At 42.1% G+C, this 144,179-nt stretch overlaps 2 protein-coding genes across 5 annotated transcripts; one reads left to right on the top strand and one right to left on the bottom strand.

Annotated features, from left to right (window-relative positions):
• The first annotated feature begins 21,780 nt into the window (after window positions 1–21,780).
• On the top strand, window positions 21,781–31,723 carry ARL11 (ADP ribosylation factor like GTPase 11). 4 transcript variants are annotated; one of them, XR_007513131.1, is made up of 3 exons: window positions 21,783–22,052; window positions 22,311–23,769; window positions 26,395–31,723. XR_007513131.1 is itself a non-coding variant. In XM_049853193.1 (3 exons), exon 3 carries the CDS (start codon window positions 22,845–22,847, stop codon window positions 23,418–23,420), a length of 576 nt encoding a protein of 191 aa, XP_049709150.1. In that variant the 5' UTR covers window positions 21,784–22,052; window positions 22,311–22,529; window positions 22,827–22,844; the 3' UTR covers window positions 23,421–31,723. The 4 variants fall into 4 exon arrangements, 3 of the variants coding, with proteins under 3 accessions (XP_049709152.1, XP_049709151.1, XP_049709150.1); XM_049853193.1 differs by having other exon boundaries at window positions 21,784–22,052; window positions 22,311–22,529; window positions 22,827–31,723; XM_049853195.1 differs by having other exon boundaries at window positions 21,781–22,052; window positions 22,827–31,723.
• A 25,691-nt stretch (window positions 31,724–57,414) lies between these two features.
• On the bottom strand, window positions 57,415–133,612 carry EBPL (EBP like). Its single transcript, XM_049852908.1, has 4 exons — window positions 133,342–133,612; window positions 63,656–63,725; window positions 58,917–59,055; window positions 57,415–57,935 (listed from the first exon to the last, which is right to left on the bottom strand). The coding sequence occupies exons 1-4, from the start codon at window positions 133,510–133,512 to the stop codon at window positions 57,695–57,697; spliced, it is 621 nt and encodes a 206-aa protein (XP_049708865.1). The 5' UTR covers window positions 133,513–133,612; the 3' UTR covers window positions 57,415–57,694.
• Between the last annotated feature and the right edge of the window lie 10,567 nt (window positions 133,613–144,179).

The raw sequence follows: 144,179 nt of genomic DNA, 5'->3' as shown, positions 1-144,179 counted from the left end.
TGAAAGACTACTGCTGCATTGGGACCCTCCCCAACACCCTCCAGCTGTGGTGATAGAAAACCACAGCCTTACCAGCTTGAAGTGTCAGGGAATAGAGTTCAGGGCAGCAAAGCAGCTGGATATTTAAGGAGGAAATCCTGTAAGCAAGACAGCGACAGAGGTACTGAGATCCAAAATTTGAGTTTAAACTCTGTTCATATGTCTGCATGACTGCTAAACTACTTATGGACGCAAGAGATCCCAGGGAGCCAATGAGAACACAGACAGAAATCAGAGAGGTGCCTGCCTTTGGAAGACAGACTAGCTCCTGGTGAGATGTGTGAGTTTGCTGCACCATTAACTGAAAGTGCACATAGTTCCGGCAGTAGAAAGCAAAAACCTTACTAGCTTGAGGTGTTATTGGGTAGAATTTGGGGCAGACAGACTGGAAATTTAGGGAGAAAGCAAGGGAATCACAGGGGAGGTGAGCCTCAAAACCTGAGTATAAATTCTGCCCAAGTCCTTGTCTGACCACTAAACTACACAGCAGGAGAGACTCTCAGGCACCAGCTGAAAAAGAAGCACCTAGAACCTAAGAAACGGTGCAGAACCACCAGCTTCTCTACACTGCTGGGGAGATAGACTTTGCAGTTTAAATCCAGGCACATTAACTGCCTTGTCATCATCATGTGTCGTCAAGTTGATTCTGACTCATAGCAACCTTATAGGACGGAGTAGGACTCCCCCATAGGGTTTCCTAGGCTAAAATCTTCACAGAAGCAGATTGCTAGATCTTTTCTCCCACAGAGTGACTGGTGATTTAGAACTGCCAACCTTTCAGCTAGCAGTTGAGTGCTTAATGATCGCACCACCTACGAGAACAAAAAGTCAATGACATTCAGAAGAACAAACCAGAATCTATGTTATCTACGTATTATATTACCTGTAATTCCCAGCCTTGAAACAAAAATCACTAAACTTGCAAAGAATCAGGAAAATGTGACTCATTCAGGAAAAAATATGGGTCAATAGAAACTAAATCAGAGTGGGCCCCAGGTGTTAGATTTAACAAAGACCGTTAAAGCAGCCATTATAAATATATTCAAAGAACCAGTAGAAAATATGTTCAAAGCACTTATTGAAAGTATGGCATTACTGAGCGAGCAGGTAGAGAATCCTGTCTTAGTTATCTAGTGCTGATATAATGAAATACCACAAGCGGATGGTTTTAACAAACAAATTTATTTTCTTACAGTTTAGGAGGCTACATGTCCGAATTCAGGGTGTCGGCTCTAGGGGAAGGCTTTTCCTCTCTGTCAGCTCTGGGGGAACGTCCTTGTCTCTTCAGCTTCTGTATCCTGGTTTCTTGGAGAGTTCCATATGGCTTGGCATCTATCTTGCCCATCTCTGCTTGCTCACTTGCTTATTTAACCTCTTTTATATGTTTTTATATCTCAGAAGAGATTGACTCCAGAACTCCCTACACTAACCTCATTAACCTAACAAAGACAACCTATTCCCAAATAGGGTTATAACCACAGGCATAGAGGTTAGGATTTACAGCACATGTTTTTTGGGGGACACAATTCAATACATAAAATCCCACCCTTTGGCTTCCCAAATTTCATGTCCTTGCCACATGCAAAACACATTCACCCCATCACACCATTCAAAAGTCTTAAGTCGACTCCAAATCCAAAATCTCATCTTCTGAATCATCTAAACCAAATATGGGTGAGATTAAGTGTATTCCATGACAGGGCAAAATTTCTCTTCATCTGTGAACCTGTGACATCTAGAATACAGACTGTTTCCAAAGTACAATGGTGGAACAGGCACAAGGAGAGAAATTGGAGGGAAAGAAGGGACAATGGGCACCAACAAAGTCCAAAACCCAGCAGAAAAAACTACATTAGCTCTCAAGGCTTGAAGATAATTCTCTGTTCTCTGAGACCATCTAGACAATGGCCTTACCCTCCAGACTCTGGGTGTTGGCCATGCAGGCTAGATCCTGGGTGGAGGCCCCTTGACCCTGGGTTTCAGCCCAGCGTTCCAGGCTCACTGGGATGGCAACTCTGCTTCCTAGGTTTTGGGTGGCCCCATTCTCCTATTCCATCTGAGTGGTGACCCCAGCTCCTTGGGCCTGGCAGGCTTCAGTTCTTCTGCCCCTTGGGCGTGGTTGCCCTGCCCTCTCAGCTTTGGGTGGGGCCCTATCTTCTTGGCCTTTGGGCATGACAGCCCCACGCTCAAGAACCAAGTTGATAGTGAACCGACTCTTTGAAACCTAGGAGGCCATGACTCTGCCCTTTGCAACAGAGGCAGTTCTACTTCCTGTGCTCCTTCCGACAGCTTTGCTGATCTCTGAACTGCTACTGGGATGGTCCTTTTCTTTTCTTCAAGGACAACAGACGTAGCTCCTTTGGCCTGTTTCCTGCCTGTAGAATTCCAAGAAGCAGACAGCGTTCTTTCCTTTTGTTCTTTCTCTGTCCCCTTCAGCCTAAACTGATGGATTTTCTCCTGTGGTAGCTGGTTCAATTCTTCAGTCACAGGCTTAATTTCTTTAACCAAAGATTGTGTAGCCATGTCCTTGCGCAAATTCTAGGACACATGTCCTTAGTTTGTACAGCAGAATTTTCTAAATCTTTAAGTTTTGTTTTCATTTTTCACAGTTTGTTTTTAAGTCCATCTCTTTCCTCTCACATTTTACTATAAGCAGCAAGGAGAAACCACACAGCCCCTTTAAGATCTTGCTTAGAAATCTCCTCAGCCGGTTACCCAAGTTCCTCACTTACAAGTTCTACCGTCTACCAAACATTTGAACATAATTTAGACAATTTCTTTGCTACTGCATAAAAAGCATTGCCCTTCCTGCATTGTCTAATCAAACATTCATCATTTCCTTTTAAAGTCTTGCTAGAAGCACATTTAAAGCCCACATTTCTAGAAACATTCTGTTGCTGGCACCATATGTATTCTCTAAGATGACAGAGACTTTCTCTATGGCTCTCATCACTTTCTTCAGAACTCTCACCAGAATTCCCTTTGACATCCATAATTCTACCAACTGTCTCACAAAGGAAATCTAGGCTTTCATTTTTGTTGCTGTTGTGTGCCATTGAGTTGACTCTGACTCATAGTGACTCACTGTTAGGCACATTAACCATTTTTTTACTGTTAGTATAATGGTATATTAGCCACTTTTTATGCCTCTGGACTTCATAGGTAGTATGTTAATCCAGTTCTAATGCATTTAGAGTCAAGGTGGGTCCCTTTTGAAATGGGTGAAGCTCAGCAGACCATAGATAGAGCTTCATTGTTGTGTAGGTTCAGCATTCTATTAGGTGATACTTTCTGGATGTGTTAGTTTTGTAAACCTTTGCCTTTTTTCCCTTTACTTCTGTGAGATAAGGCTTGCAAGCATGATTAAGGCTTTCCTATGTGATACTTAGAAGCCCTAATGAGTCTGTTTTGATTTTTCTGTGTCTGTCTTAGTCTGGGTTCTCTAGAGAAGCAAAACCAGTGAAGTGTATAGGGAGAGAGAGAAATTTATGTCAAGAAAATGGCTCATGTGGTTGTAGAAGCTGAAAAGTCCCAAGTCCATGGATCAGGCTGGAGGCTTCTCCTGACATATATTTGTAGGGGTTGGTAAACTCAGGATCGACAGGTCAGACAGGAGGCCTCTGGCTCACAGGCTGCAGAGGCTGATGAATTCCAAGATGGGCAGGTAACCTGCTGGCTACCTCATTCCCAAGAACTGGAGATCAGATGAACAGGAGAGAGCTGCAGGATCCAGAGTGAGCAAAAGCCAGCAAGCTTTGCCAGAAATTCTACCTATATTGGATGCAGGCCACACCCCAAAGGAAAATCCCTTTCAACTGATTGGCTGCTCATAACAGAGCTCATCATGGAGGTGATTACATTATTACATATCTCCAAACTACATCATCACTGCCAAATCACTGAGAATCATGGCTGAGTCAAGTTGACACAGAGCCTTAACCATCACAGTGTCATATCTGGAAAATGAAAGATTCCCCACATAACCTAATGGAAAGGCACTCGTGATAAACTATGTATTTAATTCTTATTGGTATACTGTCATACCACAGATTGGTGGCACCACAGTGCCACTCACCTTATTGGTGGCTTGTATTGTCAGATCATATATCTAAAAATTCATAATTCATATAAAAAATTCCAAACTGGTCTTTGAATCAGCATTCCTTAATTAGTAAGCACACATGGCATCGAATAAAAAATAAAAAAATTTAGTAACAAAAAAGTTAAAACTCTTTCCACCTCTACCCATTAACCAAGTCTAAAACCACTTTCACATTGTAGGTATTAGAGCAGCACCCCTTACTTCTCCGTTGCAAATGTCTTAGGCTGGGTTCTCTAGAGGAGAAAAACCAGTGAAGCGTATATATAAACGCATATATAAAGAGAGAGGATTAGTTCCAGAAAGTGACTCATGCAATTGTGGAGACTGCCAAGTCCCAAATCTGGGGGTCAGGCAGGAGGCTGAAGGTTTCTCCTGACTCACGTGGTTGCAAGGACTGACGAACCCAAAATCAGTAGGTCAGGCAGAAGGCTGCTGACTCATGGGGTTTCAAGAACTAACGAATCCAAAATCTGCAGTTTAGGCAGTAGGCTGCTGGCTCACATCCCAAGAACCAGAGGTCAGAGGATGATGAGACAGATGCAGAATCGAAAGAGAAAGCGAGAGCTTTTCCAGACTATCCATATATATTGGATGTAGGCCACACCCCCAAGGAAGCTCCCCTTCCAACTGATTGGCTGCTTACATGAGATCACAAAATGGAGCATGATTACATAATATCTGCCAAACTACTAAGAATCATGGCCTAGCCAAGTTGACTTATAACATCAACCTTCATAAACCCCAGCAAAGAAATGAGAACTACAAAAAGAACTAAATGGAAATTCTAGAGCTAAAAAGTACAATAGCTGGAAGTTCACTGAAGGATCTAAAAGCTTTATATAAATGGAGAGACAACACACAATTCTAGATGAGAAGTTTCAATTTTATAATGATGTCAGTTCTTCCCAAATTAATCTATTAAAAGTCACCACAATGAAAATTCCAATAATATTTTTTTCCACTAAATTGTTTAATGAAAATTGAAAACATGATCCTAATGTTCGTATACAAGAGAAAGTGCATAAGAATAGCCACAAGATTTTGGGAAGGAAATGTAGGGGACAGGAGACTTTCCCTACCAAATACCCTCTTATAATAAATTATTAATTAAAGTCATATTAATTAAAGCAGTGTGATATTGGGAAAAATAATCTACAAATAGAATAATGGAATGAAGTACAGAGGGCAAAAACAGCTCCTCACACACATACATATAAATATATAAATTTAGTCTATGATAAATGTGCTATTTCAAGCCAGTCGGGAAAAAAAAGATAGCCTATTCAACAATATTTATTGGTTGATGTGAATTGTTGCATTTATTGGTATAAAGTTGTCAATAATATCTTCTCATCAGCTTTTTTAGAATCTTCTTTATTCTTCATGGTGATATGTTTTTTCTCTTTTTTCTTATCAGCAGTTTACAAACTTTATTATAAACTTTCCAAGGAATCAGCTTTTAGCTTTATTTTCTGTTTTCATTGACTTCCACTCTTACTTGATTATTTTCTCTCTTCTACTTACATCGTATTTAATTTGCTTTTCATTTTTCCTATTTTTTAAGAGAGGAGGACCATTGATTTTACATTTTCTCTCTTTTCTAATGTAAGTGCAGTGCAATGAATTACTTAATATGGCCCTTCTAACCATGATCCTCGTGACTCACACACAATGATTTAATGGAACTGTGCAAATAAGGCAATTCCGACTCATAGCAAACCTATAGGACAGAGTAGAACTGCCCCATAGAGTTTCCAAGGTGCACCTGGTGGATTCAAACCGCCGATACAAGATACACCCTTTACCAATCCTGCTCCATCAACATGTAGAGATTAGGATTTACAACACATAAAGTGGAGGATAATTGGGGTAATTACATCAGATCACAAAATGGAAAACAACCATACAATACTGGAAATCATGGTCTAGCAATCTTAGCTCTTAAGCACTATGCCAGCTCCTATGTAGCACTGTTGTTATTGCTGTTGCGTGCATTCAGTCGATTCCGACTCATAGTGACCCTACAGGACAGAGTAGAACTGCCCCATAGGGTTTCTAAGGAGTGGCTGATGGACTCGAATTGCAGACCTTTTGGTTAGCAGCCTGAGCTCTTAACCACTTTGCCATCAAGGCCCCCCCCGTAAGAGAAACCCTGGTGGCATAGTGGTTATGACTTACGGTTGCTAACCAAAAGGTTGGCAGTTCAAATCCACCAGGTGCTTGGAAACCCTATGAGGCAGCTCTACTCTGTCCTTTAGGGTCGCTATGAGTCAGAAGGAAACGCTGGTGGCGTAGTGGTTAAGTGCTATGGCTGCTAGCCAAAGGATCGGCAGTTTGAATCCTCCAGACGCTCCTTGGAAACTCTATGGGGCAGATCTGCTCCGTCCTATAGGGTCGCTATGAGTCGGAATGGACTTTAAGGCACTGGGTTTTTTATGAGTCAGAATTGACTTGAAGGCAACTTTTTTTTGTTTGTTTTGATGGTTGGGGTTATATGTCAGCTTGGCTAGACCATGATTCCCAGTATTGTATGGTTGTTCTCCATTTTGTAATCTGATGTAATTACCCCAATTATCCTCCATTTTATGTGTTGTAAATCTTAATCTCTACATGTTAATGAAGCAGGATTGGTAAAGGGTGTATCCTGAGCCACAGCCTTGCAGGAGGGCGTGACTCAAGTCTCACGCTTACTCAAGTTACACCCTTCCCTAGGGTGTGACCTGCATCCAAGGTATACATGTGGGTGCTCTGGCAGGACTCTCTCTCTCTGCATCTGGATCCTGTGTCCAGTTCATTACTATCTGATCTCCAGTTCTTGAAACTTGAGCCAGAAGGCTGCTGTCTGACCTGTGGATTCCACAGCCCTGGAGGCCTATCATCTGACCTGATTCACCGGCTTCTGCAGCCTTCAGAGCCAGCAGCCTGCAGCCTGTGGTTTGATCTGCCAGTTTAAGTCCCTCAGCCCCTGCAGCCACATGAGTCAGGAGAAGCCAAACCTGACCCACAGATTTGTGCCTTGCCAGCCTCCACAACCATGTGAGCCATTTCCTTGATACTGTTTGTGAGCTCTGTGAGATGTTGCAGTGAATTAGGGAACCCAAAGACGGGAGGGAGAGTACTGAGGGGAGGAGGAGGAGTTGATGTTAGAGATGATGGAGTGGGACAGCAGTGTGGAAAAGTTGGACATTTAGGACATCTTTAACCTCCACCTCATAGGAACCAGCTTTGTGCCGATCCTTACAAAAGAAATTATTCATTCAGTAAGCATTTAAACATACAATGTTCCCTTTAGGTACTGGTTTTGTTGCAATTCATAAATCTTACTATGTTGTATTTTCATTACCATTCAGTTCAAAATATTTCCAATTTCCCTTAGATTTCATCTTTAATCCAAGGGATACTTAGAAGTACATTATTTAATTTCTAACAGTTTGGAGATTTTCCAGATATCCTTATATTATTAATTTCTAACTTAATTCCCTGGTAGTCACACAGAGAATATACTTCATGAGATTTCAATGATTTCGTAATTATTGAGACTTTTTTTACAGTCCAGCATATGGTCTATGTTGGTAAATGTTCCATGTGCCTCATCTGCTCCCTATGTAATCATTGCACACATTGGCAACACACTGTTCTGTTCCAAGACAGCAAGTAGGACCCAGGAAGAAGCAGGAGGCAGGCTCCATTCTAGGAAAGAGACTGCATGCTACCTTGACAGAGTATGACTTCACTAACTCTAAGAACACGATGACCCATCGCAATGAGTGATACAGACTAGGAGGTCCGTTGGTGTTACTATTTCTTTTTTAAAACCTTAATTCAATAAGATAATTCCTTTAACATGTATATGTGTATTTGGGGGGTGTATACCCAGAGCGCAGCAAGAGTAAATCAGAGCATGCCTACGTCTGGTGAGGCACTGGAATATACCCAGAGAAGGTGGCCTTTGAGTTCCTGTGGAAGAAATGTAGAGTGTGACAAGGTCTAGGAGCCCTGGGAGCCTGTGAGCTATGGCAGAATCAGATTTTGGAAACTAAAATAGCTTGTGGCTCATGTATTTTTTTTACATTTTACTATGGAAAATTTCAAATGCATACAAAATGGGGAGACTAATATAATGTACCCCAGATCCAACAATGATTGATTCGTGGCCAATCTTGTTTTGTTTATATCCCTAGCTACTTCTTCCCTATTTATAAGCAAATCCCAGAATCACATAATTTCATCTGTAAGTATTTTAGTTTTATATTTCTTGCATTTCCTTGTGTCCTTCTCAGTATTCATTAATTCTTTTTAAAAATAATTACAACAAAAAAAATTAAGTGGAATGATATATACTAACGTGGAAAGGGAAACCCTGGTGGCGTAGTGGTTAAGTGCTACAGCTGCTAACCAAAGGGTTGGCAGTTTGAATTCACCAGGCATTCCTTGGAAACTCTGTGGGGCAGTTCTACTCTGTCCTACAGGGTCGCTATGAGTAGGAATCGACTCGATGGCAATGGGTTTTATGGGTAACGTGGAAAGATCCACAAACATTATTATATGAAATAAGTGAGTCACATCACAACTTCGGAGCCCTGGTGGCACAGTGGTTAAGGGCTTGGCTGGTAACCCAGAGGTTGGTGGTTCAAACCCACCAGCCACCCTGCAGGAGAAAGATGTGGCAGTCTGCTTTTATAAAGATTACAGCCTTGGTAACCCTATGTATGAGGATGTTATGAGTTGGAATTGACTCAACTGCTGTGGGTTTAACATTAATATAGCATATTTGAATATTCCACGTTTCGATTATTAATGGACGTTTGCAGCTGTTTCTTCTCATTTTGAGTCATGCCACATCAGCAAATAAAGGTCCCAAAAGCTTAACTCCATCCACTTCATTAAGGTCAACTCTGCTTTGAGGAGGCAGCTCTTCCAGAGTTGTCTTTTGAGTGCCTTTCAACCTGAGCAGCTCGTCTTCCGGCACTATATCAGACTGTGTTCCTCTGCAATTCATAAGGTTTTCGCTGGCTAGTTCTTTTCAAAAGTAGGCAACCAGGTCCTTCTTCCTAGTCTGTCTTAGTCTGGAAGCTCGGCTGAAACCTGTCCGCCATAGCTTCCAGCATCACAGCAACACACAAGCTCCCACAGTACAATAAACTGATAGACGCGTTTCAACAAACGGACGCAGTGCTGGAAGTGCTCATTAGTCTATCCCAAGAAATCTGGAAGGTTGCTACCTGGACAACCGACTGGAAGAGACCCGTATTTATGCCTATTCCCAAGAAAGGTGATCCAACCAAATGCAGTTATTATCACACAATTTCATTAATATCACACGCAAGTAAAATTTTGCTGAAGACCATTCAAAAGCAGCTGTAGCAGTAGATTGACAAGGAACTGTCAGAAATTCAAGCCGGGTTCAGAAGATGACGTGGAAGCAGAGAATACCAGAAAGATGTTTTCCTGTGTTTTATTGACTATGCAAAGGCATTCGACTGTGTGTATCGCAACAAATTATGGATAACTTTATGAAGAATGGGAACTCCAGAACACTTAATTGTTCTCATGAGGAATCTGTACATAGATCAAGAGGCAGTCGTTTCAACAGAAGGGGATACTGTGTGGTTTAAAGTCAGGAAAGGTGTGCGTCAGAGTTGTATCCTTTCACCATACCTATTCGATCTGTATGTTGAGCAATAATCCAAGAAGCTAGACTATATATGAAGAAGAACTCAGCCTCAGGATTGGAGGAAGACTCATTAACAACCTGTGTTATATAGATGATACAACCTTGCTTGCTGAAAATGAACAGGACTTGAAGCACTTACTAATGAAGATCAAAGACCACAGCCTTCAGTATGGATTATACCTCGACATAAAGAAAACAAAAATTCTCACAACTGGACCAATAAGTAACATCATGATAAATGGAGAAAAGATTGAAGTTATCAAGGATTTCATTTTACTTGGATCCATGATCAACACCCATGGATGCAGCAGTCAAGAAATCAAACAACACATTGCATTGGGCAAATCTGCTGCAAAAGACCTCTTTAAAGTGTTAAAAAGCAAAGATGTCACCTTGAGGACTAGGATGCACCTGATTCAAGCCATAGTATTTTCAATTGCCTCATGTACGTGTGAAAGCTGGACGATGAATAAAGAAGACAGAAGAAGAATTGATGCGGTTGAATTGCGTTGGTGAAGAATACTGGATATACCATGGACTGCCAAAAGAATGAACAAATCTGTCTTGGAAGAAGTACAACTGGAATGCTCCTTAGAAGCAAGGATGGTAAGGCTACATCTCACATACTTTGGACATGTTATCAGGAGGGACCAGTCCTTGGAGAAGGAAATCATACTTAGTAAAATAGAGGGTCATTGGAAAACAGGAAGCCCCTCAATGAGATGGATTGACACAATGGCTGCAACAATGGGCTCAAGCACGATTGTGATGATGGCGCAAGACTGGGCAGTGTTTTGTTCTATTGTACATAGAGTCACTATGAGTTGGAACCAACTCAACAGCACCTAACAATATAGCATGTAAAGCACTTAGCACCCTGTGAGACAGACTAGAACTGCCCTATAGGGTTTCATGAGTCAGAATGCGCATGACAGCAAAGGGTTTGGTTTGGTTTATCACAGTTGCAATTAAAAAATCCTAACCAAACAATAAAATATATGTGTGTATTTCAAAATATGTAAATACACATTATAGAAAGATTCCATAAGATACCTCCTTTAGTGTGTGTGTATAGAAAGATAACAGTAAAGGTGTACGTTGAGCTAGTGATAGACTGCCCAGAGGAGCGGAGTAGAGATTTGCAGGGTGAAGGAGGACTTGGGAATTTTCTCTATTGACTTCTGTATTCTTTGACTCTTATACAGAAAAAATAAATTCATCATTACTTATGTAATTAAAAAAAAAAAAGAAGGGAATTAAAATAAACACTTTGCTGATTGCTACTTAGGGTGCCAGTAACTCACCTGGGTTGTGTAGAAAAGCCTCAGGTGCTGATCTGAGTGTCTAACCACTAAGTGACCTTCTAACCTCCTTCCTCGCCAGGGTTTTTTTTTTCCTTTTCTTTTTCTTTTTTTGGCCAACTAAAAATATCCGGCTCAGGAAATGTGGCTGATTGAATAGCAGCTGCACTGAGGACCTACTTTGCATATTAAAACAACCTTGGGGGGAAAAGTACCAAACGCTGACTGCCACCAGCCCCTGCTTGGAGGCGCAGCTAAAGATCGCCACACAGACTTGCCTTGGCCTCCGCATTGTCATTGCTGCACATTTTTAGAAGCAAGTCTCTTTCCACTACGCTTTCTCCCGTAGCGGTGGGAAACTTCCTACAAACACTAGAAAGAAAGGCCGAAGCTGAGGCTGCTTTGGTGCAAAGCTAAGGGTCTTCAGATCTTCCTCAAGCTGTTCCAGAAAGTAGACTATCTACTGCTCTTTCCTTTTCCTCTTTTCTTTAGAGAGGAGTTGATTGCCAAGATACTACTTCTGTTTAGAGGGGGAGAGAGAGCAGAAAGGGAAGGCACAAACATCTCCCTAGCTTTGACACATCCCTCGTTCACTTATAAAGAAATGGTGTCTCCGTTAAAGTAGGAAATAAATAGCAGTAAAGTTCTGGAAAATGAGCTGTGCTCTAAACATAAAACACTGACAAGCCACTTGAAGCAATAATAATTCAGAGTACTATTTGTCATGCAAGAATTAAGACATTCTAAAAGAATCTGCAATCTGCATATATCGTATTCCATTTTTTATACCTAACTCTGTAGTGTGAGGTTCTATTCTTTATATACAAGAATAATGTTGACCCTCTCCCTAGCCATACGGCACCCAGATCCCTTCTGAGCAGTTTTGAAAAAATAATGTGATAGGCTATACAGAGTGTTGTTCATAGCTGCTCAATAAAAATTCCATTGTATTTGCAGAATATTAGAGTTGAATGAAACTTTAGAGATTACCTAGTCCAACCTTCTTGCTTTACAGGTGAGAAAAGTGAGGCTGAGAAAGATTAAATAATTTACCTGAAGTGATAGAAAGCACCTGACTCGGCTAGAATCCAGAGCTCCTGTTCTTCGATCTATAGTCTTTCTAATTTTGATGGTGCCTCACTGAGCCAGTCACACCGCCCCGCCCTGCCTCTCATCTGTGCAACCTAGCAGGCAAGAGTTGCTGCAACAGTCCCTTTCACTTCTTAATTTGTGTCCTGATAACCACGCTATATGAGTAATAAACTATGAGCACCTGGTATGCACACACACACACACACACACTTTTAACATGTGTTAAAAGACCGAGGTCTTACAGCCAGCATTGAATTATGAGAAGGGCACCTTCTACTGTGGAATGTTGGGGAAATGTGGCAGACGTTGTTTCTTATTCAACGCCACTCCCACTTTCTTCTTGCTAAGAGTAGTACTTTCTCACTCAGATATTGGGAGATGGGGAGTAATATGCTCAGAGAAGGTGGACCCAGCCCAGCCGGTCCAAGTACTTTCATTGTCTTGGCCAATGAGATATAAGGGGAAATTGACTGCGAGGCTTCTGGGAACTATTTCCTTCCTGATTAAATAAGCACACATACACATACACAAACACACAAAGAGACTTCCACCTTTCTTCTTCCTATTTTTGAATTCAGCTGTGTGAAGATGAGATGCTTGGTCCTGCTGCAGCCATCCTGGAACAGGAAGGGAAATGTCACCCATACGTTGATGATGTCAGAACAGAAACATGGAAGTGACTGGCTCCTTGATGACATCGCTGAGCTGTTAAAACAACCTGGAAACACCTATCTCCAGACTCACTGTCATGTAAGATAATACGAAGACCTTATTGCTTAAGCCACTTGTGTAGCTGAAAGAATAGTTAGGTACCTCATCTCTCTGAGCCTCAGCTTTTTCCTTTATAAAATGGCAATAACAATACCTAGTAGTTAGCCAGGCAGTTGTGAGAGGGAAATGAGATAATAAAATGACGGATAATAAGGAACTCAACAAATGGTTGCTGCCAGTATCATAACAATTATAAACATCATATCAAAATCCTCAATAGTGGGAATGTTTTCCCACATTCAGATGGTCTCCATGGCCTCTGGTTCCCTCTCCCCACAATGATGATCTGAGGGGAGTCATGCAGCTGCTACCCTCTTGCTAAGTGCTAAGGAGCTCCAGATATCAGGTGCTTTGAGCCTGGGGGCTACGGAGGGCCAGCCTGCAAGAGAAAGAATTTTTTTAAAAGACAACATGTAAAGTCCAAATCATAATTTGCAGTGCATCATGATGACATATTAAAAGATCTTAGAAAGCCATTAAGAATTCATTTCTTCTGCCCTGGAAGTCCCAGCTCTGCCAATCTAGCCAACGGAAATTATCCAACTGAAGAGAAAAACTTCATACACCAAATCTTTAATTCAGCATCATTTCTCTCAGATTTTGGAAGTAAATCATAACATGTCCCCTTGATGTATATAATTATGAAGCCAACACAATAATTTTTATTGGGGACTACGTGGGAGTAAGGCAATATAACTTTTTGGACGAACTTAAATGAAAAAATCAGGATACGAAAGTGTATACAACTATGATTACAACCAGGTGTAACATAGCTGTAATCCTGCTCATTTCCTGTGGGGAACTGATTGCTAAGTGCATACAGCGGGCCACAGGAAACAAGGGGTCTGCAGATTGTGAAGAAACTCTGGCCAGAAAAGGGGAGAAAAGTGAAAAGACAACAGTGCTAATAGTGTGGCATTCCAAGGGCATTGTTAATTTGCCTCTTTTCAAAATGACAGATTTCAAAATGGTCCAGGCAGCCAGGCACAGGGCTGGCTGAAGGCACCAGAGACAGCAGAGATGTGGGCGTTGCCCCTATAGCTGCACCTTGGGGATGGCTTTAAAGGCGGGAGCCCTACCCCCAGAACACAACACAGCCCTGGGGAAGACTATCCAAGAAATAACTCACCTCTTCAGACTCTGCAAGGTAGACGGAGAACACACAGAACCTGGGGCTTGTGAAGCACAGGTAAACAGCTTCCACATGCTATTTCTGTGATAAATACTTTTTGTAGAATGTTTTCTATTGGTCCAACCTCTGTTATAAGAGCCTTGTTTGTGGTCAGAGCACCAGAAAAGCAGAGGCAGACAGATTTCCATTTGTCCCAGGAGTTCTGGAGAGGGCAGCATACAAGCAATATTCCATGAAACCAATTACCTAGGAAAGGCCTGGAGGGCACAGAGATGTACATGTTTAAAAAGCATATGAAAAAATAAACATATGAATATAAACATATTTATGTTGTTAGTGGCGTTGTCGTTTCCAACTCATGGCGACCCCATGTGTAGGGAGAGGAACTGTGCTCCGCAGAGTTTTCTATGGCTGTGGATTTGCAGAAGCAGATTGCCAGTCCCACCTTCCAAGGCGTCCCTGGGTGGGTTCGAACTGCCAGCCCTTTGGCTAGTTGTTGAGCGCATAACTGTTTGCACCACCCAGGGACTCCTAAACATATTTATAGATGTATTGATAGTTGGATGGATGGATGGATGAGTGGATGGATGGATGGAAAGATGGGTATGATAAATATCTTTGCAATTAACTTCTACTGTATGCTATGCCAAATTTAGATCTTCATACATAAATATTGTGACTTATCATGAATTTGGAATTCTTTCTGACTTGCATACTCCTTCTTCTGTCCTCTAGGCAATGATTGTACATGTTGACAAGACACTGTTTGCCTCCAAGGTCGCCAATAGGATGCAGGTAGAAGGCAGGCTGGCAGCACAGGTAGGAATGACACCAAATGCTACCTTGAAGGAATAGACCTCACTGACTCAGAGATGAAGACCATGAACCCTCTGGCTGTCACAGCCTCAGGACTTCCGACTCAGGGTCTCCTGTTGTCATTCCACTTGGCTTCATGCTCCTTGTCCCCCACTCAGCAGTTTCCTCTGAGCAACTATGTCCTCTGATACTGTTGGATCCAAAAACAAGGCAACTTCCTTTTTTTTTTTTAATGTATATTCTACAATGTCCGTTTTTTCCTTTTTAAAAATTGTTTTATTGTAGTAAAATATACACAGCAAAACATTTTTGACATTTTTTTACATGTACAATTCAGTGACATGGATTACATTTCTCAAGTTGTACAACTATCACTGTTATCCATTTCCAAATGATTCCACCACCATTAACAGAAAGTCAGCACCCCCTGACCAGAGACTCCCCTTTCCTCCTCCCTCCTGCTCCAGGTAACCACTAATAAACTATGGTCTCTCTACATTTGTTTATGCTAGATATTTTATATAAGTGGAGTCATACAATATTTGTCCTTTTGTGACTGACTTATTTCACTCAGCATAGTGTTTTCATAATGTAGCATGTATCAGGACTTCATTTTTCCTACTGGCTGAGCAGTATTCCATTGTACGTATGTACCACATTTTGTTTAGCCATTCATCTGCTGATGAACATTTAGGTTGTTTCCACCTTTTGGCTATTGTGGAAAGGGCTGCATAATGTCCATTTTTTTATCTATAAGGAAAAACATAAATAACAGAACCCACCCACACACATGATCTTGAAAGAAAATCAATATAATGCTGTAATCGCAGTGTAAGGAATAAATAAAAGGAAGGTAATTTATAATAAAAGGAGCCGGCGCTCAGCTGCTAACTGAAAGGTTGGAGATCCAAACCCACCAGCTGCTCCTCGGGAGAAAGATGTGGCAGTCTGCTTCTGTAAAGGTTTACAGCCTTGGAAACCCTATGGGGGCAGTTCTACTCTGTCCTATACGGTCACTATGAGTCAAAATTTAGAATAGAATAATACATATTTTCATACATAAGTGCGCAGGTACAAGCACCTTAATGAGGTCAAATTCTTGCATCTAAATGTACGCTCAATGTGATTGTCACAGCCCCAGATGCAGTCATGTCATATCAGCAACTTCAATACCATGGCAACACCGATGTCAGTGATGTGATGTTCTGGAATGGTCAACAGCTCAGAGTAAAGTTCCTAATGAGACAAAGTGCAATCATCCCTCAATTCACATGGTAGTTGCATTTCCAGAATATACAGTGTACGTGAAAAACGTGCAGAAAACATTACACCCAGAACCCAGTGCCATCAAGTCGATTCCAACCCATAGCGACCCTACAGGACAGAGTAGAACTGCCCCATAGAGTTTCTAAGGAGCGCCTGGCGGATAGGAACTGCCGACCCTTTGGTTAGCAGCCGTAGCACTTAGCCACTACGCCACCAGGGTTTCAAAAAAACATTACATTTATATACAATACAAAATTATGTTCAAGGATCAGATAATTTAGAATAGTGGTTTTTTAAAAACTACATAAATGTGTGTGATGTTCAAATGTTGGATAGTGTCATGGATTGAACTGTGTTCCCCCGAAATATCTGTCAACTTGGCTAGGTCATGATTCCCAGTATTATATGATTGTCTGCCATTTTTGTTATCTGATGTGATTTCCCTATGTGTAGTAAATCCTATCACTATGATGTAATGAGACAGATTAGTGGCAATTATATTGAGATCCACAAGATTAGATGGTGTCTTAAGCCAATCCCTTTTGAGATATAAAAGAGAGAAGCCAGCGGAGAGACAGGGGGACCTCACACCACCAAGAAAGCAGCGCCGGGAGTAGAGCACTTCCTTTGGACCTGAGGTTCCTGCACTGAGATGCATGGTGCCTGAATTTGGATGTCTAGCCTACTAGACTGTGAGAAAATAAGCTTCTCTTTTACCTTTTGAATTTTGTATGGCTTGCCTCCATCACCTGTCTGTGTCAGTTTGTCATACTGTAATGGCTTGTGTGTTGCTGTGATGCTGAAGTTACACCACCAGCAGGGTCACCCATGGTGGATAGGTTTCAGAGGAGCTTCCAGAATAAGACAAACAAGGAAGAAAGACCTGCTGATCTACCTCTGAAAATTAGTCATTGAAAATCCTATGAATTACTCACTTGCTTTGGACACGTCCTCAGAAAGGATCAATTGCTGGAGAAGGAGATCATTTTTGGTGAAGTAGAGGGCAAGCAAGGAAGAGGGAGACCCACAGCGAGATGGGTTGACACAATAGCTGCCTCCATGGACTTAGACATACTGGCAACCATGAGGATGGCACAGGGTTAGACAACATTTTGCTCTGTTGTACATAAGGCCACCATGAGTCCGAGTCAGCCCAATGGCATCTATCAGCTCTTTATTGCCTAAAAATATAAATAAAATCTGCTTTTTAAAAGATGCAGTCTGTATTAGTTTCCTAGGGCTAAACTAACAAAATATCATGAATTGAGTGTCTTGTAAGAAGAGAAATTTATTGTCTTAAGTTCTGGATGCCAGGAGATGCTGTGGCCAACTCCCTCCTCTCAATTATATCTCTACCTTTTTTTTTTTTTTTTAAAGGGCTTATTTATTTATTTGGTGATGCTTCCTCTTTCTTTAGTAGTACTAACCTTCGCTATGTGCCAGATATGGTGCTAAGTACTTTGTGCACCTTATTTTATTTAATACTCCCAGTAACACTTCAGGATAGGTATCATTGTTATAATCACCATCCCATGTTACAGAAAAAAAAACTGAGGCACAATTCAGTAACATGTTTGAGGCGACACAGAAAATAAGTAGTGAAGCTGGGGTTTGTACCCAAGTGGTCCAAAAGCAAAACCCACACTGCTACCCTCTGCTCTATGTGGTCTACCCTGCCTCCTCCCTTGTAACTGTCCCAAACTCCCCACATGGGGATGTCTACAGTGGCCTCACTAGGGTTGGTGTCGCCCAGTGAGGTGACTCATGGTGCCCCCCCACCCCTACACGCACAATGGACCTCCTCCAGTAGGAGAACATACAGAATCCTTAGTAATGCCTTTTGTACTGTTATTCATAAATCGTAATTCCCGTACGTCACTGAATATAATAGGAATTTGCTGTTGTTAGGTGCCACGGAGTAAGTTCTGACTCATAGCGACCCTACGTACAACAGAAACACTGCCCGGTCCTCGTAATGGTTGCTATGCTTGAACCCATTGTTGCAGCCTCTGGGTCAATCCACCTCACTGAGGGTCTTCCTCTTTTTCACTGACCCTCTACTCTACAAAGCATGATGTCCTTCTCCAAGGACTGGCAATAGTAGTGACATAAAAACTTGTAAAATGAAAATTACAACTTTAAATTATTATATCCTAAGCACAGGCACAGCGGGGCAGGCGGTTGCAGGAGGGAGCCAAGACCTTTTGGCTGTGAGATGAAACGCCAACAGTTTTCGGAAGAAAACGGAGTTCTTCGTTTCTTTCTCATCCTGGGGCGCCAGGCTCAGTCAGTGGGCGCAGGGGGCCAGGAGCAGCAGCCGGGGCTGTGCCGCGCTGTGGGGGGACCCCCTGGCACCCGCCTGACCACAACCGGCCTGGCCGCGCTGGCCCGGGGCTCTTGCCTCTCTTGAACTTTGCAAGACCTTTCATTTCCCGGCTGCCAAGAGGTATTTTTATAAAAAATAATAAATTTCTGCTGGAACCACTGCACAAGAATTGTAAAGTCATTTTGGTGTCACTTCTCTGACAATGTCATCTGGTGTGGTCCGCACCCCGCACCCACCTAGTGACGCCACCGGACATCTAAAAAAAGCTTCCTTCTGTGTTGAACTGAATTGGGGGTGGGGGGCGGTAACAGAGGTAAGCCAGGCCCCACGCACACAGCCTGTGGATAAAAGTGGTGTCATTCAAAGTAATCACTGTGGTTTCCTGGCTCTCACCTTCTCCAACTAAGGCCTGCTCTGAATCATCGGAAAGACTTCCACTTCCAGAGGAGCCTGAGCCCCCCAGCAGTGCTCCTAGCCTTCCCGTGGATGTCCGTTTAGCCACTGGAGGGCCTGGCCTCTGTGAAATCCCAAGGTCAGGGCCACAGAGCGGCCTAGGCTTAGGGGAATCCTTCAGGGCTGCAGGCCAGGGGGGATTGTCCCCTCCCTCCCCGTGTCACCCGAAGCAGCCAGCCTGGCACGGTGCCTCCCAGCTCCCAGTGTGCAAGGCGTCTTCGGCTTCTGCCCGCCTACCCTCCCTGCAGGGCTCACACTTGGTGCCGCGCTGGGAACCAAGGTCAGAGTCAGCACCCCTGGCGCGCACGCGCACGCCCACACCCACTGGGTCCTTATCCTCTTCCGCCCCCAGTCTGCCTGCAAATAATTTCTTGGCAAGATTCCCACTGATTCTTCAGGGGAGCCTGGTCAGAGCTGAGTCCCAGCTTGAGTTGATCCCCGCCGGCAGGGCAGGCGGGAGTGACAGATACTCCACCAGACGGTTCTTTATTGCTCTGAGGCCGCGCTGGGATAATTGCATCACATTATCCCCTCCATCCTGCTGCTGTCTCCACACCACACAGGCCGGCCCCTGCAAAATGACTACGGCTACAACCACAGGCACTGAAAAGAACAAAACAACATAATCCCACTTTTTCGAAAAGTCTAGAACAGCCCAAAAGGCATAGAGACCCAAGTTTATTAGTGGTTACCAGGAACAGGGGGAGAGAGAATGGAGAGTTAGGCCCACCGGTACTGATCTTCTGTTCGGGGTGATGAAAACCTTGGGAATGGATAGAGGTGAGGATTGCGCACATGGTGAATGAAATTGATGTCACTGAATTATACACTCAAGAAATGGTTAAAATGACAAACTTGTCGTTATATATACAGTAAAACGTGAGAGCAGAACTCGACTGGACTGCCTTGTTTTTCCGAGTCTTGAAAGTTTTGCGCCTGTGGCAAGGTGCCGTCTTACTGCTTTCCTACCGCTCTGTATTAGTGGAAAATATTTGCGTTTTCCTTCTCTGATAGGTTTCTGCCTTGCACAGATTCCAGCTTTCGCAGGTTTTAATGTATTTACCACAATAAAATCACTGCAGTTTGCTAAAGAAGGTTGAATAATTTCTATGTTTTTAAAAAATTGTGTTTTAGGTGAAAGTTTACAGAGCAAACTGATTTCTCATTAAACAATTAATACACAATTTGTTTTGTGACGTTGGTTGCCAATTCCACACAGTGTCAGCACTCTCTCTTCTCCACCCCAGGTTCCCTGATTCCACTTGTCTGGCTTTCCTGTCCCTTCCTGCCTTCTTTGCTTTGCTTTTGCGCTGATGTGCCTGTTTAGTCTTGTAGACATGGTTGAACTACTTGTGTTATTGTTTGTTTCATAGGCCTGTATAATCTTTGACTGAAGGGTGAATTTCAGGAAATGACTCCTATGTTTTTGTTTTTTGTTAAAAAAGAAAAAGAAAAAAGAAAGAAAATGCAGCCCTGAAAAAAGAAAAAAAAAAACAACATTAACAACAGCAAAAAAAAGAACGCTGGCACACAGGACACAACAATAGTGTACGTAACACTCTTCCTAATTGCCTCCTCCTGTTAAAACACAGTAGCCTAACAACAGCGACAGTGAAAATGACAACATGGTGTCTACCACTTAACAAAAGATTTTATCAGTGAGCAGCAGGACGAGGTGTAAAGAGAGATGAATCAGATCTCAGCACGGTCATGAACAAATGATCCTGTCTGAGCCTGTTTCTTCATTTACAGAATGAGGAGAATCCAAACACCCAACTTGGTTCTTGAAGTTTTAATTAAATAACCCACCCACCAAATAATTTATTAAATAATTAAATAATGTGTGGGAAAGCAGGAAGTGGTGCACAAAGGTTACTGGTTACGAGGACCTAATCCCAGCAACTCCAGGTGGAAATTATCTACAGAATCAATGGCTTCCAACTATCCATTTTTTTTAATTATATTTTTCTGAAGTATCATTTTTACTGAGAAACACGTAACAACACTATCCAATGGGGGGAAATCTGTAATTTTAATCATCCATAATTCCACCACCTTAATACAACTTTTAAAATTTTCATGGTTTACTTTCAAAAGAAAGGAAATCCTGGTGGCATAGTGGTTAAGAGCTACGGCTGCTAACTGAAAGGTCGGCAGTTTGAATCCACCAGGCACTCCTTCAAAACCGTATGGGGCTGTTCTACTGAGTCCTCTAGGGTCGCTATGAGTCAGAATTGACTCAGGGACAATGGGTTGTTTTTTTCCAACAGAAATGCCTATTTTTAAAAGTGTTTTAATCATACTTAGGAAACCCTGGTGGTGTAGTGGTTAAGAACTACAACTGCTAACAAAAAGGTCGGCAGTTCGAATCCACCAGGTTTTCTTGGAAACCCTATGGGGCAGTTCTACTCCATCCTCTGGGGACACTATGAGTCGGAATCCACTGGATGGCAATGGGTTTGGTTTTTTTTTTTTTTGTTTAATCATACTTAGGTAGTTTTTAAAATGCATGTGTGTTTCTAAGCAAATGAAAAAATCTCCAGGCACCAGAAAAATATCAGGGCATGAGCTGGAAAGAAAACGTTTGACTCCCAGAATTCTCTCCTGAGGAGGTCACAGGTTTATGAGGAAGAACAAAAGGAAGCAGCTAAATTGGGGTCAGCTTTTTTTTTTAAACTTGTGCACACTGGCTGCATGAGCCTGGTTGCTAAGAAATGGAAGTTGATGCTGGGCTTCCCTCTATCAAGAGCTGCCGAACTGGGGACAACTCTGACACATCCCAGGCAGGGAGACTATTTGGGGAGTCCTCTGAGTCTCGACAGCAACGGGTTTGGTTTGTTTTTTTGGTTAGGAGTAAGAATCCACTCAACGGCAAGGGGTTTAGAGCTGAGGGAGGGGCTGGGAGGTCACTCCGCCCCACAACCACCTAGAAAAAGGAAACCAGAAAAGGGAGAAACAGCAGCAGAGACTACACTTCCTTCATTTCTCACTCTAGGGACATTACTGACTCACAAAAAGCAGCTCTATGGAGAAGACAACCAAAGAAGAGGAACTTGCCACCACGGTCTAATAACACTGAGGTAATTTTAATTTTTACTCTTGGGATGAGGAATGAACAGAGGGGTCTTATTTTCCTCCAGGGGCAGCTGAAAAATACTCCCAGGGGTGAGATATCCCTATACCTGTCCCACCCAGGTTTCCCCTGACTAAGCTGGAAACAGGTCTTAAATCTTAAAATTTTAGATTCTTTAAACTGTGTGTGCTGTGCTAATTTACCTTGGTAAGACAATGGAAGAAACCACTTTGCTCTGACTCATAAATTTGCTCTTGGCCCACAGTATTTATTATAGTTACTGTTTGCCGGATATGGTGCTGGTCCTGTGGAAGGTTCCAAAAGCAGGAGAAATTACCATGAGCTGGACTGTCCTCTTCACTCTGTGCTCTGAACCCAAGATACCTACCATTCTGAGGTTTAGGTTTACAGAAGGAAAATAGAGGCTAGAAACCACAGACTAGCAAGAATTGAAGACATCTTTCTGTCATTTCTACTGAACTAGGTATGTTTAACAGCAACTTCATTTTTCTTCCTTACTTTAACTACCAAGGAATGGGAGTCCACATTCTGCATATCCCAGGAGGTTCTACACTCGTCTCTGAAGCAGGTCCCCTGGAGATAGGTCAGCTGATGGTGACTCTTACTTCCTGGCCCTTTCAAAGCCCAGGTCTGAGTTTGAAACAAGACGTTGTAAAGGCTCATCCTTCTTTTGAAGTAAAGGCTCTTCCTTGTTCTAGCATGGATTTGTGTTCTTTGGGAAAAGAATAACTGATGTGTGTACCTGTTCTTTCTCCTCTAGGATTTAGCAGTGGCCTCCATGGGTTCTGTGAATTCCAGAGGTCACAAGGCAGAAGCCCAGGTAGTGATGATGGGCCTCGACTCAGCAGGCAAGACCACGCTCCTGTACAAACTGAAGGGCCATGAGCTGGTGGAGACCTTGCCCACTGTTGGCTTCAATGTGGAGTCTCTCGAAGCTCCTGGGCATGTGTCTCTGACTCTCTGGGATGTGGGAGGGCAGACCCAGCTCAGGGCCAACTGGAAGGACTATCTGGAAGGCACGGATATTCTTGTGTATGTGCTGGACAGCACAGATGAAGCCCGTCTGCCTGAGGCAGTGGCTGAGCTCGGAGAAGTACTAGACAACCCCAACATGGCCAGCGTCCCTTTCCTGGTGCTGGCCAACAAGCACGAGGCACCTAATGCTCTACCACTGCTGGAGATCAGAGATAGGCTGGGCCTGGAGAGATTCCAGGACTGCAGCTGGGAGATCCAAGCCTGCAGTGCCCTCACCGGTGAGGGGCTGCCAGAAGCCCTGCAGAGTCTGAGAAGGCTCCTGAAATCTCGCAGCCACCTATGCCCCTGGGCAAGGAGTGGGGAGAGCAAGAAGTCTTGACTGAGATACAGCAGCTTATCTTTGCTCACACGAAATGGAAGAACCAGCTAATCCTTGAGAAACTTGCATTTAGCTTGTCAAACAAGAAATCCTTTTGTTCTTGGATAGGCTATTTTCTTCTCAGGATTTATTCTCACTGGTGTTTATGTGGAAAATCAACTATTCTTTGAATAATAATGCTCTTTTAAAAAACCTCAGTGAGCTCCATTGAATAACTCATTACCAAGTGTGAACTAAGCAATTATAATAATAGAGCAACTAGTGATTCCGTAATAATCAGGACTAAAATTCACAGAGGAGAAGAGGTTTCAGAATGGAAAGAGAATATCGTCTGGACGTGGTCACAACTGTGAGTGATTTGGGGTTTGTGCCATTATCACTCTGTGTGCAAGTGACCAGGTTCAGAAGAAGGGGGCAGGGGAGGCTGCTACCACAGAATCTGGGGTTTAGAGGATCACTGGGGAGCTCAGCCCTGGGCAAGGAGCTGGCAGTAAGGCTTCCCTCTTCTCGGGTCCTGATTAACCCTGTCTACCCTTTTGTTGGAAACCCTGGTGGCGTAGTGGTTAAATGCTACGGTTGCTAACCAAAGGGTTGGCAGTTCAAATTCGCCAAGCGCTCCTCGGAAACTCTATGGGGCAGTTCTACTCCGTCCTATAGGGTTGCTATGAGTCGGAATCGACTCGATGGCACTGGGTTTGGTTTGGTTTTTTGGACCCTTTTGTTACCTGGTGTTGGACATTTTTTTTAACCCTTAATTTTTATCCTTTCTTTTATTCTTCTCTTTTCTCCTTCTTGTAGTGCATATCTTCCCTTAAAGGCCAGATTAATCAATTGTTGAATTCATTTATTCTGTGAGACCAGTGGCAAAAGGCACTGAGCTTATAGATCTGAACCAGGCGCTGTAGATGGAAGGTAGGAATTCTGAAGATACGCGTAACAGCAATGCCTTATCCCTTACTGATATTAAAAAAAAAGAAAAGTTGAACATAGTATCTTAGAAGGTTTTTATAACCATAACCCAGGATCCATGAAGTTCCTGAAAGTATTTGTAAAACGCACACATTGGGCCATTTTTCTAGGAAGAGGATTCGTAGCTTTCATGAGGCTTTCAAAGGCATCTGTGACTCCCGAAAGTTAAGAGTCACTGATCTGGTGTTATCCCTCACCCAACCCAGGATTATTTCCTATAATCTCAACTTTTAATAGCAAGGAGCTGACACTTGGTGCCTGTTCAGACATTAAAGAGCTCTAAATGTTGGATATTCCTTCCTATGCTAGATTAACATCAGCCTCCTTATAGCCCTGGTGGTGGTTCTGCCCTCTCTAGAGTATCACAGTGTGAGTTGGCCCTCAATGCCCTTCTAACATCTAAGATCTACCAGGTCCCTCTCCCCAGTCTTCCGTCTTCATTCAGGTTAGGCACGCCCAGTTCTTTCCACTACTTGTCACACACGTTTCAAGATTTTCTATGTTAGACACTAAGAATACAAAGATCAATAAGACAAGTCCTCAGGCCTCGTGGAGCTTTGGTGGGGGAGGCATAACCCTCATAAAAATGCAATAATGGAAGCCCAGTTCAGCAACTGTTCATTGAGCACTTACTTAGGGCCAGGCTCTCTGCTCCATTTTTTACGTAGCCAAAACCAAACCCATTTCCATCGAGTTGATTCTGACTCATAGCAACCCTATAGGACAGAGTAGAACTGCCCTATAGGGTTTTTCAAGGAGTGGCTGGTGGATTTGAACTGCCAACCCTTTGGTTAACAGCAGAGCTCTAAACCACTGTACTGCCAGAGCTCCTCTTTAAGAAAATTGCCTCTAATTCTCATAAGTCTGAAAAGTAGATAATATTCCCATTTTATAACATTGGAAACTGAGGTTCTCTGAGAAGTTAGTTATTAAGTGATGTATCTAGAATTAAAACTGGTTATGTCTAGCTCTAATGGCTGCATTCTTCCACAACAGCATGCTTCTACAGTAAAACCTGTGAAAGCCAGAAACTGTAAGGTGGAAACCAGCTAGAGAAGGAAAACGCAAATATTTCCCACTAATAGAGAGGGACAGAAAAGTGGCAAAACTGCATGCTGTCAAAGGTGAAAAATAAGGCAGTCCCATGGAGTTCCAGCTCTCACAGTTTTTACTGTTGAAGACTTAAGCTAAGGTAGATCTTCAGTCAGGGTCCCTGGGTGGTACAAATAATTAAGAACTGGACTACTGACCAAAAGGTTGGTGGTTTGAACCTGCCCAGAAGTGCCTTGGAAGAAAGACCTGGCAATCTGCTCTTGAAAGGTCATAACTATGAAAATCCTATGGATCACAATTCCACTCTGAAACACATGGGGTCACTGTGAGCCAGAATTGACTCTATGGCCACCGATAGACCTTCAAATCAGCACGTATGATGGGAAGAGCATCCTAGCCAGAGGGAAGAGGCTGCTTGGAAGCAGGAAAGAAAGTATAGGAAGGGTAAGTTAGTGAGCTTGAAACAGGGGCCTGAGGTGAGGGGCGAGCGAGGGTAAAGTTATAACAGGAAACACAACTAAAAAGGAAGTTTCAATCCAAGTTGGGGAAAACTGGACTTTCATAATCGTGAGGTGGGGTCAGAGAAGTGAAACCATCCGACTCGTCCTTTAGGAAGATAACCCAGTGGAAATGTGGGAAATAGAATAAAGCGAAGGGTGGATACTGGAGGCAGGGAGACCAGCAAGATGATCGATCACTGCAATAACAGAGGAGAGGAAGGGAGATAAGAAAATTGAGAGCCCGTTTTAAAGAAAAAAGTTGAGAGAGGAAGAATTTGAAGATACTGAAGATATTGATTCTGAGTGACTAGAGGGATTGGAATGCCATGGACTGGGAAGGCTGACACAGGAGGAACAGCTTGGGACAGGGGCAGGAACTGCTGGGTTCTGTTTTTGAAAAGTTGGATATGAGTTTGTTTATAGCTCCTTTCCGATTGTCCCATTGTCTGCAGTCCTTGAGAAGCTGAATCTCCTGCAGGATGCACCTGCTGGTTCCTTCGTGGAGGCTCATTCCTCATGTGATTCATTGCTTTCCATTGAAGCTCATCTTCAGCAGAAGTCATTTTCCCATGTGACTCCCGGGCGCCCTCGTTGTGAAAGTGCTTCTGCAGAGAGTGGTTTTATGTTAGTTTCTACTAGGATTTGTTTTAGGCCAAACATTGTGTTACTTTCCCATGGACCTCATGGTTGTCTAAATCTGGACCCTACACCCGTTCATGGCACAGGCCTTAGGGTTTCAATGTCTGACAGGTGATTTTTCTTTTTCTTTGCACCCATATCCCAAAAGAGACAGATTAGCTTCTGTTATGGATTAAAATGTGTTACGCCAAAATATGTCTTGGAGTCCTGACCCCTATACCTGTGGATGCAATCCTGTTTAGGAATTAGGTTTTCTTTGCTGTGTTAACGAGGCCATAACAGTGTAGGGTGATATAGAGAGTAGCATAGACACAGAGACAAGCGAGCAGGGGTTGTGGGGGGTGGGGGTGGAGATACTATCTGATGACTGGCAGGTGAATCTACAAGTCCAGGAACTCTAAGGACTGACTGTTACTAGAAGCTGAAGTACACAGGAAAGGACCTCTCCCTAGAGCCACACCCTGAATTCAGACTTCTAGCCTCCAAAACTGTGAGAAAATACGTTTCTATTCTTCAAAACCACCCACTTGAAGTATTTCTGTTACAGCAGCACTCAGGAACTAAGGCAGCTTCTCACATTCCCTGAGCTTGTGGGCAAAGTTTTCTCATCCACTTCTAAGGAATGGACATCTCTTTGATGCTTCAGCTTTTCTGCTGGGCTTAGATGAAAATTTTCTCCCTTCCAAGCCTAAGGCCACATGTTCTTTTCCCTCACAGGTGTTATAACCCAGTCCCAGGACCTAGGGCCTAAATTTGGCTCCTCTAAAACCTCCATGGCTCCTGGGTTCCTGCTCACACTTACTACTTTGGCTGTGGTTTCTCTCTTCATTCCTGTCACTTGAGGATTTTCTTTTCACTTGTTCAAAGACTGCAAAACATTTTTTTTTTTTAAATTATCGTTTATCCAACATCTCTATGACTTTGTAATGGAAAAGGGTCCATCTTCCATGTTACTAAAAGTTCTGAACTCGTTTTTATGTGGCAGGGAGTCTTCCAAGGTGCTGGCAAAATTGCAATATGATTAGATCTGTACTTAGGAAGATAACCTGGTCAGCAGTGTTGAGTGGAGGGAGGATCCCGAAACCAGGGAGATAGACTAGAGGAGTGTCTTAATTTGCCTCCTATTGACCCCATTGGTGAAGGAGGATCCCCACTCTAAATAAGACGAGATGGCAAAACACATGACAGCCGACACTGAACAGATGAGATTGGCAACAGTTTATTAGTCATATGTACTCACAGCCTGGGGGAGGGTCACACTTGGGAATAGTGTGGGTCAGCAGGAGCTGTGGGAGGCAGGCTTTATAGTAACAAGATGGTGGGATGCCCCTGGTTCCCACAAGAGGATGTGATTGGCTTGTTTGAATAAATTCGTGGCCTGTCAGGAAAATGAGACCTGTTAGGTTGAGGACCAGTGGAGTGCAGCTGCTCTGGCTGATAGGGGAACTAGCTGGGTGGAGATCCTTTCCCGCTGGGTGAAGGGCATATTTGTCAAGTGCAGGGGAACTCTTGGTTAGGCCTTTGGGGCCCTGTGAGGCTCAAAGATATCAAGGCAGCATTTGAAATTTTAGGTTTTACAACACAAGGAGGACCAGAGGTCTTCTGTACCATTCCTCTGAAGGGATATTCTGTCACTGCAGCTGCCCTCTTGTTTTTCTGACAGTCTCTTTGCTTCAGCCAGGCTAGCCTCCTCTCTGACACAGAATGTACCATGCTCATTCCCAGCTCCAGGTGTGTGCTCTTTGCCAGACTAGACAGAATGGACAGGAGGGCCAGCAGGTAACTCTGAGTGTGTGCCTAAAGCCCATAGCACTTGAAGGCAAGCGAGCTCAGTCTTAATAATCCTCAGGTAGATTTTTCCATCATCCCCCTCAGATAAGATATGGGAAGAAGGACAAGAAAAACAAAATATAACAATCATGCTGTTAATATTAACTGCAATAACTTCCGGCTAGTCAGTCTTTTGCTAGGAGGGAATGAATGTCAAATCATGTAGAATTATCCAGCCGGTGAGTTTAAACAGTGCTGCTTACACGATTATTTGGATGGGAGGTGGGGATTGAGAGCCTCAGAGTCCAAGTGAACATCCAACTGAACAAAGAAAATCTCGAGAAGGTTTTGGAGGACACTTAAGGATGACTGATACACATGAGTTCAGTATGACCCGGCCCTCCCCGCCCGCAAGATTACGAAAACCGATGAGGGCAGCTGAAATCACCAAGTATTTGTCAGCGCAGTCAAGTGTGACCGCGGTCCCTTCCCACACGGCCCCCGAGAGCAGTAGTTCAGGAAAAACAAAATAATTTTAGAAAGGAAAAAGAAGACTTTTATTTTTACTTGATTTCCACTCCTCTGACACATTCACCCCTGAGGAAATTTGGCTCTGTGGCTCCGGAGTATAAGTATTTAAAAAGCCTCCATGAGACATGAGACATTTGACTTCAGATCTCAAGCTAAAAACCTAATAATGAATCCAGCCTGAAGCACATGGATATTTTTGCAGCCTCCTTCAAGCATGAAACTGCAAACTTAAACAATTAATTCTCATAAAAGCACTTCCAACTCTTCAAATTAAAAAGGAGGCATCATGATTGTAAATTATCTAAGGATTATTAACATGGCAACGTATCATTTTGCAATTTTTATTCTACCTTTTATTTGAACTCCATGAACTTCAATTTCATATGGTGTTAAGTGTTGGCTTAAAGCTGGGAGGAAAATATAAAGGATATAAAGAGCTTTCTATAAAGATTTTCAGGGTTATGGAAATTCCGCCAGGTAATCGTCACCGAGATGGAGATACAGCCCCAACCTCTGCTCAAATTGGGGCTGTATAAAAGGGCACATTGAGGTAGGGTTTGGGCTCCAAGTCAGTCAGAAAGACTGGAACACCAGCTCTTCCCCTCACCCCTGGGTACCCTTGGGCAAATTAGTTAATCAGTCTAAGGCCCAGCTGCCTCATCTGCAAAATGAGAGTGATAATAGGAGGTGCACCCGAAGTTGTCATCAGGATAATAACGTGTTCATCTAGTCAACTTAGGAGTCCCTGAGTGGTGTAGCCTGCTAACCAAAGGGTTGGAGGTTCAAGTCCACCCAGAGGTGTCTCGGAAGAAAAGCCTGATGATCCACTTCAGAAGAATCAGCCATTGAAAACCCTACAGAGCACAGATTTACTGTGACACACAGGGGGTCTCCATGAGTGAGCATCGACTCAAGGGCTCCTGGTTTTTTGGCTTTGGTACATGCACTTTAAATGCACTCTCTTCTAGGAAAGTCTTCCCCTTGCAAAATAGATTGAATGAATAGGAATGATTCAGAAGACTGGGAGTTGAATCCCATACTCAGCTCTTCTCTGAAATCCTAGCACTATAGATTCATTCTTTGGGCTTCAGGTATAAAATAAAATATCTTTAGAAAAAGGACAAAGCTAACTTATACTTTAATAAGAATAAATTCTGAAAATCTTTTCGGAAGAAGTTTTGGTAAGGAAGCAAACACATCAGTTTAAAACAGCTGAAACCAATATGTGGGTGCTACCAAAAAGGGAGAAGGCAGGAATGTCACAACTTTACCTAAAACCATAATGAATTTGGGCCATACAAGTCTCATGGTCCACATAGCCAGGATCTCCCGTGTGCGGAGAGACCTGGGTGTGTGGAACTACTCCAGGTACTTGGAAGGGTGACCTTGAGCTGGGGAACCGCTGAACTGTCTGGCTGGCCCAGAAGCTCCCCTTTAGACTGGGGAGTGGGAGGGGAATGACCATTCTGGCCTCTTCTTCCTCCCGCCCTCTCATCTCGGTCCAGTGTCTTCATTAAAGGCTGGCCCCCAGGGCACATAGCAGGGTAGACAAGTTTGGTGAGTGGATCTGGGCCGAGGTGGGGAATGGCAGATGGAAAACAAGCAGGACAAGCTCTTTACTACTGTTCAGTAGACAGCACTGAAGTCCAAAGGACAACCAGCCAGAAGGTAGTTTCAGCTTTTAAGTGGAAAAGCCGCTTTTTTCTCACTTGTATTCTACGTTTGGGTGGGGTTTCACAGGGTATAGATGGACAGTTCTTAGTTTCCTACTGCTGCTGTAATAGAAATACCACAAGTGGGTGGCTTTAAAGAACAAAAGTTTACTTTCTCACAGTTCTGGAGGCTAGAAGTCCTAATCAGGGTCTTCTGCATGTTGATTCCTTCTGTGGGCCTCTCTCGTAGTTCCTGGTGTCTGCTGGTGATCCTTGGTGTTTCTTGGAATTCCTTGGTGTTCTCCGGTGTTCCCTGGAGTCTGTCTTCCCCCGTGTGTGTCTCTGTGTCTATTTTGCTCTTTTTATGACTCAGAAGTGATTAGGTTTAGGACCTACCCTACTCAGGTAAGATCTAGTCAACATACCACATAAAACACTATTTCTAAACAGGATCACATCTACAGGTATAGATGTTAGGATTCCAAAACGTATTTGGGGTTGGGGGGCACAATTTAATCCATAACAGTCAACACCATGACCCAGGCAGGAAAAGAACCAATGATCACGTAATTTATGGCCCTAATCCTAGCTGGGAAGGAATTCATTCTTTAAACCAGCACCCCAAACTCTTCAAGCAAGTCATTCACAAAATGTACCCTCCTCTCCCATTTTAAGGGCAGCATCAAGTTCTCTGACATCCAAGTCCCAGAGAGCCGAGAGCTCTGGGAATAGAAACCTGCTGGCTGTTTTGTTCTGATGCAGCAGAAGGTCACAAGGCTCTTACTCAAGCTTGGGGGTGGCCCACCACAGGCCCTTCCTTCCCCTTGGCCAGTGATGACTCAAGAAGTTTCTGAAAGAAGCTCATGAACACTCAACCAGCAGGTTCCTTTGGGGGCACTTCTCCAGCGCTTGCTAGATAACACAAGGAACTGATTCCAGACACCATTAGTCAGCATGCCTGACTGAGAGGCATGGACAACTCCCAGGTTTCGCTTATAATACTCCAGTGAGTTTAGGACATAAGATGACACGAAACTACCTAAAGGAGGTCTTCAAGAGGGACAAAAAGAGAAAAAAAGCCATTAAGACTTGTGGTTTAATGTTGGGAAATGAACACTTTACTGTCTCCTACAACCTCACTAGAGAGACAGTAAAGGGATTATAAAAAAAAAAAAAAAAAAAGCCAAAACTCACAAGGACAAAGAAAGTAGAAGAGAGTAGCAGGCTTGAGAATCAATAAAGTATGGAAGATGGAAAGTGACTTCTTAGATCAGAGAAAGCAGAAACTGAAGTGTGAGGAGTTACATAACTCAAAGGACTTACTCGGTGTCAGGCACTGGTCTAGTGCTATACATGCATTCAATCAGATCCATTCTCATTGCTGTCGAGTTGGTTCCAACTCCTAGTAACTCTACAGGACAGCATAGAACTGCCCCCTTGGGCTTTTCAGGGCTGTAATCTTTACGGAAGCGGGCTGCCACATCTTTCTCCTGCAGAGGGCTGGTGGGTTCAAATCGCCAAATTTTGGTTATCAGTCCAGTATTTAACTACTGTGCTACCAGGGCTCATACTAACTCAAAAAATCCCCCCCAACACCCTAGGAGGCTTAGTACCTTAATTTTGGAGATGAGGGACAGAGAGGTCCAATAACTTACCCAAGGTCACAGAGCAGAAGCTGAGACTCTGGAGCGGGGTGGCTCCAGAGACCCTGCTCTGTCTGTACGGCCTCCCAGTGATAAGCAAGCCCATTGGCACCTAACCCAGGAAATCTCAGGAGTTGGAGATATCAGGAAGCACCACAATTCAACAGAATTGGTATTCACACAGACCCTTAGACTACTTCACCTGTTTTACTCGGGCAACTGCCCCTCCGCAGTTAGGCAGAATATTGTCAGTTTATCTTCTGGAAGCATCTACACAGTTGAAGGTGTAATGAGACATCTACAGAAAAAGGAATTAAGTGAACATTTGTGAACTAACTGGTGAGACTGCTCAGACCCTCTATTAGTTTCCTAGGATTGTTATAACAAAACCCAACTGGGTGGCTTATAAGTACAAAAATTGATTGTCTCAAGGACTCTACTGGATTGAATTGTGTTCTCCCTAAAACCTGTGTTGGAATCCTAACTGATATACCTGTGTGTGTGATCCTGTTTAGAAATAGGATTTTCATTATATGTTAATTAGATCTTAGCTGAGTAGGGTGGCTCCTAAACCTAATCACTTCTGAATTATTAAAAAAAGCAGATTAGACACAGATGGAGGCACATACTGAGGAAGACAGATGCCATGCAAAGATCATCTGCACGTGAAGGAACCAAGGATCTCCCAGGGCTACAGACAAGGAACAAACAGACGTGGTCAACACCCTGATTTGGACTTTTAGCCTCGAGAACTGTGAAAAATAAATTTCTGTTCTTAAAAGCTATAGGATTGCTATGAGTCAGAATTGACCCAATGGCAATGGGTTTGGTGTTTTTTGTTTTTTAAAAACAATCCACTGTGGTATTTGTGTTATGGCAAACCAAAAAATACCCATTGCCATCAAGTCAGTTCTGATTCATAGCAACCCTATAGGACAGAGTAGAACTGCTTCATAGGATTTCAAAGGTGCAGCTGGTGGATTTGAACTACTGACCTTTTGGTTAGCAGCCAAGCTCTTAACCACTGTACCACCTGGGCAACTTGTGTTACAGCAGCACTAGCAAACTAAGACAAAATCCAAATCAATGTGTTGGCAGGGTCTTACTGTCTCCGAAGGCTATACGGGAAGACTCTCTCTTACATCTCTCAGCTTTTGATAGCTCCCACCATTTCTTGGTTCACTGCTGCAGCATAACTCCGTCTCTGCCTCCATCTTCACATGGCTGTCTTGCCCCTGTGTGTATCTCTGTGTCTCTTCTCCTCTTTATAAAAACACCACTCATTGGGTTAGGACCCATCTGCTCCGGTATAACCTCATGTTAACTGTAACACCTTCAAAGACCCCTTTTGCAAATAAGATCACATTTACAGCTACCAGGGGTTAGGACTTCACCATATATTTTGGGGGGACACAATTCAATTCATAAGAGACCAGTTCCCCTGTAGATCTCATGTACTGGCAGTGAGGCTACACACCCCAGACAAGAACTTGGAGCTTATTCTCTGGGAATTTTGAGAGACTAGAGAGAAAAAACATGTGACATTGACATTTGAGGGTGAAGAGATGGCTCACCAATTGACAAGCCCTGCCCATACATACAGGGCTCACAGAACTTTCCATCAGCTTTGTGGTACCGTCCTCTTTTTTCCTGTCCACATTTATATTATGGACAAATAAAAACATACAGAGAGGTTGAGAAAAGTAGTATAGTAGATATATCTCCTAGGTTCAACAATTATTAACATCAATATCTTGCCATATTTACTTTACCTTTAGATATATGTTGTCATGGATTGAATTGTGTCCCCCCCAAAATATATGTCTACTTGGTTAGGCCATGATTCCCAGTATTCTGTGGTTGTCCTCCATTTTGTGATTGTAATTTTATGTGAAAGAGGATTAGGGTGGGATTGTAACACCCTTACCCAGGTCACATTCCTAATCCAACGTAAAGGGAGTTTCCCTGGGATGTGGCCTGCACTACCTTTTATTTCTCAAGAAATAAAAAGGCAAGGGAAGTGAGCAGATAGGGGGCACCTCATACCACCAAGAAAGAAGCAACGGGAGCAGAGGGTGTCCTTTGGACCTGGGGTTCCTGCATGGAGGAGCTCCAAGTCCAGGGGAAGATTGACAAGAAAGACCTTCCTCGAAAGCCAACAGAGACAGAAAGCCTTTCCCTGGAGCTGATGCCTTGAATTTGGACTTCTAGCCTATTAGACTATGAGAAAATAAATTTCTCTTTGTTAAAGCCATCTACTTCTGTTATAGCAGCACTAGCTGCCTAAGAGGAAAGCCCTGGTGGCATAGTGGTTAAGTGCTATGGCTGCAAACCAAAATGTCGGCAGTTCAAATCCCCCTGGCGCTCCTTTGGAAACTCTATGGGGAAGTTCTACTCTGTCCTATAGGGATGCTATGAGTCAGAATTAACTTGATAGCAATGGGTGGTTGTGGTGGTTTAGATGCCTAAGACAGAATTTGGTACTGAGAGAGTGGAGTGCTGCTCTAACAGATACCTAAAATGTGGAAGCAGTTTTGAAACTGTGAATGGATAGAAAATTCAGAAGAAAGTGAGAACTGTTAACACTGGAGAAGGAGCAGATGGTGAGAAACAGCAGCAGAGGACCAACAGCAGCAGAACCAGGAGACCAGCACGAGACAGCGCTGGAGCCAAACCATGGAGCAAGAGAGCTGAGTGCCTATGTGCAGGAGGCTTCCTGGTGGAGTGGGGTGCCTCCAGACACTTATTGGTGGAGCTACAGAGCTTTGGAACACTTGCCCCAGCAGGGCAGATGTGGGTTTGAGGCCCCAGGTCTGAGAGGCCACAGGAAGCAGAAACTGAAGAGACAAGGAACACAAGAAGCTGAGTTGCCTCAGTCTCAGAAGGCTTAGGTATGACCTCTGGGGTTTCAGAGGGTGGGGCCATGGCCTCTGGTGTTTCTAAGGGTGGAGTCGCCACTCAGATGGACTAGGAGAATGGCACCTAAAGCCAAGGGAGCAGAGTTGCCATCCCAGTGGGCCTAGAAAGCAGAGCTGAAGCCCAGGGCCAAGGGTCCTCCACTCAGAATCTAGAGAGTACAGCCAATACCTAGGGTCTGGAGGGCAGGGCCATCGTATAAATTGTTTGAGAGAACAGAGGATTATTTTCAAAGCTTTGAGGGCTAATGTAATGTGTTCTGCTGACTTGCTTAGTGCCTGTTATCCCTTCTTCTCTTCCAGTTTCTCCCATTTGTAATGGAAATGTCTAGCTTGTGTCTGTTCTGCCATTGTACCTTTGGAAGCAGGTGACTTGTATTCTAGATTTCACAAATGAAGAGGAATTTTTGGATTTTGGACTTGGAGTTAAGGCTTCTGCTATGATATGATGGGGTGAATATGTTTTGCATGTTGCAAGGGTGTGATATTTTGGGGGCCAAAGGTGGAATGTCATGGGTTGAATTGTATCCCTCCAAAATATGTGTCAACTTGGTTAGGCCATGATTCCCAGTATTGTGTGGTTGTCCTCCATTTTGTAATTGTAATTTTATGTGAAAGAGGATTAGGGTACGATTGTAACACCCTTACCCAGGTCACATCCCTGATCCAATGTAAAGGGACTTTCCCTGGGGTGTGGCCTACACTACCTTTTATCTCTCAAGAGATAAAAAGTAAAAGGAAGTGAGCAGAGAAGGGGGACTTCATATCACCAAGAAAAAAGCACTGGGAGCAGAGGGTGTCCTTTGGCCCTGGGTTCCTGCTCAGAGGAGCTCCTAGCCCAGAGGAAGGTTGACAAGAAAGACCTTCCTCCAGAGCTGACAGAGAGAGAGAGCCTTCCCCTGGAGCCGATGCCCAGGATTTGGACTTCTAGCCTACTAGACTGTGAGAAAATAAATGTCTGTTTGTTAAAGCCATCCACTTGTGATATTTCTGTTACAGCAGCACTAGATGACTAAGACATATGTTGTGTATTTTTTTCTGAGTCATTTGAAAGTGAATTGCAGACATAATGGTATTTCATTCCTACATATTTCAGTATCCTTCTCTAAAAAACCCTGCTGGCATAGTGGTTAAATGCTCTGGCTGCTAGCCAAAGGGTCAGCAGTTTGAATCTACCAGGTGCTCCTTGGACACTCTATGGGGCAATTCTACTCTGTCCTATAGGGTCGTTATGAGTAGGAATTGACTAAACGGCACTGGGTTTTTTTTTTTTTTCCTCTAAAAAAAAAAAGGACATTCTTATACATAACCTCTATGCCGTTACCACACCTAAGAAAATTTTAAATAATTCCCCAATACATTCTAATAGTCAATCCATATTCAGATTTCCCCTATATTTCTTAAAATGTCTTCTATAGGTTCACATATTGCATTTGGTTATTATGTCTCTTTATTCTATTTTCTAGAAAAATCCTCCTCCAAATTTTCCCCCATGATGTTACTTTTTGAAGAAACCAGGCCATTTGACTGAAGTCTCACATCTAATATGTCTGACCATTTTCTTGTGGTGTCATTTAACTTGTCCCTCTATTCTTGTACTTCTTGTAAACTGGAAATTAGATCTAAAGGACTGACTAGATTCAGATCAGACATTTTTGGCAAGACATGTAGGTGAAGTTCTGTATTTCACATCACATCAGGAAACAATGTCTGAATATCCCACTGGAAATGTAAAGGTATATTTCAGCCTTTTCAAGTTATACAGGGGTAATACCTGGGCATGGTGCGAACATACTGTTCAATGCCTTACTCAAATATGAACAGACATAAGAAATGGCTGGACATCTGAGAAAATGACTCCAACATGAAAGAGAGACACAAAACTTGGAAATCCACATAGAAAAATCCAATACAAAGTTGGAAGATTAAGTAGATAAAGTAGACACAAAAATCTCCTAAAAGTAGAACGAAAAGATAAAGGATGGAAAATAGGTTAAAACATAAGAAAATTAGGGGATTAATCCAGAAATCTAGCATCAGACTCATGGGGGTTCCAGAAAGACAGAAGAGAAAAAGGAGATGGGGAGAACTATCAGAGAAATTAAGCAAGAACACATGAATTTCCAGCTTGAAAGTATCCATGGAGTGTCCAATACATTTTCTAAAGATAAACATAAAAAAAAAAAAAATAGAAGCACAATATTGTGAAATTTCAGAACATCCTAAAAATCCCACACAAAGCATCAAGAATCAAAATGGCATTAAATTCCTCAATAGTTTGGCATCAGTCAGAGATGAGTGTTGGTAGTTGGGCATTGATCAGAGGTGAGTGGTGGCTGTTGGACATTAGCTGGAGCCTGGAGGTGACAATTGTTGGGATACTCTGGTATGACCTCCTAAATATAACTGATAATATCTTCAAAGAAAAATCCTATTTTCCCCAACTAGATCATATTCACAAGTACAAGGGTTAGGACTTTCACATATCTTTTGGGGGGACACAATTCAATCCATAACACCCTGTGTGTGTATGAATTCAACTTCAAAGCCCTTTTCTTTTCATTGTACTATCTGATCCTCGTCATAATCCCATGAATTCTGTGGACAGATTATCATCTTACTTTTACAGAAGAAGAACCTGGCAAAGAAAGTGAGTGATTTGCCCAATGCCACAGAAAGTGTACCTGATGCGTCGTAAATGGGGAGAACACAGAGACAGAGTCACACAGGGGTAAGACAGGCACCAGGTGAGGATGCTTCTATAAGACAAGGAATGCCAACAAGATCTTGGGGCTACAAGAAGCAGGAAGAGACGAGGAAGGATCTTTCCTAGAGCAGACAGAGAGAACATGGGCCTTCTGATGCTCTGAATTTGGACTCCTACTCTCCACAACTGTGAGAGAATAAATTTCTCTTCTTTACAGACACTCACTTTGTGATATTTTGTTATGGTAGCTGTAGCAAACTAAGACAAAAGGTTCTTTTTTTTTTTTTTTAAAGACACAAGGTATTGGACACAGGGCCAACATGGCAGAATAGCCAGATGCTTCCGGCAATCCCTCTTACAACAAAAACCCGAAAAATCAAATAAAATGATTACATTTATGACAAGTTAGGAGACCAGAACAGCAAATGCAAAGTTAGAAAATGGACTGAATGTAAAGCGGAGAGAGAGACGATTCAGAAGCAGAGAGGAGTTGCCGGACCTGAATCACTGCAATCCCTCAGTCTCCATTCCCAGGAGCGGCTGCGTGGGCTGGTAGTAGCATTTGGTTGCAGTTTCCTCAGGGAGAAGCAGCCAGCTGCACAGCATACTCACACCTCCTGACCCAGAGAAGAACAACACTCTCGGCATAAGCTAAGTACTTGCATATATTTTACCACACCCCCAGCCCCCAAGCTGACTTCAGTGGCTGTTGATTTCCCTGGGCCTGAGATAGGCCTATTTGAGTGCCCTGAGCCATGCTCCCAAACTTGGAGAAGGAATAAATTCTCAACAAGGGGAAAAGATAATTTGCCACCTCCACTAACCTGCGGAGCTCAGGACAGAAGCGGCTCCTGTCCAGGCGTAAAAGGTCCATGGACTTTGAATCCCTTTCCCCTCTGCATGGACCTGTGTGGGCCTATTTCAGGGGAATAGTCCCTTCCTGACAGACTGCAACTGTTTAAGCTGTGCAGCGGAGAGGTGGGTGTTTGATATTTGACACCACTTTGCCTATTAAACAGGTTCCTCATCTACCCGCATCAGGGGCATAAGGACTGGTGGCTCCCCTCAGGTCACCCAGCCACCCGTGTCAGGGGTCCATGAATAACTGGTACCTCCCAGTCCTTACAACCAAAAACATTGGATGCCCATGGTCCATCTGCAGAACCCACCCGCCTGTAGGCTCTAGGGAACAAGGACTTGCTTTTCTCAGGGACACTCAGGGGACAGCTCTTAGCCCACTGCCTTTTTCACAGCGTGACCCTCTGCTGCAACCAGATACCAGTACCTAGACCAAACACCCCTGCCCCTCTAAGACAGTAGGACAGAGCCTCTACCACAAACTTGATGACCAGCTACCTGGACACCTGAGCTGAATCTAAAAAAAAAAAGTGAATGGACTCATAAGCTCATATACTTGGTAACAGCTCTAGCCAACTGGTAACAGAATGTCAGAGCTCCAAAGGTGAAAATAATCAAGCTGGCTCACTCAAGCAACCCATCTGGGCATATCAAAACAAAACAAAGCAAGAAACTAGGATACAGTAAGCAAACATAAAATAAACTAATACAATAACTTATAAATGGCTCGGAGACAACAGTCAATATCAAAACACATAAAGAAACAGACATGATCGCTTCAACATGCTCTCAAAACAGAAAATCAAAGGATCATCTGGATGAAGGTGTCTTCAAGCTGGAATTACCAGATGCAGAATTCAAAAGATTAATATATAGAACTCTTCAAGACATCAGGAAGGAGATCAGGCAACATGCAGAACAAGCCAAGGAACACATAGATAAAACAGCTGAAGAAATTAAAAAGGTTATTCAAGAACATAATGAAAAATTTAATAAGCTGCAAGAATCCACACAGAGACAGCAATCAGAAATTCAGAAGATTAACAATAAAATTACAGAAGTAGACAAGTCAATAGAAAGTCAGAGGAGGAGAATCGAGCAAGTGGAAGGCAGAATCAGTGACCTTGAAGATAAAGCACTTGGCACCAATATATTTGAAGAAAAATGAGATAAAAGAATTAAAAAAAGAAAGAAGAAACCTTAAGAATCATGTGGGACTCTATCAAGAGAAATAACCTACGAGTGATTGGAGTAACAGAACAGGGAGGGATAACAGAAAATACAGAGAAAATTGTTGGAGATTTGTTGGCAGAAAACTTCCCTGATATCGTGAAAGATGAGAAGATATCAATCCAAGATGGTCATCGAACTCCACATAAGGTAGATTTTAAAAGAATGTCACTAAGACATATTATAATCAAACTTGCCAAAACCAAAGATAAAGAGAGAATTTTAAGAGCAGCGAGGGATAAACAAAAAGTAACCTACAAAGGACAGTCAATAAAAATAAGCTCAGACTACTCGGCAGAAGCCATGTAGGCAAGAAGGCAATGGAATGACTTATATAAAGCATTGAAGGAAAAAAAATGCCAGCCAAGAATCATATATCCAGCAAAACTGTCCCGGAAATATGATGGTGAAATTAGGACATTTCCAGATAAACAGAAGTTTAGGGAATTTGTAAAGACCAAAACAAAACTACAAGAAATACTAAAAGGAGTTCTTTGGTTAGAAAATCAATAATATCAGGTATCAACCCAAGACTAGAATACTGAACAGAGTATTCAGATGTTAACCCAGACAGAGAAATCACAAAAACGAATAAAGATTAAAAAAAAATGCTCAAAACAGGAAAACAGTGATGTCATTACGTAAAAGAAGACAACATTAAAACAATAAAGAAGGACTAAGAAATGTAGTCATAGATGTTTCATATGGAGAGGAATACAGGCAATATAAAGAAATAGAAGTTAGGTTTAAACTTAGAAAAATAGGGGTAAATATTAAGGTTACCACAAAGGAGACTAACTTCCTACTCATCAAAATAAAATACTAGAAAAAAATTAGACACTCAGCAAAAACAAAATCAACAAACAATGAAGAAGAGGAAAAGACAATATATAAGGATAAACTACTCAGCATAAATAATTAAGTGGGAAAAAGAAACTGTCAACAATACACAAAAAAAAGACATCAAAACGATAGCGCTAAACTCATACTTATCCTTAGTTATGCTGAATGTTAACGTACTAAATGCCCTGATAAAGAGGCAGAGTGGCAGAACGGATAAAAAAAAACACGATCCGTCTATATGCTGCCTACCAGAGACACACCTTAGACTTAGAGACACAAACAAACTAAAACTCAAAGGATGGAAAAAATATATCAAGCAAAAAACAATCAAAAAAGAGCAGGAGTAGAAGTATTAATTTCTGACAAATAGACTTTAAAGTTAAATCCACCACAAAGGATAAGGAAGGACACTATATAATGATTAAAGGGACAACATACCAGGAGGATATAACCATATTAAATATTTATGCACCCAATGACAGGGCTGCAAGATACATAGAACAAACTCTAAGAGCATTGAAAAGTGAGATAGACAGCTCCACAATTATATTAGGAGACTACAACACACCTCTTTCGGTGAAGGATAAGACATCTAGAAAGAAGCTCGATAAAGACACGGAAGATCTAAATGCCACAATCAACCAACTCGACTGTACAGACATATACAGAACACTGCACCCAACAGCAGCCAAGTATACTTTCTTTTCTAGTGCACATGGAGCATTCTCTAGAATAGACCACATACTAGGTCATAAAGCAAGCCTTAGCAGAATCTAAAACATCAAAATATTACAAAGCATCTTCTTTGACCATAAGGTCATAAAACTAGAAATCAGTAACAGAAAAAGCAGGGAAAAGAAATCAAACACTTGGAAATTGAACAATACCCTCCTCAAAAAAAACTGGGTTGTACAAGACATTAAGGATGGAATATAGGAATTCATAGAATCCAATGAGAATGAAAACACTTCCTATTAGAACCTTTGGGACACAGCAAAAGCAGTGCTCAGAGGTCAATTTATATCAATAAATGCACATATACAAAAAGAAGAAAGGGTCAAAATCAAAGAATTATCCCTACAACTTGAAAAAATAGAAAGATAGCAACAAAAGAAACCTTCAGGCACTCAGAGAAAGGAAATAATAAAAATTAGGGCAGAACTAAATGAAATAGAAAATAGAAAAACAATTGAAAGATGTAACAAGAATAAAAGCTAGTTCTTTGAAAAAAATCAACAAAATTAATAAGCCATTGGCCAAACTGACAAAAGAAAAACAGGAGAGGAAGCAAATACCCCAAATAAGAAATGAGATGGGTGATATTACAACAGACCCAACTAAAATTAAAAGAATCATATGAGATTAGTAAGAAAAATTGCACTCAAATTTGAAAACCTAGAAGAAATGGATGAATTCCTAGAAACACAGTACCTACCTAAACTAACACAAACAGAGATAGGAACAACTACATAGACCCAGAACAAGAGATTGAAAACGTAATTTAAAAACCCCCAACAAAAAAAAAGCCCTGGCCCTGATGGCTTCACCGCAGAGCTCTACCAAACTTTCAGAGAAGAATTAACACCACCACTACTAAAGGGATTTCAGAACATAGAAAAGGATGGAATACTCCCAAACTCATCCTATGAAGCCAGCATATCCCTGATACCAAAAGCAGGTAAAGACATAAAAAAAAGAGAAAATTACAGACCTATATCCCTTATGAACTTAGATGCAAAAATCCTCAACAAAATTCTAGCCAAGACAATTCACCAACGTATCAAAAAATAACTCACCATGACCAAGTGGGATTCATACCAGGTATGCAGGGATGGCTCAACATTAGAAAAACAATTAATGTAATCCATCATATAACCAAAGCAAAAGACAGGAACCACATGATTTTATCAACTGCTGTAGAAAAGGCATCTGACAAAGCTCAACACCCATTCATTATAAAAACTCAGCAAAATAGGAATAGAAGGAAAATTCCTCAACATAATAAAGGGCATTTATACAAAGCCAACAGCCAACATTATCCTAAATGGAGAGAGTTAGAAAGCATCCCCTTGAGATTGGGGACCAGACAAGGATGCCCTTTATCACCACTCTTACTCAACATTGTGCTGGAGGTCCTAGCCAGAGCAATTAGGCTAGATAAAGAAATAAAGGGCATCCAGGCTGGTAAGGAAGAAGTAAAGTACCTCTATTTGCAGATGACATGATCTTATACACAGAAAACCCTAAGGAATCCTCCAGAAAACTATTGAAACTAATAGAAGAGTTCAACAGAGTATCGGGATACAAGATAAACATAAAAAAATCAGTTGGATTCCTCTACATCAACAAGAAGAACATGGAAGAGGAAATCACCAAATCAATACCATTTACAGTAGCCTCCAAGGAGATAAAATACTTAGGAATAAATCTTACCAGAGTTGTAAAAGACCTATACATAGAAAAGTACAAGACATTACTGCAAGAAAGCAAAGGAGACCTACATAAGTGGAAAAACATCCCTTGCTCATGGATAGGAAGACTTAACATTGTAAAAATGTCTATTCTACCAAAAGTGATCTATATATACAACACACTTCCGATCCAAATTCCAACTACATTTTTTAATGAGATGGAGAAACAAATCACCAATGACATTTTTTAAATATAATTTTTATTGTGCTTTAAGTGAAAGTTTACAAATCGAGTCAGTCTCTCACACAAAAACCCATATACAACCTTGCTACGCACTCCCAATTACTCTCCCCCTAATGAGACAGCCCACTGTCTCCCTCCACTCTCTCTTTTTGTGTCCATTTTGCCAGCTTCTAACCCCCTTCACCCTCTCATCTCCCCTCCAGGCAGGAGATGAAAACATAGTCTCAAGTGTCCACCCGATCCAAGAAGCTCACTTCTCACCAGCACCCCTCTCCAAACCATTGTCCAGTCCAATCCATGTCTGAAGAATGGGCTTCAGGAATGGTTCCTGTCCTGGGACAACAGAAGGTCTGGGGGCCATGACCACCAGGGTCCTTCTGGTCTCAGTCAGACTGTTAAGTCTGGTCTTATGAGAATTTGGGGTGTGCATCCCACTGCTCTCCTGCTCCCTCAGGGATTCTCTGTTGTGTTCCCTGTCAGGGCAGTCATTGGTTGTAGCCGGGCACCATCTAGTTCTTCTGGTCTCAGGATGATGTAGTCTCTGGTTCATGTGGCCCTTTCTGTCTTTTGGGCTCTTAATTGCCTTGAGTCCTTGGTGTTCTTCATTCGCCTTTGATCCAGGTGGGTTGAGATCAACTGATGCACCTTAGATGGCTGCTTGACCAATGACATTTTTTAATGAGATGGAGAAACAGATCACCAAGAGGCCCTGGATAAGTAAAAAAATAAGATAAGTAAAGCGTTACTGAAAAAGAAGAACAAAGTGGGAGGCCTCACTCTTCCTGCTTTTAGAACCTATTATACTGCCACAGTAGTCAAAAGAGCCTGGTACTGGTACAACAACAGATACATAGACCAATGGAACAGAATTGAGAACCCAGACATAAATCCATCCACATATGAGCAGCTGATATTTGACAAAGGCCCAAAGTCAGTTAGATGGGGAAAAGACAGTCTTTTTAACAAATGGTGCTGGTATAACTAGATATCCATCTGCAAAAAAATGAAACAAGACCCACACCTCACACCATGCACAACAACTAACTCAAAATGGATCAAAGACCTAAATATTAAATCTAAAACAATAAAAATCATAGAGGAAAAAATAGGAACAACACTAGGAGCCCTAATAAATGGTGTACAAAACATTACTAACAATGCAGAAGAGAAACCAGATAACTGGAGCTCCTAAAAATCAAACACCTATGCTCACACAAGGACTTCACCAAAAGAGTAAAAACATTACCCACAGACTGGGAAAAAGTTTTTAGCAATGACATTCCCCATCCGCGTCTGATCTCTAAAGTCTACATGACACCGCAAAATCTCAACTCCGAAAAGACAAATAACCCAACTAAAAAATTGGCAAAGAATATAAACAGACACTTCATTAAAGACGACATTCAGGTAGCTTACAGATACATGAGGAAATGTTCACGATCATTAGCCATTAGAGAAACGCAAATCAAAACTACAATGAGATTCCATCTCACTCCAACAAGGCTGGCATTAATCCAAAAAACACAAAATAGTGTTGGAGAGGTTGTGGAGAGACAGGAACACTTCTACACTGCTGGCAGGAATGTAAAATGGTACAACCACTTTGGAAGTCGATTGGGTGCTTCCTTGTTGTTAGGCACCGTCGAGTCGGTTCCGACTCATAGCGACCCTATGCACAGCAGAACGAAACACTGCCCGGTCCTGCGCCATCCTTACAATCGTTGTTATGCTTGAGCTCATTGTTGCAGCCACTGTGTCAATCCACCTCGTTGAGGGTCTTCCTCTTTTCTGCTGATCCTGTACTCTGCCAAGCATGATGTGCTTCTCCAGGGACTGATACCTCTTGACAACATGTCCAAAGTATGTAAGACGCAGTCTCACCATCCTTGCCTGTAAGGAGCACTCTGGTTGTACTTCTTCTAAGACAGATTTGTTCGTTCTTTTGCCAGTCCATGGTATATTCAATATTCTTTGCCAATACCATTATTCAAAGGCGTCAACTCTTGTTCTGTCTTCCTTATTCATTGTCCAGCTTTCACATGCATATGGTGTGATTGAAAATACCATGGCTCACGTCAGGCGCACCTTAGTCTTCAGGGTGACATCTTTGCTGTTCAACACTTTGAAGAGGTCCTTTGCAGCAGATTTGCCCAATGCAATGCATCTTTTGATTTCTTGACTCCTGCTTCCATGGCTGTTGATTGTGGATTCAAGTAAAATGAAATCCTTGACAGCTTCAATCTTTTCTCTGTTTATCATGATTTTGCTCACCGGTCCAGTTGTGAGGATTTTTGTTTTCTTTATGTTGAAGTGTAATCCACACTGAAGATTGTGGTCTTTGATCTTCATTAGTAAGTGCTTCAAGTCCTCTTCACTTTCAGCAAGCAAGGTTGTGTCATCTGCATAACGCAGATTGTTAATGAGTCTTCCTCCAATCTTGATACCCCGTTCTTCATAGAGTCCAGCTTCTCGTATTATTTGTTCCGCATACAGATTAAATATGTATGGTGAAAGAATACAACCCTGAAGCACACCTTTCCTGACTTTAAACCAATCAGTATCTCCTTGTTCTGTCTGAACAACTGCCTCTTGGTCTATGTAAAGGTGCCTCATAAGCACAATTAAGTGTTCTGGAATTCCCATTCTTCGCTGTGTTATCCATAGTTTGTTATGATCCACATAGTCGAATGCCTTTGCATAATCAATAAAACACAGGTAAACATCCTTCTGGTATTCTCTGCTTTCAGCCAGGATCCATCTGACATCAGCAATGATACCCCTGCTTCCACATCCTCTTCTGAAACCGGCCTGAATTTCTGGCAGTTTCCTGTCGATATTGTACTGCTGCAGCCGTTTTTCAATGATCTTCAGCAGAATTTTGCTTGCAGGTGATATTAATGATATTGTTCTATAAATTCCATGTTCGGTTGGATCACCTTTCTTGGGAATAGGCATAAATACGGATCTCTTCCAATCAGTTGGCCAGGAAGCTGTCTTCCATATTTCTTGGCATAGACGAGTGAGCACCTCCAGCACTGCATCTGTTTGTTGAAATATCTCAATTGATATTCCATCAATTCCTGGAGCCTTGTTTTTCGCCAATGCCTTCAGAGCAGCTTGGACTTCTTCCTTTGGTACCATCGGTTCATGATCATATGCCACCTCTTGAAATGGTTGAATATTGACTAATTCTTTTTGGTATAATGACTCTGTGTATTCCTTCCATCTTCTTTTGATGCTTCCTGCATCATTTAATATTTTCCCCATGGAATCCTTCACTATTGCAACTCGAGGCTTGAATTTTTTCTTCAGTTCTTTCTACTTGAGAAACGCTGAGCGTGTTCTTCCCTTTTGGTTTTCCATCTGCAGCTCTTTGCACATGTCATTATAATACTTTATTTTGTCTTCTCGAGAGGCCCTTTGAAATCTTCTGTTCAGTTCTTTTACTTCATGAATTCTTCCTTTTGCTTTAGCTGCTCGATGCTCAAGAGCAAGTTTCAGAGTCTCCTCTGACATCCACCTTGGTCTTTTCTTTCTTTCCTGTCTTTTCAGTGACCTCTTGCTTTCTTCATGGATGATGTCCTTGATGTCATTCCACAACTCGTCTGGTCTTCGATCACTAGTGTTCGATGCGTCAAATCTATTCTTGAGATAGTCTCTAAATTCAGGTGGGATATACTCAAGGTTATATTTTGGCTCTCGTGGACTTGCTCTGATTTTCTTCAGTTTCAGCTTGAACTTGCATATGAGCAATTGATGGTCCGTTCCACAGTCGGCCCCGGCTCTGTTCTGACTGATGATATTGAGCTTTTCCATCGTCTCTTTCCACAGATGTAGTCAATTTGATTTCTGTGTGTTCCATCTGGTGAGGTCCATGTTGGTGAAAGGAGGTATTTGCAATGAAGAAGTCATTGGTCTTGCAAAATTCTATCATTTGATCTCTGGCATTGTTTCTATCACCAAGGCCGTATTTTCCAACCACTGATCCTTCTTCTTTGTTTGCAACTTTCGCATTCCAATTGCCAGTAATTATCAATGCATCTTGATTGCATGTTTGATCAATTTCAGACTGCAGCAGCTGATACAAATCTTCTATTTCTTCATCTTTGGCCCTAGTGGTTGGTGCATAAATTTGAATAATAGTCGTATTAACTGGTCTTCCCTGTAGGCGTATGGATATTATCCTATCACTGACAGCGTTGTACTTCAGGATAGAACTTGAAGCGTTCTTTTTGACAATGAATGCAACACCATTCCTCTTCAAGTTGTCATTCCCAACATAGTAGACTATATGATTGTCCGATTCAAAATGGCCAGTACCAGTCCATTTCAGCTCACTAATGCCTAGGATATTGATGTTTATGCTTTCCATTTCATTTTTGATGATTTCCAATTTTCCTAGATTCATACTTCATACATCCCAGGTTCCGATTATTAATGGATGTTTGCAGCTGTTTCTTCTCATTTTGAGTAGTGCCACATCACCAAATGAAGGTCCCGAAAGCCTTACTCCATCCACGTCATTAAGGTCGACTCTACTTTGAGGAGGCAGCTCTTCCCCAGTCATCTTTTGAGTGCCTTCCAACCTCGGGGGCTCATCTTCCAGTACTATATCAGACAATGTTCCGCTGCTATTCATAAGGTTTTCACTGGCTAATGCTTTTCAAAAGTAGACTGCTGGGTCCTTCTTCCTAGTCTGTCTTAGTCAGGAAGCTCAGCTGAAACCTGTCCTCCATGGGTGACCCTGCTAGTATCTGAATACCGGTGGCATAGCTTCCAGCATCACAGCAACACAGAAGATCCCACAGTATGATAAACTGACAGACACGTGGGGGGTGCTTCCTTAAAAAACTAGAAATAGAACTACCGTACAATCCTGCAATCCCACTCTTTGGAATATATCCTACAGAAATAAGAGCCTTTACACAAACAGATATATACACACCCATGTTCATTGCAGCACTGTTTACAATAGCAAAAAGTGGAAGCAACCAAGGTGCCCATCCACAGATGAATGGATAAATAAATTATGGTATATTCACACAATGGAACACTATGCATCGATAAAGAACAGTGATGAATCCATGAAACGTTTCATAACATGGCGGAATCTGGAAGGCATTATGCTGAGTGAAATTCATCAGCTACAAAAGGACATATATTGTATAAGACCACTATCATAAGAACTCAAGAAATAGTTAAAACAGAGAAGAGAATATTCTTTGATGGTTTTAAGAGGAGGGAGAGAAGATCGGAGGGAGGGAGGAAGGGAGAGATGCTTTCATTAATTAGATAGTAGATAAGAACTATTTTAGGTGAAGGGAAACACAATACACAATACAGGAGAGGTCAGCACAACTGGACTAAACCAAAAGCAAAGAAGCTTCCTGAATAAGCTGAATGCTTCGAAGGTCAGCGTAGCAGGGGTAGGGGTTTGGGGAACATGGTTTCAGGGACATCTAAGTCAATTGGCATAATAAAATCTTTTAAGAAAACACTCTGCATCCGACTTTGGACAGTGGCGCCTGGGGTCTTAAACGCTAGCAAGTGGCCGTCTAAGATGCATCAATTGGTCTCAGCCCACCTGGAGCAAAGGGAAATGAAGAACACCAAAGACTCAAGGTAATTAAGAGCCCAAGAGGAAGAAAGGGCCACATAGAGCAGAGACCACATTAGCCTGAGACCAGTAGAACTAGATGGTGCCCGGCTACAACCGACGACTGCCCTGACAAGGGACACAACAGAGAACTCCTAAGGGTGCCGGAAAGCAGGGGGATGCAGACCTCAAATTCTCGTAAAAAGACCAGACTTAATTGTCTGACTGGGACTAGAAGAACTCTGAAGGTCATGGTCCCCAGACCTTCTGTTAGCCCAAGACAGGAACCATTCCCAAAGCCAACTCTTCATACAGGGATTGGACTGGACTATGGCATAGACAATGATACTGGTAAAGAATGAGCTTTTTGGATAAGTAGACACATGAGACAATGTTGGCATCTCTTTTCTGAAGGGGAGATGAGAGGGTAGAGGGGGAGAGAAACTGGCCGAATGGACACAAAAAGAGAGAGTGGAGGGAAGGAGCGTGCTGTCTCATTACGGGGAGAGCAATTAGGAGTATATAGCAAGGTGTTTATAAATTTTTGTATGAGAGTACAACTTGATTTGTAAACTTTCACTTAAGGCACAATAAAAAATTTTTTAAAAGACACAAGGTATTATAAGTAACTGATTTTAATTACTAACCAATTAATTAATAACACCCAGTCCTTTTCCTAGTTGCCAAACAACTTGGGATCCCAAAGGTATCTGTTTCTTTATCATGTGCTTACAAACTGACTAGGAAAAGGAAAGAAGCGGACAGATGGGAGAAGGCAGCACAGTTTCTTAGAGTGGACACCCCTGTACCAAGAGGCCAAGAGCCCAAGGGAGGTTAGAGAAGACGCCCGCACAATTGCAAGGATTTGAACTTAAACCTTACAAGGGCAGATCTCCCTCTGACCTCACCACTGCCCCACCTCCCTCCAGCCCTTTCCCTAAAGGCTCCAGACACTAAAAATACCCTGGCCACCTGCTGCTCAGGGATGCAGTAAATCACTGGGCCTTGAGCCCCAGAATGCAGGCCAGGCCTGGCCTAATGTGGCCGATGACCACAGACGCGGGCCAGGAGGGTTAAGTTTACTTCTTTCCAGCCCAGGCAGCTATCGACAGCAGGCTGTTTACCGTCTCAGGACGGGCTGGGGCTGGCAGGAGAGTGCCCAGAGGAGGCAGGACAGAGGCGCTAACTGGGTGAGGGAGCACGTCACAGAGCAGGCGGCTGGCAGGAAAGGGCAGTGGCTCCTGTGGCAACAGGCGGCTGCTGTGTTTTCTAGAACAAGGTCATCTGACCAAATCCACAGATCAGCAGTTCAGCTGCTGCCCTATTTTCCCAGGGCCACCAGATGTCACTGTTACAGGGAATGTGGGTACTTGTGGTCAGATCTCAGGGCAGGGAGAGAGTTCAAACTGGGAGCTGTGAGGCACACCGCCAGCGAAACCCGCTTGCTGCTTCCAGCCCCCTCTGCCCATACCGGAATCAGCCCAGCTCCCAAAATGTAACCAAGAAATGCCAAAAATCTCTACATGTTTACTCTGAACACAATCCCATCAATCAGAAAGGAGAGGCAAAGACAGTTTTGTAAATTTTATACTAACATGCACCATCGACCAACATACTTGTGGGAATATAAAGCAGTGTGTTGCAGTGAACGCTGTTCAAATTCGAAAAGCAGGGACCCCGGGAGTATGCTCTCCACTCCTCTCCCCTTTACCGCCAGAAATAACACCACTTTACAAGTTAACTTCTGTGATCACTTGGTCCAACCAGTGAGAAAAACAGACGGAACTGAGTGATTACTCAATTATACTGAGTGGATCCAGATGATTAGAAATGTGCTTAGATTAACTTTTTAAGATCATTTTAAACACTGGCAAAACTGAATAATTTTCAAAATTTGCAGGTTCTTGGTAATGTGTCAAATCCTCAGTTTGAGAATCACTGTTAGAAATTTTAAGTGAACTCACTAAAAAGCTGTGCTGCCTTGGGTATGTGATTAACCCCTCTGTGCTTCAGTATCCTTTCCAAGGCCCTTTAAACAAGATAACCAAAAAACCAAACCAGTTGCCATTGAGTCCCCTCTGACTCATGGCAGTTCCACGTAGAACTGTGCTCCATAGAGTTTTCGATGGCTGATTTTTCAGAAGTAGATAGCCAGGCTTGTCTTCTGAGGCACCTCTGAACGGACTTGAACCTCCAACCTTTTGGTTAGCAGCTGAGTGCGTTAACCATTTGCACCACCCAGGGACTCCTTAAGCGATATCAGAGTTTAGAATTCAAAATGTGGTCTTGCTAGTCTCCTGTGCCGTTGGGTAGGTGGATGTACAAAAATAACAACACCAGGCAACACGGGGCCTCTTCTGTGTCGTAGACAAGGGCTGCGAGAATTCAGAGTCCTTCCCTCCTGATCACCCAGGGGACTGAGGGAAGGCTTCCGGAAGAGAAGGGATTAAACATACAGGACACAGCACCACACACGCTCAGTACACTAAATCCCTCCCTTTAAGGGTTCGGAGGTGGCCAATCAAGTATTTTAAGATGTCAACTTGGTCTGTATCAACATAAGCACCTAAGGAAACCGGTTTCCAAAAACAAACGATAATGCTACCTGTCAACCCCTGTAAGTGCATGGATGTCCCAAGAGCAGGGCCATTTTCTGTAAACTGTCCACAATCGGCTCTGTGTGTCCATGTAGAACTGCTCCATCGTGTGAGAGAAGTTCAGGGCAGTTGGGGATGCAGTGAGGAGGGGGAATGAGGGATGTTAAGGTCTTTCTTCAGGAGTCTCTTCCAAGTGTTAATACACCCACATAAAAAAGTTTGAAAAGCAGAAACTCGATTTCTAATAGTGTTTCTCTCTGGTGATACTGTGGGTAAGTTTTCTTTCTGCCTACCTGAATTTTGTATTTTTCAGCAATGAACATGTATTAATTGTGTAATAAAAATTTTAATACAAATACATTTAGGAAAGGTAATGCGTCAAACCAAACCATTATCAGATATTAACATCTTAATGAATGGATCTGACTTATTTCCTAAAGTATTGGCCGGAGTCAGATTTTGTAAAGTCTGGAGTCTGTGGGGGTGTTGAGGCAGGGCTTGAGGCAGTGCAGAGGGGAAAAGAAGGCACAGAGCCTTAGAATTCTCGCCTTCCAGGAGGGAGACCTGGTTTTATTTCCAGCCCGCACATTTCAGGCTCAGCCGCCTTCCCTCTGTCAGAGGAGGCTTGTGTGTTGCTGCTGCGAGGCTGAACAGGTTTCAGCAGACCAGACTAGGGAAGACTAAGAAGAAAGGTCTGGCCATGAGTTTCAGAAAACCAGCCAGTGAAAACCCTGTACATCACAATGGTCTGATCCCCAACTGATCATGGGGATGGCACGGGACCAGGCAGCATTTCCTTTCATTGTGCATGGGGTCGCCATGAGTCAGGTGTCAAGTTGACAGCAACTAACAACAACGAAACCTCTAGAAGGGAAGTGGGTTGAGGGAGGCCTGCCAGATGCTGCCTATTACTTTGCGGGCATTTGATTAAAATTAAGGATCGCAACAGTCAACCGTTTCCACGAAACCCTTTGCCCAGTTATTCTCTTTATACATGATTTATCTTTAGACCCAAACGGCAGCTTTCATAACAAACAAAAAAAGGGCTCCTGGATTTTAATAGTAATTTTAGACTAAAGAAAAACAAAGGATTCCTTTCCAAACTTTTTGCATTTTTGTTTCCATCAAGTCTTTCTTTGATAAAGTTTCTGTATTTACAATTTCATATTGCAACCTGGAGACTTTTCTTGGAGCCTCAATACTAATACTTCAGGAGCTGTAGTGTTGACATAATTAAATACAAGGGCTTGCCAGCATTTGGACTCTGATTTTAGATGGCATTGTGTTGACATTTTCCTCAACACTACCTAGAAAGGAAGAGTTTGCAAAGGCAACTTATAATAATGGGGAGAGATGGGCTGTTCTCAGGAATCCATTTACCTATAATATAAGCAACTGATAATCAAGTGTAAACCATTTTGTATATTCATTGAAGTATGCTTCCGAAGGCCAGCTTTCAGGCAACAAAAGTGGAGGGGCACGGGGGCCCTAGAGTAAGTTAGCCTTAAGCTTCTGAGCAAAATTCAGACTTTTCAAATACATTCAAACGGGACATTACCTCCTGATAGTTGGAGGTATTGAGAGGCTTAAAAACCACCGTCATTGGCCATGAAGTCAATCCCATCTCACAGCACCCCCATGTGTGTCAGAGTAGAACTGTGCTGCACAGGGCTTTTGACGGCTGATTTTTTGGAAATAGATCACCAGGCCTTTCTTCTGAGGCACCTCTGGGTGGACTTGAACCTTCAACTTTTTGGTTAGCAGCTGAGTTCGTTAACTGTTCGTACCACCCGGGACTGAGAGGCTTGAAGGGGGAACAACACTTAGTGTAGTGACTTATTTAATCGAATGTAAGATGCCAATCATAAGACCCATCATATTGTCTGAAAGAAATGCTGCCAATTCAAATATGACGCATGAACTGTAAAATGCATCCCAATTCTAAAAAAGTGAAAAAAAAACGTATCTTAGAATCAACCAAATACAGTATTAAGTATCTCCTTTTGCTCCCACCTGCCTGTGACAGAAAGATGGGCTTCGGTTCACAGTGACATTTTAGGCTCCTTAACTTTCCTAAGGGGATGCCAGTGCTTCTTCTGACTCAGTTAATGGTTGAAAGATTCAGATCTGTCCTCGTCTGGCAGCAGAGTGTATCTGTACTCCAAGTTCCCATCAGTCTGTAATTCCCATTTCTCTCCCATTCGGTACAGCAAGAACTCGGCTGACAGAAAACACATTTTCAGAACTGCCCACGGGATTTGCAGCCCATCCAGTTTTCTCTGCTCTCAGTTTACCCCTAGATGAACCAGATCAGCTTTGAGCAAAGTACAGGACACATGCCACGTAGTCCTTGAGGACAGGCTTTACAAGCTCTCCCTCTGGCAGCCCACCTTCGGCACAACCGAGAGCTCTGTAAAAATAGCCCCAATTGTACTGACTCTGTTGCCACGGATATAGAGTCCTCGTCAGGAGGACCCATCCAAGACTGTTTTCAGGTCTTCGAACCAGCTTTTTTTTTTTTTTTTTTAAATAAACTTTTAAAATTGAAGCTTAGCACTGTATTTGTTTCCAAGAGTACTGTAACAGAATACCACAAACTAGGTGGCTTACAGCAACAGAAATTTATTGTCTGACAGTTCTGGAGGCTAGAAGTCTGAAATTAAGATGTCAGCAGGGCCATGCTGTCTCTGAAGGCTCTAGGAGAAGATCCTTCCTCCTCTCTTTCAGCTTCTGGTGCTTCCTGGAAATCCTTGGCGTTCCTTGGCTTGTAGGGCTATCACTCCAATCTCTGCCTCCACCTTCACAGGACATTGTTTCTTGTGTGACTCTTGTCTTTTATAGGACACCACTCAAACTGGATTAGGACCCACCCTACTCCAGTATGGCCTCATATCAACTAATAACATCTGTAAAGACTCAATTTCCAACAAGGTCATATTCACAGGTACCGGGAAACACTGGTGGTGTAGTGGTTAAGAGCTATGGCTGTGAACCGAGAGGTCGGCAGTTTAAATCCATCAGGCGCTCCTTGGAAACTCTATGGGACAGGTCTACTATGTCCTAAATGGTTGCTGTGAGTCAGAATTGACTCGATGGCAATGGGTTTGGTTTTTCTTTTTTGCTATGTATCTTTTTGGGGAGATGGTTCAACCCAGAACAAACATATACACAGAAAAGTTCACAACTCAAAAGTGTACAGTTGAATGAATACCACCCAAATTACAAAAACAGAACATTACTGGCATCTCAGAAGCCTCCTCTGACCTCTCCTATCCCTACACTCACCCTCTTCCCCAAAGGCAGCCTCTACCCTGATTTCTAACAGCATAGATTATTTTTATGTTTTTGAATTTTATACAAATGAAATGATATAGTATGTATTCTTTTGGTCTGGCTTCTTTCGTTATTTTGTCTGTGGAATTCATCCACGTTATTATGAGTTTATTTTCATGGGTGTATACCAGAAAAACCAAACTCATTGCTGTCACGTTAGTTCCAACTCCTGGCGACCCTATGTGGGTCAGAGTAAACTGCATTCCACAGGGATTTCAATGGCTGTAATCTTATGGAAGTGGATTACCCGACCTTTCTTCCACAGTGCTGCTGTTTGGATTTGAACTGCCAAACTTTCAGTCAGTAGCTGAGCACAAACTGTTTGTGCCACCCAGAAGCAATAGTCCATTTTATGTGTATACCACAACTTATCAAATTAGGTTGTTTCCAGTTCTTGGTTATTATGAATAATGCTGGCATTATGGTGCACCTAGTAGATATTTCTATGAGTTATATACCTAGGAGTTAAATTACTGGTTTGTAGGGCACGTAAAAAAAAAAAAAATTTTTTTTTTTTTTTTACTTGTTCAGTTTTAATAATTATTTCAAAAGTTTTCCACTTTATACTTTCATCACCAGTGTATGAGAGTTCCAGTTGCTCCACATCTTCACCAACACTTGGCATGGTCAGTCTTTTCATTTTTAGCCACTCTGGTAGGTATCTAATAGTATCTTATTATGGCTTTAGTTAGCATTTCTCTGATAATGGTCATTTGTATATTTCCTTTTGTGAAGTGTTTATTCAAATATTTTGTCAACTTTTCTATCAGATTGCCTGTCTTTTTCTAATTGATTTACAGAAGTTCTTTATTTGGGATGAGTCTTGTCAGTTATACGTAGTGAAAATATCTTCTAATCTCTGACTTCCCTTTCCATTCTCTTAAAGGTGGCTTTTGATGAAGACAAGTACTTACTTTAAATGTAGTGAATTTATTAATCTTTTCCTTCTTGGTTGGTGCTTTTTGTGTCCTCTTTAAGAAATGTTTTCTTGAAACTTTACTGTCTGGCTTTTGCTGTTTAGCTCTCAATCCACCTGGAATCTGTTATTGTATATGATATGAGGTAAGGGTCAAGATTCACATGGATACATAACTGGTCTGGACCCATTCACTGAAAAGATCACCCTCTTGATTGTTCTGTAGCATCCTTGTCATAAACCCAGTGCCATATATATATATATGTATATATGTGTGTATACACACACACACATATATATAGCTGTGAGTTTATAGCCAAATGCAAGTGTCATGGATTGAATTGTGTCCCTCCAAAATGTATATCAACTTGGCTAGTCCATGATTCCCAGTACTGTGTGGTTGTCCATCATTTTGTCATCTGATGTGATTTTCCCATGTGTTGTAAATCCTACCTCTAGGATGTTAATGAGGCAGGATTAGAGACAGTTATGTTAATAAGGCAATACTCAATCTACAAGACGAAGTTGTATTTTGAGTCAACCTCTTTTGAGATATAAAAGAGAGAAGTGAGCAGAGAGACAGAGACCTCATGCCTGCAAGACAGTAGTGCCTGGAGCAGAGTTATGTCCTTTGGACCTGGGGTCCCTGAGCTGAGGAGCTCCTAGACCAGGAGACGATTGACGACAAGGACCTTCCTCCAGAGCTGGCAGAGAGAGAAAACCTTCCCCTGGAGCTGGCACCCTGAATTCAGACTTCTAGCCTCCCAGACTGTGAGAGAATAAACTTCTGTTTGTTAAAGCCATCTGCCTGTGGCAGCACTAGATAACCAGATAACTAAGACAGCAAGTATTGAATAAGTTAATGTGAGTACCTCCACCCCAACCCCCATCCCGTTTCCTGTTGCCGTTGAGTGGATTCTGACTCGTAGTCACCCTACGGGACAGAGTTGAACTGCTCTATAGGGTTTCCAAGGAGTGGCTGGTAGATTCCAACTGCCAACCTTTTGGTTAGCAGCCGAGCTCTTCATCACTGCACCACCAGGGCTTCCCAACCACCACAGAGCTGCTATAGTCATGTCCCAAAACTAGTGTTTTATGAACACCATTTGGTCATGTTTCCCTCTTGGTACTGAAGGTAGTGCCCAATTTGTGCTTCAAATGCAAACGCTGTACATTTTGCATATTAACTTTACCTTTATCTGATTATTTCTCACCCTCATTTCCCTCTGCTCCTGCTTCCTGATGTCCTTTTTTTTTTTTTTTTATCATATGTGCTGTGTGTTCCTGTACAATTTCTCCACTCCTCCTCCGTGAAAAGGGACAGGTATAAATCAGACGTTTGCTGTGTGAAGACCAAATGTTTACCCATAAGGATTAGCTCACTCTCAAGTCCCTACTATTACCATTTTTTATCGGGTTCACAAAGATGAAAAAGTACAAATGTAAAATACAATCATTTATTCCACTTCCGATTTCATTTTGGAAACCAAAAAACTAGTGAGATGATTGAAAGATGAAGCAATAACATGTTCTTTGGGATAAAAAATTAAAGTAACAGTCTCTAGAGTATTCTAGAATAAATTGGCTTTATTAATATGGAACAATTAATGACATCATTAAAACGTACAATTAAATGTGCTATTATTACAAATTAAAATGGATTATTTTCCCCCTACATTGCCATTTAACTGGAAAAAAAGATATAAAATCTTGCCACCTTACAATCAATCTGAAATAGGCTGTTCAGGAACAACATTATAAAAAGAAAGTATAAACTGGACTGTATTACATTTTGGCCAAACAAAAAGGCTAGAGTCATTCTGGTTCATAAAGCAAGATAATAAATAGTGTTTATGGTTTTGAAAATTCAGTGAAGCTTCTTCCCCAAACAGGTTTCCCTGTCATGCATTTTCCTGAGTTCTACCCATGACTGATACAGTAACAGTCCTGGCGCCAGAACCCACACACCATTAAAAAATACCAGATATACCCAAAAGTAGAGCCAATTGCTGGTGTTGAGGTTGGGACTTCCCGTAAGCCATTCTGGGGAGAAGGTCATCCACCCACCATACAATTCACACACGCACAGGGTGATCTGTATGAAATGCCTGTTAGATGGAAAGAAACAAGAGATGAAACTGCCCGCCTCGCACAGCTTTGCACGCTGAATCATGACATCTTTTCTTTAATGGCAGCCTCAACACAGTCTCACTATGGAAAATCTCTCTGAAGGTGGACCTCAGGGCTCCTGGTGGTGCTCCCACTGGGGCAAGTCAAATTTAATCCATGAAGACCCACGGTTTCCTTGGAGAAGCAACACTCCCTTTTCTAGAGAATTTACTTTGTGCCAAGTGGATCAGACGTTTTCTAGAGTTATTTTTTGGTGAAAAAGGTTGGAAATACTGCTGTTTTATTCTCTAAAATCCACCACCAGTTGCCATCGAGTTGATTCTGACTCATGGTGACCCCATGTATGTCAGAGTAGAACTGTAGCCCACAGGGTTTTCAGTGGCTGATTTTTGGGAAGTAGATGGCCAGGCCTTTCTTTCAAGGCATCTTCTGAGGGTAGACTTGACCCTCCAATCTTTTGGTTAGCAGCCAAGCACATTAAATGCACCACCCAGGGATTCCTTGGTGTCAAATTGTCCGGCACTGTTATCACTAAAGGAGCTCTGGTGATGCAGTGGTTAAAGCACCTGGCTGCTAACCAAAAGGCCGGCAGCTCCAGCCCAACGGCTGCTCCACGAGAGAAAGACACAGCAGACTACTTCCGCAAAAATGACAGCCTTTGGAAACCCTATGGGCAAGTTCTACCCTATGGGGACGTCCTATACGGTCGCTATGAGTAGAATTGACTCGATAGCAATGGGTGGGTTATTACTAAAATCACATTTCACATTTTTTTTTTTTATTTTGAACAGTTAAAATTAACCTGGTGGCACCATGACCCTTACTAATATCAAACAATTCTCATTTTCTACTCTACTTTTTATCTAACAAATAAATGTAGTCACAGCCTACTCCAAAAGTCACTTAGCGTCAGGACAGTAAACATTTCTCCCTTCGGCAGGATAGGAGACGGGCATTACCGATAACATTTCTCCTTGACAATGGCGTAAACGAGGAACAATGCCAGAGACCCATCCAGGAAAACAGTCAGAAGCTCCACAGCCACAAGGTTCGGGTCAAAATAAAGCCATCTTGCATCAGCTTGGCCATATTCTTTCCCTAAAAACAAAAAACATTTTGTGACTCACCGGCCAATCACTTCTATGATAGTCAGTGGAAATGGCCCTTTTCCCCCTAAGGACATGGAAAGGAAAGGTGCCACTGTCTGCAGTCTTCACGATGCCTTAGTGGAAGGTGAGAAAAGCCCGGAGACTAAGAGCATCATGTTATACTTGTTAAGGAAACCTTGGTGGTGTAATGGTTAAGAACTATGGCTGCTAACCAAAAGGTCGGCAGTTCCAATCCGCCAGGTGCTCATTGGAAGCAGTATGGGGCAGTCCCACTCTGTCGTATAGGGTCGCTATGAGTTGGCATTGACTCCACGGCAACGGTTTATACTTGTTAAATAATTTATAGTTTCCAAAGTACCTTCACAAATGTGTCCTCTTCACCCCTTCCCTTTTCATGATAACTAGTGGGATTCTAAGTTAATTCAACATAGTCTGACTCTGCAAAGACAATCTTTCATAACTTTCCCAGTAAATACATTAGAAGTCCTTACTTCAAAATTTCAATATAACATCTATAAACATAATTTAGATGTGGGGAAACTGTTATTAAGGAAATGTTTATACGAAACACATGTGTGTTGATAACTGACAAGAAGCTGAGTGCTGAGGAGGCAGCGGGAGAGGAGGGAGATGACATAGCCTGGGATTCACTAACAACAGCAACCACACGAAGACTCAGTTGTGCTGACGCAGAGCAAGCACACCCTATGTTACAGCTCTGTATTAGACTGGTTTTTTCTAGAAAGTTCCATGAGGTCAGAAAGTCTTTTTAGAGCTTGACTGAGGGCCATCCACTAGTGAGGCTATTCTTCTCCCTTCTTTCTTTCTTTTTTCTCAAACGATTAGAGAAAGAAACCAAAGACCCCATCTCTTCTCTCCCTTTAAGCACAGTTCTCACATTCTTTGGAAAAGGTATGATGGGTCAGAAATTAGCTGCGTCATCTTGTTGATCTGAGCAGTACAAAGCTCCAGTCTCCTAATGGCCAGAGGAAGGATCCCTTGGGGTTAGAGGCAAAGAATGTTTCTAAAGAAAAGGCCGCCCTGAGGGCAAGAACAGCCAATAAACAGGATAGCCATTTACTGAGCTACCACACAAGACACAAGCTGAGAGAAGAGTCTGTGAAGGGCCAGAAACAAACAACAGGTGCAGCACAGCCATCCGGCCTGTCTTTACCCGACTGTCCGAGGTGCTCTCAAACATCTGTACCAACTAGAAAACAACGTAATATTGAAAATAAATGTTCGTTTCCCCTAACTGGAAATACACATACAATAGGCGAAGTGTACCAGCTAGTGCATCTAATATCTAAGAAAGTATCATTTGGTAAAATGCCAATGATTTAGGCATAAAAGAATCAGTAGGTATTTAGACATTAAAATATGTATATGTATAGCTCCATTCATTCATTGTTTAATTCAACAAATTCTTCTTTGGCACCACAAGGCTCTATGCTAGGCCTGGAGACTGCAGCGCTGACTCGGACACAGAGTTAGCCACAAGTGGCCCACAGTCTGTGAGTTCAAACAATGGCGTAAATGCTGTGAGGATGGTAACAGAGCATGGGGCTTGGAGGAAGTGGCACTTAAACTAGGCTAGGCGGATCAGAAGGAGCCTTGGTGGCACAGTGGTTAAATGCTTGGCTGCTAACCGAAAGGTTGGCAGCTTGAACCCACCAACTGCTCCATGGGAGAAAGATGTGGCAGTCTGCTTTTGTAAGGATCACAGCCTAGGAAACCCTATGGGGCAGTTCTACTCTGTCCTGTAGGGATGCTGTAAGTCAGAACTGACTTGATGGCAACGGATTTGATTTTTGGTTTCAGTAGATCAGGGAAGACTTCCTGGAGGAGGTGGCTCCTAAACTGGGAGGAGCATGTGCAAAGGCCTAGAGCTAAGACAGCATGGTGTGTCTGAAACGGCAGGCAATTCGTCAAAGGCATAGAAGCCAGTCAGGGGTGGGGGGAGCATCCTGATCAACTTTGACCAACTCTTTGTTAAACACTTAAAGAATTAACCGGCAAGCAGGAGCATTAAAGGGCCTGCTGAAGAAGTTACTATCATTTATAGGTGGCTGATGAGCAGGCTTAGGCAGTGGGCTAGAGGGAACAGATGGAAAGTAAGGGCTCTGAAGGCTTCCACTACATGAGCTGCCCTTGTGCCGTTTCCCACAGAGCGTGGAGATGGTTGTCACTGTTGTGGTGTGCTGGCAAGTCGATTCCACTCACAGCAACCCTTCAGGATAGAGGAGAACTGCCCATAGGGTTTCCTAGGCTGTAATCTTTACGGGAGCAGGTCACCAGGTCTTTTCTTCCATGGAGCAGCTGGTAAGCTCGAACTGCCTACCTTCTGGTTAGCAACTGAGTGCTTTAACCACTGCACCACTAGGGCTTCTTGCACGAAGGGTAGGAGGTGATAAAAGGCTGCCTAATGTTCACAGTTACGAGTTGGAATTGACTCGACAGCAACGAGTTTTTTTTTTTTTTTTTAATGTTCACAGCAAGGTCCCCGGGTGACATAAATGGGTTGCACTCATCTACTAACTGCAAGGATGGCGGTTCAAACTACTCAGCCGTGTTGCAAAAGAAAGGCCAGGAGATCTGCTTCTGTAAAGCTTACAGCCAAGAAAACCCTACGAAGCAGTTCTACTGTGTAACACACGAGGCCGCCATGACTTGGATTCGACTCAACGGCAACAGGTGTTGGCTTTTCTGGTGAGTTCACAGCCTGGCTCTGCATCCTGGAGAATCAAAGGCGGTCCAGAGAGCAACATCTGGGAGGCCTGCCCCAGACCTGCACCAGAATCTGCACTTTAACAAGCTCCCAGGCGACGCATGCACTTCAAAGGCTGAGAAGCACTACTTTACATTATCTATGAGATTTTCACTTTCAGGAAAATAGGGGACACCTCCATTAAATGAGTTTTCGCTTCTTTAAAGTGAAAATGTAAATGAGCAGATGATTTATAAAGACGACGAGAGACATTCACATTTCGTGGGACTGAGCCAAATGTGGGCGTCTCACTAGTGTCTGCGGCTGGGCAGGGGTCAGGGCAGGAGGCCTCCGCACAGCCTCTGACAAAGGGGGCGGGGCAGGGGCCTCACTATGGAGGAGTCCACTGAGGCTGGGGCCTTCGGCCTCCAGGGCTTGCCGACAACTGGCACGCAAAGATTAGCTTGACCTGCTCGCCAAAAAGTTACACAGCTGCATTCAGCTCACCCCCTGAAATCCAAGTGGCCTGACTCTAGTCTCAGAGGCTTGGACTCCCTGAGTGGCTACTGACTGGACCCTGGGAGGCATCAAAGATGACAAAAATAAAGTGTTTTGTTTTTAGAAGCACTAACTGTAGTTGACTCAATTCTCTAGAAGATTTTCCCTAACACTAGTGGAGCCTCTTGGTGCCAACGGTTAATGTGCTCGGCTGCTAACAGCAATGTTGGAAGTGCGAGTCTCCCCAAAGGTACCTCAGAAGAAAGGTCTGGTGTTCTAGTTCCAAAAAACTGGCCACTGAAAACCCTAGAGAGCACAGTTCTATTCTGACACACGTTGGGGGGCTCCATGAGTCAGTCAATGGCCAGCAGCTAGTAATGGGTGGAGACGAGGAGCGCCTCACTGATCCTGCAGGACAGATCAGCTCAGAATTGTGAAAACAATGCAGGCTGTCAGTACAAGACAGAAAAGAAGCTCTCCTGAGCAAGACCATTTATAAAAGCGGCAAAAGACCCTGCTGCAGGGCTTATTTATTTGTCAGCATCGACAACAGTACGCGGCCGGTAGTCGATACTAACTGGCTGAAGGTGGACTGATTTACAGCACGTGAGGAAGATGGGGGAAATTCTGTAGGCTAGTTAGTAGCTCTGCAGAGCAGGAAGATTTTGGAAATTATCTACATGATTACAGATAGATACAATGAAAAAAAAGTTGATATTAAAAGCATGAAAAACACTCAGTTTAAATACTAAAAGCCCTTCAAACTGCACTCACTACAGACAGATTTATATATACATATATATATAAATGAAACAGCCTCATCGAAATATAATTCCTGCACAATATACCCTTCCCCTGCTTCGCGTAAATCCAATGGTTGTTAGTATATTCACAGAGTTGTGGGGCCATCACCGCCATCTAATTTTAGAATATTTTCATTGGTCTAAAAGAAATCCATACCCATCAGCAGTCAGTTCCCATTTCCCCTGGCCTACCAGTACCAGCTGCAACAAGTCAATTCTGATTCATGGCGATCCCACGCGTGTTAGGATAGAACTGTGTTCCACAGGGTTTCCAATTGCTGATTTTTCACAGGTAGATCACCAGGCCTTTCTTCCAAGGCAATGCAGGGTAGACTTGAACCTCCCACCTTTTGGTTAGCAGCCGAGTGCCTTAACCTGTTAAGTGATGCACCACCCAGCGCCTCTTCCCCCCGTTTGTCCTAAGTGACCGCTATTTTCTGTTTCTGAAGATGTGCCTATTCCAGGCATTTCACATAAATGGAATCACACTGAACGTGGTACAGTTGCACATTTAACTGATGGCAACACTTGCACTTGATCTCCTCAAACATTTCAAGCGGCAAACGTTTTTAATTACTTACACAATGAAGCAAGCAAGCCACTGGAATCAGCAACGTTTCCCACAAGAGCCAAGTAGACGAAAGCGCCCTCCTAGAAAGAAGAAAACAAAAACACGCTCTAATTTAGCATCACAGAATGGCAGCACAGAAACACTGCATTCTATGGCACCATCCCCTGCACCCCTGCCCCAGTCAAGGCTCTCAAAGAACGTACCCCACACAACCCCATGGGGTGCGACCCGCAGGGGGAGTAGATACCTGGACCTTATAAATAGGTATGTTCATATAACTAGTTGCCAAGTCAAGCTGACTCCGACTCGTGGTGATCCCACATATGTCAGAGTAAAACTGTGCTCCGTAGGGTTTTTGTTTTTTTTTTAAATAATTTATTTTATTTTTGTTATTGTTGAGAATATGCACAGCAGAACATACACCAATTCAACAATTTCTACATGTACAATTCAATGACATTGATTACATTCTTTGAGTTGTACAACCATTCTCACCCTCCTTTTCCAAGTGTTCCTCCCCTTTTAACATAAACTCACTATCCCCTAAGTTTCCTATCTAATTGCTCCAGTTGCTGTTGTCAGTTTGATCCCATATAGATAGATCTCAAAAAAGCACAATGCTCAAGGCAGACATTCTTTACCAGTTAAGTTAAACTACTGTTTGTTTGTTTTAATAATATTGTGTTTTTGGTGAAAGTTTACACAGCAAGTTGGGTTTCCTTTTGACACTTCCCACACAAATTGATCAATGACATTAGTTACATTTTTCACATTGTGTCAACACTCTCATTAGCGTATTCCAGTTGTTCCATTTCCAGTACTCTTTTTTTTAGTTTCCTTGCCTGCTTATCTCCTCAACTTTGCTTTGAATTAAATGTTGATCTACTGGACTCATAAACCAAAAAAAACCAAACCCATTGCCATCAAGTTGATTCCAACTCATAGTGACCCTACAGGACAGAGCAGAACTGCCCCACAGGGTTTCTAAGGAGTGGCTGGTAGATTTGAACCACCGACCTCTTGGTTAGCAGCCAATCTCTTAACCAATGAGCAACGAGGGCTCCGCTGGACTGATACAGATTTTTTTCAGTAAAGCACTGATCTAATGGGTGATGCCTTTTGAGTGTCATTCTGCTTTTCTGATAAAAGATGATCTCAAGGGATAGTTTGGTTCAAGGTTTAAAGAGTATCTCAGGGCGATAATCTCAGGGAGTCCTCTGGTCTCAGGTGGTCCAGTTAGTCTGGCCATTTTTAAGAATTTGAGATGTGTTCTTCATTTTGCTCCCATTCAAACCAGGATCACCTACTGTGAACCCGGTTAGATTGGTCAGTGGTGGTAGCCAGGCACCATCTAGTTCTGGTTTCATGGCAAAGGAGGCAGTAGTTCGTGGAGGCAGTTAGCCACATGTTCCATTTCCTCCTCCTATTCCTCACTCTCCTTTTTTTTTATTCCTCACTCTCCTACTTCCTCTGCTGCTCCAGGCAAATAGAGAGCAACTGTCTTGTCTTGGATGGCCGCCTGCCAGCTTTTAAGACCCAGGCAATACGCAACAAACTAGGAGGTAGAACAGAAGTGCTAAACACATTATTAGGCCAATTAACTGGGATGTCCCATGAAACCATGATGCTAAACCTCCAAACCAAGGAACTAAATCTCATGAAGTATTTGGTTGTACATAAGCAGCCTCAGCAGCTACTTGTTTTCTTCTTTTTTCAGTCATTGTTGTAAATATAGTTACCACATTTTTGCCAATTCAGCTTTTTACAGGTATAAAACTTATTAATATTATTTTCAGTAATCAGCTGTGCAACCCTACCCTTAATCAATGTAATATTTCCAGCACCATAAACCAACAGTCAGTATTCCATAAGCAATAAAACTCCCTTCTTCCCTTCCTTCTGCCCCTGGCAACCACTAATAAACTTTGTTCTCTATACATTTGTCTGTTCTTGTCTTTTTATATAAGTAAAACCCCCAAAACCAAACCTGTTGGCATTGAGTCAATTCTGACTCATAGTGACCCTATAGGACAGTAGAACTGCCCAATAGAGTTTCCAAAGAGTGTCTGATGGATTTGAACTGCTGACCTTTTGGTTAGCAGCCATAGCACGTAACCACTACGCCACCAGGATTTCCTACATAAATGAGGTCAAACAATATTTGTCCTTTTGCGATCGACTTATTTCACTCAGCATAGTGACTTCAGGCTCTACCCATATTGTTGTTGTTAAGTGCCGTTGAGTCAGTTCAGACTCAGTGACCCTACGTATCACAGAATGAAACACTGCCCGGTCCTGCACCATCCTTACAATCATTGTTATGCTTGAGCCCATTGTTGCAACCACTGTGTCAATCCATCTCCTTGAGGGTCTTCCTCTTTTCCGCTGATCCTGTACTTCACCAAGCATGATGTGTTTCTCCAGGGACTGATCCCGCTGGACAACGTGTCCAAAGTATGTAAGATGCAGTCTCGCCATCCTTGCTTCTAAGGAGCATTCTGTTTGTACTTCTTCTAAGACAGATTTGTTCGTTTTTTTGGCAATCCATGGTATATTTAATATTCTTCACCAATACTACAATTCAAAGGCGTCAAGTCTTCTTCAGTCTTCCTTATTCATTGTCCAGCTTTCACATGCATATGATGTGATTGAAAATAACATGGCTTGGGTCAGGCACCCCTTAGCCTTCAAGGTGACATCTTAGCTTTTCAACACTTTAAAGAGGTCCTTTGCGGCAGATTTACCCAATGCAATGCGTCTTTTGATTTCTTGACTCCTGCTTCCACGGGTATTGATTGTGGATCCAAGTAAAGTGAAATCCTTGACAACTTCAATCTTTTCTCCATTTATCATGATGTTGCTTATTGGCCCAGTTGTGAGGATTTTTGTTTTCTTTATGTTGAGGTGTAATCCATACTGAAGGCTGTGGTCTTTGATCTTCATTAGTAAGTGCTTCAAGTCTTCTTCACTTTCAGCAAGCAAGGTTGTGTCATCTGCATATCGCAGGTTGTTAATGAGTCTTCCTCCAATTCTGATGCCGTGTTCTTCTTCATATAGTCCAGCTTCTCGGATTATTTGCTCAACCCATATTGTAGCATATATCAAAACTTCATTTCTCTTCCTGGCTGAGTAGTAATCCACTGTACATATGTACCACATTTTTATTTGTTCATCCCTTGATGGGAATTTAGTTTGTTTCCACATTTTGGCTATTGTGAATAGTGCTGCAATGAATATTGGTGTACAAATATCTGTTTGAGTGCCTGCTTTCATGTCTTTTGGATGTATACCTAGCAGTGGAATTGCTGGGTTATATGGTACTTCCATTTTTAGTTTTTTTAGGAGCCGCACACTGTTTTCCTCAACAACTGTACTATTTTTCCAAAAGCAATGGATAGTAGTTCCAATTTCCCCACATCTTTTGTAAACATTTGTTATTTTCTTTTCTTAGTGTTTTATCTTAGACATTCTGTTGCTGTTGTTAGGTGCCTTCGAGTTGGTTCCAACTCATAGTAACCCTACGTACAACAAAATGAAGCACTGCCTGGTCCTGTGCCATCCTCACAATCATTGCTATGTTTAACCCACCACTGTACTGTGTAAATCTATCTATTTTTCATTGATCCTGTGCTTTACCAAGCATGATGTCTGTTATGGATTGAATTGTGTCCCCCCAAAATACATGCCAACTTGGCTAGGCCATGATTCCCAGTATTGTGATTGTCCACCATTTTGTAATCTGACAGGATTTTTCTCTGTGTCGTTAAGTCCTGCCCCTATGATGTTAATGAGGCAAGATTACTGGTAGTTGTGTTAATGAGGTAGAACTCAATCTACAAAATTAGGTTGTGTCTTAAGTCAATCTCTTTGAGATATAAAAGAGAGAAGTGAGCAGAGAGACGGGGGACCTCATACCACGAAGAAGGAAGCACCAGGAGCATAGCGTGTCCTTTGGACCTGGGATCCCTGTGCTGAGAAGCTCCTATACCAGGGAAAGATTGATGACGAGAACCTTCCTCCAGAGCCGACAGAGAGAGAAAGCATTCCCCTGGAGCTGATGCCCTGAATTTGGACTCATAGCCTACTAGACTGTGAGAGAATAAACTTCTGTTCGCTGAAGCCATCCACTTGTGATATTTCTGTTATAGCGGCACTAGATAACTAAGACAACGTCTTTCTCCAGGGACTGGCCCTTCCTGATAATATGCCCAAAGTAGGTGAAATGAAGTGTGACTATTCTCGCTTCGAAGGAGCATTCTGGCTGTACTTCTTCCAAGACAGATTTGTTCGTTCTTCGCCAACACCGTAATCCACATGCATCAATTTTTCTCAGGTATTCCTTATTCATTGTCCAGCTTTCACATGCATATGAGGTGACTGAAAATAACATGGCTTGGGTTAGTCCTTAAGGTGACATCTTTGCTTTCTAACACTTTAAAGAGGTCTTCTGCACCAGATTTGCCCGATGAAATACATCTTTGATTTCTTGACTGCTGCTTCCATGGGTGTTGATTGTGGATCCAAGTAAAATGAAATCCTTGACAACTTCAATCTTTTCTCCATTTATCATGATGTTGCTTATTGGTCCAGTTGTGAAGATTTTTTTCTTTATGTCGAGGTGTAATCCATACCGAAGGGTGTAGTCTTTCATCTTCATCAATAAGTGCTTCAAGTTCTCTTCACTTTCAGCAAGCAAGGTTGTGTCATCTGCATAGCGCAGGTTGTTAATGAGTCTTCCTCCAATACTGATTACCCCTTCTTCTTCATATAGTCCAGTTTCTTGGATTATGTGCTCAGCATACAGGTTGAATAGGTATGGTGAAAGGATACAACCCTGGTGCACACCGTTCCTGACTTTAAACCACGCAGTATCCCCTTGTTCTGTTCGAACAACTGCCTCTTGATCTATGTGCGGGTTCCTCATGAGCACAAGTAAGTGTTCTGGAATTCCCATTCTTCACAATGTTATCCATAATTTATTATGATCCACACCGTTGAATGCCTTTGCATAGTCAATAAAACACAGGTGAACTACTCTCTGGTATTCTCTTTCAGCTAAGATCCATGTAGTATCAGCAACGATATCCCTTTTCCACATCTCTTCTGAAAAAAAATTTCTGGCAGTTCCCTGTCGATGTACTGCTGCAAATGTTTTTGAATTATCTTCAGCATAATTTTACTTACATGTGATATTAATGAAATTGTGTCATAATTTCTGCATTTGGTTGGATCATCTTTCTAAGGAATGGGCATAAATATGGACCTCTTCCAGTCAGTTGGCCAGGTAGTTGTCTTCCAAATTTCTTGGCATAGACGAGTGAGGGCTTCCAGCGCTGCGTTCGTTTGTTGAAACATCTCAATTGATATTCCTTCAGTTCCTGGAGCCTTGTTTTTCAAAAATACCTTCAGTGCAGCTCGGACTTCTTCCTTCAATACCATCGGTTTCTGATCATATGCTACCTCTTGAAATGACTGAACGTTGACCAATTCTTTTAGGTATAATGACTCTGTGTATTCCTTCCATCTTCTTTTGATGCTTCCTGAGTTGTTCAATTTTTGCCTATAGAATCCTTCAATATTGCAACTCGGCGCTTGAATTTTTTTCTTCAGTTCTTAGTGTGTTCTTCCTTTCTGGTTATCTATCTCCAGGTCTTTGCACATTTCATTACAGTACTTCACTCTGTCTTCTTGAGTCCCCTTTGAAATGTTCTGTTCTTCATCATTTCTTCCCTTTGCTTTAGCTACTCTGTGTTCAAGAGCAAGTTTGAGAGTCTCTTCTGACATCCATTTTGGTCTTTTTTTTTTTTTTCCCTGTCTTTTTAATGACCTTTTCCTTTCTTCATGTATGGTGCCCTTGATGTCATCCCACAACTCATCTGGTATTTGGTCATCAGTGTTCAGCGTGTCAAATCTATTCTTGAGATGGTATCTAAATTCAGTGGGGATATGCTCAAGGTCATACTTTGGCTCTCATGGACTTGTTTTAATTATCTTCAGCTTCAACTTGAACTTGCATACGAGCAATTGGCAGTCTGTCCTGCAGTCGGTCCCTGGCCTTGTTCTGACTGATGATATTGAGCATCTCCACTGTCTCTTTTCACAGATTTGATTCCTGTGTATTCCATCAGGTGAGGTCCACATGTATACACACACACACCCACTGCTGTCAAGTCAATTTTGACTCATAGCGGCCCTATAGGGCAGAGTAGAACTGCCCCCCATAGAGTTTCCAAGGAATGCCTGGTGGATTCAAACTGCCAACGTTTTGGTTAGCAGTTGTAGCTTTTAACCACTATGCCACCAGGGTTTCCTCCGCGTGTATAGTTGCCATTTATGTTCTTGAAAAAATGTATTTCCAATGAATAAGTCGCTGGTTTTGCAAAATTCCATGGTGTGGTCTCTGGCGTCATTTCTGTCCTCAACGTCATTCTTGTGGGAGTGAAATTAGCCATCCACCAGGTGTTCCTTGGAAACTCTGTGGGGCAATTCTACTCTGTCCTGTAGGGTCGCTATGAGTCGGAATCGACTCGATGGCAACGGGTTTGACTTTTTTTTTTTTTTTTGGTGGGAGTGAAATGGTATCTCATTGTGGTTGTGATTTGCATCTCTCTGATGGCTAATGACACATCTTTTCATGTGTTTGGTGGCCATTTAATGTTCTCTTTAGTGAAATGTCTATTCAAGCCCTTTACCCATTTTATAATTGGGTGTTTGTCTTTTTGTTGTTGTCAAAGTTTTATATACATTTTGATTATTAGATTCTTATTGGATATGATTTCCAAAGATATTCTCCCAGTAGGTAGCTTATCTTTTCACTTTTTTGGTGAAGTTTTCTGAAGAACAGAATTTTTAATTTTTATGAGGCTCCATTTATTTATTTTGTGCTTTTGTTATTTTATTAGATAATCCATTATTGTAAGTTAGGCCTGATACCCCTGCCCCTGTACTTTCTGCTAAGAATTTTATGGTTTTGGTTTTCCCATTTAGGTCCTTAATCCATCTAGAATTTGTTTTTGTGTATGGTGTGAGGCATGAATCCTGTTTCATTTTTCTGCATGTGGAAATCCAGTTTTCCCAGTCTTCAATCAATTATTGAAGAGACTCTTCTTACCACATGGAATGGACTTAGCATCTTTGTAAAAAATCACTTGTGTAGGTTTTCTCTATTTTTCTTTCTATTTTCTTCTATTTCTCAATTCTATTCCATTGGTCTGTGTGTCTGTTGTTATACCAGTATCAGGCTGTTTTGATTACTGTAGCTTTATAATATGTTTTAAAACCAGGAAGTATGAGTCCTCTTACTTTGTTCTTCTCTTTCAACATTGTTGTAGCTGTTTGGGGTCTCTTGACAGTCCATATAAAGTTGATGATCGGCTTTTCCATTTCTGTAAAGAAGGGTTTTGGAATTTTTATTGAGATTGCATTGATCTATAGATTATTTTGGGTAGTACTGACATCTTAAAAATATTTTATCTTCCAATCCATGAAGATGGAAGACTTTTCTATTTAATTAAGCCTTCTTTAATCTCTTCCAGCAGTATATTATAATTTTCATTGTGTAAGTCCTTCACATCCCTGCTTAAATTTATTCCTAGGTATTTATTCTCTTAGATGCTACAGTAAATAGAATTGTTTCCCTAATTTCCCTTTCTGATTTCTCATTGCTGGTGTATAGAAACCAAACTGATTTTTGCTTGTTGACCTTATATCCTGCAACTGTGCTAAATTCCTCTATTAGCTCTAGAGTTTTCTTGTGGATTTTTTGAGATTTTCTGTACAGAGGATCATGTCATCTGTGGATATAAATAGTTTTACTTCTTCTTATCCAAAATCTGAATAAATTTTACTTGTTTTTCTGGTCTTATTGCTGTGGCTAGGACAGCTAATCAATATTGAATAGAAGAGGTTAGAGCAGGCACCATTGTCTTGTTCCCAGTTTCAATGGGAAAGCTTTCAATCTTTCTCTATTAAGTATAATGCTGGATGTTGGCTTTTCATATATGTCCTGAATCATACTGAGAAACTTCCCTTCTATTCCAATCTTGGGGTTTTCATCAAGAAAGGGTGTTGGGAGGGGCTGAGGCAACATGGCACTATAGATAGACGCACCATGCTGTCCCTCTGCAGCAAATACCCAAAAAACTAAGTAAAACAGATACAAATGTTAACCCTGGAACCCAAGTGCCAAATGAAGGGATAAAGAACTCGATTGAGCACTGAATGGAATAAGAAACTGACAGAGAATGAGGAAAGCCACGGATCGGAGGTCCCTTACCAGCTAACATGGCACAGATTCATCATCTTGGACTACAGCCACCAAGAACCGCAGACAGGGAGTACAGGAAAGCAACTTCATGGAGTTCCCAACACAGTGCACCCGGTAACCAGGGATACATGCTCTCCCATCCTCCACACTTCTTCCCTCTGTGCAGCCTTTGCTGCTTTCCAATGGGCCATGGACACTCAGCCAGGGAGACACCAGCTCATTGCCAAGTGACTCCACCCCAACTCCAATGCCCAGTTCTCCCAGTACCATTTTTAAAATTAAAAAAAAAAAATTTTTTTATTATTGCCTTTTTCTGTCGCTTCTCTCTTTCTCCCTTCCTTCCTTTCCTTGCTCCTGCCCAGCTAGCCCCATGTGCTGTCCCTGCCCCTTCTTTATGGGCTGTGCTGCACTGCTCAGCTAGAGGGCCACCAGCACAACCTCCCTGGCTCTATGCCACCCCTCAGGCTGGCTCCCTCAGTGCCATTTTTTTCTATTTCTTCTCTCCCTTCCTTCCTTTTCTTTCTCATGCCCAGCTAGCCCTGTGTGCCATTCCTGCCCCTTCTCAATGGGCTGTGCTGCACTGCTTGGCTAGAGAGCCACTAGCACAGCCTCTCTGGTTGTGTGTCACTCCCACTGGCCAGCTCCCTCAGCACCACTTTTTTTTCTGTTTCTTCTCTCTCTCTCCCTTCCTTACTTTCCTTTCTCACATCCAGCTAGCCCCATGTGCTGTCCCTGCCCCTTCTCGACAGGCTGTGCTGCACCGCTCAGCTAGAGAGCCACCAGTATGGACCCCCCGGTTCCGTGTCGCCTCTACTGGCTGGCTCCCTCACCACCATTTTTTTTCTATTTCTATTTCTTTTCTCTTCCTTCCTTCCTTTCATTTCTCCCACACACCTAGCCTTGTGTGCTTTCCCTGCCCCTTTTCAACAGGCTGTGTGGGCTGTGCTGCACTGCTTAACTAGACAGCCATGAGCACATGGCCTCCCTGGGTCCATGCCACCCCCCACTGGCCAGCTCCTTCAGCACCATATTTTGGGTTTTTTGTTTGTTTCTTTCTTCTCTCTTTATCCCTTCCTTCCTTTCCATCCTCCCACCCACCTGGCCCTGTGTGCCATCCCTGCCCCTTCTTGAAGGGCCATGCTGCACTGCTCAGCTACAGAGCCACTGGAACATGGCCTCCCTGGGTCTGTGCCACTCCCACTGGCTGGCTCCCTCAGCACCATATTTTTGCTGTTGTTTCTTCTCTCTCCCTTCCTTCCTTTCCTTTCTGTTACCCACCTAGCCCCGTGCACTGCCCTGCCTCTTCTTGATGGGCCATGTTGCACCACTCAGTTAAAGGGTCACTGGCACATGGCCTCCCTGGGTCAGTGTCGCCCCTACCAGCTGGCTCCTTCAGTGCCATATTTAATTTTTTGTTGTTGTTGTTTTATTCATTTCTTCTCTCTATCCCTTTTTCCTTCCCTTTCTCCTGCCCACTTATCCCTGTGAGGTATCTAGGCCCCTTCTCGATGGGCTGTGTTGTACCGCTTGGCTAGAGAGCCACCAACATACCACCTCCCCAGGTCCGTACCACCCCCACTGGTCAGCTCCATCAGCACCCTATTTGTTATTGTTTTTGTTTGTTTCTTCTTTCTCTCCCTTCCATCCTTTCCTGTCTTCTACCCACCTAGCCCCATGTGCTGTCCCTGCCCCTTCTCAAGGGGCCATACTGCACCACTTGGCTCAAAAGCCACTGGCACATAGGCCAGCTCCCTCAGTGTCATATTTTTCCTTTTGCTTTCCTTCCTCTTCTCCCTTTTCCTTCTCCCTCCCACCTAGGCCCTGTGCTGCCTCTGCCCTTTGTGAGGGGTCATGCCGTGCCATCTGGCACGACAGACACCAGCTTGCTGCCACCTTGATTCTGCCTGGCCCCCAGTGGCCCGCTCCCTCAGCATCATATTTTTGTTGTTGTCGTTTCTGTTTTTTGTTTTTTTTGTTGTTATTTCTCTCTTTCCTTTCTTCCTTTCCTTCATCTTGCCCACCTAGTCCCATGTGACACTCACACCCCTTCTCAACAAGCATGCCACAAAGCTTGGTGAGAGAGCCACCAGCACACAGCCTCTCCAGGTCTGCCCGCCCCGAAGCGCCGAATCCCACTGCACCATCATTTACTTTTTTTTTTTTTTTTTGCTTTTTTCTACTTCTGTTTCACTGTCTTCTTTCTCTCACATATCACATCCTCTTCCTTCCCTCCTGCCCATGTCCACTGCACACTGAGTACCATACCCCCAAGTGGCACTGGTGCAGATACCTGGACCCCTGTCCTATACTGCCCAAGGAAGGACATTATATAATGATTAAAGGCACAATCCACCAGAAGGATATAACCATAATAAATATCTATGCACCCAATGACAGGGCTACAAAATTACATAAAACAAACTCTAACAGCACTGAATAGAGAAATTCACAGTTCAATAATAACAGTAGGTGACTTCAACACACCAGTCTCAGTAAAGGACAAAACATCTAGAAAGAAACTCAACAGGACAAAGAAGATCTAAAGGCCACAACCAACCAACTTGACCTCAAAGACTTATAGAGAACACTCCGCACAACAGCAGCAAAGTATACATTCTTCTCCAACACACATGGAATGTTCTCCAGAATAGACCACATCTTAGGCCACAAAGCAACCCTCAACAAAATACAAAACACTGAGATAATAGAAAGTATCTTCTCTGATCACATGCCATGAAAGTAGAAATTAATAACAGAAAGAGAAAGGAAAAAGTTGAAACTGAATAACACCTTGCTTAAAAACTGCGGGGTTATAGAAGAAATCAAAGATGGAATAAAAAAATTCCTAGACTCAAACAAGAAGGAAAACACATCACACCAAAACCTTTGGGACACAGCAAAGGCAATACTCAGAGGTCAATTTACAGCAATCGATGCACACATCAAAAAATAACAAAATCAAAACATTAGCTATACAGCTCAAACAAGTAGAAAGAGAACAGCAAAAGAAGCCCACAGCCACCAGAAGAAAGGAAATAAAGACAAATGAGAGCAGAAATAAATGAAACAGAGAATAGAAAAACAATAGAAAGTCAACAAAACCAAAAGTTGGTTCTTTGAAAGGATCAACAAAATCGACAAACCACTGGCCAAACTGAAAAACAGGAGAGGACACAAATAACCCAAATAAGAAATGAAACGAGGGGACATTACAGCAGACCCAACTGAAATAAAAAGGATCGTAACAGATTACTATGAAAAACTATACTCCAAACAAATGTGAAAATCCAGAGGAAATGGACAAATTTCTAGAAACACACTACTGACTTAAACTACCACAAACTGAGATCAAAAATCTGAACAGACCCACAACAAGAGAAGAGACTGAAAAGGTAATTAAAAAAAAAAAAAAAAAAAAAAACTCCTGACCCAGATGACTTCACTGGAGAATTCTACCAAACATCCAGAGAAGAGCTCACACCAGTACTACTCAAATTATATCTGAACATAGAAAAGGAAGGGATACTTCCAAATTCATTCTATGAAGTCAGCATAATCCTGATACCAAAACCAGGCAAAGACACCACAAAAAAAGACAATTACAGACCAATATCTCTCATGAATATAGATTCAAAAATTCTCAACAAAATTCTAGCCAATAGAATTCAGCATCATACCCCAAAAATAATACACCCTGACAAAGTGAAATTCATATGAGGTATGCAAGGACAGTTTGACATTAGAAAATCAATCAATGCAATCCACCACATAAATAAAAGAATCACATGATCATCTCAATCAATGCAGAAAAGGCATTTGATAAAGTCCAACACTCATTCCTGATAAAAACTCTCAATAAAATAGGAATAGAATGGAAATTCCTCAACATAATAAAGGGCATCTATACAAAGCCAACAACCAATATCATTCTCAACAGAAAGAGGCTGAAAACATTCCCTCTGAGAATGAGAACAAGACAAGGATACCCTTTATTGACACTCCTATTTAACACTGTGTTGGAAGTCTTAGTTAGAGCAATAAGGCAAGAAAAAGAAATAAACGGCATCCAAATTGCTAAGGAAGAATTAAACCTGTCCCTGTTTGTGGATGATATACTACTACACATACAGAACATAAAAGACTCCACAAGAAAACTACTGGAACTAAGAGAAAGATTCAACAGACTAGCAGGATACAAGATAAACATTAAAAAGTCAGTTGAGTTCCTATACACCAAAAAAGAGAATGATGAAAAGGAAATCAGGAAAGGAATACCATTTATAATAAAATAGCCTCTACAAAAACAAAATACTTAGTAATAAATCTAACCAGGAATGTAAAAGACCTATTCAAAGAAAACTACAAAACCACTGCAAGAGACCTATATAAATGGAAAAACATACCATGCTCATGGATAGGTACATTCAACATTGTGAAAATGTCAATTCTACCCAGAGCAATCTACAAATACAATGCAATCCTGATCCAAACACAAACAGCATTCTTTAATGAGATGGGAAAACTAATCATTAACTTTATATGGAAAGGAAAGAGGCCGTGGATAAGTAAAGCACTATCAAAGAAGAAGAAAGTAGGAGGCCTTGCACTATCTGACCTCAGAACCTACTGTACAGCTCTGGTAATCAAAACGGCCTGGTACTGGTACAGCAAAAGATACACTGACCAATGAAACAAAATTGAGAACCCAGATGTAAATCCATCCACCTACAGTTACCTGATCTTTGATGAGGGCCCAAAGTCCATCAAATGGGGAAAAGACAGTCTTTTTAACAAATGGTGCTGGCAAAACTGGATGTTCATCTGTAAAAAAAAAAAAATGAAACAGGACTCATATCTCACACCATACAAAAAGTAATTCAAAATGGATCAAAGACCTAAATACAAAGCCAAAAACTACAAAGATCACAGAAGAGAAAATAGGACCAATGCTAGAGAACCTAATAAAAAAAAAATACAAGGCATAAATAAGATAGAAAACATAACTAACAGTAAACAAACACCAGAAGATGAGCTGGATAACTAGGATCTTCTAAAAATTAAACACTTATGCTCATGGAAAGGCTTGACCAAAAGAATAAAAACATAAGCTACAGACTGGGAAAAAAATTCTGGCTATTACATACCCAACAAAGGTCTAATCTCTAAAATCTACAGGAAAATCCAATACCTCTATGACAAAAAGACAAATAATCGAATTAAAAAATGGGCAAGGGAAATGAACAGACACTTCCCCAAAGAAGACATTCAAGCAGCTAACAGACACATGAGGAAATGCTCCTGATCACCAGCCATTAGAGAAATGCAAATCAAAATTACAATAAGGCACCATTTCACCCCGACATTACTGGCACAAATCAAAAAAAAAAGAAAATAACAAATACTGGAGAGGCTGCAGGGAGATTGGAACTCTTATGCACTGCTGGTGGGAATGAAAAATAGTTTGACCATTTTGGAAAACGACATGGCGCTTCCTTAAAAAGCTAGAAATAGAAATAGCATACAATCCAGCTATCCTACTCCTAGGAATATATCTTAGAGAAATAAGAGCCGTCACACAGATAGACATATTCTTGTTCTTTACAGCACTATTCACAATAGCAAAAAGATGGAAATAACCTAAGTGCCCACCAACAGATGAATGGATAAACAAACTACGGTACATACACAAATGGAATACTATGCAACAATAAAGAACAATGTTGAATCTGTGAAACATCTGACAACATGGATGAATCTGGAGGGCATTATGTTGAGTGAAATAAGTCAATCACAAAAGGGATAAATATCATATGGGACCACAGTTATAAAAACTCATGAAAAGGTTTCTACACAGAAAGGAACAATCTTTGATGGTTACGAAAGAGGGGAGAGTTGGGGAGGAAAACCACTAACTAGATAGTAGATAAGCGGTAACTTTGGTGAAGCGTAATACTGGGGAAGGCCACGCAAATTGACCAAGGCAAAGTCATAGGAGCCTCACAGACATATCCAAATTCCCTGAGAGACCAAGTTACTTGGCTGAGGGCGGGGGACCATGGTCTTGGGGTATACCTTGTTGTCTTAGGCTGGCTTCTCCAGAGGAAAAAAAAAATAGTAAACTGTATTAGATATCTATATAGTGAGATTTATATAAAGGAATGGCTCATGCGGTTGTAGAGGCTGGAAAATCCTAAATCTGTGGGTCAGGCTAGAGGCTTCTCCTGATGTACACACCCACAGGGACTGGTGAACCCAGGATTGGGAGGTCAGAGGGCAGGGCACTTGCTCACAGGCTGCGAAAACCGATGAATCCCAAGATCAGCAGGGAAGACCACAGGTAAGCTGCTAGCTCAAATCCCAAGAACCGGAGCCAGCTGCAGGATCCAGAGACAGCAAAAGCCCATGAGCCTTGCCAGAAAGGCCACTTATATATTTAATGAAGGCCACGCCCTCAAGGAAACTCCCTTTCAACTGATTGGCTACTCACAGCAGATCCCGTCATGGAAGTGATTGCATTATATCAAATCTCATCATGGAAGTGATGACATCATCATATGACTGCCAAACTACATCATAACAACCAAACCACTGAGAATCATGGCCCAGCCAAGTTATCACATAACCTTAACAAGCACAGCCTATCCTTTGTCAACTTGGCACCTGTACACATCTCCTTAAACCATACATAATCTCCGAATAAAGACAATTATAAGGTCATACTTGCACCTAACATGATACAATGAACACACATACAACTAAAAATGCAAAAGCCCTGTTTATATCTTATATTTTATAAGCGAAGACAACAAAAATGTTTGATGTACACATACAAGGAAGAAATACTCATAACACTTACAGCCCTTGTTTCTGCAACTGGTCACGTAGCTGACTGGTGTCTAGAACTACCTTCTTCCACCACCCATTCTGTATTCCCTTTGCCCTCAGCAAGCACCTCAGCTGGTCATGGTTCTTTGCCTGGTCAGGTGACCAAAACCTTCATTTCTGAAGGGTCTGGGCCATTAGCAGTCATGTCAGAATTTGGTTGCTTCAGTTTTCCATTGACTTTAATCACAGGGCATGGCAGCACTAAGAGATATCCTAAGAAATCTCCTGCATTCTGGACATACTCTTCCTTACCTCCATTGTGTAACATCAATCTGATTTCCTCTTGGTAATCGGGATCAAGCACATCAGCCAGTGTGATTAACTCCCTTCTTTACCCGTTGATCCAAAGGCATAAGGAGCCCAAAGTAGCCAGGTCACATTCTTAGCTTCCAGTTCAGTGGGATCAGTGATGTCTCCAGGTGGGGGCATTCCTCCCTTTGGAACTAAGACCTCTAGACCCACAGAGGATAAGGTCACAGGGACAGGAGGCAATAGTTTCGCCAGTGGGTCACTACGGATGACAGTGGTGCCACTCCCATTTCCACCCCTTGATTCCTGAACTCATAAATCCTGGCTGTGGGAGAAACAGCACCATATATTGGACACTGGTTTAGAACATATACAGCCTCCTGGAGAACACTGCTCCAACTCTGCAAGGTATTGCCACCTAGCTGTCACTGTAACTGTGTCTTTAGAAGCCCATTCCATCGTTCTATCAAGCCAGCTGCTTCAGGATGATGGGGAACATGGCAAGCCCAGTGAATTCCATGAGCATGGGCCCACTGCCACACTTCATTTACTGTGAAGTGAGTCCCTTGATCTGAGGCAATGCTGTGTGGAATACTGCCATGGGTTGAATCGTGTCCCTCCCAAATGTGTGTCAGCTTGGCTGGTCCTTGATTCCCAGCGTTTTGTGATTGTCCACCATTTAGGCATCTGATGTGATTTTCGTATGTGTTGTAAATCCTATCTCTCTATGATGTTAATGAAATGGGATTAGCGTCAGTTATGTTAATGACAGAGGACTCAATCTACAAGATGAGATTGTGTTTTAAGCCAATCCCTTTCGTGATACAAAAGTGAGAAAAGAGAAGAGACGTGTGGACCTCATACCACCAAGAAAGCAGAGCCAGGAGCAGAGCACTTCCTTTGGACATGGGTTTCCTCTGCAGAGAAGCTCCTACACCCGGGAAACATTGATGACAAGAACTTTTCTCCAGAGCTGAGAGAAGGAGAAAGCCATCCCCTGGAGCTGATGCCCTGAACTCAGATTTCTAGCCTACTAGATGGTGAGAGAATAAACTTCAGTTTGTTAAAGCCATCCATGTGTGGAATTTCTGTTATAGCAGCACTAGATGACTAAGATAGATACCACGATGGTGGATAAGGCATTCTATAAGTCCATGGATAGTAGTTTTGGCAGAAGCACTGCATGCAGGGAAGGCAAATCCATATCTAGAGTAAGTGTCTACTCCAATAAGAACAAAATGCTGCCCTTTCCATGCTGGAAGTAATCAACTTGCCACCAGGTTGCTTGCTGATCACCTCAGGGGATGGTGCCATATGGGGGACTCAGCGTTGGTCTCTGCTGCTGGCGGATTGGGCACTCAGCAGTATCCGAAACTAAGTCTGCCTTGGTGAGTGGAAGTCCAGGTTGCTAAGCCCAAGCATAAGCTCCATTCCTGCCACAATGGCCACTTTGGTCACGAGCCCATTGAGAAATAATGGGAGTGGCCAGGGAAAAAAGATGACCGGTTTCCACAGAAAACATCATCCAATCCCCTTGTTAAAATCTTCCTCTGAGAGGTCACCCTTTGGTGAGCAGTCACATGGGACACAAATGTCTTCACTTCTTTGTCCCATTCAGAGAGGTCTATCTACATACCTCTTCCCCATACTTTCTTGTCTCCAATTTTCCAATCCTGTTACCTCCAAGTCCCTGATCATCCAGCCAAACCACTGGCCATGGCCCATGAATCAGTACACAATCGCACATCTGGCCATTTCTCCTTCTAAGCAAGGTGAACAACAAGGTATGCTGCTCGAAGTTCTGCCCATTAGGACTTCCCTTCACCACCGTCCTTCAGGAAGATCCCAGAAAGGGGCTATAGTGCTGCTGCTGTCCACTTCCAACTGGTGCCTGCATATTGCACAGAACCATCTGTACACCAGGCATGAGTTTTCTATTCCTCAGTAACCTGATCATAAGGAACTCCTCAGGAGGCCATGGCCATAGGTGCAGACTGGGAGGTTGAAACTAATGTGACGGGAGTGGAGGCCATGGGCATTTAGGCCACTTCCTCATGAACTTAATTGTGCCTTCAGGTCCTGCTCAGGCCTGATCTTGTACACACCACTTCCATTTAATGATGGAGTGCTGCTGTGCATGTCCAACTGTATAACTCTGTGGGTCAGACAACTCCTAGTTCATAAGAGGCAGCTCAGGCCGCACGGTGACTTGGTGGCCTGTGCTTAAGCGTTCAGTTTCTAAGGTCCAGTAACAAGCCAAAAGCTGTTACTCAAAAGGAGAAGAGTTATCACAGAGGATGATGGGGCTTTGTTCCAAAATCCTAAGAGTCGGTACTGTCATTAACCAATAGGGGCCTGCCAAAGGCTCCAAACAGCATCTCCATCTGCCACTGACACTTCAAGCACCATTGGATCAGCTGGATCATACGGCCCAAGTGGCAGAGCTGCTTGCATGGCAGCCTGAAACTGTTGCAGTGCCTTCTCTTTTCTGGGCCACACTCAAAACTAGCAGCTTTTTGAGTCACTTGATAAATAGGCCAGAGTAGAACACCCAAATGAGGAATACGTTGCCTCCAAAATCCAAAGAGGCCCACTGGGCACTGTGTCTCCTTTTTAGTTGTGGGAGGGGCCAGATGCAATAACTTATCCTTCACTTGAGAAGGAATATCTCAACATGCCCCACACCACTGGACCCCTAGAAATTTCACTGAGGTGGAAGGTGCCTGAATTTTTGTGGGATTAATTTTCCACCCTCTGGCACACAAATGTTTTACCCATAAGTCCAGAGTCATTGATGCTTCTTCCTTACTAGGTCCAATCAGCCTAATGTCATCAATGTAATGGACCAGTGTGATGTCTTGTGGAAGGAAAAGGCTATCAAGGTCCGTGTGGACAAAAGTATGACATAGGGCTAGAGAGTTGATGTAGCCTTGAGGTAGGCAAGTGAAGGTGTATTATTGCTGGCCTTGCCAGCTGAACACAAAATGCTTCTGGTGGTCCTTTGAAACAGGTCTGGAGAAAAGGCATTAGCCAGACCAATAGCTGCAAACAAGGTACTGGGAGTTGTATTAATTTGCTCAAGCGATGAAAGTACATTTGGAACAGCAGCTGCAATTGGAATTACCACGTGGTTAAGTTTTTGATAATTTGCTGTCATTCTCCAGTATCCATCTATTTTTTGCACAGGCCAAATAGACGAGTTGAACGGGGATGTGTCACCAGTCTGCATCCTTCAAGTCCTTGATGATGGCAGCAATCTCTGGAGTCCCTCAAGGAATGTGGTATTGCTTTTGGTTTACTATTTTCTAGGTAGGGGCAGCTCTAATGGCTTCCACTTGGCTTTTTCTACCATGATACCCCTTACTGCATTTGTCAGGGATCCAATGTGGGGGTTCTTCCAGTTGCTAAGTATATCTATTCCAATTATTCATTCTGGAACTGGGGAAATCACGACAGGATGGGTTCGGGGACCCCCTGAACCTACTGTGAGATGGACATGAGCCAAGACTGAATAACCTGACTTCCATATGCCCCCACTCTGACTGGTGGGCCACAGTGACATTTGGGGTCTCCTGGAATTAGTGTCAGTTCAGAACCAGTATCCAGTAATCCCTGAAAAGTCTGGTTATTTATTTTTCCCCAGTGAACAGTCATCCTCGTAAAAGGCCGTAGATCTCTTTGGAGAAGGCTGGGAGATTAACATCATAAATTTTTGGCAGTGTTTTGAAGTCCTTCCCCAAGGAGATCCAGCCTCCCATTCATTCGAGGGATTGTGGTTCTTTAAACTCGCTCAAGTCTGGGAATTGATTGAGGACTGTGGCTCTCTATTCTGGCGATCCAAGTTATACTGCTGTTCCTGTGACCTAGAATTCATCCATTTGTACAGATCAAGTAAATATCTAGTAGATGGAAATCTAATAAATATTTACTTGACCTGTACAAACAGAAAAATTCTAGGTCAAGTGAATGACAGTCTAACTGCAATTGCCAGAATAGAGACTCACGGACCCTCAGTCAGTTCCCAGACTTGAGCCAGTTTACAGATCTAAAACCCCTTAAATGAGGGGGAGACAGGATCCCTTTGAGGAAGGACCCCACTACACTGCCAAAAATTTGTACCATTAATCTTTCTCCCTGCCTTCCTCAAAGGGATCTACAACCTTTTACAAGAGTGAGTATTAATTGGAGAAAAGGAAATAATCAGGCTTTTCGAGGATTACTGGACACTGGCTCTGAACTGACACCAATTCTATGAGACTCAAAAGGTCACTGTGGCCCACAAGTGAGAATGGGGGCATATGGAGGTCAGGTTATTAATGGACTCTTAGCTCAGGTCCTCTCAATGACAACGGGTCTGTCGGCTTGTCATACTGTGAGTGCTTGGGTGTTGCTGTGATGCTAGAAGCTATGCCGTCAGTATTCAGATACCAACAGGGTCACCCATGGGAGACAGTTTTCACCTGAGCATCCAGACTAAGACAGACTAGGAAGAAGGACCCGACAGTCTACTTCTGAAAAGAATTAACCAGTGAAAACCTTATGAATAGCAGCAGAACATTGTCTGATATAGGGCTGAAAGATGAACCCCCCAGGTTGGAAGAAACTCAAAAGATGACTGGGGAAGAGCTGCCTCCTCAAAGTTTAGTTGACCTTAATGACATGGATGGAGCCAAGCTCTCAGGACCTTCATTTGCTGATGTGGCATGAATCAAAATGGGAAGGAAACAGCTGCAAATATCCATTAATAATCAGAACCTGGAATGTATAAAGTATGAATCTTAGAAAATTGGAAATCATCAAAAATGAAATGGAGCACATAAACATTGTTATCCTGGGCATTAGTGAACTGAAATGGATTGGTACTGGCCATTTTGAATCAGACAATCATATGGTCTACCATGCCAGGAATGACAGCTTGAAGAGGAATGGAGTTGAATTCATCATCAAAAAAAGAACATTTCAAGATCTATCCTGAAGTACAGTGCTGTCAGTGATAGGATAATATCCATACTCCTACAAGGAATACCAGTTAATATGACTATTATTCACATTTACACACCAACCACTAAGGCCACAGATGAAGAAATTGAAGTTTTTTACCAGCTTCTGCAGTCTGCAATTGATCGAACACTCCATCAGGATGCATTGATAATTACTGGTGATTGGAATGCAAAAGTTGGAAACGAAGAAGGGTCAGTAGTTGGAAAATATGGCCTTGGTGATAGAAACGATGGCGGAGATCACATGATAGAATTTTGCAAGACCAATGACTTCTTCATTGCATGTACCTTTTTTCACCCACATAAATGGGCCTTGCCAGATGGAATACACAGGAATCAAATCTACTACATCTGTGGAAAGAGACAATGGAAAAGCTCAATATCAGCAGTCAAAACAAGGCTAAGGGCCACTGGAGAACAGACCATCAATTGTTTATACGTAAGTTCAAGATGAAACTGAAGAAAATTAGAACAAGTTGATGAGAGCCAAAGTACAACCTTGAGTATATCCCACCTGAATTTAGAGTCCATCTGAAGAATAGACTTGACGCATTGACACTGATGCCCGAAGACCAGATGAGTTGTGGAATGACACCAAGGACATCATACATGAAGAAAGCAAGAGGTCATTAAAAAGACAAAGAAAAGACCAAAATGGATGACAGAAGAAACTCTGAAACTTACTCTTGAACGTCGAGCAGCTAAAGCAAAAGGAAGAAATGATGAAGTAAAAGAACTCAACAGAAGATTTCAAAGGGCGGCTCGAGAAGACAAAGTGAAGTATTATAATGACATATGCAAAGAGTTGGAGATAGAAAACCAAAAGGGAAGAACACACTCGGCATTTCTCAAGCTGAAAGAACTGGTGAAAAAATTCAAACCTCAAGTTGCAATAGCGAAGGATTCTATGGAGAAAATATTAAACAATGCAGGAAGCATCAAAAGAAGATGGAAGGAATACACAGAGTCATTATACCTAAAAGAATTGGTCAACGTTCAGTCATTTCAAGAGGTAGCATATGATCAGAAACCGATGGTATTGAAGGAAGAAGTCCGAGCTGCACTGGAGGTATTTTTGAAAAACAAGGCTCCAGGAACTGAAGGAATATCAATTGAGATGTTTCAACAAACGAATGCAGTGCTGGAAGCCCTCACTCGTCTATGCCAAGAAATTTGGAAGACAACTACCTGGCCAACTGACTGGAAGAGGTCCATATTTAGGCCCATTCCTTAGAAAGATGATCCAACCAAATGCAGAAATTATGACACAATTTCATTAATATCACATGTAAGTAAAATTATGCTGAAGATAATTCAAAAACATTTGCAGCAGTACATCGACAGGGAACTGCCAGAAATTTTTTTTCAGAAGAGATGTGGAAAAGGGATATCGTTGCTGATACTACATGGATCTTAGCTGAAAGAGAATACCAGAGAGTAGTTTACCTGTGTTTTATTGACTATGCAAAGGCATTCAACGGTGTGGATCATAATAAATTATGGATAACATTGTGAAGAATGGGAATTCCAGAATACTTACTTGTGCTCATGAGGAACCCGCACATAGATCAAGAGGCAGTTGTTCGAACAGAACAAGGGGATACTGCGTGGTTTAAAGTCAGGAACGGTGTGCACCAGGGTTGTATCCTTTCACCATACCTATTCAACCTGTATGCTGAGCACATAATCCAAGAAACTGGACTATATGAAGAAGAAGGGGTAATCAGTATTGGAGGAAGACTCATTAACAACCTGCGCTATGCAGATGACACAACCTTGCTTGCTGAAAGTGAAGAGAACTTGAAGCACTTATTGATGAAGATGAAAGACTACACCCTTCGGTATGGATTACACCTCGACATAAAGAAAAAAATCTTCACAACTGGACCAATAAGCAACATCATGATAAATGGAGAAAAGATTGAAGTTGTCAAGGATTTCATTTTACTTGGATCTACAATCAATACCCATGGAAGCAGCAGTCAGGAAATCAAAAGACGCATTGCACTGGGCAAGTCTGCTGTGAAAGACCCCTTTAAAGAATTGAAAAGCAAAGATGGCATCTTGAAGCCTAAGGTGTGCCTGACCCAAGCCATGGCATTTTCAATCTCATCATATGCGTGCGAAAGCTGGACAATGAATAAGGAAGACTGAGGAAGAATTGACACTTTTGAATTGTGGCGTTGGCGAAGAACATTGAATATACGATGGACTGTCAAAAAGAGCAAACAAATCTGTCTTGGAAGAAGTACAGCCAGAATGCTCCTTAGAAGCAAGGATGGCAAGACTATGTCTTATATACTTTGGACATGTTATCAGGAGCAATTGGTCCCTGGAGAAGGACATCATGCTTGCAAAGTACAGAAGCAGCGAAAAAGAGGAAGACCTTCAACGAGATGGATTGACACAGTGGCTGTAACAACGGGCTCAAGCATAACGATTGTGTGTATGGTGCAGCACTGGGCAGTGCTTCATCCTGTAGTACATAGGGTCGTTATAAGTTGGAACTGACTTGATGGTACCTAACAACAATAGCTCAAGTCCGTTTCATGGTGGGTCCCTGAACCCATCCTGTACTGATTTCCCCAGTGTAGGACTGCATAATCGGAACTGGTATACTCAGCAACTCGCAGAACCAACACATTGGATCTCTGAAAAATGAGTAAGGGCTGTTAAGCTAGAAGAAGCCAAGTGGAAGACATTAGAAATGCCCCTTACCTAGGAAAATAATAGACCAAAAGTAGTACCACATTCCTAGAGGGATTGCAGAGATTACTGCCACCATCAAGTACTTGAAGGATGCAGGGGTGGTGATTGCCACCACATCCCAATTCAACTCACTTATTTGGCCTGTGCAAAAAATAGGTGGATCTTGGAGAAAGACAGTGGATTATCTTAAACTTAACCAAGTGATGACTCCAGTTGCAGCTGATGTTCCAAATGTAGTTTCATTGATTGAGCAAATTAATACATCTCCTGGTACCTAGTATGCAGCCATTGACCTCGCTAATGCCGTTTTCTCCGTACTTGTTTCAAAGGGCTACCAGAAGCAGTTTGCCTTTAGCTGGCAAGACCAGCAATACTCCTTCAATTGGCTACATCAGGGTACGTCAACTCTCTAGCCCTATGTCATAATTTAGTCTGCAGGGACCTTCCACAAGACGTCACACTGGTCCGTTATATTGATGACATTATGCTGATTGGACCTAGTAAGGAAAACATATCCATGACTCTGGCCTTATAGGTAAAACATTTGCATGGTTGAGGGCGGGAAATCAGTCCTACAAAATTCAGGCACCTTCCACCTCAGTGAAATTTCTAGGGGTCCAATGGTGTGGGGCATGTTGAGATATTCCTTCTCAAGTGAAGGATAAGTTATTGCATCTGGCCCCTCCCACAACTAAAAAGGAGACACAGTGCCCAGTGGGCCTCTTTGGATTTTGGAGGCAACGTATTCCTCATTTGGGTGTTCTACTCTGGCCTATTTATCAAGTGACTCAAAAAGCTGCTAGTTTTGAGTGTGGCCCAGAAAAGAGAAGGCACTGCAACAGTTTCAGGCTGCCATGCAAGCAGCTCTGCCACTTGGGCCGTATGATCCAGCTGATCCAATGGTGCTTGAAGTGTCAGTGGCAGATGGAGATGCTGTTTGGAGCCTTTGGCAGGCCCCTATTGGTTAATGACAGTACCGACTCTTAGGATTTTGGAACAAAGCCCCATCATCCTCTGTGATAACTCTTCTCCTTTTGAGTAACAGCTTTTGGCTTGTTACTGGGCCTTAGTAGAAACTGAACGCTTAAGCACAGGCCACCAAGTCACTGTGCGGCCTGAGCTCCCCATCACGAACTGGGTGTTGTCTGACCCACAGAGTTACAAAGTTGGACGTGCACAGCAGCACTCCATCATTAAATAGAAGTGATATATACGAGTTCGGGCCTGAGTAGGACCTGAAGGCATAAGTAAGTTACATGAGGAAGTGGCCCAAATGCCTGTGGCCTGTACCCCTGTCACATTACCTTCCATCTCCCAGTCTGCACATATGGCCTCAGGGTGAGTTCCTTATAACCAGTTGACTGAAGAAGAGAAAACTTGTGTCTGGTTTACAGATGGTTTTGCGTGATATGCAGGCACCATTCAAAAGTGGACAACGGCAGCACTATAGCCCCTTTCTGGGATCTCCCTGAAGGGCAGTGGTAAAAGGAAATCCTACCAATGGCCAGAACTTCGAGCAGTATACCTGGTTGTTCACTATGCTTAGAAGGAGAAATGAGCAGATGTGCAATTGTATATTGATTCATGGGCTGTGACCAATGGTTTGGCTAGATGGTCAGGGTCTTGGAAGGAACATGATCAGAAAATTGGAGTCAAGGATTTATGGGGAAGCGGTATGTGGATAGACCTTTCTGAATGGGCCAAAGAAGTGAAAATATTTATGTCTCATGTGAATGTTCACCAAAGGGTGACCTCAGCAGAGGATGATTTTAAGTCAAGTGGATAGGATGACGTGTTCTGTGGAAACCACTCATCCTCTTTCCCCAGCTACTCCTGTCATTGCTCAATGGGTTCATGAACAAAGTGGCCATAGTAGCAGGGATGGAGGTTACACGTGGGCCCAGCAACGTGGACTTTTACTCACCAAGGCTGACTTGGCTACAGCCACTGCTGAGCGCCCAATCTGCCAGTAGCAGAGACCAATACTGAGTCCCGATATAGCACCGTCCCTCGAGGTGATCAGCCAGCAACCGGGTGGCAGGTTGATTACATTGGACTGTTTCCATTATGGAAAGGGCAGCATTTTGTCCTTACTGGAATAGACACTTACTCTGGATATGGATTTGCCTTTCCTTCACACCATGCTTCTGTCAAAACCACCATTCGTGGGCTTACAGAATGCCTTACCCACCGTCATGGTATCCCACACAGCATTTCCTCTGATCAAGGGACTCGTTTCACAACAAATGAAGTACAGTAGTGGGCCCATGCTCATGGAATTCACTGGTCTTACCATGTTTCCCATCACCCTGAATTAGCTACCTTGATAGAACAATGGAATGGCCTCCTAAAAACACAATTACAGCACCAGCTAGGTGGCAATACCTTGACGGGCTAGGGTAATGTTCTTCAGGAGGCTGTATATGCTCTAAACCAGTGTCCAATATATGCTGCTGTTTCTCCCATAGCCAGAATTCACGGGTCCTGAAATCAAGAGGTAGAAACGGGCATGGCACCACTCACTAATACCCCTAGTGACCCACTTGCAAGATTTTTGCTTCCTGTCCCCAAGACCTTATGCTCTGCAGGTCTAGAGCTCTTAGCTCCAAAGGGAGGAATGCTCCCATCTGGAGACACATCACTGGTTCCACTGAACTGGAAGCTAAGAATGCTACCTGGCCACTTTGGGCTCCTTGCCTCTGGATCAACAGGCAAAGAAAGGAGTTACCATACTGGCTGGTGTGACTGATTCCGATTATCAAGAGGAGATCGGATTGATATTACAAAATGGAGGTAAAGAACAGTATGTCTGGAATGCAGGAGAGCCTGTAGGGCATCTCTTAGTACTACCAAGTCCTGTAATTAAAGCCAGTGGAAAACTACAGCAACCAAATTCTGACATGCCTACTAACGGCCCAGATCCTTCAGAAATGAAGATTTGAGTCACCCCACCATGCAAAGAACCATGACCAGCCGAGGTGCTTGCTGAGGGGGGCAAAGGGAATACTGAATGGGTGGTGGAAGAAGGTAGTTCTAAATACCAGTTACGACCATGTGAAGAAACGAGGACTGTAATTGTTATGAGTATTTCTGCTTTGTATGTGTACATCAGATATTTTTGTTTTCTTCACTTATAAAATATAAGATATAAACGGGACTAGTACATTTTTCAGTTGTATGTGTGTTAGCTGTATCATGTTAGGTGCAAGTATGACTTTGTAATTGTGTTTATTCAGAGATTATTTATAGTTTGGGGAGATGTGTACAGGTGCCAAGTTTTCAAGGCCTGGACTGTGATGGTTAAGATTGTGTGTCAACCTGGCTGGGCCATGATTCTCAGTATTTTGGCAGTTGTATAATGTTGTGATCATTCTCCTGCTAAAATCTGATATGTGATCATTCCTATGATGAAATCTGCTGAGTGGTACCGGCAGGGGTGGGACCTGTGATGGCTCACCATACCTTTAGCCTTCATCTCTCCACCTTCTGCTGCCTACTTCCTTCCTCTTCGCCTTGCCAAAGTTTTTGGCTTGTTCTGGATCCAGCAGCTGCCTCTTGTCTGATTTCCGGTTCTTGTGGCTTGAGCTGGCAGTTTACCTGTCGATCTTGGGATTCATGTATCTTCACAGCCTGCAAGCAAGAGTCCTGCTCCCCAACCTGCAGATCATGGGTTCAGCAGCCCCTTTGGCTATGTGAATCAGGATAAACATTTTGGTCTTGCCTGCTGATCTTGGGATTCCTCAAACTTCACAGCTTGTAAGCAGGAGCCCTGCTCTCCGGCCTGCTGATCTTGGGTTCGCCAGCCTCTGTGGCTATGTGAATTGGAAGAGGCCTCCATCCTGATGCAGACTTGGGACGTTCCAAACTCTAAAATCGCGTGAGCTGTTTCCTTGATATAAATCTCTGTGTATATATTTATAGCTTTACTGGTTTTGCTTCTCTTGAGAACCCAGCCTAAGGCATACAGTATTGTGTAACTATGAGTTGTAAATTCTAAACTTCTACATGTTAATGAGGCAGGATTCATGTGGGGTGTACCTTCAGTCACACCCTTACGAAAAGGCTTCTCAAGTTAACAGCCTTCCTCAAGTCATGCACTTATTCAAGTCACGTTACTTTGCAGCACCTTCCTTTTACCAACCAATTTTTTGTTTACAGCACAGCCATAGCAGGAAATCCGCACCACATTCCTGGTTGGCCAGGGAACCTTGCAGACAAAGCACGTCTATCGGCCTGGCCAAGTAGAGGGAATGGGACTGGGTTAAATTTGAACCTCTCTAGGCCTCAGTTCTTGGGGGTTTTTTTAGGCCTCAGTTCATCAATGTTATGAATTAAATTTGTCTCCCAAAAATATGTGTTGTAAATCCCAACCTCTATGCCTGTGTGGTTTTAATCCCATTTGGGAATGGGTTGTCTTTGTTATGTTAATGAAACAGGATTAGTATAGGGTACGTCTTGAGTCAATCTCTTTTGAGATATAAAAGAGATTAAACAAGCAAGTGAGCAAGCAGAGATGGGTAAGATAGATGCCAAGACACATGGAGATCTCCAAGGAACCAGGAAACAGAAGCTGAAGAGACAAGCACCTTCCTCCAGAGCTGACAGAGAAAGCCTCCCTCTAGAGCTGGCACTCTGAATTCCGGCTTCTAGCCTCCTAAGCTGTGAGAAAATGAATTTCCATTTGTTAAAGCCATTTACTTGTGGTATTTCTGTTATTGCAGCACTAGATTAGTCATCTAACCTTATCTTAGTTATACGATCTAGTTATAAGATGAAAGACTTCCTAAAATTAGATTGTTTATCTCATCCTAAAACTAGATGGGATTTCCACTAGCAGCCTCTTCCACTGGAGCCAGTAGGAGCCTCTGACACGAGACTGAGGGCCTTTCTCAGAAGCCAGCTCTGTGGGTAAGAGCAAGATGTGGACCCGGAGATCTATAACATGAGGGAAAAGAGTGCATAACAAATGTGTTGATTTTTTATAGCTACCTGTAGAAGTTCTGCTCATTATTCAAAACCCAGCTCAAACCCCACTTCTTCCAAGAAACCCTCCGAAACCTATGAGACTCAATTTTTCACTCTCCTGTAACTCCTGTTACTGAATTTGTTTTTCTGTAATCACCAGTTGTGCTGGTTCTGGTCCTTTGACCCCATCAGCTCATACTTCTTTGGGATCTGGGATGTTGTATTCTCCATCTTAGAATTCTCAAGAACCCAGCAAGATGCTCTGGGTTCAGTGTTTGCTAACCCTGAATCAATACCAAGTTCACATCATGATTTACTTAAAAGGATGCCCTAATGAGGCTTTAAGGTACTATTTCTCACTGTATTAATTTCCTAAACATAAAGGCAGCATAATATATACAAAGTTTAATAAATATATTCATGCTTCAGATTGCTGATCAGATGTTACCTCCTGCAGAAGCAAGCCTTCATGAATTCTCTTGGTGAGAGGAGGTAGGTGACCTCCTACACAGAACCTTGCTTATCTTTTTTCCCTAATACTGTCAGTACTTTCGGGGCAAACTCTTTTCTTTTACCTCTCTACTCCAATTGCCTGGTAAATGGTACATGCTAATAGATGTTTACTGAAAGAATGCATAAGAAATAAAAAGAAAGAAGAGAAGGAGGAATAAAAACAACAGACAAGGGAGAAAAAAACCAAACAATCCAATTAGAAAACAGGCAAAAGACATGAACAGACATTTCATGGAAGAGGATATACACGTGGCCAACAAGCACATGAAAAGATGTTCAACATCATTAGTTAGAAAACAGGCAAAAGACATGAACAGACATTTCATGGAAGAGGATATACAGGTGGCCAACAAGCACATGAAAAGATGTTCAACATCATTAGCTATCAGGGAAATGCAAATTAAAATCACTATGAGGTATCATTATACACCAATCAGAATGGCTTAAATAAAAAATAGTGATAATATTAAATGCTACTATCAAGGATAGAGAGAAACTTGATCACTCATACATTGCTGGTGGTAATATAAAACAGTACAGCCTACTTGGTAAAACTACACTTTGGCAGTTTCTTATAAATCTAAACATGCAATTTCCAAAAAGTCTAGCAATTGTGCTCTTGGGGATTTATTCCCAGAGAAATAAAAACTTATGTTCAGGCAGTGAGTTTATATTAATAGGGGAGGAACAATTCAGAAAAGGAGAGTGAGAACGGCTGCACAACTCAAAGAATGTAATCAGCATCACTGAACTGTACATGTAGAAACTGTTGAATTGGTATATGTTTTGCTGTGTATGATCTCAACAACAAAATAAATAAAATAAAAACCTTTGTTCACACAAAAACTTGTACACTAATGTTCACAGTAGCTATATTCTTAACAGCCAATAACTGGAACCAGCCCAGATGTCCTTCAGTGGATGAATGGTTAACAAACTGTGGTATATCCACAACATGGAATACCACTCAGTGAGAAAAAAAAGGAATGTACTATTGATAAACCACAACAATGTGGATGAATATTCAGGGAATTATGCTGAGCCAAAAAGCCAACCCCAAAAGGGATACTGTATGATTCTATTTATATAACATTTTTGAAATGACATTTTAGAAATGGAAGACAGATTAGTGGGTGCCAGGGGTTTGAGATGGTGAAGAAGTGAAGGAGGGCAAAGTGGGTATGGTATAAAAGAAAAATACAAGGGCGTCCTTGTATTGAAATTGCCCAGTGTCTTGACTGTGGTGGTGGACACACAAACCTACACAGGTGATAAAATTCTGTACCACTTATGCATGCGTGCACACACACAAGTCCAAGTAAAACTGGGGAAACTTCAATAAGATCAGGAGACTGTCCCAATGTCAATCTCCTGGCTGTGATAGCATATCCTAGTTTTGCTAAATGTTACCATGGGGGAATATGGGCCAAGCGTACAAGGGATCTCTCTCGACTATTTCTGACAATTGCATGTGAATCTACAATGACCTCAAAATAAAAATTTTAATTAAAAAAAAGGGAGAGAGAAGTGGAAAAGAGAAAGACATGGAAGAAAGAGCAACATCACCAATTGGATGAAACTTTTTTTTTTTTTAAGCAATTGCTCTAGCTTATTATCTAGCTGAGTGACAACTTCCAATTCAATAAAGACTGCAAGGACGCAGAGAGGGCTGTGTGCTGGGCCAGTTGGGGAAGAGGACGTGCACAGAGCTGGGCTTCGGCCCACCTACGAAGGTCTTTTCTTCTCTCACAGGTAAGCTACATGAGCCAACTCCCCACAGCACCTGGCACACCGACTTCCCAGTGGATTTTTCTTTACTCTTCTGACATTTCTTCCCGTGGTCTGCCGTTAATGTTGCAACTTTTAAAAAACATCATAGAAGTGATACATGCTGAAAGTCTAAAAAATGTTTAAAAAGCACAACTGGACAAAAGACACAAAGTGAAAGGTAAAACTCTCTCTCCTGACCCTCCATCGCATTCCCCAGAGGTGACCACTTTTGAGTTTCACAACAGACTTCAAGAAATTTTCCACGTATATATTATTAGATAGGCAAATAATGGCCATGGAGTTCGCTCTTAATCATGGCGACCTATGTACAACAGAACAAAATGTTGCCCAGTGTGCACCATCCCCACAATCACTGGCATATTAGCGTCCATCATTGTGGCCACTGTGCCAATCCATCTCACCTAGAGGCTCACTCACCCTTGCCAACCTTCTACTTCTCCATCATGATGTCCTCCTCCAGCAATTGATTCCTCCTGATGACGGGTCCAAAATAAGTGAGTCGGACAATATTCCGTTGTGATCCATAACATTTTCATTGGTTAATTTTCAGAAGTAGATCACCAGGCCTTTCTTCCTAGTCTGTCTTGGTTTAGAAGCTCTGCTGAAACCTGTCTACCATGGGTGGCCCTGCTGGTATTTGAAAAACTAGGGGCATAATTATATAGCTACAAATATTTGAAAGATTTTCCCTCTGCTACTAGTTTTCCTACAATTAACCCACAGAAGGTGATAAGAATGCCATACATTTTATTTATTTAATATTTTTACAGTTCTATGTATCAGCAATTTTGTTGAAAAAATTGTAAGAACGTTCCTACTGAGATGTTCTAAAGCATGACTCAACCGTATCTATTCAACTGAGGTGCTAACAAAATCAACTTAAAAACTAAAATGTATAGTCTTAAAAAGAAAAAAACGCTCAAAACAGGGAATCATTGAAGTCAATATGTAAAAGATCACAATAATCAAAAAGAGGGACTAAATACAGGTGGCAGAGAACTGCCATATGGAGAGGGAAACAAGGTGATATAGGACAATACAAGTTAGGTTTTTACTTAGAAAAAGAGGGGTAAATATTAAGGTAACCACAAAGAGGTATAACAACTCCATAACTCAAAATAAAAACCAAGAAAAACGTAACGACTCAGCAAATAAAGTCAAATACTATGAAAATGAGGAACACACAATTTACAAAGAAAAACATCTCAGCACAAAAAAGTAAGCAGAAAAATGAAATTGTTAACAACACACATAAAAAGGCGTCAAAATGACAGCTCTAAACACATACTTATCTATAATTACGCTGAATGTAAATGGACTAAATGCACCAATAAAGAGACAGAGAGTCTCAGACGGGATCAAGAAACATGATCCATCTATACGCTGTCTACAAAAGACACACCTTAGACTTAGAGACACAACAAACTAAAACCAAAAGGATGGAAAAAATATATATCAAGCAAACAACAACCAAAAAAGAAGAGGAGTAGCAATATTAATTTCTGACAAAATAGACTTTAAAGTTAAATCCACCACAAAGGATAAAGAAGGACACTACATAATGATTAAAGGGACAATTGACCAGGAAGATATAACCATATTAAATATTTATGCACCCAATGACAGGGCTGCAGGATACATAACAAACTTGAACAGAACAGAAAAGTGAGATAGACACCTCCACAATTATAGTAGGAGATTTCAACACACCACTTTCGGAGAAGGACAGGACTTCAAATAAGAAGCTCATTAGAGACACGGAAGACCTAATTGCTGCAATCAACTAACTTGACCTCATAGACTTACACAGAACACTCCACCCAACTGCTGCAAATTATACTTTTTTTTCTAGCACACATGGAACATTCTCTAGAATAGACCACATGTTAGGTCATAAAACAAGCCTTTGCAGAATCAAAAACATCGAAATATTACAAAGCATCTTCTCAGACCACAAGACCATAAAAGTGGAAATCAATAACAGAAAAATTAGGGAAAAGAAATCAAATACTTGGAAACTGAACAATACCTGCTGAAAAAAGACTGGGTTATAGAAGACATTAAGGAGGGAATAAAGAAATTCAGAGTATGCAATGAGAATGAAAACACTTCCTATCAAAACATCTGGGACACAGCAAAAGCAGTGCTCAGAGGTCAATTTATATCGATAAATGCACACATACACAAAGAAGAAAGAGCCAAAATCAGAGAATTGTCCCTACAACTTGAACAAATAGAAAGTGAGCAACAAAAGAATCCATCAGGCACCAGAAGAAAACAAATAATAAGAATTAGAGCAGAATTAAATGAATTAGAGAACAGAAAAACAGTTGAAAGAATTAACAAAGCCAAAAGCTGGTTCTTTGAAAAAATTAACAAAATTGATAAACCATTGGCCAGACTGACTAAAGAAATACAGGAAAGGAAACAAATAACCCGAATAAGAAACGAGAAGGGCCACATCACAACAGACCCAACTGAAATTAAAAGAATCATATCAGATTATTATGAAAAATTGTACTCTAACAAATTTGCAAACCTAGAAGAAATGGATGAATTCCTAGAAACACACTACCTACCTAAATTAACACAATCAGAAGTAGAACAACTAAATAGACCCATAACAAAAGAGATTGAAACGGTAATCAAAACACTCCCAACAAAAAAAAGCCCTGGCCCGGACGGCTTCACTGCAGAGTTCTACCAAACTTTCAGAGAAGAGTTAACACCACTACTACTAAAGGTATTTCAAAGCATAGAAAATGACGGAATACTACCCAACTCACTCTATGAAGCCACCATATCCCTGATACCAAAACCAGGTAAAGACATCACAAAAAAAGAAAATTACAGACCTAATATCCCTCTTGAACATAGATGCAAAAATCCTCAACAAAACTCTGGGCAATAGAATTCAACAACATATCAAAAAAATAATCCACCATGACCAAGAGGGATTTATACCAGGTATGCAAGGTTGGTTTAATATTAGAAAAACCATTAATGTAATCCACCATATAAATAAAACAAAAGACAAAAACCACATGATATTATCAATTGATGCAGAAAAGGCATTTGACAAAGACCAACACCCAATCATGATAAAAACTCTCAGCAAAAAAGGAATTGAAGGAAAATTCCTCAACATAATAAAGGGCATCTATACAAAGCCAACAGCCAACATCATTCTAAATGGAGAGAGCCTGAAAGCATTTCCCTTGAGAACGGGAACCACACAAGGATACCCTTTATCACCGCTCTTATTCAACATTGCGCTAGAGGTCCTAGCCAGAGCAATTAGGCTAGACAAAGAAATAAAGGGCATCCGGATTGGCAAGGAAGAAGTAAAATTATCTCTATTTGCAGATGACATGATCTTATACACAGAAAACCCTAAGGAATCCTCCAGAAAACTACTGAAACTAATAGGAGAGTTTGGCAGAGTCTCGGGTTATAAGATAAACATACAAAAATCACTTGGATTCCTCTACACCAACAAAAAGAACATCGAAGAGGAAATCACCAAATCAATACCATTCACAGTAGCCCCCAAGAAGATAAAATACTTAGGAATAAATCTTACCAAAGATGTAAAAGACCTATACAAAGAGAACTACAAAGTACTAGTGCAAGAAACTAAAAAGGACCTACTGAAGTGGAAAAACATACCTTGCTCATGGATAGGAAGACTTAACATTATAAAAACATCTATTCTACCAAAAGCCATCTATACATACAATGCACTTACAATCCAAATTCCAATGATATTTTTTAATGTGATGGAGGAACAAATCACCAACTTCATATGGAAGGGAAAGAAGCCTCGGATAAGTAAAGCATTACTGAAAAAGAAGAAGAAAGTGGGAGGCCTCACTCTACCTGATTTTAGAACATATTATACAGCCACAGTAGTCAAAACAGCCTGGTATTGGTACAACAACAGGCACATAGACCAATGGAACAGAATCGAGAACCCAGATATAAATCCATCCACATACGAGCAGCTGATATTTGACAAAGGCCCAGTGTCAGTTAATTGGGGAAAAGATAGTCTTTTTAACAAATGGTGCCGGCATAACTGGATATCCATTTGCAAAAAAATGAAACAGGACCCATACCTCACACCATGCACAATAACTAACTCCAAGTGGATCAAAGACCTAAACATAAAGACTAAAACGATAAAAGATCACGGAAGAAAAAAGAGGGACAATATTAGGAGCTCTAATACAAGGCATAAACAGAATATAAAACATTACCAAAAATTACAAAGAGAAACCAGATAACTGGGAGCTCCTAAAAATCAAACACCTATGCTCATCTAAAGACTTCACCAAAAAAGTAAAAAGACCACCTACAGATTGGGAAAGAATTTTCAGCTATGACATCTCCGACCAGTGCCTGATCTCTAAAATCTGTATGATGCTGTTAAAACTCAACCACAAAAAGACAAACAACCCAATCAAGAAGTGGGCAAAGGATATGAACACGCACTTCACTCAAGAAGATATTCAGGCAGCTAAGAGATACATGAGAAAATGCTCTCGATCATTAGCCATTAGAGAAATGCAAATTAAAACTACGATGAGATTCCATCTCACTCCAACAAGGCTGGCATTAATCCAAAAAACACAAAATAATAAATGTTGGGGAGGCTGCAGAGAGATTGGAACTCTTATACACTGCTGGTGGGAATGTAAAATGGTACAACCACGTTGGAAATCTATCTGGTGTTTTCTTAAAAAGTTAGAACTACCATACAACCCAGAAATCCCACTTCTCAGAATATACCCTAGAGAAATAAGAGCCTTTACACGAACAGATATATGCACACCCATGTTTATTGCAGCTCTGTTTACAATAGCAAAAAGCTAGAAGCAACCAAGGTGTCTATCAACGGATGAATGGTTAAATAAATTGTGGTATATTCACACAATGGAATACTACACATCAATAAAGAACAGTGACGAATCTGTGAAACACTTCATAACATGGAGGAACCTGGAAGGCATTACGCTGAGTGAAATTAGTCAGAGGCAAAAGGAGAAATATCGTATAAGACCACTATTATAAGATCTTGAGAAATAGTATAAACTGAGAAGAACACATACTTTTGTGGTTACGAGGAGGGGAGGGAGGGAGGGTGGGAGAGGGTTATTTACTGATTAGTTAGTAGATAAGAACTACTTTAGGTGAAGGGAAGGATAATACTCAATACAGGGAAGGTCAGCTCAACTGGACTGGACCAAAAGCAAAGAAGTTTCTGGGATAAACTGAATGCTTCAAAGGTCAGCGGAGCAAGGGCGGGGGCTCGGGGACTATGGCTTAAGGGGACTTCTAAGTCAATTGCCAAAATAATTCTATTAAGAAAACATTCTGCATCCCACTTTGAAATGTGGCATCTGGGGTCTTAAATGCTAACAAGTGGCCATCTAAGATGCATCAATTGGTCTCAACCCACCTGGAGCAAAGGAGAATGAAGAACACCAAGGTCACACGATAACTATGAGCCCAAGAGACAGAAAGGGCCACATGAACCAGAGACTTATATCATCCTGAGACCAGAAGAACTAGATGGTGCCCGGCCACAAGCAATGACTGCCCTGACAGGGAGCACAACAGAGAACCCCTGAGGGAGCAGGAGGGCAGTGGGATGCAGACCCCAAATTCTCATAAAAAGACCAGAGTTAATGGTCTGACTGAGACTAGAGGAATCCCGGCGGTCATGGTCCCCAAACCTTCTGTTGGCACAGGACAGGAACCATTCCTGAGGACAACTCATCAGACATGGAAGCGACTGGACAATGGGTTGGAGAGAGATGCTGATGAAGAGTGAGCTACTTGTATCAGGTGGACACTTGAAACTGTGCTGGCATCTCCTGTCTGAAGGAGGGATGGGAGGGTAGAGAGGGTTAGAAACTGGCAAAATTGTCACGAAAGGAGTGATTGGAAGGAGGGAGCGGGCTGACTCATTAGGGGGAGAGTAAGTGTAAGTATGGAGTAAGGTGTATATAAGCTTATACGTGACAGACTGAGTTGATTTGTAAACTTTCACTTAAAGCACAATAAAAATTATTAAAAAAAAAACCAAAAAACTAAAATGTATCAGGGCAAATCCCATGAACTAACAAAAGCCAGTCTCGTCTTTCACTTACATGTCCAGACATGTGATTTTAACAACATATTTTATAGACTTTAAGACAGCTCCAAGTCAGAGCTCAGAGAAAACAAACGCTTACACTGCAGAAGCTATTGCTGCCTAAAATGAAATGACCGCTTTAGTAGAAAAGGCTCAATTTATTCACTTCAATCCTCACAGAAAAATTGAGCAGAAAAAGGGCTTTACAGAAATAAAAAAGAAAAGGAACACAAATGGAGGCTGATTTGTATGTTAATGTATTTGCGAGTTGTGTGTGTGTGTTTGAAGGAAGAACCAGGGGAAACAGTACAGCCGTCATTAGTAACAGCAGGAGAATAAAGTGGAATAAGAATAGAACCAGGATGTTAATTTTGTCAAGATGTATCGGCGTTTTCTAATCTGACTCATAAAATCTCTCCCTAATCAGACTTGATTTTTCCGTGTCATGGCAACAGCACGCAGCATTGTTTCTGGGAGGCGCAGCTGCCCTGCCTCCTCCAGCCCCTGGGCCCCTCTGTACAAGGCTGCAGTGACTTCATAAATGCGTGCTGCCAGCTGTCAGCACTTACCGAGAGCACGACTTCTGCCCCAGTGGACACGCTGCCGCCGAACACAACCGAGGACTATGCAGGCTCTTTCAAAATGATCAGAACTTCGGGTATCAAACAGCCTCAGGACTTCTTTAGTCCCGACAGCATGGTAGCTCAGTGTTTGATTCTGGACTTGAAAAACATAGCTTCCCTTTTAAGAGTATATTCTTTTTGATTGAGATAGCTGTTATTTCTCAGATTAAAGATTTGAAAGGAATGCTTCCAAACCTCATCTTAATTGGACACACATGTTCACTATCACTTTATAACATAACGATGAGATAAAAATTAAAAGCTAATGCAAGTACGGCATATGGGGAGGAGGGCCACTTGTGGACAGGGGAAGAGAGAGCTAACAGTTCCTGAATGCTGCTAAGTACCAGGTGCCCTAAGTCCTTGCTATAAAAATGGGATCCATGAAACCATAGCACACGCATCACCTGGGAGCTTGTTACAAAAGCAAAGTCTTGGACCCGACCCCAGATAAATGATTTCATTCTACCTGGATCAACAATTAACAGTCATGGAAGCAGCAGTCAAGAAATAAAATGACATATTGCATTGGGCAAATATGCTGCAAAAGACCTCTTAGAAGTTTTAAAAAGCGAAGATGTCAGGTTGATGACTAAGGTGCTCCTGGCCCAAGCCATGGTCTTTTCAATCGTCTTGCACGCATATGAAAGCTGGACAATGAAACAAGAAGACAGAAAAGCTGATTAATTTGAATTGCAGTGTTGGTGAAAAATACTGAATATACATACAATGGACTGCCAGAAGAACAAGAAAGTCAGTCTTAGAAGAAATATAACCAGAATGTTTCTTAGAAGTAAGGATTACTTACTACTTCGGATGCTTCATCAGGAAAGACCATTTGCTAGACAAAGACGTCATGTGTGGTAAAGTAGAGGGTCAGTGAAAAGGAGGGAAACAGTAAGATAGGTTGACACGATGGGTTCAAACATACCAACAATCACGAAAACGGCACAGGACCAGTCAATGCTTTGTTCTGTTATATATAAGGTCACTATGAGTCATAGCTGGCTTGTTGGCAACTGTCTTAGTTATCTAGTGCTACTGTAACAGAAATACCATAAGTGGATGGCTTCAACAAACGAAAGCTTATTTTCTCACAGAGTAGGAGGCTTCAAGTCCGAATCCAGAGCGCCAGCTTTAGGGGAAGGCTTTCTCTCTGTCAGCTCTGGAGGAAAGCCCTTTTCTCTTTAGCTTCTGCTTCCCGGTTCCTTAGATATCTCCACGTAGCCTTGGCATCTCTCTTACCCCATCTCTGCTAGCTCACTTGCTTGTTTAATTTCTTTTATATCTCAAAACGGATTGACTCAAGACACACCCAACATTAATCCTGCCTCATTAACATAACAAAGACAACCCATTCCCAAATGGGATTATAACCACAGGCATAGAGGTTAGAATTTACAACGCATGTTTTGGGGGACACAATCAATCTGTAACAGCAGCTATTGAAAACAACCTCTGATCTTTGGCATCATAATCCATGTTGTAAAAAGATTCAAGGTGATCTGTGGGCACATTCAAGTTTGAAAAGCACTGCCCTCAATTACGAAGTTTTATTTAATCCTCTTAACAGCCCTGTGAAGAAAACATTATTTCCATACTTCACGAATAAGTAAACAGACTGGAAAAATTTCCTTCCTTTCTTCCCCTCCTCTTTACAAAACGATTTGCAGTGGGAAAAAGTTACTGTCCAAGGTTTCAGAGATGGTAAGTGGCAGGGTCAGCATTAAAGCCCATGTGTGTTTGACCCCAAAGCCCACACTCCTTCCATTTTCCTACCTGCCCCAGGCTTCTTGAATAATGATCGGACCTGCTCTGGGGTAGTGTTTAGCAGCCAGCACTGCATTTAAAAAGGCAATCTGAGGCATCTGCAAGGGTGTGTGACAAGGACAGGAAAGTGCTAGGAAACCATGTTGTGAGAATGATTGACGGCATTGAGGTTTTGGTGGAGCTGTTTTGTGGATGAGGAATTCAACTTCCTTTTGTGCACACAAGAGGACAGAACTAGGGCCCATGAATAGAGGTCATAAGGAGGCTGATTTCAGCTCAATGTAAGGAAGAATTTTCTTAGAGAACTCTTCCATTTTGGAAACACCAGCTCAATGACTCCAAACTCAGGGTGGATGACCCGATATCTGTCTGGGTATTAGTAAGAAGATTCTTACTTCAAAGGGAAGATGAGGTTCTTAAACATCTAAAGCCCTCTCCACTTCTGAAAAATTAGCCACTGAAAACCCTACAGAGCACAGTTCTACTCTGGCACACAGATTCGACTCGACAGGAACTGGTACCAGATTTAAAAGCTCTTCCATGCCTAAGGTTCTATCATTTTCTGCACACAGTACTGGGGTCTCGTTAGACGTATCCACCATGATGCATGCTTGCCCAGCGTGGGACTCTATCCCCAGCTGCTGCAGAGGGGACAGCTGTGGGAAACCACGTTCTCTATGACTGCCTCTCCTTTGGCTCCAGGTGATTGAAGCAGAGGACAAGGAGCGAGAATCTGACTCAAAAGCAGACAATTCATAGGCTGGCCACTGGCCTATACAAAAAGCCACACTCAAACAGGGATGAGCGGGGTCAATGCAAGTTTTATTCTCTGGAACACAAATTGAGAAATAGAGAGTGACTTGGAATTGATTCTGAGAACTGATGTGTAGGAGATGCCATAAGAAGCCAACAATAAATTAACATTATGAAGAAATCCAAGTTACAAGGAAGTCTGGGAATGAGTTGATACGGGGGATAGCGAAAATGAGGAAAGGGTGAGAAAGTCAGCTAGTGGGCAGAAAGAGAAGCAGAAAGACCTTGAGAGAAGAGACACATGGAGAGCGTGAACTTAAATTTATCTAAAGTTGGTCTTTGCCCTTGGTTTCTGAGAGATAATCCTTAAAACCTTGGGAATTCCCAAGTGACGGAAGGGTCTTTGATGAGGTCTTCAGACCACACCTAACCTGACAGGTTACACTAAGAAGGTAACTTTTGGTTGGGGGCTGACCAGGCCAGAAAGACCTTCCTCATAATCTCAGTTGACCTCAGGACAGGGAAGCTATTTAATCAGTCATGCCTACTTAATAAGGCCCCAGTAAAGGCTCAGGACAGGAAAGCTCCACAGTTTTCCTGGTTGGTGACAGACATAAAGGCATGTGGGAAGGTACCACATTTCTTTTTGGGACACGGAAGCTTTGAGTTGGGAATTCTCCTAGACCTCGCCCTAACGCATCTCTTCACTTGTATCCTTTCTCCTATAATAACACTAATCGTAAGCAGAACACTTTCCGTGAGTTCTGTGAGTCACTTTAGTGAATTATCGAGCCCAAGGGAGTAGTGGGAGCCAGCAGGTCAGAAGCAAGGGGGATGGGAACCCCTGAGTTTACAGCTGATAATCCTGAGGGGATAGAGGAAACTCCCAATTTTGTAACCAGCAGGTCAGAAGTAAGAATGTTGTGGGGGACTCCCAAGCTTGCAGCTGGTATCTGAGGTCTTGGGCTGACGTGGCAGTCTGGAGGACTGGGCCCTTTACCTTGTGAGGTCTGCTCTAGTGTCAGGTGGTTAGGGTCCGAGGAAGAAGTGCTGCATGGGCAGCTGGTGCAAGAAGTGGAACAGAAGGGATCAGAGATGATAATAAATCAATTTGATTGATTCTTAGAGTTTGGTGTGAGAAGTGGGCAGGGATCCGATATCCTTATAGAGAGTAACAGAGACATCTTCATGCACAGCTGCCTTACCTTCGGCACCAACCTCCAACTCCAGATTCCATAAGGCCCAGCTACATCTCAGCTCCTGTTGGGCTTCCAGGAACTGCCATCCCCCTTATTGCCATGTGTGTCCTAGAACAAACCCCATTCATTACTTTAACTAGCTCAAGTAAATGATTCAGAGGCTTCGCTAACTGGTATGATATTGAGGGTACCATTGTCCTTTGGTGGCACAGTGGTTAAGCACTTGGCTGCTAACCAAAAGGCTGGTAGCCCAAATCCATCGGCCACTCCTTGGAAACCCTATGCGGCAGTTCTACTCTGTCCTATAGCGTCGCTATGAGTTGGAATTTACCCAACAACAATGGGTTTTTTCGGTTTATTGTCCTTAGGAATTTGTATCTTAAAGATAAAACCAGCAACCTGCACTGCTTTTCCCTTTTGTTCCAAAAACAATGAACAGTGTGGTCAAACAGAACTGTAACCTTTTAAAATAAGTATACCATGCAAGCAAAATTTTGAATAACACGAAAGATTCTTCATAACTCTTCCACAAAGTAGTTGCCATTCTGGGCCACCAAATTATCCTAGGATGAATGAAAAGCACCACTCCAGTCAACCTGCTTTTCGTTCAGTTCTGGAGCTAATGGTCATAAAACAGCAAGGTCTTTGGGATGAAGTCTGCTTTGCAAATGGACCATGCAGGCCAGACAGTACTGGACATTGAAGATGCAAAGATGTGAAGTGACGGTCCTTGTCCTCACGGGACTCACAGCATAGCAAGGGAGGTAGTAACCTCCCCATCCTCTTCCCTTCCCCCAAAATACTTGTGCTACATTGTGACCCTGTTTACAAAGGGACGTGAGAATACTGAAAACAGTGATTAAACAGTGATCCAACCCGCCATGAGCTATCAGATAAGGCTTCTCCCAGGATACAATGTCTGAGTTGGGCTTTTCTCTGTGTGTGTGTAGAATATGTAAAAACATTCAGTCTTTCTCCTACAAGAAACTAATCATTCTAAAGACTTGGGATACACAAGCTTACTTTTTTCTTTTTTTTCCCTATTCCCTCCTTTTGCATTTTTTAAGCTGGTTGTTCTGCCTTAGTTTAGACATAAACAGAATGCTCTTTTAATCTCTTCAGATTGCTATCTATTTTTGGCAGTTTCAGGTAGATGAGATAGAACTTCCCAGAGCTGGATTTTCTGAAGGGAGAACATAGGAGACAACAGAAAGGATATACAGCATGTAGAGACAGATGGAGGGAAAGGACACACAGAAAGCATTCTCTAGCAGACAGTGATAGGAGAGGAGCAGGTAGGGTGACCAACTTGTCCCAGAAATGCCCCCAGACCCTGAAAAACTGGAATGGCTGATCACCCTAGCAGGGGGACGGAGAGGTGGCTGAGTGAGGCTGTGGGGAGGCCCCCACAGCTCCAGAGATGCTTCCTGCACTGGGAGGCAGGATGGTGTTGAATCCTTCTTCTGGAGGAAAAGTGTTGGGGGCACTCACAGAGGCTGCCAAGGCATTGAAAACACCAAAGCTCTCAAACATGGGGCCGCCAAACATCCAAAGCCACTGCCTTGCTGGAGCTCCAGCTGGTGTCATTAAACTTCCTGTTACGGATTGAATTGTATCCCCAAAATCTGTTGTAAATCCTAAACCTCTAAGAGGGAAAGCCTTCCCCTAGAGTCGGTGCCTGAGTTCGACTTCTAGTCTCCTTAATGGAAACATTGGTGGAGTTGTGGTTAAATGCTACGGATGTTAACCAAAAGGTCAGCAGTTCAAATCCACCAGGTGCTCACTGGAAACTCTATGGAGAGGTTCTACTCTATCCTATAGGGTCGCTATGAGTCAGAATCGACTCGATGGCAACAGGTTTAGTCTCCTTAACTGTGAGAAAATAAATGTCTGTTCATTAAAGCCACCCACTTGTGGTATTTCTATATAGCGGCACTAGGTAGGTAACTAAGACACTTCCCAGATTGTTATGAGGTACAAAGCAGCTCTCCAGGGTTTGACCATTCCTAGCAGGCTGGGTCTTGGTTAAGAAGGTCGACACTCGAGAGGGTTCCCTGGGCCCTATGACTGATGACCTGGGTACAGCAGCATTATAACCTCAGATCCCCATGGCCACAGAAGGCCATAAAATTGTGGCTGCAGCAGCACAAACCTTGCTAGGAACACAGAGTACCAGAAAGAGGAACCACTGTCTGTCTGTCCTGTATACAGGTTTTACCTAAGAACACGAGGGGCAGGTGAGGCTGGGGGCTGTTGACATATCTATAACTCTCTAAGTGTTTGAAACTGAACATGGGCTCCTTGTTCTGTGTCTTGACTAAACATCCTCTAGGCAAAACAGCAAAGTAAAAGCCATGCTGAGGTCCTCACTAACATGTCCCTCAAAAGCAATGAAGCAAAGAGAATTAGGATGGTAAAGATGGTTATTTAACAAAATACAGGCATTCAAAGGACAGATATCAAGCCAAATATTTCCCCTTTCAAGAGCCAAACCAAGAGGACTTAGAAATCTAGAAAGTGGGACCGGTTGTGACATTGTACTATAGTTTTGCGAGATCTTACCACTGGGGAAACCAGGTAAAGTGTCCATGGGGTCTCTCTGCATGTGAATCTACAATGGTCTCAAAATAAAAAGTTTAACATATAAAAAAATGGGCAAAAGATTTGAACATGCTTTTCAAAAGAAGATATACAGATGGCAAATAAACGTATGAAAAGATGTTCAACATCACCAGTCATCACGGAAATGCCAATTAAAATTACAGTTAATTTTAATCATATACACTTGTTGTTGTTCTTATAAAATATAAGATTTTGTTGTTCTTAGGTACTGCTAATTCCGACTCATAGAGACCCCGTGGATAACAGAATGAAACGTTGCTCACTCCTGTGCCATATTCACAATCGTTGGAATGTGTGAGCCCATTGTTGCAGCCACTGTGTCAATCCATCTTCAGTTTTTTTGCTTACCCTCTTTACCAAACGTGATGTCCTTCTCCAGGGAATAGTTCAAAGTACTTGAGACGAAGTCTTGCCGTTCTCCCTTCTAAGTAGCACTCTGATCATGCTTCTTCCAAGACAGATTTATTCATTCTTCTGGAAGTTCACGGTATAGTCAATATTCTTCACCAACAGCATAATTCAAATGCAACAATTCTTCTTCAGCCATCCTTATTCGTTGTCCAGCTTTTGCATGCATATGAGGCAACTGAAAACGCTATGGCTTGGATCAGGCACACCTTAGTCCTCAAAGTGACATCTGTGCTTTTTTTTTTTTTTTTTTATTAATTTACCTATTAGAATGGCTAAAACAAGAGAAAACAACAAAAATACAAACAACAGTACCAAGGATGTGGAACTCCTCCTATGGTACAGCCACTTGGGAAACAGTTTGGCAGTTTCTACTACAGTTAAAGAATTCCACTCCTAGGTATTTACCCAGAAGGAAAAGCATATGCCCACACAAAGGCCTGGAAACAGATGTTCACAGCAGCATTGTTTATAAGAGTCAACACTGGAAACAAGCCAGATGTCCATCCACTGGTAAATGGATAAACAAACTGGAATACGTCCATATAGTGAGATACCACTCAGCAAAATACTGAGCTAAATGAAGGACTGCCTACTGCATGATTTGATTTAGATGCAGTTCTAGAAAAGCACAACTTCAGTGATCGAAAGCAGGTAAGTATTTGCCTGATGCCAGAGGTAAGGGTTGGGGACCATCTGCAAAGAGACGTGAGAAGACTTATTAAAGCAATGGAAATATTCTCTATTTTGATTGTGATGGTAGTTACACAACTGTACACAATTACCAACATACATCAAACTGCACACTTAAAACGGCAAATGTTACTGTATATAAATTATAACTCAGTAAAGCTGGAGAGGAAAAAGGGGGGATTTAGAAAAGTGACTGGTTACTACACAGACACTTAAAAAAAAAAAAAAGTCAGCTAGTTACTGTTGAGTCGACTCTGGCTCATGGAGACATAACTCAATAGCCTTCATTCATAGTAACAACAATTAGCTAAAATACAAAGGAAAAATATATCATAGAAGCAACAAAAATATGAAATATTTACAAATAAATATTTTAAACAGGAACAAATTGAGATCCACCCAGTTTTTAAAAAGGAAGACAGTGCTGTAAAGATAGCAATTAATCCCAAATTAATATAAAAATTTAATGAAATCCTAATCTTGCTTTATCAGATACTAAAATGCATTATAACGCTGAAATAATAAAAACAGTGCATACAGAACTGGAATCAAAAGAGTCACAAAATAGAACAAAATGAAGTTCCCAAACATATGCACACAGATCAAAGAGCTTAGTATAGGATGAAGGTGGAATTTCAAGCCCATGGAGAAAGAATGGATTAGGTAACAGAGTTGAGATAGCACTTTCTTGGTGCAAAAAAAGTGCTTAATGAAGTTTGGGTGAATGTATGTGCACTAATATATGAACACTCCTGACAGATCAACAATGAAAAGATGAATACCTTCACAGAAAAAGACTAACCGGGGCAGATTCTGAGACCCAAGCCTCACAAAGACTCCCGTCCCAAAGTCTAGCCCAGCAACAGCAAAGGGGCCCTCCTTCACTAGTCAGTGAGGGGATCATTGTTACCACCACGAAGTAAAAGCCTAGACACCCTGCCCTTTTTCTGGGAATCACGTAAGTAAGGTTCTCATAAGACCCTACACAAGGGAGAAGGCCTTTATAAGTAAAGATGAATCACCTAGCCCCTTGGAAGTATGCAAAAAAAAAAAAAAATCATTGCTGTCAAAGCCAACTCATCGTGACCCTATATAACAGAGTGGAACTGTCCCATAACGTGTCCAAGGCTATCATCTTTACAGAAGCAGACTGCCACATCTTTCTCCCATGGAGCAGATGGTGGGTTTGCACTGCTGATCTTACAGTTAGCAGTCAAGCACTTAGCCACTGTGCCACCAGGGCTTCTTATTAGACAGGATAGGGGCTTTCCAATTCAATTTATTTATAATGATTTAAATAAAAGGAAGAAAAGGACCATTATTCACACGATACATTCTGTGGAGTAAAAATTCACACCTTCTTGGATATACTTTTTGATTCCAGATCTCCGTTTTGAAATCTCTCCTACAGAAATAAAGATATATGTTCAACAATGGTTACTGTAGGGTTTTTTTTTGTCTGTTTGCTTTTTAATTGTTTGTTTTTAGTGAAAAAAAAACTGGAAATAATCTGGATGTTGCATGGCTGGTTCAGTTATGATACGTCCACCACACCCGTCAGTTTGTTGTACTGTGGTGGCTTTCACATTGCTTTGATACAGAAAGTTCTGCAGGGTCACCCATAGGGGACAGGTTTCAGCAGAACTTCAGGACTAAGATAGACTAGGAAGAAGGATCTGGCAGTCTACTTCTGAAAAAACTGGCCGGTGAAACCCTTATGAGTAACAGCAGAATATTGTTTGATATAGTGCTGGAAGATGAACCCCTCACGTTGGAAGGCTCTTTAAATACAGCTGGGCAAGAGCTGCCTCCTCACAGGTAGCATATGATCAAGAAGCGATGGCATTGAAGGAGGAAGTCCAAGCTGCACTGAAGGTACTGGTGAAAAACAAGGCTCCAGGGATTGACGGAATTCCTACCAACTGAAATATTTCCACAAACAGGCAGTGCCAGAAGCACTCACTCATCTATGCCAAGAAATCTGGAAGACAGCTACCTGGCCAACTGACTGGAAAAGATTCATATTTGTGCCCATTCCAAAGAAAGGTGACCCAAGAGAATGCAGAAATTATTGAACAATATCATTAATAGCACACACAAGTAAAATTTTGCTGAAGATCATTCAAAAGCAGTTACAGCAGTACACCTGCAGAGAACTGCCAGAAATTCAAGATGGATTCAGAAGAAGACATGGAACCAGGGATACCATTGCTGATATCAGATGGATCATGGCTGGAAGCAGAGAATACCAGAAAGATGTTTACCTGTGTTTTATTGACTATGCAAAGGCACTTGACTGTGTGGATCATAACCAATTAAGAATAACACTGCGAAGAATAGAAATTCCAGAACACTTAATTATGTTCATGAGGCACCTGTATATAGACCAAGAGGCAGTCGTTCAAACACAGCAAGGGGATACTGCATGGTTTAAAATCAAGAAAGGTGTGTGTCGATTGAAGGAGGCAGAGCCAAGATGGCAGAATAGACAGACGCTTCTGTTGAGCCCTCTTTACAACAAAGACCCGAAAACCAAGTGAAATGAGTATATTTGTGACAAGCTGGGAGCCCTGAGCATCAAAGGCAAGCTTAGACAACAAACTGAGGGGCAGGGGAAGGAAGAGACCATTCAGAAGCGGGAAGGAGTTACCAGCCCTGAATCGTGGGGAGCCCTCAGGCACCATTCCTGGAGCAGCGGCGGTGAGCTGGTCCTAGCGTTCGGCCACGGTTTCCTCAGGGAGAGGAAGCCAGCCACACAGCCCACTCACACCTCCGGAACCTGAGTAGAAGGGCGCTCTCGGCAAAAGCTAAGTACTTGCGTATATTTTACCGCGCCCCCCTCTCCACCCCCAACCCAGCTTCAGCGGCTGAATCCCCAGGCCTGAGATAGACCCTGGTGAGCACCTGGAGCCATCCTCCCGGCCATGGGGAAGGAAAAAATTTCCAACTGGGGGGAAAAGATAATTTGCTAGCTCCATTAACTGGGGGAGCTCAGGACAGAATCAGCTCCTGTCCAGGCATAAACCGTCCGTGGACCTTGAGCACCTTTCCCTTCTGCATGGACTTGTGTGGGCCTATTTTGGGAGAATAGGCCCTTGCTGGCAAACTCCAACCACTTCAGCGGTGCGGTGGAGAGGTGGGTGTTTGACGTTTGACATTGCTTTGCCTATTAAACAAGGTCCTCACCTACCCACAACAGGGACCTAAGGACTGGTGGCTCCACTTGGGTCGCCTAGCCACCCAAGACAGGGGCCCAGGGATAACTGGTATCTCCCAGTCCTTACAACTAAATCTTTGGGTGCCCATGGTCCCTCTGCAGAGCCCACCCACCAGCACGATCTAGGGAACAGAGACGTGTTTTCCTCAGAGACACCTGGGGGTTGGTTCTCAGCCCCCAGCCTTTTTCAGAGAGTGACCCCCTGCTGCAATCAGATATGGGTATATACGCCAATCACCCCTGCCCCTCTAAGACTGTAGGAAAGAGCCTGTACCACACACTTGATATCAGCTACCTGGAAACCTGAGCTGAATTCATACAAGAAAACTGAATGGACTCCTAGACTGATATACCTGATAACAGCTCTAGCCAGCTGGGGACAGGACGTCAGAGCTCCAAAGGTGAAAATAATCAAGCTACCTCACTCAAGCAACCCATAGGGGTATACCAAAACAAAACAAAACAAAGTAAGCAGCTACAACACAGTAAGCAAGCATAAACTAATACAATAACTTATAGGTGGCTCGGAGACAACAGTCAACATCAAGTCACGTAAAGAAACAGACCATGATCACCTCAACAGGCTCTCAAAACAAAGAATCCAGGGATCTTTTGGATGAAAGTGCATTCCTGGAATTACCAGATGCAGAATACAAACGTTTAATATACAGAACCCTTCAAGACATCAGGAAGGAATGAGGCAATACACAGAACAAGCCAAGGAACACACAGATAAAGCAACTGAAGAACTCAGAAAGATTATTCTGGAACATAATGAAAAGTTTAATAAGCTGGAAAAACCCATAGACAGACAGCAATCAGAAATTCAGAAGATTAACAATAAAATTAGAGAATTAGATAACTCAATAGAAAGTCAGAGGAGCAGAATTGAGCAAGTAGAAGCTAGAATTTCTGAACTCGAAGATAAATCACTTGGCACTAATATATTTGAAGAAAAATCAGACAAAAGAATTAAAAAAAATGAAGAAACCTTAAGAATCATGTGGGACTCTATCAAGAGAAATAATCTACAAGTGATTGGAGTACCAGAACAGGGAGGCGAGACAGAAAATACAGAGAAAATTGTTGAGGATTTGTTGGCAGAAAACTTCCCTGATATTGTGAAAGATGAGAAGATATCTATCCAAGATACTCATCAAACTCCACATAAGGTAGATCTTAAAAGAAAGTCACCAAGACATATTATAATCAAGCTTGCCAAAACCAAAGATAAGGAGACAATTATAAGAGCAGCGAGGGATAAAAGAAAAGTCTTCTAAAAGGGAGAGCCAGTAAGAATAAGCTCGGACTACTCAGCAGAAACCAAGCAGGCAAGAAGGCAATGGGATGACATATTTAAAACATTGAAGGAAAACAACTGCCTGCCAAGAATCATATATCCATCAAAACTGTCTCTTAAATATGAAGGTGAAATTAAGACATTTCCACATAAACTCAAGTTGAGGGAATTCGTAAAAACCAAACCAAAACTACAAGAAATACTAAAGGGAGTTCTGTGGTTAGAAAATCAATAATATCAGGTATCGACCCAAGACTAGAACACTGGGCAGAGCAACCAGAAGTCAACCCAGACAAGGAAATCCAAAAAAAATATAAAAAGCAAGATTAAAAAAAAAAAAGCCCAACACAGGCTAATGGCGATGTTATTATATAAAAGGAGACAACATTAAAATTCTAAAGAGTGACTAAGAAATGTAATCATACACCTTCCATATGGAGAGGAAGATATGGTGATACAAACAAAGTTAATTATAAATTTAGAAAAATAAGGGTAAATAATAAGGTAACCAACTACAAAGGAGACAAACTATCCTACTCATCAAAATAAAATACGAGGGAAAAATACAGACTCAGCAGAAACAAAATCAACAACAAATATGAGGAAAGGACAATATATAAAGAAAATCTACTCAGCACATAACATCAAGTGGGAAAAAGAAGCTGTCAACACACAAAAAAAGACATCAAAATGACAGCACTAAATTCATACCTATCCATAATTACCCTGAATGTAAATGGACTAATGCACCAATAAAGAGACAGAGAGTGGCAGAATGGATTAAAAAACAAGATCTGAAAGTATGCTGCCTACAAGAGACACACCTTAGACTTAGAGACACAAACAAACAAAAACTCAAAGGATGGAAAAAAATATATCAAGCAAACAACAATCAAAAAAGAGCAGGAGTAGCAATATTAATTTCTGACAAAATAGACTCTAAAGTTAAATCCATCAGAAAGGATAAGGAAGAGCACTATATAATGATTAAAGGGACGATACACCAAGAAGATATATTAAATATTTATGCACCCAATGACAGGGCTGCAAGATACATAAAACAAACTCTATCAGCATTGAAAAGTGAGATAGACAGCTCCACAATAATAGTAGGAGACTTCAACACACCACTTTGGGTGACGGACAGGACATGCAGAAAGAAGCTCAATAAAGACACGGAAGATGTAAATGTCACAATCAACCAACTTAACCTCGTAGACATATACAGAACACTCCACCCAACAGCAACCAAGTATACTTTCTTTTCTAATGCACATGGAACAGTCTCTAGAATAGACCACATATTAGGTCGTAAACCAAGCCTTAGCAGAATCCAAAGCACTGAAATATTACAAAGCATCTTCTCTGACCATAAGGCCATAAAAGTGGAAATCAGTAACAGGAAAAGCAGGAAAAAGAAATCAAACACTTGGAAACTGAACAATACCCTTCTCAAAAAAGACTGGATTAGAGAAGACATTAAGGATGGAATAAAGAAACTCATAGAATCCAATGAGAATGAAAACACTTCCTATCAGAACCTTTGGGACACAGCAAAAGCAGTGCTCAGAGGCCAATTTATAACAATAAATGCACACATCCAAAAAGAAGAAAGGGCCAAAGTCAAGGAACTATCCCTACAACTTGAACAAATAGAAAGAGAGCAACAAAAGAAACCCACAGGCACCAGAAGAAAACAAATAATAAAAATTAGAGCTGCACTAAATGAAATAGAAAACAGAAAAACAATTGAAAGAATTAACAAGAACAAACGCTGGTTTTTTGAAAAACTCAACAAAATTGATAAACCATTGGCCAAACTGACAAAAGAAAAACAGGAGAGGAAGCAAATAACCCAAATAAGAAATGAGATGGGCGATATTACAACAGACCCAAATGAAATTAAAAGAATCAAATCAGAATACTATGAACAACTATACGCAAACAAATTTGCAAACCTAGAAGAAATGGATGAATTCCTGGAAAAACACTACCTACCTAAACTAACACAAACAGAGGTAGAACAACTAAACAGACCCATAACAAAAGAAGAGATTGAAAAGGTAATCAAAAAACCCCCAACAAAAAAAGGCCCTGGTCCGGAGGGCTTCACCGCAGAGTTCTACCAAATGTTCAGAGAAGAGTTAATACCACTACTACTAAAGGTATTTCAGAGCACAGAAAAGGATAGAATACTACCAGTTCATTCTATGAAGCCAGCATATCCCTGATACCAAAACCAGGTAAAGACACCACAAGAAAAGAAAATTATAGACCTATATCCTTCATGAATGTAGATGGAAAAATCCTCAACAAAATTCTAGCCAATAGAATTCAACAACATATCAAAAAAATAATTCACCATGACCAAGCGGGATTCATACCAGCTATGCAGGGATGGTTCAACATTAGAAAATCAATTAATGTAATCCACCACATAAATAAAACAAAAGACAAGGATCACATCATTTTATCAATTGATGCAGAAAAGGCATTTGACAAAGTTCAACACTCATTCATGATAAAAACTCTCAGCAAAATAGAATAGAAGGAAAATTTCTCAACATAATAAAGGGCATTTATACAAAGCCAACAGCCAACATCACCCTAAATGGATAGAGCCTGAAAACATTCCCATTGAGATGGGGAATTAGACAAGGATGACCTTTATCACCGCTCTTTTTCAACATTGTGCTGGAAGTCCTAGCCAGAGCAATTAGGCTAGATAAAGAAATAAAGGGCATCCAGATTGGCAAGGAAGAAGTAAAAGTATCTCTATTTGCAGATGACATGATCTTATATGCAGAAAACCCTAAGGAATCCTCTAGAAAACTACTGAAACTAATAGAAGAGTTCAGCAGAGTACTGGGGTACAAGATAAACATACAAAAATCAGTTGGATTCCTCTACACCCACAAAAAGAACATCGAAGTGGAAATCACCAAATCAATGCCATTTACAGTACCCCCAAGAAGATAAAATACTTAGGAATAAATCTTACCAGAGATGTAAAAGACGTATACAAAGAAAACTACCGTACACTTCTGCAAGAAACCAAAAGAGACTTACATAATAGGAAGAACATACCCTGCTCGTGGATAGGAGGACTTAACATTATAAAAATGTCTATTCCACCAAAAGCGATCTATACATTTAATGCAATTCTGATCCAAATCCCAACGACATTCTTTAATGAGATGGAGAAACAAATCACTAATTTCATATGGAAGGGAAAGAGGCCCCAGATAAATAAGGCATTATTGAAAAAGAAGAATAAAGTAGGAGGCCTTACTTTACCTGATTTTAGAACCTATCATACCACCACGGTAGTCAGAACAGCCTGGTACTGGTACAGCAACAGATACATGGACCAATGGAACAGAATTGAGAATCCAGACATAAATCCATCCACATATGAGCAGCTGATATTTGACAAAGGCCCCAAAACAGTTAAATGGGGAAAAGACAGTCTTTTTAACAAATGGTGCTGGCATAACTGGATATCCATCTGCAAAAAAATGAAACAAGATCCATACCTCACTCCATGCACAAAAACTAACTCAAAATGGATCAAAGACCTAAATATAAAATCTAAAATGATAAAGATTATGGAAAAAAAATAGGGAAAATGTTAGGAGCCCTAATACATGGCATAAACAGTATAGAAAACATTATAAAGAACGCAGGAGAAAAACTAGATAACTGGGAGCTCCTAAAAATCAAACACCTATGCTCATCCAAAGACTTCACCAAAGGGTAAAAAGATTACCTACAGACTGGGAAAAAGTTTTTAGCTATGACATTTCTGATCAGTGCCTGATCTCTAAAATCTACATAATACTGCAAAAACTCAACTGCAAAAAGACAAATAACCCAACTGAAAAAAGGGCTGAAGATATGAATACACACCTCACTCAAGAAGACATTCTGGTAGCTAACAGATATATGAGGAAATGTTCACGATCACTAGCCATTAGAGAAATGCAGATCAAAACTACAATGAGATTTCATCTTACTCCAACAAGGCTGTCATTAATCCAAAAAACACAAAATAATAAATGTTGGAGAGGCTGTGGAGATATTGGAACACTTATACACCGCTGGTGGAAATGTCATGGCCCCCAGACCTCCTGTTGCCCCAGGATAGGAACCATTCCCAAAGCCAAGTCTTCAGACATGGATAGGACTGGACAATGGGTTGGAGAGGGGTGCTGGTGAGGAGTGAGCTTCTTGGATCAGGTGGACACTTGAGACTATACTGTCATCTCCTGCCTGGAGGGGAGATGAGAGGGTGGAGGGGGTTAGAAGCTGGCGAAATGGACACGAAAAGAGAGAGTGGAGGGAGAGAGCAGGCTGTGTCATTAAAAAAAACGTGTCATTAGGGGAGAGTAATTGGGAGTGTGTAGCAAGGTGTATATGGGTTTTTGTGTGAGAGACTGACTTGATTTGTAAACTTTCACTTAAAGCACAATAAAAATTATTAAAAAAAAAAAAAGAAAGGTGTGTGTCAGGGTTGTATCCTTTCACCATACTTATTCAATCTTATGCTGAGCAAATAATCTGAGAAGCTGGTCTACATGAAGAATGATGTGGCATCAGGACTAGAGAATGGCTCATTAACAACCTGTGATACGCAGATACACAACATTGCTTGCTGAAAATGAAGAGGACTTGAAGCACTTGCTGATGACGATCAGGCTACAGCCTTCTGTATGGATTACACCTCAACATAAAGAAAACTAAAATACTCACAACTGGACCAATAAGCAACATGATGATAAACAGAGAAAAGACTGAAGTTGTCAAGGATTTCATTTTATTTGGATCCACAGTCAACACCCATGCAAGTAGCAGTCAAGAAATTAGACGGCGTATTGAATTGGGCAAATCTGCTGCAAAAGACCTCTTAAAGTGTTAAAAAGCAAAGATGTCACTTCAAAGACTAAAGTGCGCCTAACCCAAGCCATGATATTTTCGATCGTCTCATATGCATGTGAAAGCTGGACAATGAATAAAGAAGACTGAAGAAGAACTGATGCCTTTGAATTATGGTGTTGACAAATATTGAATATACCATGGACTGCCAGAAGAACAAACAAGTCTGTCTTTGGAAGAAACACAGCCAGAGTGTTCCTTGGAACTGAGAATGGTGGTACTTTGTCTCACAAACTGTGAATACACTATCAGGAGAGACCAGACCCTGGAGAAGGACATCATGCTTGGTAGAGAGTCAGCGAAACAGAGGAAGACCTTTCACAAGGTGGACTGACACAGTGGCTACAACAATGGGCTCAAACATAGCAAGGATTGTGACGATGCTACAGGACTGGGCATTTTTCATCTGTTGTACATAGGGTCGCTATCAGTCGGAACTGACTCGACAGCACCTAACAACATGCTGTGAAATAGTATTCAAGTATTAAAAATAAAGTTATCTACTTGCTCAAATGAAGAAATATTCATGTATAATGTGAAGTAAAAAAAAAGGTATAGGGTAACATATATAGTCTACCACCTGTCTGTTAGTTTGTCGCAATGTATGTGGTAGCTTACATGTTGCTGTGATGTTGGAAGCTATGCCACCTGTATTTCAAATACTGGCAAGGTGACCCACGGTAGACAGGTTTCGGTGGCGCTTCCAGGCTAAGATAAACTAGAAAGTAAGCCCCAGCAATCTACATCCGAAAATTAACCAATGAAATCTCTGTGGATCACAACAGAAGACTGTCCGTCTCGCTTGCTTTGGACACATCATCAAGAGGGATCAATCGCTGGAGGAGTACGTCGTGTCTGATGAAGTAGAGAGTAGATGAAGGCAAGGAGACCCTCAGTGAGATGGGTTGACACGATAGCCATAACGATGGCCTCAAAGATGCCAGTGATCATGAGGAAGACTCAGGACCTGGCAACATTTCCTTCTGTTGTACATAAGGTCACTACGAGTTCTCGACTCCACAGCAGGAATCTAAATATCTATCTATATAGTATATAGAGTAGGATACCATTTTTGTAAAATGTTTATTTTTTATACATTCTTGTCAACATGGAGAAAGGTGTAAAATGATGTTAACACTCTAAAATGTTAACATTGGCTACCTCGGGGTGGTGGGTTGAGAATGAATGGGAGTTGGAGGAAAATTATTAATCTTTATGTTTCTTTAGATAGCTTCACTGTTACCATAGAAAGTATAGTCTTATAATTTAAGAAATGCATAATACATACACACAATGGAATACTACTCAGCCAGCAGGAGAAATGAAATCTTGATACATGCTACAATATGGATAGAGCTGGAAGACATCATGCTGAGTGAAATAAGCCAATCATAAAAGGACAAATATTGTATGATCTCACTTATATAAAAAGATAAGGACAGGCAAATGTATCGAGAACAAAATTTATTAGTGGTTACCAGGGGCAGAAGAGAGGGGAAAGAGGGGATTAATGGTGATGGAAAAATTGCATTGATTAAGGGTAGGTTTGTGCAGCTGATTACTGTAACTGCTATCAATAAGTTATACACCTGTAAAAAGTTGAGTTGACAAAAGTGTGATAGATACATTTATAACAACAACAGCAACAAAAAAAGGCTAGCTGCTGAGGCTGCTTATATACAAATGTCATGGATTGAACTGTGTCCCCCAAAAATGTATGTCAACTTGGTTAGGCCATGATTCCCAGTATTATGTCACTGTCCACCATTTTGTCATTTGATGAGATTTTCCTATGTATTGTAAATCCTACCACTATGATGTTGATATGATGGATTAGCAGCAATTATGCTGATGAGATCTATAAGATTAGGTAGTGTCTTGGGCCAATCTCTTTTGCGATATAAAAGAAGTGAGCAGAGAGACAGGGGGACCTCATACCTCCAAGAAACAAGAGCCAGGAGAATAGTGTGTCCTTTGGACCCAGGGGTCCCTGCGCTGAGAAGCTCCTCAACTAGAGAAGATTGATGACAAGGACCTTCCCTCCAGAGCCAACAGTGAGAGAAAGCCTTCCCCTGGAGCTGGCACCCTGAATGTGGACTTGTAGCCTCCTAGACTGTAAGAAAATAAGTTTGTCTTTGTTAAAGCCATCCACTTATGGTATTTCTGTTACAGCAGCACTAGATGACTAAGACAACAACCCAATGCCTCATGGGATCTGGTTCCTTGGTTGAGACGTTGAGGGTCATGGTTTCATGGGACATCCCAGTTAACTGGCCTAATAACATGTTTAGTGCTTCTATTCTACCTCCTAGTCCACTGCATAGTACCTGGGTCTTAAGAACTTGCAAGCAGGCATCTAAGGCACAACAACTGGTCTCTATTCGCATAGAGGAAGAGAGGAAGAAGGAGAGTCAGGAATGTGTGGCTAATTGCCTCCATGAACAACTGCCTCCTTTGCTGTGAGACCAGAAGAACTGGATGGTGCCTGGCTAACATTACTGAACATTTTGAGCAAAGATTCCATAGAAGAATTCTGATGAAAAAGGGGAAAATGTAGAGCAGAATTTCAAATTCTCATGGACTCTATACTTTCTGGAGCCATGGAGGCTGGATGAACCCCTGAAACTACTGCCCTGAGGTAATCTTTAAACCTTAAACTCAAAATAACCCCTGAAGTCTTCTTAAAACCAAACGACAGTTTAGCTTAACTAGTAAAAAAGGTCTGCCTTGAGCACTGTGCTCTTTTAAGAACTATTTGTATGGAATCAAACTGACAACAGCAACGTGAAAGATTAGACAGGAACCTTAGGGAGCAATAAGTTCATGTTAAAAGAGAGGAACAACTCAGAAAAGGAGGGTGAGAATGGTTGCACAACTCAAAGAAAGTCATTAATGTCACTAAATCATACATGTAGAAACTGTTGAGTCGGTGTGTGTTTCGCTGTATACCCTCAACAACAACAGAATAAATAAAATTTAAAGGAAAAAAGAAGTATAAAGAAAATGTAAAAGAAGAATTTTTTTTTTCTTAAACTTCATCATAAAAAAAAACTTCAATGTAAAAGAAAAACTTCAACCTGTATGCTGAGCAAATAATCCGAGAAGCTGGACTATATGAAGAAGAAGGGGGCATCAGGATTAGAGGAAGACTCATTAACAACCTGTGTTATGCAGATGTGTTGCTTGCTGAAAGTGAAGAGGACTTGAAGCACATGAAGATCAAAGACCACAGCCTTCAGTATGGATTGCAGCTCAACGTAAAGAAAACAAAAATCCTCACAACTGGACAAATAAGCAACATCATGATAAATGGAGAAAAGATTAAAGTTGTCAAGGATTTCATTTTACTTGGATCCACAATCAACAGCCATGGCAGCAGCAGTCAGGAAATCAAAAGACGCATTTCGCTGCTCAAGTCTGCTGTGAAAGACCCCTTTAAAGAACTGAAAAGCAAAGACGTCACCTTGAAGACTAAGGTGCACCTGACCCAAGCCATGGTATTTTCAATCACATCATACACATGTGAAAGCTGGACAATGAATAAGAAGACTGAAGAAGAATTGACGCCTTTGAATTGTGGTGTTGGCGAAGAATATTGAATATGCCATGGACTGCCAAAAGAATGAACAAATCTGTCTTAGAAGAAGTACGGCGAGAATGCTCCTTAGAGGCAAGGATGGGCAGACTGCGTCTTACAAACTTTGGACATGTTCGCAGCAGGGATGAGTCCCTGGAGAAGGACATCATGCTTGCTTGGCAGAGTACAGGGTCAGCGGAAAGAGGAAGACCCTCAGCGAGGTGGACTGACACAGTGGCTGCAACAATGAGCTCAAGCATAACAATGATTGTGAGGATGGCGCAGGACCGGGCAATGTTTTGTCCTGTTGTGCATAGGGTCGCTATGAGTCAGAACCGACTCGACGGCACCTAACAACAACAACAAAAGACAAACAGACTACAGACATGAAAAGACAATTCACAAAAGAACTACGAACAGCCAAACAGGTTTTAAAAAGTTCACCACTGCTGGTAATACAAAGAAATTTTGAATTAAAAAAAAGATGCTTTTCTTTTTTTTTATCCAATTAGCAAAAAAATTCAAAGAAAAATGTCTTTGGGTCCCTCAGAAAACATAATAGCATATGCTACTACTTTTTAGTAACTGCCATTCCAGGGAGCAGCAGCGAGGGAAATGGGAATGAGATCAAGAAGCAGGGAGAATCAAAGAGGAGGCTGCATTACTGAGCTTGGTAACTTAGTAACGTTGCTTAGGAACAAGCTAACTGACGGCCCAGTCTTGAGCGTTTTTCTTTGATAGTCTGCTAACTACTGGAGTCCAGCTGTGGGGAGGTAGGGAGAGTATCCTCTGGCTCCCAAATCCCACTAGTCAAAGGGTCATCCCATGGTACATGCACGGGCCCTGAGAGGTCCAAGTGCCTCACCCCTCACCGACATCAGGGAGGCTGTGCGGGGCTGCGAGGGTAGGAGGTAAAAGCAGACGCTGTCTGGGTGCCTCATGCAGTCAGAGGTGGTTGCTATAATGGGGGCTGAAACAGAACATACAGTCAACATTCAAGTAAGGCCAAGAAGGCCTGAGGTGGTGCCAGCGAGGTATCTGACACAACGATGATACCTAGCACAGGCACAGGTGTGCGCAAGTCCAGTACCAGTTTGCCATTGCATGGACTCTGACTCACGGCAACCCCATGTGTGTCAGAGTAGAACTGCGCTCCAAAGGGTTTTCAGTGGCTGACTTTTTGGAAGCAGACCACCAGGTTTTTCTTCTGAGGTACCTCTGAGTGGAACTGAACCTCCAACCTTTAGGTTAGCAGCTGCTTTAACACTTTAACTGTCTGCACCATCCAGGGACTCCTAATGAGGAAGCAGCTGATGGGAAAATAAATGGGTACCATCTTTCTGGAGTCTTTAAAAACTGCCTTCCCTCCGACCCAACAATTCTACTTTCAGGATTTATCCCGTGTAAATAATTTTTTTTTTCTCAAATAATTAGACAAGTGCGTGAAAATGCACAGAGAGCATTCTATATAATTGTCAGTAATTGGAAAGACCCCATGAAGCCAGCAATTGGGGATTGGTTGAATAAATTATACATACCGTATTATAGAATCCTGTGCAGTTATTGGAAACCCTGGTGGCGTAGTGGTTAAGTGCTACAGCTGCTAACCAAGAGGTCGGCAGTTCGAATCCACCAGGTGCTCCTTGGAAACTCAATGGGGCAGTTCTACTCTGTCCTATAGGGTTGCTATGAGTTGGAATCGACTCAATTGTAGTGGGTTTGGTTTTTTTGTGTGTGCAGTTATTAAATACTGTGATGTAGTTCAATTGATAATAACATGGATGGTCACTCAACATACAGTTAAATGAAAAAGCAATGAAGAATAAATAGTAAGACTCAATCTTTGTAAAATGTACTATGAAAAATATTTATCTGGGTATATATTTTCATATCAATTCTGGAAAGCTATTCTCATGAATACTAACAGTAATATCTCTGAGTAATTTAATCCTTTGCTTCCTTTTATATATATAAATGTCATACAATTTTACAACAACCGTGGAACTCTGCAGTTTAAATATTTTGTTTTAAAAGACTGACTGACATAGAAAATAAACTGACATTTTAAATATTTGAGCAATTTGAGGCTTAAAATGTAAATGACTGATTACTATAAAAGAATAGAACAATTCTTCCATTCTTTCAATTACTAGTACATACATGAATAGTTCTTACAACCCAGGAACTATGCCAAGTACTGAAGACAGTGAAGAAAAATGAAATCATTACAAATTGTGCTTAGTGTTACAAAGGAAAAAAAAAATTTTTTTTTTTAGTAGCATTTAAAATTTTTGAAATACTACTTACACACTTCCTCTTCATACAAAATATTTTAGGACAACTGCAACAAAAACGTTCAATTAAATGATAAAACATATATAAGAATTTTTAAAATATTAGTCATGAAAAGATATAAAAATGCGTAAGAATCCAGAACGGGGGTAATAAGAACATATATACACAGACCAAAGGGACTACACAGCTGTTATTATAGAGCTGCAACATTCTGAGCTTCCAGGCAGCCAAAGTGAAAACGGAGATATATTTATGCTGTTATTGCTGTCAGAGAGGAATAAACAAACCAATTTTTTAGGAGAAACTAAGCTTCTGCCAGCACTTATCTGCAAAAGAGATTTCTCAGATGGGTTTCACGTTGAGAGTGACACTAGTAACTATTTATCTCCTCATGAAACAGTAAGAGAAAAACTCTCTCCTATTCCATAAGCTGGCAGAGGCCAGCCATAGTCCGTTTTATCTGTACCCAGCACAGCATCTGGCATCCAAGTAGGCACTCAAATATTTGTGGAAAAGAGGACAACAGAAAAGGATGTTATTCTGTTTCAGCTAAGTAACACTGTCTTATTCATGATGTTCGAAAACAGACTGAATTTTGGTCTGCAGAAGAACAAGGGCTGTCCACCACACCCTGAAAAACAGACAGTGGGTTGTTAACGGTTGCTACTTTCTGAGCTTTGATTTGGCATCATTTTTAAGCGTTATCATCAGTATCCAGCTGAACCACCTGAGATTCACCAAGTCTGCCCAGTGGCTTGAGGACTATGAACCCATGCACCAGGGAGAACATCAACCTCAGAGCAAAACTGAGGGAGGTGACAACGCCAGAAAAAGAACATAGGAGTCAGTAACGGACTATGAATTAAAAGGCAACTTAAGAGCTAATGATAAAGTGGTAGGAGGAAGAAATTTTTAGGGAGCCCCAAGAGTCAGAAACAGATTGTTATAATAGAAGATGGTAATGTAACATGGAAAAAGGGTAATGTCCAAAGCACACAAATTAAATGGGGAGTTTAGCATCCACTGGGCCTCAGGGTTTCCTAAAGAAAAACTACCCATGGGTATTGCAGAAGAATGAACAGAGAGACACCCATTCTTGACCCTGAGAGACAAGCGTAAGGAGTGCTCCACGGTAACAAAGTCTGGGAGTAAGAACCAAGTCAGGAGCCCTGGGGGCTCAGTGATTAAGAGCTTGGATGCTAATCAAAAGGTCAGCAGTTCGAATCTACCAGCTGCTTCTTGGAAACCGTATGGGGCAGTACTACTCTGCCTTATAAGGTCGCTATGAGTCGGAATCGACTCAATGGCAACAGGTTTGGTTTTGTGGAATGAGCAACTCAGAGAGGTCTTATCACAGGACAAGCTGTCAAAGTCAAGGGTGACACACAGTTACTGCCATGCCATGGGTCCAGTGCCATGGCTAGGAATATCAACACTCGACAGCAGCCTTCCCTCCACCCTCACCCTTTCCTTAACCAACCTCTGCTCACGAATGTTACCCTGAAGGCTTTTCACATCCTGCCACCTCCTTTTCTCCTCTACCCCATTTGCTAACCTATTGCCCCTTGGCTTCTGGTGCCTCCATTCAAATAATACCACTCTCACTATGACTTTCTGATTGCTGGAGCCAGAGGCTTTGTCTAAGCCTTATCTTTTTTTGTTTTTCCTGTGTTGCAGCAATTAACGGTGATCTTGAAATTCCCTTCCTTGGGTCCCAGAATTCACAGTGCTTGAACTCAATTTTCCTGTCTTTGTTAACACTACCACCATTACCCAAGTCAGCCAGATTCTAAACCTCAACGTGATTCTCACTCCCAATCTGCACGTGGTCATTACGACTTACAAAATCCTCCCCTGGAAAGTCTCTTACCCTTAGCTTTCCTCCCATTTTAAATTCCGATGCCACTTCAGCTCCAGTCTTTTTCATCTCACCCCAAAACTACCACAATTGCTTTCAGAGTATCTTCTTGCCCCTTAACTCTATCCTTTCCAATCCAACCTGCGCCATGCTGGGAGACAATTCTCCATGAATATGTCACATTCCTCTACTGTCTAAGCAAAGGCTTTTTTTTGTGTGTGTGCTTTAAGTAAAAGCTTACAAATCAAGTTGGTCTCTCATACAAAAACTTATACACAGCTTGCTACGTACTCCTAACTGTTCTGCCCCTAATGAGACAGCACACTCCTCCTCTCCAGCCTGTATTCCCCGTGTGCATTCAGTTAGCTCCTGTCCCCCTCTGCCTCCTCATCTCACCTCCAAACAAGAGCTGCCCACGCAGTCTCACATGTCCACTTGATCCAAGAAGCTCACTCCTCACCAGTATCATTGTCTATCTTATAGTCCAGTCCAATCCCTGTCTGAAGAGTTGGCTTCGGGAATGGTTCCAGTCTTGGGCTAACAGTGGGTCCAGGGACCATGACCTCCAGGGTCCCTCCAGCCTCATTCAGACTATTAAGTCTGGTCTTTTTACGAGAATTTGAGATCTGCATCCCACTGCTCTTCTGCTCCACCAGGGATTCTCTGTTGTGTTCCCTTTCAAGGCAGTCATCTGTGGTAGCCAGGCACCATCTAGTTCTTCCAGTCTCAGGCTGATGTAATCTCTGGTATATGTTGTCCTTTCTGTCTCTTGGGGTCATCTTTACCTTATGTCTTTGGTGTTCTTCATTCTCCTTTTGAGCAAAGACATTTTACAGTTAACTTAAGAATGTCTGTATAAGACCCAACTGAAATAAAAAGAATCATATCAGATTGCTATGAAAAACTGCACTCTAAAAAATTTGAAAACCTAGAAAAAATGGATGAATTCCTAGAAACACACTACCTACCTAAACTAACACAAACAGAATTAGAACAACTGAACAGACCCATAACAAAAGAAGAGATTGAAAAGGTAATCAAAAACTCCCAACAAAAAAAAGCCCCGGCCCTGATGGCTTCACTGCAGAGTTCTACCAAACTTCTAAAGAAGAGTTAACACCACTACTACAAAAGGTATTTCAGAGCATAAAAAAGGGTGGAATACTCTCAAACTCATTCAGCATATCCCTGATACCAAAACCAGGTAAAGATACCACAAGAAAAGAAAATTACAGAGCTATATCCCTCATGAACTTATATCCAAAAATGCTCAACAAAATTCTAGCCAACAGAATTCAACAACATATCAAAAAAATAATTCACCATGACCAAGTGGGATTCATACCAGGTATACAGAGATGGTTCAACATTAGAAAAACAATTAATGTAATCCATCATATAAATGAAACAAAAGATAAGAACCACATGATTTTATCAATTGATGCAGAAAAGGCATTTGACAAAGCTCAACACCCATTCATGATAAAAGCTCTCAGCAAACTAGGAATAGAAGGAAAATTCCTCAATATAATAAAGGGCATTTATACAAAGCCAACAGCCAACATAATCCTAAATGGAGCGAGTCTCAAAGCATTCCCCTTGAGATCGGGAACCAGACAAGGGTGCCCTTTATCACCACTCTTATTTAACATTGTGTTGGAGGTCCTAGCCAGAGCAACTAGGCTAGCTAAAGAAATAAAGGGCATCCAGATTAGTAAGGAAGAAGTAAAAGTATTTCTATTTGCAGATAACATGATCTTCTACACAGAAAACCCTAAGGAATCCTCAAGAAAACTAGTGACTCTAATAGTTCATCAGACTATCAGGATACAACATAAACATACAAAAATCAGTTGGACTCCTCTATACCAACAAAAAGAACATCGAAGATGAAATCACCAGATCAATACCGTTTACAGTAGCCCCCAAGAAGATAAAATACTTAGGAATAAATCTTACCAGAGATGTAAAAGACTTATACAAAGAAAACTATAAAACACTACTGCGAGAAACCAAGAGACCTACGTAAGTGGAAAAACATGCCTTGCTCATGGTAAAAATGTCTATTCTACCAAAAGTGATCTATAGATACAATGCAATTCCAATCCAAATTCCAATGACATTTTTTAATGAGATGGAGAAACAAATCGCCAACTTCAAATGGAAGGGCAAGAGGCCCCGGATAAATAAAGCATTATTGAAAAAGAGGAACAAACTGGGAGGCCTCACTTTACCTGATTTTAGAACCTATTATACCATCACAGTAGTCAAAACCGCCTGGTACTGGTACAACAAAAGATATATAGACCAATGGGACAGAACTGAGAATGCAGACATAAGTCCATTCACATACGAGCAGTTAATATTTGACAAAGCCCCAAAGTCTGTTAAATGAGGAAAAGACAGTCTCTTTAACAAATGGTGCTGGCATAACTGGATACCCATCTGCAAAAAAATGAAACAAGACCCATACCTCACACAATGCACAAAAACCAATTCAAAATGGATCAAAGACCTAAATATAAAATCTAAAATGATAAAGATCATGGAAGAAAAAATATGGACAATGTTAGGAGCCCTAATACATGGCATATACAGTATACAAAACATTACTAACAATGCAGAAGAGAAACTAGATAACTGGGAGCTCCTAAAAGTCAAACACCTATGCTCATTCAAAGACTTCACCAAAACAGTAAAGAGAATACCTACAGACTGGGAAAAAGCTTTTAGCTGTAACATTTCCGATCAGTGCCTGATCTCTAAAATCTACATGATACTGCAAAAACTCTACTACAAAAAGACAAATAACCCAATTAAAAAATGGGCAAAAGATATGAACAGGTACTTCACTAAAGAAGACATTCAGGTAGCTAACAGATACATGAGGAGATGCTCACGATCATTAGCCATTAGAAAAATGCAAACCAAAACTACAATGAGATTCCGTCTCACTCCAACAAGGCTGGCATTAATCCAAAAAACACAAAATAATGAATGTTGGAGAGTTTGTGGAGAGATTGGAACACTTAAACACTGCTGGTGGGAATGTCAAATGGTACAACCACTTTGGAAATCGAATGGGCGCTTCCTTAAAAAGCTAGAAATAGAACTACCACACGATCCAGCAATCCCACTCCTTGGAATATATACTAGAGAAATAAGAGCCTTTACACGAACAGATATATGCACTCCCATGTTCATTGCAGCACTGTTTACAATAGCAAAAAGATGGAAGCAACCAAGGTGCCCGTCAACAGATGAATGGATAAATAAATTACGGTATATTCACACAACGAAATAGTGTGCATCGATAGAGAACAGTTATGAATCTGTGAAACATTTCATAACATGGAGGAACCTGGAAGGCATTATGCTGAGTGAAATTAGTCAGTTGCAAAAGGACAAATATTGTATAAGACCACTGTTATAAGAACTCGAGAAATAGTTTAAACAGAGAAGTCAATATTCTTTCATGGTTATGAGAGGGAGGAGAGGGGGGAGAAGGAGAGGGGTTTTCACTAATTAGATAGTAGATAAGAACTATTTTAGGTGAAGGGAAAGACAACACACAATACAGGAGAGGTCAGCACAACTGGACTAAACGAAAAGCAAAGAAGTTTCCTGAATAAACTGAATGCTTTGAAGGCCAGTGTAGCAGGGGTGGGGGTCTGGGGACCATGGTTTCAGGGGACATCTAAGTCAACTGGCAGAATAAAATCTATTAAGAAAACATTCTGCATTCCACTTTGGAGAGTGGCGTCTGGGGTCTTAAACGCTAGCAAGCAGCCATCTAAGATGCATCAATTGCTCTCAGCCCACCTGGAGCAAAGGAGAATGAAGAACACCAAAGACACGAGGTAATTAAGAGCCCAAGAGACAGAAAGGGCCACATAAATCAGAGGCTACATCAGCCTGAGACCAGAAGAAGTAGATGGTCCCCAGCTACAACCGATGACTGTCCTGACAAGGAACACAACAGAGAACCCCTGAGGGAGCAGGAGAGCAGTGGGATGCAGACCCCAAATTCTTATAAGAAAACCAGACTTAATGGTCTGGCTGAGAGTAGAAGGTCCCCGGTGGTCATGGTCCCCAGACCTTCTGTGAGCACAGGACAGGAACCATTCCCAAAGCCAACTCTTCAGACAGGGATTGGACTGGACAATGGGATAGAAAATGATACTGGTGAAGAATGAGCTTCTTGGATCAAGTAGGCACATGAGACTATGTTGGCATCTCCTATCTGGAGGGGAGATGAGAGGGCAGAGGGGGTCAGAAGCTGGGGGAAAGGATACGAAAAGAGAGGGTGGAGAGAAGGAGTGTGCTGTCTCATTAGGGGGAGAGCAATTAGGAGTATACACCCAGAAAACCCAGTGCCGGTGTACATAAATTTTTGTATGAGAAACTGACTAGATTGGTAAACTTTCACTTAAAGCACAATAAAAATTAAAAAAGAATGTCTGTATAAGAAGATATTCCAGGAGCTTAGAGACCTCTCTCTTTCAAGAATGTTCCAGGATAATAAACATAAAGACCTCTTCTTCTCTCCGGAGATTTGCTTACACCCCGAGTAAGGATAAGGTCTCTCTCTCTCCAGAGGGGAGTCTGGGCAGGTCACCAGCAGCCCTATATGACAGTCTGCTTTTGGGGTCCCTCTCTTGTAATGCATGCCACTGCATACGCAGGTACCATGTGCTGCTCCTTATCACATTGTCCTGTGGGGCTTGGGGAATCAACACAAGACCTTGCTGTAGCTGCTGCTTTGCCATGCCTAATAAAACTGTCTTTGCCTCTGACCCAGAAGCCTCATGTTTTCTATCAGTGTATATATGTCTACGTACGCATGGAGGTCCTGGGCAGCGCAAACAGCTAAGTGCTGAGCTACTAACAAAAAGGCTGGCTGTTCGTTCAAGTACACTCAGAGATGCCTTGGAAGACAGTCCTGGTGATCTACTTCTGAAAGGTCAAAGCCATTGAAAACCTCATGGAGTGCAGTTCTACTGATACACGTGGGACTGCCATGCATTGGAATCAACTTTATGGTACCTGGGTTTTTTGTTTTTTTTTTTTCGGTCATACATACATATGTCTTTCAGCGCAAGGTATATATAACCATGGCAAGCTAACTCATTAGCTTGTAAGTAAGACCCTTCAGTTTCTGACTTACACACCACCACCAAGTTATCTTTCTAAAGCTCTGCTCTTGCCATGCTACTTCCTTGCTTGCAATCCTTCAACGGCTTCCTACTACAGAATAAAACTCAAATTCTTAGTCTGTCATTCAGGCTGCCTTTCCAGCCTGTCTCCCACTTCTTCCTATGCCTCCCTGTGCTCCAGTCAACCTGAACTTCAGAATGTTCTCCAAACATAGGTATGGAATCCTGCCTCTGTGCTCGTGGCCACGCCATTCCCTCTGCCTAGAATGCTATCCTTAGACTGCAGACATGAGACACACCCACAAGGCACCAGCACCTGACATGCACAGCGGCCTTTAAGGAACGATGAGCCTAACTATTCCTTTATGTATGTTGCCATGGCTCCCACCACATCCACCCTAGCCATAACTGACCGAAGTGACAACCAGTGCTGCAGCCCAAGCTAACCATGTTTTGGTTGGACATCAGGGAAGTGAAGCGCTCTGCCAACAAGTGAGCTATGCAATTGATGGCAGCAAGCAAACCCAAGCTTCTCCTCTCGTTTGAGAAGGAAAGTTTAAAGGGTAAGGAGAAGCAGCTCTGGTCCCAACAAGTGAGTTGTAGTTTCAGTTCTCAATAAACCTTTACCTTCCGATCTTAGCTCATCCCACATTTCTGTGTGTTCTTGCAATAAACTCCCAAAGATAGCACGGGCTTGCATTTTCTTGCAGAAACAAACCCCTCCCCGCTGACCTCCAAGCTTTGTGAGCAAAGATGTTGAATGAAAGCATTATTGGCAATAGCAAAATTAAAAAAAAAAAGTGTTCACTACTGCACGGCTATGGGCTGGTTAAATAATCATATTTCATCATCAATTGTAAGATGCGTTGCAATTTCAGAGACATTAAAATATAAATAAAATTGATACTGGTGGCTATAAGACGCCATTGCTTGCGATTCTATGAGAAAAAAGTGTGCATATTAGAATTAAAGGACTAAAAGGTATATTGGAAACCCTGGTGGAGTAGCAGTTAAGAGCTACAGCTGTAAACCCAGATGCCAGCAGTTCAAATGCACCAGGTACTCCCTGGAAGCTGTATGGGGGGCAGTTCCGCTCTGTCCTGTAGGGTCGCTATGAGTCGGAACAGACTTGACGCCAACAGGTTTTTTTTAAGGTATGGTGCTTCCACACAGAGGAGCACTGCAGCTGGGGCAGGTAAATGGCAGAAGACGGGTCTGGGGCGGGGGGGGGGGGGCGGCATTTCCTTCAGAACAGGGAGAAAGCATTTCCTGTAAGAATCTATGCTTGAAAAGTAGAGCTAGTCTTAAACTAGGTGGGTATATGTTTTAATATTTTTATACCTTTTCAAAAGATTTTTTATTGTGGTGAAAACGACATAACAAAACAGACGCCAACTCAACAATTTCTACATGTAGAGTTTAGTGACGCTGATGACATTCTTCAAGTTGTGCAACCATTCTTGTTGTCCTTTTCCAAATGTCATGCCTTTTTTGTGTGTCTAAAATATAATAAATTTTTCTTTAAGTGGGCCTAGCACCTTGCTTTACCACCCTGGGTTCCTGTCCTTTGGACTGTTCAAGGAACAGCTGAAAAGTCAATTCTATAAATAAAGGAATTGAGGAAAATACTGTCTCACGTGGGGTCACCATGAGTTGGGGTCGATTTGGTGGGCGCTAACAACAAAAACCACTTCTCTTCTCCACATGCTGTTTATTAGGAGAGAAGGAATTTCATCACAGCAGCAGCGTGGTGTGAGCACATATCCAGCTGCATCTGGTCAACATCCTTCCAGGCCATTATCTAGGACTTTGATTTCTCCTTTCTCAATACTATGAACTTTGCTACAGGCGTGCCCAGATTTAAGCAAGGTCAAGTTTGCAAAAAAAAGAAATTTTAGCAGTTAAAAAAAAAAGCTTCAAAAAACGTGGGGGAGCTTGCATTTCAAAAGCATTCCCTTAAACACAGCCCTCCTACCTATTATAACGTGAGCTGGACATGTCTGTTTCCTAGAGCCTGGGAGCCCGAAGAACCTAACTCAGAATCGGGCTGGCCACACAGGCTGTAAGGCATCTGACTTTGCTGGTCCAGTTTTCTCCTCCATGAAATGGGAACGATAATAACCAGCTGTGGGACGTGTGATAATAACCAGCTGCTGGCACACCGTAGGTACTCCATATGTGGTCATTCCTATGAAGCGCGCGCTTTGTTCAGGCACCGGTCCTTGTCTGCTGCGCAGGGCGTCCTATCACTTGGCCTTGACAGGTTGGCTCTTTCTGGAGTATTCAAACGATCTCCACCCTCAGTAATCTTCAATTCCGTATTTACAAGCAGGTTACAAAATGAATAAGCCAAGGTTCTCAAAAAATTACAATCAAATCCACATAACACGATACAGAAGGTACTCTGCTAATTTTCAGAATTTTTTTTTTAACTGATAGAGAAACTGGCACCACGAGGGACGCTGGCTCTGTTTTCATTGTGGTAAACATATAGGTAAAAACATTTGCTATTTTTCAACAGCCTTCACATGTACAGCTCAGTGACATTAACGCGCTCTTTTTCTACAGACTTGGAAATCGGAGCTCCGGCCCAAAGCCACGAGCACCGCAGCCTCCTGGTACCTCGGGGGTACCTCCTTGGTCTTCCCAACTTGCAGCCACAGGCGAGGGGGCGCCCAGCAGAACGCCGCAGGGCCTGCCCATCGGTCCCTTCCAGAACCCTCCCTGGGCCGGTCCCGACTGAGCAGCGCGCCCGCGCCCGTGCAGCACTTACCAGCACGAAGTGCACCAGGGCGTCGTAGCAGAGCCAGGCGAGCGCCCCGCGGTCCGCCGCCCCCCGCCCGCGGCCCAGCCGCAGGCCCAGCGCGCAGCCCCCTGCCAGCAGCGCGGCGCACAGCAGCAGCGAGCCCTTCGCCGCGGCCCCCAGCTCCGCCGCGGCGCCCATGCTTCCTTCACCCCCGCCAGCGGCCCGGGCTTCCGCAGGCGTGAAAAGGAACGCTGGGACAGAAAACGTGGAGCAAGGTGCGCGCGGCGGCGGCGACGGGGCGGAGCTGCTTGGCGGGGACGGGGACGGGGGCGGGGGCGGGGGCGGGGACGGGGACGGGGCAGGGGCGGGGGCGGGGACAGGACGGGGCGGGGACGGGGCGGGGACGGGGCGGGGCTTCTCCGCGGGGACGCGGATTCCCCTCCAGCCTGGCCCGCAAGTGGGTCAACCAAGTCGCAGACCGTCTGGCGCGCCCGCGGGGGTTCTTGAACACTCCGCATCGTGCTCACACACTCGCTTAATCGCCTTTACCAAACCTGTAGTACGGCCACACCTTTTGTTGCAGTTTGATTTTTAACAAGGTTCAAAACTTAAACCACAAACCAAAAAAACTGGTTGCCGTGGAGTTTATTCCGACTCATAGCGACCCTGTGGGGACAGAGTAGAACTGCCCTCATAGGGTTTCCAAGGAAGGGCTGGTGGTTCCAACTGCCAACCTTTTGGTTAGCAGCTGAGCTCTTAACCACTAGCCCAGGACTCTACAAGGTGGAGTCCAAATGGTGGAAATTTTACCAACTGGTGGGGAAGAATTTTAGCGACAAAGAGTTCTTTTTTTTTTTTTTAATTTTTATTGTGCTATAAGTGACAGTTTACAAATCAAGTCAATCTCTCACATATAAACTTATATACACCTTACTACATACTCCCATTTACTCTCCCCCTAATGAATAAAAAAAAAAAAAAAAAAAAAAATTTTTTTTTTTTTAATGAATAAGCCCGCTCCCTCCTTCCAGTCTCTCCTTTCGTGACCGTTTTGCCAGTTTCTAGCCCCTCTACTCTCCCATCTCCCCTCCAGACAGAAGACGCCAACATAGTCTCAAGTGTCCACACGGTGCAAGTAGCTCACCCCTCATCAGCGTCTCTCTCCAACCCATTGTCCAGTCCCTTCCATGTCTGATGAGTTGTCTTCGGGAATGGTTCCTGTCCTGGGACAACAGAAGGTTTGGGGACCATGACCGCCTGGGTCCTTCTAGTCTCAGTCAGACCATTAAGTCTGGTCTTTTTATGAGAATTTGGGGTCTGCATCCCACTTGTCTCCTGCTCCCCCAGGGGTTCTCTGTTGTGTTCCCTGTCAGGGCAGTTGTTGGTTGTGGCCCAGCACCATCTAGTTCTTCTGGTCTCAGGATGATGTAGTCTAGTTCATGTAGCCCTTTCTGTCTCTTGGGCTCATAATTAATTACCTTGTGACCTTGGTGTTCTTCATTCTCCTTTGATTCAGGTGGGTTGAGATTCATTGATGCATCTTAGATGGCCGCTTGCTAGCATTTAAGACCCCAGACGCCACACTTCAAAGTGGGATGCAGAATGTTTTCTTAATAGATTTTATTTTGCCAATTGACATAGATGTCCCCTGAAGCCATAGGCCCCAAACCCCTGCCCCTGCTTTGCTGACCTTCGAAGCATTCAGTTTATTCAGGAAACTGCTTTTGGTTTAGTCCAGTTGTGTTGACCTCCCCTGTATTGAGTGTTTTCCTTCCCTTCACCTAAAGTAGGTCTTATCTACTATCTAATCAGTAAATAACCCTCTCCCACCCGCCCTCCCTCGTCTCATAACCACACAAGGATGTGTTCTTCTCAGTTTAAACTATTTCTCAAGATCTTATAATAGTGGTCTTATACATTATTTGTCCTTTTGCAACTGGCTAATTTCACTCAGCATAATGCCTTCCAGATTCCTCCATGTTATGAAATGTTTCACAGATTCATAACTGTTCTCTATTGATGCATACTATTCCGTTGTGTGAAAATACCATAATTTATTTATCCATTCATCCATTGATGGACACCTTGGTCGCTTCCATCTTTTTGCTATTGTAAACAGTGCTGCAGTAAACATAGGTGTGCATATATCTCTTCGTGTAAATGCTCTTATTTCTCTAGGATATATTGAGAGGAGGGGGATTGCTGGGTCGTATGGTAGTTCTATTTCTAGCTTTTTAAAGAAGCACCCATTCGATTTCCAAAGTGGTTGTACCATTTGACATTCCCACCAACAGTGTATAAGTGTTCAATCTCTCCACATCCTCTCCAACATTTATTATTTTGTGTTTTTTGGATGAATGCCAGTCTTGTTGGAGTGAGATGGACTCTCGTTGTAGTTTTAATTTGCATTTCTCTAATTCAACTCTATGGCACTTGGTTTTGAATGGCTAATGATTAAGAGCATTTCCTCATGTATCTGTTAGCCCCTGAATGTCTTCTTTAGAGACGTGCCGGTTCATATCCTTTGCCCAATTTTTAATTGGGTTGTTTGTCTTTTTGTGGTTGAGTTTTAGCAGAATCATGTAGATTTTAGAGATCAGGTGCTGGTCGGAGATGTCGTAGCTGAAAATTTTTTCCCAGTCTGTAGCTGGTCTTCTTACTCTTTTGGTGAAGTCTTTAGATGAGCATAGGTGTTTGATTTTTAGGAGCTCCCAGTTATCTGGTTTCTCTTTGTCATTTTAGTAATGTATTCTGTTTATGCCTTGTATTAGCACTCCTAACGTTGTCGCTGTTTTTTCTTCTATGATCTTTATTGTTTTAGACTTTATGTTTAGATCTTTGATCCACTTGGAGTTAGTTATTGTGCATGGTGTGAGGTATGGGTCCTGTTTCATTTTTTTGCAAATGAATATCCAGTTATGCCAGCACCATTTGTTAAAAAGACTCTTTTCCCCAATTAACTGACACCAGGCCTTTGTCAAATTATCAGCTGCTCATATGTAGATGGATTTATATCTGGGTTCTCAATTCTGTTCCACTAGTCTATGTGCCTGTTGTTGTACCAGTACCAGGCTGTTTTGACTACTGTGGCTGTATAATAGGTTCTAAAATCAGGTAGGTTGAGGCCTCCCACTTTCTTCTTCTTTTTCAGTAATGCTTTACTTATCTGGGGCTTATTTCCCTTCCATATGAAGTTGGTGATTTGTTTCTCCATCACGTTAAAAAATGTACTTGGAATTTGGATTGGAAGTGCATTGTACATATAGATGGCTTTTGGTAGAACAGACATTTTTATAATGTTAAGTCTTCCTATCCATGAGCAAGGTATGCTTTTCCACTTATGTAAGTCCCTTTTAGTTTCTTGCAGTAGTACCTTGTAGTTTTCTTTGAATAGGTCTTTTACATCTTCGGTAAGATTTATTCCTAAGTATTTTATCTTCTTGGGGGCTACTGTGAATGGTATTGATTTGGTGATTTCCTCTTCAATGTTCTTTTCGTTGATGTAGGGGAATACAACTGATTTTTGTATATTTATCTTGTAACCTGAAACTCTGCTGAACTATTAGTTTCAGTAGTTTTCTGAAGGATTCCTTAGGGTTTTCTGTGTATAAGATCATGTCATCTGCAAATAGAGATACTTTTACTTCTTCCTTGCCAATCCAGATGCTCTTTATCTCTTTGTCTATCCTAATTGCTCTGGCTAGGACTTCCAGCACAATGTTGAATAAGAGCGGTGATAAAGGGCATCCTAGTCTGGTTCCTATTCTCAAGGGAAATGCTTTAAGGATCTCTCCATTTAGGATGATGTTGGCTATTGGCTTTGTATAAAGATGCCCTTTATTATGTTGAGGAATTTTCCTTCTATTCTTATTTTGCTGAGAGTTTTTATCATGAATGGGTGTTGAACTTTGTCAAATGCCTTTTCTGCATCAATTGATAAGATCATGTGGTTTTTGTCTTTTGTTTTATTTATATGGTGGATTACATTAATTGTTTTTCTAATATTGAACCAAGTTTGCATACCTGGTATAAACCCCACTTGGTCATGGTGAATTATTTTTTTGATATGTTGTTGAATTCTATTGGCTAGAATTGTGTTGAGGATTTTTGCATCTACATTCATGAGGGATATAACTCTGTAATTTTCTTTTCTTGTGGTATCTTTACCTGGTTTTGGTATCAGGGATATGCGGGCTTCATAGAATGAGTTAGGTAGTGTTCCATCCTTTTCTATGCTTTGAAATACCTTTAGTAGTAGTGGTGTTAACTCTTCTCTGAAAGTTTGGTAGAACTCTGCAGTGAAGCCATCTGGGCCAAGGTTTTTTTTGGGGGAGTTTTTTAATTACCTTTTCAACCTCTTTTTTTGTTATGGGTCTATTTAGTTGTTCTACTTCTGATTGTGTTAGTTTCGGTAGGTAGTGTGTTTCTAGGAATTCATCCATTTTTTCGAGGTTTTCAAATTTGTTAGAGTACAATTTTTCCTGGTAATCTGATATGATTCTTTTAATTTCAGTTGGGTCTGTTGTGATATGACCTATCTCATTTCTTATTCCGGTTATTTGTTTCCTTTCCTGTATTTCTTTAGTCAGTCTGGCCAATGGTTTATCAATTTTGTTAATTTTTTCAAAGAACTGGCTTTTTTGGCTTTGTTAATTCTTTCGATTGTTTTTCTGTTCTCTAATTCATTTAATTCTGCTCTAATTTTCATTATTTGTTTTCTTCTTGTGCGTGATGGATTCTTTTGTTGCTCATTATTTGTTCAAGTTGCATGGACAGTTCTCTGATTTTGGCTAGTTCTTCTTTGTGTATGTGTGCATTTATCGATATAAATTGACCTCTGAGCACCGCTTTCGCTGTGTCCCAGAGGTTTTGATAGGAAGTGTTTTCAGTCTCATTGCATTCTATGAATTTTATTCCCTCCTTAATGTCTTCTATAACCCAGTCTTTTTTCAGCAGGGTGTTGTTCAGTTTCCAAGTATTTGATTTCTTTTCCCTGATTTTTCTGTTATTGATTTCTACTTTTATTTCCTTATGGTCTGAGAAGATGCTTTGTAATATTTCGATGTTTTGGATTCTGCAAAGGTTTGTTTTATGACCTAATATGTAGTCTATTCTAGAGAATGTTCCATGTGCACTAGAAAAAAAAGTATAATTTGCAGCAGTTGGGTGGAGTGTTCTGTAAAAGTCTATGAGGTCAAGTTGGTTGATTGCAGCAATTAGATCTTCCGTGTCTTTATTGAGCTTCTTACTAGAAGTCCTATCCTTCACTGAAAGTGGTGTGTTGAAGTCTCCTACTATAATTGTGGAGGTGTCTATCTCACTTTTCAATTCTGTTAAAGTTTATGTATCTTGCAGCCCTGTCATTGGGTGCATAAATATTTAATATGGTTATATCTTCCTGGTAAATTCTCCCTTTAATCATTATGTAGTGTCCTTGTTTATCCTTTGTGGTGGATTTAACTTTAAAGTCTGTTTTGTCAGAAATTAATATTGCCACTCCTGCTCTTTTTTGCTTGTTGTTTGCTTGATATATTTTCTTCCATCCTTTGAGTTTTAGTTTGTGTCTCTATGTTGAAGGTGTGTCTCTTATAGGCAGCATATAGATGGATCGTGTTTCTTTATCCAGTCTGAGACTCTCTGTCTCTTTATTGGTGCATTTAGTCCATTTACATTCAGTGTAATTATAGATATGTATGAGTTTAGTGCTGTCATTTTGATGCCTTTTTTTGTGTGTTGTTGACAATTTCATTTTTCCACTTATTTTTTTGTGCAGAGAAGTTTTTCTTTGTTAATTGTGTGTTCCTCATTTTCATAGCAGTTAAATTTATGTTTGCTGAGTCGTTATGTTTATCTTGGTTTTTATTTTGAAGTATGGGATTGTTAGCCCTCTTTGTGCTTAGCATAATATTTACCCCTATTTTTTAAGTAAAAACCTAACGTGTATCATCCTATATCGCCTTGTTTTCCTCTCCATGTGGAAGTTCTATGCCTCCCGTATTTAGTCCCTCTTTTTTTGATTGTTATAATCTTTTACATAATGACTTCAGTGATACCCTGTTTTGAGTATTTTTTTCCTTTTTGAATTAATCTTATTTTGTTTTTGTTATTTCCCTATTTGAGTTGATATCAGGATGTTCTGTTCTGTGACCTTGAGTTGTGTTGGTATCAGATATTATTGATTTTCTGACCAAAGATTTTCCTTTAGTAATGCTTGTAGCTTTGGTTTGGTTTTTGCAAATTCTCTAAGCTTGTGTTTATCTGTAAATGTCTTAATTTCACCTTCATATCTGAGAGAGAGTTTTGCTGGATATATGATTCTTGGCTGGCAGTTTTTCTCCTTCACTGCTCTATATATGTCATCCCATTGCCTTCTTGCCTGCATGGTTTCTGCCGAGTAGTCTGAGCTTATTCTTATTGATTCTCCTTTGTAGGTGACTTTTTGTTTATTCCTGGCTGGTTTTATAATTTTCTCTTTATCTTTGGTTTTGGCAAGTGTGATGATAATGTGCCTTGGTGATTTTCTTTTGGGATCTATCTTGTACAGTGTTCAGTGAGCATCTTGGAAAGATATCCTTTCATCTTTCATGATGCCAGGGAAGTTTTCTACCAACTGATCTTCAACTATTCTCTGTGTATTTTCTGTTATCCCTCCCTGTTCTGGATCTCCAATCACATGCAAGCTGTTCTTGATAGAGTCCCACATGATTCTTAGGGTTTCTTCATTTTTTTGTCTGATTTTTCTTCGACTATATTGGTGTTAATTTCCTTATCCTCTGACTCCCCTACTCTGCATTCCAATTCCTTGATTCTGCTCCTCTGACTTCCTATGGAGTTGTCTAATTCTGTAATTTTATTGTTAATCTTTTGGATTTCTGAATGCTGTCTTTCTATGGTTTCTTGTAGCTTATTTTTTCACCATGTTCTTGAATAATCTTTTTGATTTCTTCAACTGCTTTATCAGTGTGTTCCTTGACTTTTTCTGTAGATTGCCTTATTTCATTCCTGAGGTCATCCCTGATGTCCTGAAGCATTCTGCATATTAGTTTTTTATATTCTTCATCTGGCAGTTCCAGGATTGTATCTTCATTTGGGAAAGATTTTTGATTCTTTAATTTGGGGATTTGTAGAAGCAATCATGGTCTGCTTCTTTATGTGATTTGATATCGACTGCTGTCTCTGAGCCATCTATAAGATATTGTAATGATTTATTTTATATTTGCTCACTGAGTCTTATCTTCTTGTTTTGTTTTGTTTCAATATACCCAGATGGGCTACTAGATTGCACTGTCTTGATTGTTGTAGCCTTTGAATCACTTATGTCCTATTACTAGCTGGTTTGAGCTGTTACCAGATATATGAATCTATGAATCTATTCACTATTCTTGAATAGAATCAGCTTAGGTGTGTTGATTGTGGGTCACCTAGCGTGTGCTGTAGGCTGTCACTTATTAACTTAAAGGAGTAGTGGTGATGGTTGTATGCACCAGATTCTGGTAGCAGCAGGGGGTCACACTCCGAGGAGGGCAGGATGCTGACAGCCTTTCCCCAGGTGCCAGTGAGGTAGGAGTGTCTCTATTCCCAGAGCACTTCGGTGGGTGGGCTCTGCTGCTGTACCTTAGGAACCCAATGCTTGTACCTCTAAAGACTGGTAGGAGTCACTATCCTCAGACCCTTTAGCAGGTGGCTAGGTGGTGTGGGTGGAGCTTTAGCCCTCAGTTCCCTGCTGTGGATCAGTGAGGGCTCTGTTTAATAGGTAGAGGGGTATCAGCAGTCCAAAACTTGTCTTTCCACTGCTTTGCTAAAACAATTACAGTCAGATCTCTATCAGAATTGCCTTTGCATTATGATAGCCACCTGGTTCCCTGTAGGGATGAAAGCCAGAGACTGTGGATATCTTTTGCTTGGCTGGACCTGGCTCTGTATTATTATTCCAGTTTAGGGAACTCAGGGAAGGATTTTTCTCTCCAGATTGTTAATTGCTGCTTCTCTTGGGCCAGGAGAATGGGTTAGGAAAAAAAAAAACCCACAGAGCACTTCACTCATGACCCCAGAAATTCCAATGTTATTGAAGCTGCCTGGGGCAGGGAGGGGGAGGGATCAGATAGATAGGAGTAGGGGCAATATATACAAAGTTACTTATCTTGTTTGGTGAAGGCTGTTTTATCTGAGATTCCAGAGGGGTGTGTAGCCTGTGTGCACTGGCTGGGTCGAGATTGCCCCCGAGGCTCAGGCCTGCATCTGGTGCTTGCACCGTCTCAGGAAGCTGTGATCAGCTCCTCTGCTCCTAGTCCAAAGCCCAGCGCCAAGGTTTTCTGGCTGGGACACTGTGCTCCAGGCTCCACAACCAGTCGGTGCTTCCCCATGATTTCTCCTTCTCCTGTCAGCTGCGTCAGTGTGCAGCCTGCGTGTGCTGGCTGGGTTTCTGGCCGAGGTTACTCCACGGGGTTAGGGCTGTGTCCTGTGCTTGTGCCGTCTCAGGAAGCTGTGCTCTGCATCTCTGCACTTAGTCCAAAGCCCAGCGCCAAGGTTTTCTGACTGGGATACTGGCTCCAGGCTCTGAAAACAGTCGCTGCTTCTCCACGGTTTCTCGTTCTCCTGTCTGTCGCATCAGTGTGCAGCCTGCTCACACTGGCAGAGTCTCTGCCAAAGTTACTCCAGGGGGTTAGAGGTTAGGGCTGCGTCCGTGCTTGCCCCATTTCAGTAAGCTGCAATCAGCCCCACCACTCTGGCACCAGGGAACAGCAAGGGCTCAAGCCTGTGGTATGGGATGCTGGTTCCAGAAGCAGTCACTGCTTCAGCGCACAGCTTTTTGCTCCCCTGTCACTTAGGTCAACTCCCTAGTTCTGTGTTTGATGGTCAGGGTTTGTAGATTGTCATGTATGTGATCGATTCACTTGTTTTTCCGAGTCTTCATTGCAAGAGGGATCTGCGGTAGTTCTACCTAGTCAGCCATCTTTGCCCCGCTTCGAAGAGTTCTAATTAGACCCTTGCAAGACATGCCAGAGAGGTGTGGGCCATGGTCGTTTTCAGCCACCAGCAGGTTTCTAAAGCCCCCGTTGCTGACTCTGACTCTATTTCCATTTCTTAAAAATCCAGAGAAGTATGGAGGAGAGGAGAAATAAGTCATATCTGCTTGGTGCCGCCTAATACCAATGTTATCTTACTTAACTTCACCACAACCCTATGAGGTCAGCATGTGTTTCCCTATTTCACAGATGAGAAAACAGACTCAGAGAGATTAAGTAGCTTACCCAAGAACTCTGACTGACTAGACCAAGGCCAGAACCCAGGCCCGGGTCTTCCCCCAAGACCCTTGCTTTTTGACTCTGCACCAGGAAGCATCAATAGACAACGTATGGCTCACCTCTAATGAAGCTCTACTTCATCCTGGTTGCCACGTCAAACTTTTTCTCTTTTCCTTTTGCTGACTTCTTTTTGTTAATTTTTTGCTTTTAACTTTCTCCCCTCTTTTTTCCTCAGTCCTTTGTAACTTAGAGTCTTAGCAGTGCAGGTAGGAATCTGAGTTAAAGAAGACAGTGACCCCTAATGATGAAGCCAGTTGTCCATTCAGTCCATTCTGAGGTGCCTCTGGGTAGACTTGAACTTCCATCTTTTTGGTTAGCAGCCCAGAGAGTTTACCACTTGCACCACCCAGGGACTCAGAGATGCCAAACATCATGAAGATGGAACAGGACTGGGAAACATTTTGTTCTGTTATACACAAAGTCGCCATGAGTCAGGGTCAACTCAAAGGCAACCAACGATAATGATGAAGTCAGTTTCTTCCAACTTAAGGTAGCCAGATAAAATACAGGGACCCAGGATCCCTGTGCTGAGAACCTCCCAGACCCAGGAGACAGAGAGAGAGAGAGCTGTAACACCAGACAGTGCAAGACAGTGAGAGGCAGCAGAGCCAGAAGATGGTGCAATGGGCTCCCTGGCCCCCTGAGCGAGAAAGCTGAGAGCCCTCAGGCAGGGGGTCTGCTGGCAGAGTGGGGTGCCCTCAGGTGCTTGTGGGTGGAGCTAGGTTTGTGGACCCATGGAGCTTGAGAGCTGAGTGCCTTCAGGCTGAGGCTTACCGGTGGAGTGGGGTGCCTCTGGGCACTTATAGGTGGAGCTAAAGAGCTCAAACAGGACACTTGTTCAAACAGGACAGAGCCTGGGCTGAGGGACCGAGGGGCCGATAGGCCGAGGACCAGAGAGAGACCTGCCTATGGGCATGGCTGAGAAGAGGCTGTCCTGATCAAAAAACTATCCTGAGTCATCCCTAATGCTGAATTGTAACTTGTTACTTCTCTAATAAACCCATAACTGTATGCTCTGTGAGTTCTGTGTAGCCATTGCAATTAATTATGCAACCCAAGAAAGAAGCAGAGAATGCCATGGGAGGGATGGCTGATGTCAGAATTGGTAAGAAGTTTGGAAAATAGAGGTATGTCTCACCTCTCTGCCTCACAGGCATCAACCTCAGGCTGTTGGTGCTGATAATGATTCTCTCTGCTTCCCCTTGTGAAGCTAGATGAGGAGGTCAGATGCCTCTGCCACACCATCTTACACCAGGTTTCAATCTGGGTATTATCTCTTTTATCTTTTAGCCCATTAATTCTCTTTCCAGCTTTATCTGTTGTTAAATCCATTATTGAGTTTTTTAGTTTTAATATTTTTCAGTTCTGGAATTTTTTAAGTCTGTGGAACCCTTGTGGGTCAATTAGGTTTTGTTCATTTGATTACCTTGTGTGTTTGATTCTTTTTGTTTACTGAAAATATATTTACCAAGTATATGTTATCTTTACATGTGCTTCTGCTATGCATTCAGGCGTATAACCATTCAGAATGACAATGATCCAATTTTCAGTATTGAGAAC

Source organism: Elephas maximus, chromosome 14 (genome assembly GCF_024166365.1).
Source record: "Elephas maximus indicus isolate mEleMax1 chromosome 14, mEleMax1 primary haplotype, whole genome shotgun sequence".
NCBI classification, from domain to species: domain Eukaryota; kingdom Metazoa; phylum Chordata; class Mammalia; order Proboscidea; family Elephantidae; genus Elephas; species Elephas maximus.
The sequence above is the reverse complement of the archived record's forward strand: the minus strand, read 5'-3'. Positions and strand labels throughout refer to the sequence as shown.

Coding starts and splice junctions, on each gene's coding strand:
- ARL11 (XM_049853195.1), top strand. CDS start 22,845: ATGGGTTCTGTGAATTCCAGAGGTCACAAGGCAGAAGCCCAGGTAGTG.
- EBPL (XM_049852908.1), bottom strand. CDS start 133,512: ATGGGCGCCGCGGCGGAGCTGGGGGCCGCGGCGAAGGGCTCGCTGCTG. Junction 59,056..63,655: donor TGGCTTGCTTGCTTCATTGT/GTAAGTAATTAA, acceptor TTTTGTTTTTAG/GGAAAGAATATGGCCAAGCT. Junction 57,936..58,916: donor GTCAAGGAGAAATGTTATCG/GTAATGCCCGTC, acceptor TCCATCTAACAG/GCATTTCATACAGATCACCC.